Source organism: Apostichopus japonicus, chromosome 16, assembly GCF_037975245.1.
Source record: "Apostichopus japonicus isolate 1M-3 chromosome 16, ASM3797524v1, whole genome shotgun sequence".
Classification (NCBI taxonomy): Eukaryota; Metazoa; Echinodermata; class Holothuroidea; order Aspidochirotida; family Stichopodidae; genus Apostichopus; species Apostichopus japonicus.
In genome coordinates, this window is record NC_092576.1 from 42,206,254 (window position 1) to 42,350,432 (window position 144,179).

General features: G+C 36.0%; 6 protein-coding genes and 3 long non-coding RNA genes across 18 annotated transcripts in view; 3 read left to right on the forward strand and 6 right to left on the reverse strand.

Annotated features, from left to right (window-relative positions):
* Nucleotides 1-3,038: 3,038 nt before the first annotated feature.
* Nucleotides 3,039-10,590, reverse strand: LOC139982666 (sushi, von Willebrand factor type A, EGF and pentraxin domain-containing protein 1-like). The gene is made up of 6 exons (XM_071995704.1): nt 10,391-10,590; nt 5,688-5,904; nt 4,831-4,958; nt 4,366-4,560; nt 3,557-3,808; nt 3,039-3,262 (listed from the first exon to the last, which is right to left on the reverse strand). The coding sequence occupies exons 1-6, from the start codon at nt 10,449-10,451 to the stop codon at nt 3,054-3,056; spliced, it is 1,062 nt and encodes a 353-aa protein (XP_071851805.1). The 5' UTR covers nt 10,452-10,590; the 3' UTR covers nt 3,039-3,053.
* An 8,505-nt stretch (nt 10,591-19,095) lies between these two features.
* Nucleotides 19,096-33,990, reverse strand: LOC139982657 (uncharacterized). The gene is made up of 16 exons (XM_071995688.1): nt 33,746-33,990; nt 31,881-32,085; nt 31,034-31,161; nt 30,555-30,749; nt 29,666-29,917; nt 29,223-29,420; nt 26,719-27,122; nt 26,428-26,533; nt 25,965-26,126; nt 25,641-25,784; nt 25,112-25,228; nt 24,598-24,753; nt 23,963-24,169; nt 23,394-23,639; nt 21,090-21,278; nt 19,096-19,922 (listed from the first exon to the last, which is right to left on the reverse strand). The coding sequence occupies exons 1-16, from the start codon at nt 33,804-33,806 to the stop codon at nt 19,765-19,767; spliced, it is 2,928 nt and encodes a 975-aa protein (XP_071851789.1). The 5' UTR covers nt 33,807-33,990; the 3' UTR covers nt 19,096-19,764.
* A 1,844-nt stretch (nt 33,991-35,834) lies between these two features.
* On the reverse strand, nt 35,835-71,414 carry LOC139982671 (uncharacterized). 4 transcript variants are annotated; one of them, XR_011798230.1, is made up of 5 exons: nt 71,127-71,414; nt 42,022-42,137; nt 39,363-39,483; nt 36,668-39,120; nt 35,835-36,327 (listed from the first exon to the last, which is right to left on the reverse strand). It is a non-coding gene; the product is annotated as an uncharacterized lncRNA (long non-coding RNA). The 4 variants fall into 4 exon arrangements; XR_011798227.1 differs by having other exon boundaries at nt 35,835-39,120; XR_011798228.1 differs by lacking the exon at nt 71,127-71,414 and adding an exon at nt 64,134-64,731 and having other exon boundaries at nt 35,835-39,120.
* On the forward strand, nt 44,449-49,344 carry LOC139982668 (uncharacterized). Its single transcript, XR_011798224.1, has 3 exons — nt 44,449-45,039; nt 46,745-46,965; nt 47,693-49,344. It is a non-coding gene; the product is annotated as an uncharacterized lncRNA (long non-coding RNA).
* Nucleotides 54,084-63,219, reverse strand: LOC139983492 (uncharacterized). The gene is made up of 5 exons (XR_011798717.1): nt 62,539-63,219; nt 59,086-59,336; nt 58,321-58,515; nt 57,467-57,582; nt 54,084-56,915 (listed from the first exon to the last, which is right to left on the reverse strand). It is a non-coding gene; the product is annotated as an uncharacterized lncRNA (long non-coding RNA).
* Nucleotides 71,415-72,717: 1,303 nt separating the features above from the next.
* On the forward strand, nt 72,718-97,266 carry LOC139982659 (uncharacterized). Of its 5 annotated transcripts, none has more exons than XM_071995691.1 (19): nt 72,718-72,867; nt 74,733-74,805; nt 75,596-75,725; nt 77,681-77,752; nt 78,352-78,423; nt 79,198-79,269; nt 79,869-79,940; nt 81,454-82,230; nt 89,430-89,501; nt 89,615-89,686; nt 90,522-90,593; nt 91,200-91,268; nt 91,513-91,578; nt 92,206-92,274; nt 92,525-92,581; nt 92,681-92,856; nt 93,085-94,682; nt 95,036-95,162; nt 95,778-97,266. In XM_071995691.1, exons 11-19 carry the CDS (start codon nt 90,526-90,528, stop codon nt 95,882-95,884), a joined length of 2,337 nt encoding a protein of 778 aa, XP_071851792.1. In that variant the 5' UTR covers nt 72,718-72,867; nt 74,733-74,805; nt 75,596-75,725; nt 77,681-77,752; nt 78,352-78,423; nt 79,198-79,269; nt 79,869-79,940; nt 81,454-82,230; nt 89,430-89,501; nt 89,615-89,686; nt 90,522-90,525; the 3' UTR covers nt 95,885-97,266. The 5 variants fall into 5 exon arrangements, with proteins under 5 accessions (XP_071851792.1, XP_071851791.1, XP_071851793.1 ...); XM_071995690.1 differs by having other exon boundaries at nt 81,454-81,719; XM_071995692.1 differs by lacking the exon at nt 79,198-79,269 and having other exon boundaries at nt 81,454-89,501.
* A 10,813-nt stretch (nt 97,267-108,079) lies between these two features.
* Nucleotides 108,080-144,179, reverse strand: part of LOC139982658 (uncharacterized) — a 39,689-nt gene continuing 3,589 nt past the window's right edge. Inside the window, exons 5-16 of the mRNA XM_071995689.1 lie at nt 144,122-144,179; nt 143,169-143,240; nt 142,858-142,929; nt 142,411-142,563; nt 141,653-141,721; nt 141,359-141,424; nt 113,015-113,083; nt 112,707-112,763; nt 112,426-112,607; nt 110,581-112,142; nt 110,192-110,318; nt 108,080-109,269 (exon numbers count right to left, since the gene is read on the reverse strand). The exon at nt 144,122-144,179 is cut by the window's right edge and continues 14 nt beyond it. Coding sequence (XP_071851790.1) covers nt 109,163-109,269; nt 110,192-110,318; nt 110,581-112,142; nt 112,426-112,607; nt 112,707-112,763; nt 113,015-113,083; nt 141,359-141,424; nt 141,653-141,721; nt 142,411-142,563; nt 142,858-142,929; nt 143,169-143,240; nt 144,122-144,179 — 2,594 coding nt within the window. The 3' untranslated portion in view covers nt 108,080-109,162. The remainder of the gene's footprint in view (nt 109,270-110,191; nt 110,319-110,580; nt 112,143-112,425; nt 112,608-112,706; nt 112,764-113,014; nt 113,084-141,358; nt 141,425-141,652; nt 141,722-142,410; nt 142,564-142,857; nt 142,930-143,168; nt 143,241-144,121) is intronic.
* On the reverse strand, nt 113,855-121,495 carry LOC139982663 (uncharacterized). Its single transcript, XM_071995700.1, has 9 exons — nt 119,376-121,495; nt 118,609-118,730; nt 117,962-118,131; nt 117,589-117,827; nt 117,044-117,149; nt 116,148-116,395; nt 115,743-115,913; nt 115,427-115,552; nt 113,855-115,053 (listed from the first exon to the last, which is right to left on the reverse strand). The coding sequence occupies exons 1-9, from the start codon at nt 119,610-119,612 to the stop codon at nt 114,685-114,687; spliced, it is 1,788 nt and encodes a 595-aa protein (XP_071851801.1). The 5' UTR covers nt 119,613-121,495; the 3' UTR covers nt 113,855-114,684.
* Nucleotides 129,392-138,238, forward strand: LOC139982661 (uncharacterized). 3 transcript variants are annotated; one of them, XM_071995695.1, is made up of 10 exons: nt 129,392-129,790; nt 132,857-133,131; nt 133,662-133,804; nt 134,217-134,392; nt 134,548-134,757; nt 134,997-135,084; nt 135,502-136,103; nt 136,645-136,840; nt 137,243-137,485; nt 137,609-138,238. In XM_071995695.1, the coding sequence occupies exons 1-10, from the start codon at nt 129,620-129,622 to the stop codon at nt 137,812-137,814; spliced, it is 2,310 nt and encodes a 769-aa protein (XP_071851796.1). In that variant the 5' UTR covers nt 129,392-129,619; the 3' UTR covers nt 137,815-138,238. The 3 variants fall into 3 exon arrangements, with proteins under 3 accessions (XP_071851796.1, XP_071851799.1, XP_071851797.1); XM_071995698.1 differs by having other exon boundaries at nt 129,708-130,145; nt 137,609-138,233; XM_071995696.1 differs by lacking the exon at nt 129,392-129,790 and adding an exon at nt 130,792-130,818 and having other exon boundaries at nt 137,609-138,233.

Genomic DNA, 144,179 nt, shown 5'->3' on the forward strand with positions numbered 1-144,179 from the left:
CTGATATGTTCAATAACAACTCTCTCATATGGATTAATTCGACGATATCTTGTTCATGCGTATTATTTACTGAAAGATAAAATTTGATATCAAGCACATATTCATCCGAGGAAGGAGCCGAGTCTCGTTTTCGTCGTCTAGATTTGATTTCATCACACTCAACCGTCACATCTTCTACTCCACAAGAATCACACTGTTTCCACACGTCGCGGATATTCGGATTTGTAGTTTGTTGGTTAATTTGCTGTACGAAGTTAGTAGCAATATCTTTCTTCGTCTGATCATCCTCACAATTACCAGAATAATATTGAAGCTCATTGAGTACCATTATGCTCCTGGGACCGGATTTTTCTACATAAGAAAATTTTTAAAACACAATTCGGCAAAATAAGCTGAAATGGATGTAAATAGCTGACGATGCAGAGTTTAGTAAGAAAAATTAGTCAAGTTCAAAGTAAACGATCTTAAGGGAAAATGGAGGAAATGAGTAACATAGATAACTATATACTGCTAATTGAGGGGTATTGGAACAAGGTGTCAAATGTGTAGAATAGCCATGTTTCTTTCATGGTGCTTGTTAGGGTATCATAAAGGTGTTCAAATAGTGGCATCGAGAGAAAAAATCCGAGAATGAAAGAGTGTGTGCGTAGGGTGACGGAAGGGGGGGGGGTGGAGTTAGAGGGATTCAGTTACTGAATCAATGCACTACATACTAGCTGTTAAGTCATCACTTGCAAATACCAGTTTAGTGGAAATTGCTGCAGTCGGTACGCTCTTCCATTAGAACCTTCAATAATTTTTAATCAAGCTTGATACAGGTCATATCATTATTATTGTATTAGGCAGCACGTATGTGGTGTATGATCTTACCAGTAGTTTGATCCACTCATGAAAATTCTACACTTCTCTTTTACAATACATGTATTTTTTTTTTTACTGTTTGTATTATCACAATATATTTTACTTAAAGCTAGATTGATAGTACACCAACGTTTGAAAGGATCGATCGCTATCGGCAAGTATTAGGTAACAACATAGATTAAGATTTAATGTTAAGACATAGTTTAAAATCATATTGATATTCTATTTTGCGGTCCACTTTTTTTCAGTAAAGATGACAGTAGGTCAGTTACGCAAACTGGTGTAGTGAATTCTTACTTGGCAATAGTAAATATTTCCATCAACAGTATGATTAGGTTAAACAGATATTCTTGTTGAGGAAATATGTGAGAATATGGAAACGAAACATATGTTCTGTAATGTTAAAATGAGAACCACACCTTGCTTTTAACTCGCGAAATGCACTCTTAAAACTTTTAGGGAAAAGGGACAGTTATTTTGTGTAAATTGTTAGCAAGTATTTTATAAATTATCTTATTTTGTGAGCACAAGTTTGCTTTATGGGTTTAGTACAATACCATTTTACGAATTCCTAACTTTTTAAAGAAGACGTATATTGGCCTACCGACAAGTTCACGAAGGTGCGATTTGGACGAATACATTAATGAAATAACAATTCGATCATCATAGCTGACATTGAATCAAACAATTTAATGTTACACTGGGGTGTAGATTAATCGATAAAGCCGTTTGAACAAGTAGTGGTGTCTTGATTTCAATAAAACATGATATTTATACTTCGTCGATTGTCTGTTGGAAATAAAAAAAATGTTTGTGTTAAGTGGGTTTTAACTAAAATTTGTAAGCATTTAAGCTGAGACTGGTCAACCTTTTGCTGCATTATGTTTTATTACAATGGTCGTTGTTATTGCCCTTTACTGTTAATAGCAAATGGAATGTAGACTTTTGTCGATCGATACCCCTGCCACTCTATTGACTCATCTAGGATCAAGACTACCTCCAATGATGCCAACCCTGCAGCAAACAGTATAAACCTACTGTAAGCTACCTTCATTTACGGATACCAACTTTCAGGAATATTGCTTAGCCTCATTTGTATTTTCTTAACACATATACTAAATGGATAAAGATACAGTGATGAAAATTAACAATTTAATCATCGTAGCAAAATTGTTTGCACTTTTTATACACATGTTAAAACTAACACTGAATGATGAACATTATCGGCTACAGTAAAAAAGAATAGAATTTGCTGAATATTTTACAGGCCTATCTGACCTAACGTGGAGTACAGTTAAGTTGTTAAACTCTGAGCAATTTATTTAAACCCAATAATGTGAGTGGAATGACTGTGATGTCATGACGGAAAATGTTCTTTGAAAGGTTTAACTTCCTATTCTAATATTTCTGTTGATTTATCCTTTAAAACTGATACATTTGAATATTGCTTGCAGTTGTCAAATTATGTGTATTTATAATTTTAACGAAATGCAACTTTAACTTTAAAAGTACCAGTTTAATCTGCAAGTAATTCGTTTAAATATTTAAAAGAAAACAAAATATTTCCAGCTGAATTGCTGAAGAAATTTTTGCATTTGCCTTATCCAGATGCATTCACAGAAGATTCCAATAATTAATCAAAAAGGAATATCTTCACCATAATAAAATGCTATTAGGCTACAGTTTGTTCTATAATTGCAGAATATTTCCACAATTTTAATAAACAGTCATATTCAGTCACCGGAACTTCCCTTGAGCATTATAAAATCTACGTTTACATGGCTTCGCCAATTGACTGTAAATGGATCTCGCTTTGATGGAATGTCTTTACTAAATTTAATTTTAAGCAGTGGAAGTTTAAAAAGAATATCCGACAAAAACTAGTACCAATGACATCTTGATTCCGGCTAGAAGAGCATAGCTATCAATGATGAATTAGAGGTTGCCACTATTACAACGGTTGCATTAACAGTTTGAGCCTTAACATATGACACTACTTATATCTGTAATTAATGATAAATAGCAAACAGAAACCAGTGCGAAATAAGGACCACCTATCATATATCAGTTGCGAAGGCATTGCGAGCCAAATAATTATCTTGCAGACGACAACTGTTGTTAGATATCAATAAATCAGGGTTTCTTAATTAAAGCTGAAACAAATTCAAAAGGAAACATACTGCTTTTAACTATTATTTCTTACCTGTGCAATCATAGGCTCTGCTCGGCTGCCATTCTGTCCCGTAGGAACAATGAAATTCTCCAGTGTAACCCACTGGTATATCTACTTTGGGAACATCCCTTCCTTCTTTACATTGTTGGAAGGCTATTTCTGCAAATGGCGTCTTATGAAGCGCAAGACTCCCATAACGAGGAGGATTGAGTGGTGGACAAGCGGCATCTGTATGTATGCAAACAAGTAGTAACTCTGTTATCTTAAAGTTGGTATATGAATGTAGATGATTGTTTTGTCATTTATGTCTGTGAAAAAAAAAAAAAACTTTTTGAGTGACTGTCAAGAAATTGTGCTCATACTAATAAATCATTAGTTGTAAAATTAAATTAAAAAGCCGTGGTTCGAAAATTAAACAACGGCGCTTTTGTGTTTTGTTCTATTTCAACATTTCATGAAAGGTAATTGTTAAATGTTAACATAATAAATGTTCTGAACTTGTTCGCATGAAGATTAGCTTACGCTGAACAGTGACGGTGAATTCACAGATTTCGTACTCGAAGTTTGTTGTTATATCCGGTTCACACACTATGGGATAAACTGTTATACCGTACGTTTGGCCAGATTCATGGCTACAACGAACCGGCACCTCATCATTAGTGGTTCTGTCTTGGTATGTAGGATTCGTCCATTCCACAACTGCAGTTGGGCCTCCTGCATCTACCACAAAATCATCAGGACAGGTCCCTTCCACTAATATAGGTTGGATAACATCTTGAATTTGCAAAGAAATGAAATAGGAAAGTGACGTCAACCGGTAACTCGTACAAAAGCATTCCCCATATAGAATTACAACCACAAAAGAACCATGGAAAGTGCTGTTAGATTAACGTTCACTTTGTCACTCTTATGGATTGATATTATTATTAAATGACATTTTTACTTCACCTGAACATCAAACAAGTGTATATTCGGTCCAGTATCGACTTACAGTCTGACTTACACAGAGTTTCTTGATCTATATGTATGCGTTGGAGCTCGGTGTTTTATCCCATTTCATTATGTCGATGGCAACGCATAAAAATCTGCATAATTGTAACAGCTAAAAGAAAATAGTATATGTAAAAGTTACCGTTCTAGGTTAGAACATACATGTACTAAACAGAAAAACAAATGTAGTTAACATAATATCTTAGCTGCAACTGAAATGTTTACAAACTGTCTTCGTGATCAACGATTTCTTTCATTTAAAGACAATCACGTGGTGAAGCGTACATAATGTGTTCATCTAAGAGTTAGCCAAACACAAAAATACACAAAACGGGGCTTACGTTGACATGTTGGTTTGTCGTTGGTCCATTCTACTGCAGGATCAGATATCCCACTTTCTTCACAAACTGACACCGGTGGACCCTCTAGAATGAATCCATCATCACATTGGAAGGTACACACAGAACCAAATGCGTTACCATTAGTACAATCAACAACACCGCCATCAATTTCTCCGATCTCGCTGCACTCAATAACTGTATAAAATATAATAGTAACGTTTAATCATGTAAAGATAGACATAAGGCCCTTTCAAACAACACAGAGTTTTCCAATGAGGGTAATAGCTGAACCTCGCCTTCTAGTTGCTGCATATTTATAGGGGTAGGTGAGGTACGCATAGGAATTTCCTTAGCTTGAAAGAAAATAAATATTTCTTACAACACGTCCTAAACTGCTTCCTAAAATACGACCTCAGATGGGGGGGGGGGGGCTACTACACTGGTAAGGACTATGTTTCTACTTACTTGAACACTGGACGTTGAAACAACATGTGGCTGATCTTCCACCTCTACCTTCGGCGTAGTAACATACCTCAGAAGGTTGACCGTTGCATTCGAATTCTGACCCACTTGCTTTACCTGTTCGTACGACACTAGGCGAAATATAAAAAAAAAAATATTATTCGGCTTCAGCGAAATTTGGCCGTACTAAATTGAAGCAGCCGTGAGTAGAACTATCATACTGGAAGTATTATACGTACACTGTTTGGCTTAACTACAATCAGTGTAAGGTGTACGTGTCTCGCTTAACCCTTGCTGACAATTTTTGAATTCAGGATAATTTTCAAAAAAGCAACCTTTCTAATCCATATCAATCCAAGACACCAACGGTTGAAAGTAAAGAATTAGGCCTACTAGTTTGTGTATGTATTCATTTAACTAACTACAGCTATCTACTTTATCGTCAGACTGAATTATTAAGTTCCGTTAGCATCATGAGTACAGTACAGTTCAGATTTTATCACAGGTTCAGTAATAAAGTTGGTCCACGTGTTTATAGAAGGTGAGACATGATAAAACTGCAATTAACGTATCAAACGAATTTCACAAATCTTGTCAACATGTAACTTTAAATAATACTATATACATTACAAACAAAAAAAAAACACGATTTTAGTCTACTACGACAGAAATATCAGTAACAATTTTCGAAATCAAATTCTAAACATTGTAGAAAGTTATTCTTTTAACCGTTTCGCCACAACGGAGCACGGACTGTCCAGATATAAAAGAACTAATTACATGTAATAAGTAATATAATATATACTTCAACTCAATATGATATATAATTCTTATTATAGTAATAGTGATCTGGTACGAACTTGTAAGGTGGTGAACCATCAGTTATTTGAGGAGCGTTCCAAAAGATATTCCTTGTTGTTTCTCCTCGATTACTAGTTAGGTCCTGTGATGGTGGACACGCGATTATTTTCGTTGGGCGAACGGGGGGAGGTGGAGGAGGCCGAGGAGGAGGGTGATGTGCTGGAGGCCGGTGGTGATGAGAAGGTGGTGATTTTTTGACATGCCAAAATAAACATGCTTGAGAAAGAGTGGAAAAAAATTAAGCAAATGAAATATGCAGAAAAAGTTAGAACCGGTTACATCGTTTGCAGGCATATGTCCAACACAATCGCTGTTCATTATTGTTTCTAATTTGCTCAAACAAAATGAGAAGTTAACATTGATAACTAGGTACAACATTCTAATAATGCACAGACAATATTTCCACAATATTCCATTGGCATGGATACAGAATAGTCTACAAAAAAAAACAAACGCAAGCAATTCCTGCGTACCTATTTTACTGATGGAAATCATTGAGGCATGGACTTTACAATTCACGTGTTTTGTTTGTTATATGGCATATGTTTTTTTTCTCTATCGGAATGGTCCTGATCTACTTACAATAGACGGCAGGGTGAATTGTCAGCACAAGTTACAGTATGATTACAACTGACACTAACTTGCACCTTTATTGTGTGACTTGAAACTTTATATATGCAACAGTTTTCACTGATATTTTACTGCGGAACGTTAAATGATGTAAGAAACTGTCGTTGATCCATTTTGCTTGCTTATGAAGCCTTCCGCGAATACAGTTGTAACGCATAAGGAGATTGTTAGGATTCGTATTTTTATTATTTTGGATGGATATACACAAAATAAAATATACATTGGTGAAGGATTAACTCGAATGCAAACGTAACGATGTCCATCATGTTCTTCTTTTTCTTCTTAAGTTATAGATATACAGAGTTAAAGATCATACGTAAGATTGCCGCACTGGGTAGCTACTGTTTGTTAGAGAAAGCACTGAGTTTCGTGCCCAACCCAAGGATGCTGAAAACGAGCTTCTGTTATATTTCAATTATAAATTTCAAGGTACTATCATTAGATCTCGCGCAACATGGGTAGAGGAAGGAAAAAAAATACCTCAAAATCTTGTTTTGAAGTTAGACAATAGATATTAGTAGAAGAGACATTACCTTCATTTAAAAACCGACTAAAGGTCCTACATTATTAACACATTATAGGCCTATTTCACTTGTACACACCGATCATAAAATTACTTCTCAGGCAGTTGTTTCTATATTAAGGAGTCTTATCTAAGGAATTTCTCACTTCAACTATAAGTGTTTTTTGTGGTGAAGCAAGCGTCCGGCCTTCCAATCATATGACAAACTCCAACTTGTTTTTATTAGGTCCTTATGTAACAAGAGAACTGACGTTTTCAAGTTGAGATTACTAATAGTCCCGTGAACTACGTGGTATATCTTACACAACGGATGGGTATGAGTTGTTCCGCTTAAATTGTCTTACTTAACGTTTGGATTTCCACAGTTTGCTTTCTATTTCTTGCGTTGCCTAGTTCTCCGAGTAAGGTTATTAAGGATCTGGAAAGTCTTCTTAATTATTTTATTTGGTCTGGCAATCCGAGCAAAATTCAACGGCCAACAAAAGTATTAGTCCTATCGTTGAGGGTGGATTTAAAGTAACACATATGGCAAATTTATTAAGAGTTTGAAGTGTACTTGGATTAAACGATACGTCATTATATTCATGGTCTTTGAAAATTGTTTTTCGACATTGCGTTAGGTCCATTTGGCAATAAGTTCATTTTTCAGTGCAAGTGTATTAAGGAAGATATTCACAATATTAAAAATGTTTTTGTTTAGCAAATTACATCATTACATTTGATGCGACATTGCCTTTAATTAACAGTCCAATTGAGAATTTATGTAACCAATTAATGTGGAATAATTCCTTTATTAGTGTACAGTATGTATATTCACTTGTTTAAGAGAAATGTACTATATATCAGAGACTTGTTTGATCAGTATGGTAAACCAATGGCGTATGCTATGTTCATGAGCCGATTTCAGATTGAATGATTCCCATCTGTCTTATATTCTGGTTTATTGGTTGTATTCCCCTGGACTGCAGAAGGGATGAATGTATAGAAACTAACTCTATTAACCACAAATGAAATTGGTTTAACAAGTTAAATGAATGTTATTTCAATCTTCCAATTAATTTATTCCAAGATGCGTTCCAATATTACCAAGAAACAGACAACATTAGTAAAATGGAATATTTTGTTTCATGTATTTACGGAGAAGGACTGGCATTTTTTTTATAAAGTAAAAAGAGGTAACACTGAGTAATTATCATTTCAGGATTTTACATATAATAATTACGACTTATAAACTGTTATTTAGTATAGGTATAAAGCAACAGTGGCCAGCGTTCCATCTGTACAACACAGGTTGAAGGTCTAAAGCACCTGTATTTTTATTGTCATTGGTTGTCATTTACCAACGAATTATTTTAGAAGTGGAAAACTGTTTTTCAAGAAAGCAATTTTTCTTGAATAAAAATATACCTTTTTGGCTTTGACAATGGATGTATCCATCCATATAACTTTTGAATTATAAATGAAAACAATTATATTTACCACTCTAGGCGCCAAAACAAGAATCTTTGTATCGAGGAATTATTTTATAAATTTAAATTTAAATAAAGTCCACGAAGAAGATAATATCAAAGTTAATTTTAAATGCTTTCTCTTGTTGTGTTGACTTATTTCGTTATTTTTTATTTTATTTGTGTCTGTTTGTAGTGATTTGTATATGCATGTCCCATCAAGCCTTTGGCTGAGCTCCTTCATGTTTCAAAAGTGAGATATAATATTATTATATTAGTATTACGTTATTATTTTCTATATTTATACTGTAACAGAAAGTAGATTTCGAATAAATAGAGGAAAATAAATATTTTTCTCTTTCTTCTTCTTCTTCTTATTATATTTTCCCGACCATTTGGTGTATATCGCTCAAAAAGGTATAAAGTACAGGATACATTAATGAAAACAAGATTTTCAGAACAACAATTACCATAAAATGTACACCTTCAAACGGCGATTGGTGAGAGCTGCTCAACAATTACTCTTCAATAAGCATACTACTAAAGCTGAATTAAGTTCTCAAAATATCATACATAATCGGATGATTAGTGCTTTTCAACGAGAGACGCTTTCGACTATTAATACAAAATAAATAAATGATTTAAAAATTCAGGGCAACTCGGAAGCTTTTTCACCATTCTTTTTCTGTATACATAAACTTCAGATTGAAAATTAGAAAAATAGAGGAGTGTTTTTGTATAAAGTTTTAACTGAAGAAAAGGTCCTGCTTGGAAAAGCAGAACTGATTACCAAGTACTCTTTGTTCCCAATCTAAATTAATATTTGAAACTGCTGGGCAATCCCAAAATAAATGACTTGAAGTGTTCTCTTGCTGTTCACAACAAGTGCACAAAGCGTCTCTCCTTTTGTTTAAAGAATATAATCTATTGGAACCTAACATGCGATGAAGAAAACGAAATTGTAAATAAATGATTTTTCTCTCCCTGAGTGAACTAAAAGGAATTTGGAAAATTGCTCTCCAGTGATTATAATCGATATCTAGCTCCCTGCTCTACTTAACAAAGGCTTTCGAAAAGATAGTAAGCGGATTAGCAATAGCCTTGTAAATAACAAGTGAAACAGAAGGCACTTTGCCAATGGACAAAACTTTATCCTATACATTCCCTCGACCTGTCTCCAGTTCATGAGACTGAGACATCCACGTTCTCGAAATATAGCAATACAAAAGTTTGAATGGGCAAACAGTGATACTTTCTTTTGAAATAATGGAATTAAATGATGCGATCATTTTCGTCAAGAAAATCGCCCAGGTAAATAATTCCCTTCTTAAGCGTAAAGTCATATTTTATTGATTTGTTTCAGATAGCTTACTTTTTAAAATTGTTTAATGGTATGTGATAAGTGGAAGTGGGCGAAGCCTTGTAAACTTCATCAAAGAAACAATTATAAAAGCGATTTCTCTATTTTTAAAGTGACATTGGAACATGAAACCTTCACATTTTCTTTTAGATAAAAATCGGAAACGAAGTTTCCAGAAAGACACCCCTTCTTGCAAATATCTTTAACCTAAGTACATTTTAAGCCCATGGATGAAGCTGATAATATAGCCCCCCCCCCCCCCCTTCAACATATGGTCTACAAAGAGTAACAAGTTTAATCTGATCAGGATTTCCTCCGCAAATAAACTTAAATATAGTACCTTCCAAATCATCAATTAAGGCCAATGAAAGTCAATGAAATAGATTGACAAAGCTGGGACAAACCCAACGTTATGACAATAGTAATTTTCCCTAGTGGGGTCAAATCTCTCTGTTACCTTAAATTGATAACCATTTTATGTCTTGACAGTTTCGAAGTATCATTAAACTTAACCAACAGTGATCAACTGTAATCCAAAGCATAAACATCGGACTTGTCGTCCATCTAGGTCTAAAGAAATAAAGTTAAGGGGTCGTTCCCTACCAAGGCACCCAACCAAGACAGTGGACTTATCCATGTTATTATTATAACTATATTTAACAGGCCCTCGAAAAGATGTTAGCATTTACGGTATAACAGAAAATAAATTCTTTATGAAAATTCCGGAAAACGAGCACTTACCTTCTGCAACTAAAAAGTTACAGGCTAAAATCACCAACAGAGTCTTGACGGTTCGGTACATGTTGACTTGGAACGGATCAAATGTAGAATAATTGTTTTGAAGGGTGCGTTTGGTTAAAACACTTGTAGCGATCTTATTGTTCTGGTATTTTGATAGAGTTGTTTGCTGAAAAACTCGGTCGAGGTAATTTTCCTATACATTTAATTGTTACATGGCCACACCTCTTTCAACTCTAAAATTGCAGACCTACTGATTTGAGGACGCCCTCAAGTAACGTACTAATTACGTAAAAAACAACCTAAAAGGCAACGAATGAAAGTCGACACGTGAAAAATAAGCAGTTCTCTTTTTATACTCGGTCAAATTGGTTAATTGTTCATATTACGTTGGTTGGAATAATAGGACTAGTATAAGCTATGAAAAAAATGGAAAACCACCACCATATGGTTGTATTAATGCACACTGGCAGTTGACTTTTGTGATGTAGATTACAACAAAATGTCTCATTAGGGTTTCTTTTGATCATTTTGGCATCTTTTTAGGTAATTGGATTGTTCTGTGACGATCTGAAATCGAACTTAGATTTAAGGGAAAATATTACCTCCAAACTTGTGCATCAGGATCATGCTTAGTTTAACTTCTCAGATATAACAATTCTTCTTGTTGGTACTTGAAATAATGACTCAATGCTCCATTTGACCTACTAAAAACGTTAGACCGTTATTTTAATGTAGTTATCATCACAGTAAGTTACACTGTAGTTATTGTAGGACGCAACAATAAATTATCATCTTACATATCCTATGAATATATTTCAATCATACTGACCATTTACTGTCTTGCTAAATCAAGACTACATCTTGTTTGAAATAAGACTGCTATCATAGTTGTTTTTAAGCTGGGAACTTTTCTTGCAGAAGTGATTTCACTTTTGCTATTGGTGTTGACTGACAGAATGCTACATAACCGCCAACGGTTTTTGCTATGTCGAACAACCTGTTACATGTTATTCGGTGAAGCTATCAAATAACTCTTAATATTCTGCAAAGGGAGCAATTTTCAAGAAATTCATTGCATTCAAACAAATCTTCCTTTCGTTTGGATTATACCTACTCCATATAAAAAATTGTAAAGGTTATTTTCAAAATTATCAAATTATAAACACAAAAGTTGACAATAACATGGCTTAAAATAATACGATGTGGCAGTTGTTTATACAATGTTTTTGCACCATACTAAATGAAAATCAGTTTCGTAGAATTTCGTCTCATTAACCTATTGCATACTTGAAAGAATACACCGTTAATTACCTTATAGTATCCTGTTTACAATATATCCAATAGCACGAGCAGATTGTCGATACATCGTTCTAGGAGATACGATACACTTCTAATGGTATGTTTGTTCTGGGTGCGAAGAGAACAACAAAGTGAACATGTATTGACCATTGGTTAACAGCAGTATATATAGATTACTCTGTAGTGTATTAATCTTGGTAGGAAATGCCATTGTACCCACAGGAGCGGCGGGAGGCATGAACTGTTCCCTTCATGGAGCAATAACGTCACAATCCCCCTCTTTTTTTTGTATCTTTTTTTTTGGGGGGGGTTCCAAGTTTCCTTAAGTGTAGCTATTATGAAGCTTAGAAAATGCAATTTTCTTCATCCCAAATTTTCCCGAGCTTTCTTTTCACACCGATTCGGGTAATGATCTCCCTCCCATGCCCCCCCCCCCCACCTGCACCATCGTCACCGATATGAACAACCTGGCTATTCCTATTAGACTATACTTTACACAGTACTACTACTAGGTCGAGTACAGTAGTATATATTAATTTAGCGCTATATAATTTGTCATTGATTAGTTGGTTGATGTATTGATTGATTGGAAGGCAATGTCAACCGTTTTGATACTTTCTTTAGATCGATAGTAAGGGAATTATTGCGTCAAACTGGAGTTAGCGGTGGGGTGGGCGAAGGGGTGACAAAGATAATCAGGAAGCCTACTTGATACATCATCCCGCTGTTTTTTTTTTCTTTTAATTTGCTGCCAAGATATAACAGAGTAGCATATAAACTGAAATACCGAAGGTGCCCGACTAAAATGAGAAAGCATGCATTTTCTAACTTGAACAAAGGTTTGCCCTATGTAACGCCACAGTGCTGTTATTGTTGCGCAGAACTGGACCTTAAGTTGTTTGCATGGACCTTAGGTTATTTTCATGGACCTTAAGTTGTTTACATGGACTAAACATTTACATGTATCTTACATTTGGATATATAGATGTTATATTTGCATGGCCATTGTTTTTACATGGTTCATATATTAATATGTACTTTGTAAAGTAGGTTTACATGAAACATGCATTTACATGGGCCAAAGACTGATATAGGCCAAATAATTACACGGACAGTCGATTTACAAAGACCACATATTTAAAAAGGCCGTAGATTTACATTGACCCCATAATTAGATGTATCGTGTTTCTATGAGACATCGGGCTTGTATGGGGAAGGTTCTTATGTGGTTTAAAGATTTACATAGGCAGTCAAATAACACGGATCATGTATTTTCACGGACAGTCGAGTTATATGAACCACATGTTTACAAAGACTTTATATTTACAAAGCATGGGTCATAAATTTTAATTGACCATATATTTACTCGTACTTTATATTCACACGTTGTACAGATTCACATGAACCAAAACATTTCTTGTGCCATAAATTTACCTGAATCCTAGATTGATATGAACCGGAAAGTCTATATTTTTATGGACTATGGTATTACAAGGAACATTTATTTACATGGAATCGTCAATCTTATATATATACATAAACCGATAGGCACATGTGAGTTAAGGATGTAGTAAAGGGGTAGTTGATGATCTGCATACTTCCTCCAATGTATAACCACTTATAACATGATGTTGGAAGCTTTATAAAGAATGTTTAAAATGTGTTTTTTTTATTAATTCTAAAAGCTAAAACTGTAACACGAAAATGCCCTATATTTCCATACACACAATCAAAAGTGTCCTGTATTGACCTTTAAACAAATAGAAAATAAAAAATCGATTATCTTATAATGTAACAATGCTAGCATACACATATGTACGCTGCTTCGATTTGACTATTTTAACTTAGGACTCTGGTTGCAACTTACCCTTTTGCTAATTTTACGATCAGTTTTCTTCCAAACTTTTTGAAACGTAACTTTATACATCTTTGAGTTTAAAACTGTAGGACTGTTAAGCCGACATGACACATATATTCACCTGGTCGGTTTATGTATGCATGTATAAGCCTGTATTATAGGTAACCTTTACCCGACAACTACTCAAAGTAACTATACTCTGTAGGCTACCTGTTTTGCTAGCCTATTCTTCTTAGTAGACGACTTTGTCAGCGAGAGGGGTTTGGCTTCTGGACACAATAGAGTTTTCATATCCCGGACTTTGTTCGGATTTCTTACAAGCTTTAGCCCTTATAATAACCTATATGGTGTGCATAAGTACAAACAATCTTGTTTCCATTTACACGGACAGTCAGTGAGAGACTTTCTTAACATACAAAACAGTATTCTGTACCTTACAAACTCTGGAGTTCTTGATTGTGTTCATGAAAACGTGTTCTACCTCCAAACTTGTCCATCAGGATCACGCTTACTTGAACTTCTCAGATATAACGATTCTTCTTGTTGGTACTTGAAATAATGACTCAATGCTCCATTTGACCTACTAAAAACGTTAGACCGTTATTTTAATGTAGTTATCATCACAGTAAGTTACACTGTAGTTATTGTAGGACGCAACAATAAATTATCATCTTACATATCCTATGAATATATTTCAATCATACTGACCATTTACTGTCTTGCTTAATCAAGACTTCATCTTGTTTGAAATAAGACTGATATCATAGTTGTTGCTAAGGTGGGAACTTTTCTTGCAGAAGTGATTTCTCTTTTGCTATTGGTGTTGACTGACAGAATGGTACATAACAGCTAACGGTTTTTGCTATGTCGAACAACCTGTTACATGTTATTCGGTGAAGATATTAAATAAACCTTAATGATCTGCAAAGGAGCAGTTATCCAGGAATATTTCTGCAATCAAAAGAATTAGTATTAATAATTATTTTCAAAATCATCAAATTATTAAAACAAAAATTCACAATAACATGGCTTAAAATAATACGACGAAGCAGTTGTTTATACAATGTTTTTGCACCATACTAAATGAAAATCAGTTTCGTAGAATTTCGTCTCATTTACCTATTTCATACTTGAAAGAATACACCGTTTATTACCTTACAGTATCCTGTTTACAAGTTATCCAATAGCACGAACAGATTCGCGATACATCGTTCTAGGAGATACGATACACTTATAATGGTATGTTGGTTCTGATTGCGAAGAGAACAACAAAGTGAACATGTATTGACCATTGATTAACAGCAGTATATATAGATTACTCTGTAGTGTATTAATCTTGGTAAGAAATGCCATTGTACCCACAGGAGCGGCGGGAGGCATGAACTGTTCCCTTCATGGAGCAATAACGTCACATTCTCCCTCTTTTTGTGTTTGTTTGTCTTTTTTTTTTTTTGGGGGGGGGGTTCCAAGTTTCCTTAAGTGTAGCTATTATGAAGCTTAGAAAATGCAATTTTCTTCATCCCAAATTTTCCCGAGCTTTCTTTTCACACCGATTCGGGTAATGATCTCCCTCCCATGCCCCCCCCCCCCCACCTGCACCATCGTCACCGATATGAACAACCTGGCTATTCCTATTAGACTATACTTTACACAGTACTACTACTAGGTCGAGTACAGTAGTATATATTAATTTAGCGCTATATAAATTGTCATTGATTAGTTGGTTGATGTATTGATTGATTGAAAGGCAATGTCAACCGTTTTGATACTTTCTTTAGATCGATAGTAAGGGAATTATTGCGTCAAACTGGAGTTAGCGGTGGGGTGGGCGAAGGGGTGACAAAGATAATCAGGAAGCCTACTTGATACATCATCCCGCTGTTTTTTTTCTTTTAATTTGCTGCCAAGATATAGCAGAGTAGCATATAAACTGAAATGCCGAAGGTGCCCGACTAAAATGAGAAAGCATGCATTTTCTAACTTGAACAAAGGTTTGCCCTATGTAACGCCACAGTGCTGTTATTGTTGCGCAGAACTGGACCTTAAGTTGTTTGCATGGACCTTAGGTTATTTTCATGGACCTTAAGTTGTTTACATGGACTATACATTTACATGTATCTTACATTTGGATATATAGATGTTATATTTGCATGGCCATTGTTTTTACATGGTTCATATATTAAAATGTACTTTGTAAAGTAGGTTTACATGAAACATGCATTTACATGGGCCAAAGACTGATATAGGCCAAATAATTACACGGACAGTCGATTTACAAAGACCACATATTTAAAAAGGCCGTAGATTTACATTGACCCCATAATTAGATGTATCGTGTTTCTATGAGACATCGGGCTTGTATGGGGAAGGTTCTTATGTGGTTTAAAGATTTACATAGGCAGTCAAATAACACGGATCATGTATTTTCACGGACAGTCGAGTTATATGAACCACATGTTTACAAAGACTTTATATTTACAAAGCATGGGTCATAAATTTTAATTGACCATATATTTACTCGTACTTTATATTCACACGTTGTACAGATTCACATGAACCAAAACATTTCTTGTGCCATAAATTTACCTGAATCCTAGATTGATATGAACCGGAAAGTCTATATTTTTATGGACCATGGTATTACAAGGAACATTTATTTACATGGAATCGTCAATCTTAGATATATACATACACCGATAGGCATATGTGAGTTAAGGATGTAGTAAAGGGGTAGTTGATGATCTGCATACTTCCTCCAATGTATAACCACTTATAACATGATGTTGGAAGCTTTATAAACAATGTTTAAAATGTGTTTTTTCATTAATTCTAAAAGCTAAAACTGTAACACGGAAATGCCCTATATTTCCATACACACAATCAAAAGTGTCCTGTATTGACCTTTAAACAAATAGAAAATAAAAAATCGATTATCTTATAATGTAACAATGCTAGCATACACATATGTACGCTGCTTCGATTTGACTATTTTAACTTAGGACTCTTGTTGCAACTTACCCTTTTGCTAATTTTACGATCAGTTTTCTTCCAAACTTTTTGAAACGGAACTTAATACATCTTTGAGTTTGAAACTGTAGGACTGTTAAGCCGACATGACACATATATTCACCTGGTCGGTTTATGTTCGCATGCATAAGCCTGTATTACAGGTAACCTTTACCCGACAACTACTCAAAGTAACTATACTCTGTAGGCTACCTGTTTTGCTAGCCTATTCTTCTTAGTAGACGACTTTATCAGCGAGAGGGGTTTGGCTTCTGGACACAATAGAGTTTTCATATCCCGGACTTTGTTCGGATTTCTTGCAAGCTTTAGCCCTTATCATAACCTATTTGGTGTGCATAAGTACAAACAATCTTGTTTCCATTCACACGGACAGTCAGTGAGAGACTTTCTTAATATACAAAACAGTATTCTGTACCTTACAAAGTCTGGAGTTCTGGATTGTGTTCATAAAAACGTTTACTATGTCCATCTCTATATAACCACAGGGGAAGTCTCAATTACAAAGTAAGCTCTAAAATGTTCTACCGTCAAGCTGGACATGGCTATGTGTTTCTATCTCTCCGCATTTAATTATGTCTATCCTTGCTCCGGGTCCCGTACATTATGTGCCAAAGTATTCATGTGTACACTGTCGAAACGCTGTTTGCTCAAATAGTCGTACAATATCCTGTGCCACGTGTGCAAATTGGGTAGCCTACATGTCACGTATTCTACAATTTAATTGAACCATTATGAAATTACGTCAACTCTGGAGAGGAATTTACTTTCTTTAAGTGATAAATGCTTGTGGCCGACTTTTCTCTTTGCTCAATTTCAACTTCAAGATGAAGGGTCTTACACGTCTTAATCTGGACCCAATGAGGACCCTTCTGCGGATCTTTCTATTTTTTTAATATTTGAAACGCAGGGCAAGCATTTTCTTCGTTTAAACTTCCGTAGCCTGATACCCCATTTGGAGGAATTGAAGCTTATAACATATGTCTGTATTGTTGCCTTAAAAGGAATCTCAGAAACATGGTTAGACGATTCGGCATTTGATAATGAAGTCTTGATTCCTAATTATGCAATTCTTAGATGTGACAGAAATAGGAATGGCGATGGTGCGTACATGTTGTATACGTTATGATATTCAATCCTTGACTGGATCTTCATGAGGATGGAATTAAAATGGTATGGGCTGACAGATCAATAAAACATCATTTTCCTTTAGTCGTCTTCCAAAATATGTTCAATGATGCTAATTGGTACGAGGTGTTATACTGTGAAGCTTGGACTCAGCTTAAAATGTGTTTTGTTTCTGTTAATTTTGGATAAAGTTGCCCTAACAAAGGAAACTTGTATTAAACAAAGGTCTGAACCACGGATCAATATAGAAATACTGGACATGATTAGATTGCGTGACTACAACTTGATTTAGATTTGAAATAACACAACTGACTTTTATTTGTCTAGTTTTCGTCAGCTGATAAACAAAACCCACACACTTATCCGTAAGGCCAAAGCTGATTACTTTCATAATACAATTTAGGTGCAAGAAAACTCCCCAAAGGAGATTTCAAAAGAGATTAAAAAAGGTAAATACTAGATTAAAATGTGTGTAGAGAAAAAAAAAACTGCATTGATATTAATTTGAAATGGTTGTTTTCCAACTCATTGCTTGTCTGAATTTTATTACGTTTGTCCGAACACGTTATACGTTTTGTGTTGGATCGACATCCTCGCACTTCATTTAAATCTTTGCATTTTCCTAAGATCAATTGTCTACCGATTGAACGAGTTTCACAATAAGAGTTAAATCACATGTACAGGATTCTTAATGGGTTGTCTCCCAAGTACCATCTGTTCTTCCTATTAATCATCATTTAAATACTATATCTAGTCTTTCATCTGTTTTTGTTATATATATTCTACACATTCTGGTGCTAAACCATTTCAATTAGATTAGTTGTATTTTTTGGAACTGAATACCTGCCAAATTTCAGACGTCTATTAATTTTAATATCTTTAAATTAGTAATTTAAAAATAAATTATTACTAAAATTTAATGAAGCATAGAGCTCTTTATCTATGTATTTCTATATTTATCGTTGCTCAGTTTTCGGATGTTTTGTTTATGAAGAATTGTTTATGTTTATAGGTATCACAGTGGAAATAAGTCTGCTTGTCAGACTTTTCTGTGTTATTCCTGCATTTTGTTTTGTTCCAATTCTTTATATACATGTTCTACATTGTTTTCCTTGTTTTGAATGTTGTGCGTGTGTTATAAAAAAGAAACAAAAGTCTACACAGGCATAAGTGTGATAAACATATCAGCTATTACGGCAACACTAAACATAATCTTATCATAAGTCTACCAGTATTAAGTTGATTTGAAGATGTGAAATTCTTGTAAGTGCGATGTTTGACAAAAGAGGTGTACAAATCGTAACCTGGATATGCTGATTAACCGTAAAATCAGCCAAAAAGCCATTAAAAGTAACCATCGTTACATGAGACAAAATGAGACACAAGCCGGGGAGTGTATAACTTTCCTTCCCTTTATTTAATTATGTTTACCCATTTTTAATTTACCGTCCATATTACACATGATGACTTTCTGTCTGCAACATAATTATGGTGTTGCATCAAGTTTCCGTTGTCAAACGAAAGACTAGTTATTTAATGGTGTGGCTATTAAATGTGACAAATACACTGTTGGACTCTAAAAATTCATGACTGGGAAAGATAGTACATCATGGAAGCCACTAGTCAATACGTGTTGAATAAACCTACTTGTCGATTATCCTCAGCATTTAAAACTTACATGTTATAACTACTAATTACTCAAATATCGGACAAAGATTGAGAAATATTAAACCTATCAGATTAAATATGTGAACTACATGACGATATGCAACTTGGTCAGGTTGAACTGGGAAAACTGTGATAGTCATACAATCACCACAAAATAAACAAAATCATATCAAGTAGTTCTAAAATTCTAATCATAATTCGGTGTACTAGCTTTAATTTCGACGATTTCGGTGAATGAAAGATCAACATCTGTATGATATAATCTATACCAATGTGACAACAAACACGTTTACCAGTCTAAACAAAACTAACTACGCGCATTGGAAATAGTCCGTTCTAGTGTAGTCAAAGAGAAAGCAAAGTCAATCCGTCATAGTTAGTACGCCTGTTCTGGGATTTACTGAATGCATTCGTCGAAAGAGGTAGCACCAATGTTAACGGTGGTACCTGATGGACACTTTAAACAAGACATCGCCTTCTTGTTTGGTTGATAAGATCCAATAGAACAAAAATGACAGTCACCGTTTTTCCAGTACGATCCTTTCTGGCATGGAACTATTAGAAAACAAAGAAAGTAACAACGGAGTAAACATGAAATAGATTTATTTCTATTGCAATCAATGAAATTCACATTGTGTTTTTACGAGAGCGCTGTTTTATATAGATGTTATTTAATGTGATCTGGACTCCTACAGATCTCTAGATCAAAGTAACACGAAACTATGATAGCGTTCATCATTATGCAGGCGAACACGCCGAGAGAACGAGTGAAGAGCGATGGGTAATTGTGGCAAGCTCACGCATGCGACTTTTCCTAAATGCAATTAAAGAAGCCTTAGTTTGACTTCAATCTTCGAAAAGATGTCTCAAAAGATTTCGTCCTTCATAATAACAAAACAATCCTATTTATACATATAGTGCATGATTTATTCATTGTACGACCATTTCATTGACGATTGTGTCATATCGAACATACTAAAGCTAATTGCAGCTTGTCAAGTTTTCACCGAATTAATCGATAATGTCATGTTGACTTTAAATATTAGCTGTTATGTGATGAAAATGAAACGATCACAGATATTTATACACTCATGGGTGTACAGGACACCGTAAAAGACAGCTAAAATGTACAGCAGTGTAGGCGGTAGTGCTTGTGTTTTATAATCCCTCCGTTTCTTGCTTGAGCAATGTATAACCTATATGTGACGACATAACTACGGAAGTCGTGAAAAAAGAAATCTCCTATCTGGCGTTCTTTTTACACCTGCAGACGTTTAGTAAATGGACAAAGAATGTTCTAGAATCTACTGTAGCCATCGTTTGAATGGTTGTAACCGGTTTAATATGTAGATTTGAATAAAGTCTGATGATTTGAATTATTTATTCGATAAAAGCATTGGTGACTCCACCTCTAAGATTTGTACAAGCATCTTGCATTTTGATGTATTTATAAATGCAGAAAACAGTATGAAAGACGAGCACACATTCCAAAAGTTTCTTATTTGGAATGAAAAGTCAACAAGTAGATACAAATAAAACAATTACAACTTTTGAATAACAGATTGCAACGTCGCAAAACATCTACTATATACTTCACTCTTTGGAAGATTGGAAGGTTTATCTTGTCAAAATAGATTACGGTAAATCCTATTAATCTCTAAAATTCTGATATAATCAGGCAAAAGCTAAAGAAAGAAGGGAAGAATGACGTGCAACACTAACCACATCGTAACTCCACTATGTCGTTGTAGGTACCGTCTGGGCAGATTGGTGTTATATCGGTATATATAGAGTCAGTATCCACATTATAAACTTGACCGGTAATGTTCAAGGAACCGTATCCGTTTGTGTCAGAAATAAGAAAATGCCATAGAACAGGGGCGTCGACAGTAGCATTTATGTCTCCTCTTGCTGTGAATAAAGAAATCAATACTTAATAGCGCATTTGTTACAAACTAAGTACAGCTTTCAACAAACATGGTGATATTCCTCCAGAGAATAGTTCATTTTGAGATAGCGAACATATTTCGATATTCGTGGATTGTCGAATGTGTTTGAGTTATATATAGCCAAGTCCTATTTGGAAGTATTATTCACCTTTAACAATATATTTTTGATAAATTGTTGTTGCTTGTTGCTTTTTTTTTTGTAACTGAAATCAATCGGCAGTAGCTTGACATAAAGTGATTCGATACATTAAACAATATTTTTAATATTTTAATTTATACTATGCTGTGACATGTATTGTAGAAGATTTTCCATGATTAAATCAAATATTAAGCAGAGCAGATCTTATCAGTGATATACGAACGGTTATGTTACAGATGCTTTGACGGGGCGGACGACAGGCGACGTTATTTCTTGTTAAAGAAGCATTCCAGACAAGTAGCATATTTCAACGCCGAATATCTTGCAAATCGTTTTAGCTTTACTTCACGTGCACTTTTATATCTTATTGCCATGGTCTTTGACATGTTAACACTGAAATTCTGACAAGTTATCTACGGAATGCCATGCGTATGAAAAAATCCAAAAGAAAATAAACATGTTCAAAACGATTAAAGTATGTCAACATTTATATAAACATGTCGAAACTATATTAAGCATGTCCAAAATGATAGAAGCATGTCCAAATGTTTGTAAACATTTCGAAAGTAGTATAAGTATATCAACAAATTATTTAAGCATGTCAAAATAATATGAGAGTGTCTAAAAATTATACGAGAAAGTCCAAAATAATAACAGTGTCGAAAAACTAATACAACATTTTAGAGCTCAGCTGCTAACTTCAACTTTGTAATTACCATTTGGGCGTAAGTTACAACACCAAAACGTTCACTACAAATTGAATTTAGCAGTTACAATCGACCCTCTTGTATTATATTTCGACCCTCGTTAAATATTTTGGTTATGCTTATGTATGTATATTAGATCCTCCTGCAAGCAGGAACTCGCGAAGAAGCCGCATTGGCTTATCAAAGCCGCAAGCTGACCGAAGTCAGTCTCTTACATTAATATTTAACGTCCATGATTATGAACTGTTAATTGTCAACAACTCTATAACTGGACGACATACATTAATCTGGGAGTGACTCGAACCGGGGACCTTATGATTGAAAGGCACCGGCGTTAACCACTGAGCTAACACTCCTCATAATCCTTAACATAATCTTTCGACAATCTAATATCATTTGGACATGCTCCTGTTATGTATTGATATACTTTTATTATTTTCAACATGTTTATACACCTTTGGACAAGCTTATATTATTGTGGACTTGCTTATACTGTTTTGGACATGGATGATTTGTATGGCATTCCGTCGTCATACTTTTAATTATTCTCGTTCACTTGTTACGAACCACGCATCTCTCATCGGGAACATAATAACGACGTTTTTTATAGGATAGATAATTCTCTTGTTGAAAGACAAACAAAGAAAAACAAACATATTCCGGGTGTAAAATTAAAACATCATAGTTCGATGCGTGACACACCAAGACGTGATAAGGGATGGCGTAAAACAATGTGTTAACTTTACTATTTAGGCATACACCAGATGTGGGTCAGCAATTTAAGCACATCATAAACTTCCAGGTGTAGTGAGATATGTAGCGCTGTAGCGCTGTAAGGTAAAACCAAAATTACCTCATAAAGTTCAACAAAATAAATTGCAAACTGACCATTCGTTCCACAAATTGTATTTTTGGCATTTTGAATTGTGTTTAAAAAAGAGGGGGTATCGTGTACTTCCCCTCATATGGGCACATTGTAAATATGAAGGAGCCATTTTCAAAAGCGGTTTTACGTGCTACATGTTTTAAATTGCTCTCCTGCTTGATTATCTCCATTGGAATAGGGAGGTAAAGATAAGTTAGCAAGTATTTGGGAAGGAATACGAAGTAATCAAAAGGATTCAGACAGTTAAAAAACTATTCTTCGCAAGATATATGACTAAACAACTTGACAACAAAGATCTATGAAACAATCATAATCATTGCAACGTTAACATTAGAAACATATTACCGCCTCTTGCGTCGTAGGGTGCTGTCACTGTTACGACCTTTCTAACGCCTGTCATCGGTGTACGTTTCTTTCCTTTCCCAGGACAACCCTCTACGGTGACCGTTTTGGCATCACATACACCAGGGCAGATATCGTTCGCCCACTCATTTATCTGTGTCTTCACTTCATTTTGGTTGGCCTTGGTGCAGGAAAGTCCTGGGTATGTGCTATGATACGTCAGGGTGACGTTGTCCGGTATTTCTGGTTCTACGACAAACAGACAATGACACGTTCGCTCACTTTACATTGTGCATGTGAAGATCAACTACACTCAGAGTTTGTTACAATGGATTCGGTATAAGAATAATGGTTATGTGATACTGACCTGCGTTCCTTGGTACCATGGGAATATGGTATTTCATGGGATTACATTACTATATCAGAGCAATAGATTAGCACCTGTTCTTGGAGAAAATGAAGAGGTTATAGTGGAAGTTATCAGAATTAACCAGAAAACGTCAAGAAGGCTGTAAGAGTTTCGATGACAAAGACAGGCAGGTGAAAGATGGTTAAACATATTGCAAACTTACCTACACAACTGGGTAAAATTCTGTTTCGGTTTATAGGTGATTCATAGTTCCAATAACAGAAGGTACTTGTACCACAAGTGTACGTGGAAAGGGTTGCAACACTCGGCAGGTTGTTCTCATTACAATGATGGGTACAATTAAAAAGATGGTCATCATTATCATCGCACTCTAAGAAGCCTTGTTCGACAGTTGGTATCGGGAGGCAGGCAGGCTGCATGAAAAAGAGTAATCAAATCGATTACAACAAGAAATACTATATCACTGAAGGCAATCCTTCCTGTGGTTCTGATACTTAAATCAGGTAATTAAGTAATTAACTAAGTGACGTACAGAGCCAGTTCTATCATGCCACGTGACCCGTTTTTGAAGTCAGCATATTTACTTTAATTATATTATGCAAATGAGAAACACTATTATGTGTTAATATGTCCCCGGACCCCTTTTCAACTCCGGGACCTGCATACATACTGTTTAAAGATGGTATATGGCTGAATAACTGAATAAACCTCGAAGTCTGTCAACGAATTAACAATCAAAGGACAATAAGGTAGTGTCCATGAAAGATCAATTGTTGTTACTAAAGTACCTTTGTTTTATACAAAAGCTATACAAATTCAAACAACAGAAATATTAACCATGGCATGCTTCCACCTCAACTTGGGGTCCTTCACAATTACGTCCACCTCCAGAGGGCCGTGGGTTGCTACAGGTGCGTGATCTGCTCCTCTGACCCCATCCACATGTCTCACTGCAGGCGCTCCAATTGGACCACTCACTCCAGTGGCCATTGACTGAAAGATAATACAAGCGGTTACAAATATGATAATTATAACATATTGCAAGTTTATTCGGCTAAATGTTAAAAATGTTTCTGGAAAATTAAATATGGACCTATAGTACTACCACCCCCGACCAACCCTACCCTCTATACCAACCACCACCTCAACTTGGGTTAAGCTTGAAGTGCACACCACGTTGTTATAGATAAAGTTTATGAAAAGGTGAGATTATTAAACCCCTACTCTCCAAGAGAAATCAGGCGGGTCTTAAACGCTAGACCACTTTGTTTTTGAATCTGTTGCATTTCGAACCTATTACAACATAAATTATGATGACTTAAAAGATTGGTCTTTGTAGATATATTCTTACCAATGAGTGTTTCGCAACGGGCGCCTGTGGCCGTTGATGGACATTTACACGTTAAGAAAGGCTCCTGACATGTACCTCCATTTTCGCAGTAACCATCTGTACATCCATCGAATAAGCCTATCGAATGTAAAATACCTACGTAAGCGAGAACTACATAATGTTATCGTTTTATAGGTTACAACATTACACACTAATATGTATATATAAATTTATACACATCATGTCTGATTAAAATAATCCGACGCGGATTAAAATAATCCGAATTTCTAAAATTTCTGCTCAATTCAGCAGAAATCAGTAAGTCGCTTTGACTTTACAACCATGCCGACAATCTTCTCTATAAAATAGTTCCAATTCCTGCTACTCCTTGTCACTTTCGGTGATCATGCACGGAAGAAGATATATATATATATATATATATATATATATATATATATATATATATATATATATATATATATATATATATATATATTAGAGAAAACCACTGAAATAAGACATGATTCATAATTCATAAATCAATACTCACACTTTTCAGAGGTCTGGGATTTCATTGTACCCTCGCCACAAGGCAGGCAGCTCTGCTGTCCCATCTGAGGTTGGACAGACGTCTCATTACACCTTGAACAAGGTTGAAATCCTGTAGGAGATGACGTACCTACTGGACACAAGTCTGGTAAAAAGATAGATCAATGATTTTAAGAAGTTAGTAGATCTTTCCTGATATGTTTCTTTTAGGCATGTATGGACGAATAAAGGCGTCTAAAAACGTAAGTGTTTTGTCTTTAGAGTGTCAGGACTTTATATATGTAAACTTGTTACCTTACGACGATTGTCAAATAGCTTCACCTACCAATGCACTCCGTAATGTTTACAGAACCTTCCATGATTGTCGACATGCCCTCATCGCATTTATTGCAGGTGGTCTGTTTAGTCTTATTTTGATATTGACCAACTGGGCAAGGTATGCAAACACTCTCTGTTTCATCATTAAACGTTCCCTCTGGGCAAGCAACTAAAACCAAGAGACACAAGAGCAAAGCTTCATTAAGAGTGAAATACGTCAACAATTTATATTACATGCCTTCCAGAAAATTAGAAAATCGTCACAGAATTGCCCCCCCCCCAACCAAAAAAAATATATATATATATATATATATATATATATATATATATATATCCTCCCAAATATATAATTCTTACTTATTTCACTGCTTCAAGATGTCATATATTTGAACTTTAAGAAGCCTCTTTACAATGTTTTAGATAAAACTTGACAATTTACTAAAACTTGCACGTACAAATATCATACCTACCACAATTTAGTTTTGCTCTATTACTGGCAAACCCTGACTGGCAAACTGGATTAACTTCGTGGTTTATGACGGGTACATCGTGCAGCGTAAGCTGAAGTCCTGGTACCTGATAGCATTGTAAAACATTGACCTATAGCTTTAAAAATTGCATTTGTAAAATGTACAAACATTGACATTTGATGAAAAAGGGGATGGGTTTAAATACACATAAGGTGGTTATTGCTGTTTGCTTTGTTATTTTGTCTGGTAACAACATGGCAAGAATTTTACTACATACAATATATACCATACCTCCGGGACGATGTGCCCATCTGTGGCTTGGTCAGCTATTTCCTTCGATACGTTCGATAACAACCCTTTCATATCGAATAATTCGCCGATATCTTTTTCATGCGAATGACTTGCTGGTACATCCATCGAAAGATAAAATTTGATATCAAGCACATATTCATCCGTGGAAGGAGCCGAGTCTCGTTTTCGTCGTCGAGATTCGATTCGACACTCAACCGTCACATCTTCTACTCCACAAGAACCACAATTTTTCCACACGTCTTGGAGATTCCGATTTGTAGTTTCCTGGTTAATTTGCTGTACGAAGTTAGTAGCAATAGCTTGCTTCGTCTGATCATCCTCACAATTACCAGAATAATATTGAAGCTCATTGAATATCCTCATCCTACCGGCACGAGATGTTTCTACATGACAAAATAATTAAAACACAATTCGGCAAAATCAGCTGAAATTGATGTAAATAGCTGACGATGCAGAGTTTAGTAAGAAAATTTAGTCAAGTTCAAAGTAAACGATCTTAAGGGAAAATGGAGGAAATGAGTAACATAGATAAATATATACTGCTAATTGAGGGGTATTGGAACAAGGTGTCAAATGTGTAGGATAGCCATGTTTCTTCCATGGTGCTTGTTAGGGTATCATAAAGGTGTTCAAATAGTGGCATCGAGAGAAAAAATCCCGAGAATTACAAAGTGTGTGCGTAGGTGGACGGAAAGGGGAAGGGGTGGGGGTTAGGGGTGATTCAGTTATTGAATGAATACACTTTATCCTAGCTTCCCCTTTAAAATGCATTAATTTTCTTCTACATACTTGTATCATCACATAATGTTTGACTTAATGTTACACTGGGGTATGGATGAATCGATGTAGCCGGTTGAAGATATAGTGTTGTCTCGGTTTAAATGAAGCATTATATTTATACTTCGTCGATTGTCCGTTGGAAATACGAAATGTTTGAGTGGATTTAACTAAAATTTGTAAGCATTTAAGCTGAGACTAGTTAAGCTTTGCTGCATAAGTTTTTACAATTGTTTTTTCATTGCTTTATTTCTAATAGCGTATAGATTGTAGAATTTTGTTGTGGTTAAATCGATACCACGAGTGGACCCCGCCATTTGTTTGGTTCATATGGATCTAAAGCAAACAACGCCTGCCATTTTCATTTTGGATGGACTACCTCAAATGGTGCCAACCCTTCCGCAAACAGTAGATTCTTCCTGTAAGCTACCTACAGTTATGGATACGAGCGTCCAGGAAGATTACTTAGCCTCAATTGATCTTTTGTAACACATAGACTAAACGAATAGAGATACAGAAATGGAAATTAACAATATAATCATCTTACCAAAGTTGTTTGCAGGGCGTTAGGCTATTGCATGTATAATATCATCATTTTTCACTTTAGGAAGAGCATTTGCGAAACACCTTTTAGAAAATTGTCAATGTGATATGTTTCCCCAACATGTAGCACTAATACAACCGCCCCCCCCCCCCCTGATGTTAGGCAACGTATACTCATCTATGCTTAAGGTATGGTTTCTTTATTGTGACCTATTTTCACTGGCTAAACTCCGGGTTCTTCCCTAGAGTGGAAAGACTGTGATGTTATGACGGAAAATGTTCTTTATGAGGTTTAGCGTCCTATTTTAATATTCTGTTGATTTATCCTTGAAAACTGATACATTTGGATTGTTTACCTGCCGCTGTCAAATTTAGTGTATTTAGAATTTTAACGAAATGCAACTTTTACTTTTACAATACCAGTTTAATCTGCAAGTAATTCAGTTCAATATTTTATATATATATATATATATATATATATATATATATATATATATATATATATATATATATATATATATATATATATATATTTCCATCATGACATCATTGCATTTGCCTTATCCAGATTCATTCACAGAAGATTCCTAAAGTTAATCAAATGGAATATCTTCGCCATAATAAAATGCTATGAGGCTCCAGCTTGATAAAAAAAAAATGTAGAATATTTCCACCATTTTAATAAACAGTCATATTCAGTCACCGGAACTTCCCTTGAGCATTATAAAATATACGTTTACATGGCATCGCCAATTGACTGTAAGTGGACCTCGCATCGATGGAATGTCTTTACTAAATTTCATTTTAAGAAGTGAAAGTTTAAAAAGAATATCCGACAGACAGAATGGCGGATCACATATTGATTCCGGCTAGAAAATCATAGCTATCAGTGATGAAATAGAGGTTTCTACTATCACAACGGTTGCATTAACAGTTTGAGCCTTAACATATGGCACTACTTATATATGTAATTAATGATAAATAGCAAACAGAAATCAGTGCAAAATAGGCACCTATCATATATCAGTTTCAAAGGCATTGCGAGCCAAATAATTATCTTGCATATAACAACTGTTGTCAGGCATTAATAAATCGGGGTTTCTTAATTAAAGCTGAAACAAATTCGAAAGGAAACATTTTTTTTTTTAATTGTTATTTCTTACCTGAGCAATCATAGACTGTGCTCGGCTGCCAATCTGTCCCAAAGGAACAATGAAATTCTCCAGTGTAACTCATTGCCATTGCAACTCTGGGAACTTCCCATCCTTCTTGACATTGTTGGAAAGCTATTTCTGCAAATGACGACTTATGAAGCGCAAAACTTCCATGAAGAGGAGGTTGGAGTATTGGACAAGCGGCATCTGAATGTATGCACAAAAAAATAGTAACTCGGTTATCTTAAAGTTGTAATATGTATAAATAAATTTGTTCTGTCTTAACATTTCATTCATTTTTATAAATGCCAGACAACATATTTGTGAAATTAAATATTTAAATTTCTCTTTAATCTTTGTTCATTTTCATGAACTATGGAACAGAAGATGAAAATCGGCAAGAAATACATTGTAGTTTGTTTAACAACTCGTTCTCATGAAGAATAGCTTACGTTGTACAGTGACGTTGAATTTACAGATTTCGTACTCGAAGCTTGTTGTTATATCCGGTTCACACACTATGGGGTAAACTGTTATACCGTACATTTGGCCAGATTCATGAGTACAACGAACCGGCACTTCCTCATTAGTGGTTCTGTCTTGGTATGTAGGATTCGTCCATTCCACAACTGCAGTTGGGCCTTCTGCATCTACCACAAAATCATCAGGACAGGTCCCTTCTACTAATATAGGTTGGTTTAAATCTTGAATTTGCAAAGAAATGAAATAGGAAAGCGACGTCAACGGGTAACTCATATAAAGGCATTCTCCATATAGAATTACAACCACAAAAGAACACTGGAAAGTGCTGTTAGATTAACGTTTACTTTTCACTCTTATGGATTGATACCATTGTAAAATAACATTTTTACTTCACTTGAATATAAAACAAGTGTATATTCGGTCTACAATCGACTTACAGTCTGACTTACACACAGTTTCTCGATGTATATATATATATATATATATATATATATATATATATATATATATATATATATATATATATATATATATATATATATATATATATATATATATATATATATGCGGTAGATACCGCCAAAATTGTGTTCTGTTCAGTTTCCTTATGGCGATGGCAACACATCAAAATCAGCCTAATTGTAATAGATTTGTAATTCAAGTTACCACACTAGTTGAGAACGTACATGTACTACACAAAACATAAACCTGGAGTAAACATGATAGCTATATACAACTGAAATGTTTCCATACTGTTTTAATGAAGAAATTTTCATTTAAAGACAATCACGTGGTGATTACATACTGCGCTCATCTAACAGTTAGCCAAACACAAACAATACCAAAAACGGGGCTTACGTTGACATGTTGGTTTGTCGTTGGTCCATTCTACTGCAGGATCAGCCATCCCACTTTCTTCACAAACTGACACCGTTGGACCCTCTAGAATGAATCCATCATCGCATTGGAAGGTACACACAGAACCAAATGCGTTACCATTAGTACACTCAACAACACCGCTATCTATTTCACCGATCTCGCTGCACTCGATAACTGTATAAAATATAATAGTAATGTGTAATTATTTAAAGATAGACATAATGCACTTCAAACAACACAGAGTCTTCCAATGAAGGTAACGGCTCAACCACGCCCTCTAGTTGCTGCATATTTATAGGGGTGGGAGAGGTACATAGAGGGATATCCTAGGTTTTGAATGTCAATAAATGTTTTTTTACGGCACGTCCTAAACTGCTTTCTAAAATACGACACCAAAGGAGCAGGGGGTGGGGGACAGGTGTCACTAATACAGTGGTTAGGACTATAGATTTACTTACTTGAACACTGGACGTTGAAACAACATGTGGCTGATCTTCCACCTCTACCTTCGGCGTAGTAACATACCTTTGTAGGTTCACCGTTGCAGTCGAATTCTGACCCACTTTCTGGACCTGTTCGTACAACACTAGACGAAATAAAACAAACTATTAATCGAATTCAGCGCAAAGTGGCTGTACTTAGTTCAGGCATCTGTAAGTAGAACTGTCATAGTGAAAGTATTATACGTACAGCTTTGTCTTAAACGCAATCAGTGTTAGATGGACGTGTCTCGCTCCACACTTGCTGAAAGTTTTGAATTATAGATATTGTTTTACAATCTTTCAAATCCATATCAATCCAATACACACAATTGTCAATGAAAAGAAGTAGGCCTACCAGCGCGTACATGTGTTCATATCACTTTTTACAGATATGTGTGTTATCGCCAGACTGAAATATTTAGGTCCCGTTAGTATCAGAAGTACAGTGCAGTAAAGATAGTATCAGAGGTTCAGTAATAAATATGGTCCACGTGTTAATGGAAGGTAACTCATAATGAACTGAAATATTCGTATCAAACGAATTACACAACAATGGTACAATACTATAACTTTAAGTGATATTATATACATAGATACTAAAATATTTTAGTCTACTGCGGCATAAGTTGACACATAGTATTGTTAAAATGCACTTACAATTTTCTAGACCAAAATCTAAATCTTGTTGGATTTTGATTTTAGCAGCTTTGGTTAAAGGAGCACGGACCGTCCCCGTTGATAAGAACTATATGTAATACAATAAATAATATGACTCAAACTAATATATAATATATTATTACAGCAATATTTTTCTGGTACGAACTTGTAAGGTGGTGAACCATTAGTTATTTGAGGAGCGTTCCACGCTATCTTCCTTGTTGTTTCTCCTCGATTACTAGTTAAGTCCTGTGATGGTGGACACGCGCTAATTGTCGTTGGCCGAACGGGGGGAGGTGGAGGAGGCCGAGGAGGAGGGCGATATGGTGGAGGTGGTGGTGGTGGTCTTGGGGAAGGCCAAGATACACATGCTAAAAAAAGAATGAAAAAAAATAGTACGCAGTTACAATATGCAGAAAAATTAGGCGCGGTTACCTCTTGGGCAAGCAGATGTCTGAAACAAACACTGTCCATTATTGTTTCTTCTTTTATTTCTTTGAAAATCATTTAGGCATAAATTTTACAATTCACTATTTTTTTAGTTTATAGCCTACACTTGTTCACTGTCGGAATGGTCCAAATCTGATCACAATAGACGACAGGGGGAATTGTTAGCACAAGTAAATTGATGATTACAACCGACACTACACTTGCATCTTCATTGTTGACTTTGAAACTTCATATATGCTGTATTTTTCACGATGCTTTTTTATTGCAATTGCTGAATGATGTAAGGATCCATTTAGCTTGATAACCAAGCCCTTCTGCACATACAGTTGTAACGCATAAGGAGACCGTTAGGATTCGTATACTTTGATTTTGGACAGATATACACAAAATAAAATATACATTGGTGAAAGGAGTAACTCGAATTCAATAGTAAAGATGCTCATCATGTTCTTGTGGCGATTTTGAACACGACTATGGTAGACGAATCATTGAACACCCTCGTGTGGTCACCTCCTTGAAATGAAAGCCCAACCATACGTGTTTGTATGGTGACAACCGATTCACGCAGAGATTACAGTAACTACTGCAAATATTTAATTCTTGTATCATAGTAAATACAGGAATGTGCTGAAAAATCTGATAAATCGATAGCAAGTGCTTATAGGTTAAATCCTAACAACTGGATTAGCTGGAATTACACATATCCTCAGTGCTTACTGTAATCATAAAAGCTCATGCTACCGATTTATAGCACGATCCAGTTTCACTTTGGTACAAAACTTTAAGACTTCCAATGGAAACTGTGTTCTCTGCCACCCAAGGGGAAAAGGTGTGAGCTTGTATTTGTTCTTAACGTGTAGCATATTATGCACTTATATGCCAGGGTGTTATAACACACTAACACGTGTTATAATTAGGAAGCATGCGAAAGCTAGATATGTTAAAGAAACAATACAGTAAATCGTAGTGGTATTTTACTTTTTTTATTTTATTTTTATTTAGTATATATATATTTTTGTTTTTTGGATATTTTTTTATTTTTTTAACACAGGCCGCAATAAATTGTGCCTCTAGCATAACACGTGTTATCATGTTATAACACAGATGCATATAAATGCGCAATATATTCAAGTCGAAAACGCTATTATAAGCAAATGTACAATTCGGTTCGGGTGTCTCTGCGTTATAACAGTTATACATACAGTGGGTTCGAAACAGCTTGGAAACCGTACCTTATCCCACCTTACACTAACCAACAGACAAAAAAAAAAAAAAAAAGGAGATGATGAGGTCAATTTGCTTACATTCTAGAGGAAGATAACTATAAACAAACAGCTAGTAATTTTTACGACAGCTTAGTCGACTATTATAGGTAACACAAACCATACGTAGTCTCAAACCGCATACGAGTATGACCGTGTTATCGAGATTATAAGTTAAGCGAATACGTAATGGATTATTTTTTTGATCATTTTTATTAATATAAATATCACATTTACCCTGCACTCGAAAAGATGTTAGCATTTACGGTAACACCTAAAATACAATTCTTTAATGAAGTTCGAGAAAACAAGCACTTACCTTCTGCAACTAAAAAGTTACAAGCTAGAAACACGAAAAGAGTCTTGGCAGTTCGGTACATGTTGATTTGGAACAGCTAACATGTAGAATAATTGATTTGAAGGATGCGTTTGGTTGAAATACTTGTCGCGATCTTATTGTTCTGGTAACTTGATAGAGTTGTTTGCTGAAAAACTCGGTCGAGGTAATTTTCCTATACATGTAATTGTTACATGGCCGCACCTCTTTCAACTTTAAAATTACAGACCTACTGATTGAGGACGCCCTCAGGTAACGTACTTGATTACGTCAGACAACCTCAAAGGCAACGAATGAAAGTCTACAAGAAGATGAGCAGTTCCCCTTTCATACTCGGTCAAATTGGTTAAATGTTCATATTAAGTTGGTTGAAATAATAGGAACTAGTACAAGCTATGAAATATATGAAAAACTACCACCATATGGTAGTATTAATGCACACTGGCAGTTGACGTTTGTGATAAAGATTACAAGTGATTATGTAATCGGGGTTTCTTTTATTAGTTTGGCATCTTTTAAGGTATTTGGATTGTTCAATGATGATAGGGGCAGAACTGAAACCGAAGTTATATTTATGGGAATATATGACCTACAAACTTGTCCATCAGGATCTTGCTTAGTTTAACTTCTCAGATGTAACAATTTTTCTTGTTGGTACTTAAAATAATGACTCAATGCTCCATTTGACTCTCTAAACATATTAGATCGTCATTTCAATGTAGTTATCATCACAGTTAGTTACACTGTAGTCATCTTAAATATCCTATGAATATATTTCAATCATACTGAACATAAACTGTCTTGCTTAATACAAGACTACATCTTTTGGTAATGAAGAATGATATCATAGTTGTTGTTAAGGTGGGCACATTTCTTGCAGAAGTGATTTCTCTTTTGTTATTGATGTTGACTGACAGAATGGTACATAACAGCTAACGGTTTTTGCTATGCCGAACAACCTGTTACATGTTATTCGGTGAAGATATTAAATAACTGTTAATAATCTGCAAAGGAAGCAATTATCAAGGAATTCATTGCATTCAAACAATTTTTTTCATTTCGTTTGGATTAGACCTAATCCATATACAAAATTTTATAGGTCATTTTCAAAATCATCAAATTATGAACACAAAAGTTCACAATAACTTGGCTTAAAATAATACGACGTGGAAGTTGTTTATACAATGTTTTTGCACCATACTAAATGAAAATCAGTTTCGTAGAATTTCGTCTCATTTACCTATTTCATACTTGAAAGAATACACCATTAATTATATTACAGTATCCTGTTTACAATATATCCAATAGCACGAGCAGATTCTCGATACATCGTTCTAGGATATACGATACACTTATACTGGTATGTTTGTTCTGATTGCGAAGAGAACAACAAAGTGAACATGTATTTACCATTGATTAACAGCAGGATATATATATATATACATATTACTCTTTAATGCATTGATCTTGGTAAGAAATGACATTGTACCCACAGGAGCGGCGGGAGGCAGGTACTCTTCCCTTCATGGAGCAATTACGTCACAATCCCCCTCTTTTTTTCTTCTTTTTTTTGGGGGGGTTCAAGATTCCTGAAGTGTAGTTATAATGAAGCTTAAAAAACACAATTTTCTTCATCCCAAATTTTCCCGGGCTTTCATTTCACACCGATTCCGATAAATATATATATATATTTTAACGGTCAAAACATTGCGTGCACAAGTAAACGTTACAGTATGTTATCATGTAAGGTGAACGTTAATTTGTTTTAATTTTTGTCTCTGAGAACATCATCACACCACATTTGTAGTTAGAATACCTGACCTCTGCCTCATACTATCTGTTCGAAGTGACTGAACTTATAATATCTCTGCCACATACTATATATTTGAAGTGACTGAACTTATAATATCTCTGCCACCTACTACATGTTTGAAGTGACTGAACTTATAATATCTCTGCCACATATTATACATATATATATATATATATATATATATATATATATATATGTGTGTGTGTGTGTGTGTATATATATATACATATATTATACAGGTGACTGAACTTGTAATATCTCTGCCACGTACTATATGTTCGACGTGCCTGAACTTCTAATATCTCTGCCACATACAATATGTTTGAAGTGACAGGAATTATAATATCTCTGCCACATATTATATGTTTGAAGTGACTAGGTACGATGGCTGCTGCGCTGGACTCACATGTATATTTTGATCCAACCCAACTGCTGTGTTGTACTTTACGTGTACTTTAAAGGTGGATTACTTGTTGCATTGTGTCTCTGAAGTAGATTCATTCAATACTTTTTTTTAAAATATTTATTGATGTTACATTTATGAATCTTGCAATGCACAAACATCAAACTTAAAATTTAATTTTAGCATACCTAATGCAGTATAACGCATTCTCAACAAACAAAATAAAACTTCTCACTTTACAGGAAACATTTATCATGTAACTGCTACGTTTACTTACATTTCTGTGAGTTTCACCGAATCGTGGAAAATACCTGGACATACATCTTTGATATTATTCCCCAAAGAAATCTGTAAGATCATAAGAGCTTGTAAGGAAAATTGCTGCAAATTTGAGACATTTTATTTTATAACTCAAATGCTCAAAGTGCCGAATCAAAAGCAACCCTTAGTTTTTTTTTTTTTTTTCATTTTGGCGATAAGTCAGGAAAAACGGTTGCTCAGTAGGAAAATTGTCATTTCGTAATAACACTCAGTTTCTGTGTAACATCACGCGAAACTTGAGTCGCATACCATATGAACATCAGGACATGTTTGTTTGTTTGTTGTCATTTATTTTAATGTTTTTTAATGATTGAAATTAGTGTCGTAACTATGTCGTGGTTTGATCATTGGAACCAAATTCACTTACAAGTTGCCAAGGTTTGTCAAGACCGTGAAAATATTGCAGGGTAAATCTGTCAAATCATTTTTGAACAACTCTCTAAAATAGAGAAAAAATGAAAAGATTGATAACAATGTAGAAGATTAATTTCCATGTCAACCGGCTAAAGTCGGAAACACATCGATAAGTGAAATGAAGAAAAGGTCGAAATATACACTCGAAAGATAATAATTAGATGTAAACTACAAAATTTCGTAATTTTCTAATCGCACGTATGTTCAATATTCTGTCGGAAAACTTATTAAAGGAAACATGTTGTCAAAACCACAATTCTGACATTTGTATTTCTAAGTGAGAAATAGATGGATGATTATTATCTCCATTCCTTCGTTTTTTATCTGATCAAGGGGGGGGGGGGGGGTGTTGATGATCAAAATGAAACAATAATTTTGTTTTTCATATTTGTTTCATAACCCATAATATTACACCTGAAGCATTCAAATCACTCTCTTTGACTATTCCCACAACTAATCAAGCAAAGGTTAACTTTAGTCCATATCTGCGTATCATCTGCATACATGTGAACAGAGATATTTGACTTACTAACTAATATATCATTGAGAGGCTTAGTATATAAAGTAAATAAAAAGGGGTCTAACACACTTCCCTGTGAGACACCAAAATAAAGTTTATGGTTTGACGATTCAAGGATTAAAATTTGAACCTTAAATATTCTGTCAGTCAGGTAAAATTTCAAAATGTCTAAAGCTGTGCCAGAAAATCCGAACAATTTTTGAAATCTATCAAGGAAAATATTATGATCTATGGTATCAAATACCGCACTAAGGTCTAGAAGTAACATTATAACTGCATGACGTAAATAAAACGTTCCAAGTTCATGTTGGTATAAAACGGAAACGAATAGTAGATATAGTACTTTCATTATACTCTGGGTGTTGTGACCCATTCCTCAAATGAATTACTGCCCTCATAACTCCATCTCCTCCACATTCATGCCCATATCGTCAATTGTTTCACAATGGAAAAATGTTGACGACGTTAAAACCATTTATCTGTCTGTTATATAATTTACAATGGAGTTGCTCCCATTAATAAACAAAATAACACAGTGTAAATAATTGTTAATATTACTACACATGTTTCGAAAATTTCAGGTTATTGTTTTCTCTGTAGAAAAGGCACCATAAAAAAGAACTTTTATAGGCGTATCATATGTCTTTTAAATGACTGTTTTAGAATAGTCAATTGTATTCTACAATTCAGAAAACAACTTACTTGTCCATAGATAAATCGTTATATACAAACTAAGAGAAGCTAGAACGTCTCATATGCTAAACTTACCACTACCGTAAGTAAATAAACGAACTGGGTCAAACACCTCTTTTATAATTAGTACTCTAACTAAAACTAGACTAATAACAGGATTTCATCTTCAGTTTCCATCCTATTGACGACGTTTGGATGATATCTATAACACATCTAAACGACATGAATATTCATTAAAATTTCCGATTGACTCGTAGCAATTTCCTTCGAGTAAAGATTCTATTAGTTAAATAATGATCACCGGTTAAATTCATATCTCCCCTACAGAACAATAGAGGCTTTCCAAATTACAGGGAAATCCAGACAAAAATGAGTCAAGAGGTCGCATAGAACTAGATTGTACCACCGTACCTACTCTGCCTCAGACACAACCAGCGTGTTAGTGAGAACATGACTACAAACAGGAAGCCAAATTTGCCACCACGTGATAACCTGACATAGTATAATACTTTGAACGTAACTTATCATTGGGCCATTTATTTATTTCAGTTTTCTGGCTAATATTCTCTTTTAAGAGGAGCTCAATGTCTCGAATGAAAATAAATTAATGTGAAAATTAATAAACAAATAAGTAATACAAATCAAACAAAACTGTTAGCAGACAGCTTATATAATAAAGAGCCTGTGTAAGAGAATGTGTAAAAGTAGGAGTAGATCCAGCTAAAAACGAAACGTCAGGCCCTCTTACTTTTACACATATATAGGTAATATAATTTTGTGTTCAATTAAGTATTCTCCAATTCGTGTTCACGATAAACATCTGTCGTATAAATTCTCTAAATCTTATACAGACTTTCAATTTACAGTTGTCTTCGTTAGAATGGACCAATAAGAGTTAGAATGGATCGATAGGAGTCTTATACAACTTTATTGAAGGGAAATGCTACCAAGAACTGCTTCACAATACAATATATCAAGTTTATTTTCACACCTGAACTTATCCTTTAATAAATCTCTCAGCGACAATACAAACAAAGTACGGACTCGCAAAGAATGAACCTTGAGTTAGTAGATATCATGACACCGTAATTTACTTTAAAAGTAAAAAAAAAAATGCGTACAAATAAGTCAGGTTAACTGTTGACTGAAGCAGATCCGGCAGAATTTCAATATGACCGTTTCTTGACAGATCTCTGTGAACAAAAAGGATAAATTTACTTATTATAGAAGTAAAATTCCCGTGACGCTTCACACAAGTCATTAGTAATTTCATACGTTTCGTTCATACGGAAGACGACCTATATTTACGTATGATTTTTTTTTTTTTTGGGGGGGGGGGCAGGGGGATTTAGAGATATAGAATCATTCACATTAAAATGTGTCGATTTTTACTTGCATGATCCATGGAGAAGTTCAAGTTCCATGCTGAACTTACAATTGTGTTACTTTGATAGGTTCATCAGGTGGTACTACTTGAAAAACATGTTTGAAACAGTCGACTCAGTAATATGCCTTCTTCGTTTGATGACAGTCACACGCATGGTTAGCACCACAAGCTGGGGGACCGGTAAAGAATCAAAATTACAACAATTTACAAGCTATTTCACACTATACAATGTCTTTAATATGTATCATCAATCACTTTTGTATCTCTGACTTGGAATTCAATTTCTTGAACACACCAAGACTTATCAGAACCAAACCACCGTCCTAATGATATTACGAGCATCAAGTAACTTTTAAGAAAAGTCACCCAAATAGGAACCTATAGGCACAAAATCCAAACAGCCAAAACAACTAAACTACTGATCCATTCTCAACCCCAGACCCCTTGCATAGAGACTATGGTAGTGTCATCATAGTTAGGTGAACATCACGACTCCTCTAAAAAGGTAGCAGAACTAATGATACATATGATCTTAACGAAAAGGACTTCGAGAGGATAGCGACGGATTCCACGTCATTATGGAACTTTCTGAAATCAGTGCGGAATCCTCACAAAAATGATAACAAGGTCACCATATCGAGGGAGCTTGGATCTAAGCTAGACACCCACTTCGGCCGATTCAACAGTGCGGTTATAAAGGACATTACTCTGAACTTACCGCACCGCTCTGTCAATGACACTCCTGGAATAGAACGAGATCAGGTTAAAAGACAGTTTGGACTTGTCAAGCGAGGTGTCGCATCAGGTATTGATAACATACCCTGGTGGGTTTTTAAATATTGCTCAAATGAAATTGCTGACATTTTCACAGTCATTTTCAATGAAAGTATTAAACAGAGTATTATTCCATCTGACTGGAAACATGCCAAAACTACTCCTGTGCCCAAAATTTGCAGTCCTGCTTCAGTAAATGATTATCGCCCAATTGATATATCAAGCATAGGGTTCAATTGTATGCAAAAGTTATTACTTTCGTATGTCACACAATCCATTGATGAACATGGTGATCCAAATCAGTTTGCGTACAGAAAAGGTATCTCGTGCACTGATGCAATCCTCACCCTTGTCCATGGCATAGTGTCTGGGCTAAACTGTAAACAGACGACAATATCTAAAGTCCTATTTCTGGACTTTTCAAGTGCATTTAATACAGTCCTGCCCAATCGTCTACTAAATGACCTGTGTAACTTCATCGATGAGCCATGGCTCATTCATTGGCTTAGGGATTTCATGCAGGGATGGTCGAGACAAGTTAAACTAGACAAAGGCTATACAACAACTTCTGAAATCAGAGTAGGAGTTCCACAAGGTGGCCCTCTATCAGCCCTATTGTTTACTATTTATACAGATTGCATTCGCTCTAATTCTAATTGCTCAGTAATTAAATATGCTGATGACACTGTTTTATCGTGCAATATCACCAAAGGCTCCCACCAGCAAAATCAGCATGAGTATCAAGATTTTATCACTAGTATAGTTAGCACTTGCGACCAGAAGAACCTACTTCTCAACAAAAAGAAGTGTAAGGAAATGGTTTTCGAAAACGTCAATATTAAGCACAGGGGTTTAATCGAGAAGAGAGACGAGAGGACAATTATTCACAATACATCCGTTGAACGTACTTCCAGTACAATGTATCTAGGAGTCTGCATTGACAACAAGCTGACGTTTTCAAATCATATTTCGAAGGTATTAGCCAAGGTGTATCACATTGTCGCCACACTCATGTATATTGCTCCTCACTTTCCTGTCCATATACGAGAAAGGGTGTTTGAGGCCTCTATCTTGCCAAATATAATATATGCTGTCCCGGTCTGGTATCACTTTGTCCAAATAAAAGATAAGAAAAGATTATTAAGTTTCCTGAGATACTGTGAGAGAATCTTTGGATTAAATCATAACCTACTTAAAGATAAAGTTAATACGGCTGCTAGGAAGGAATTTGAGAGGCTACTAAATAACATCCAAAGAAATGAAGGACACCCACTCCATTGTGCAATAAACTCTCTGTGCAATAAGACAAACTACAATTTGAGGAATGCTGCAATAACTCCCAGATTCAGGATTGAACTTTAGAGGAATTCTTTTGTTTATAGGGCGTCCATGTTCATACAGCATGGTGCTCTAGAACCATTGTTGTGATTTTGTTTTTCAGTGTTTTGTCTAGTATTTACTATTTTATATCTTTATCATAATTTTATTTATTTTCCTATTTATGAATTTTTAATGATTTATACTGGAAATAAAGAATTGAAAGAATTGAATTGAATTGAAGCATAAGTCCTTGTTTACTATCGTTATCGTTATGCCATTTCGCTAACCCAATCAAACAAAATCGTCACAGATGTTTTTTTTTTTTTTTTTTTTTTTTGGGGGGGGGGGTCAAATTGTTCTGTTCCAGGTGAATTACACATATTCAAAATGCTTGTGAAACTAAAACCATTCCATGATCTCATTTAGTTGGTCGATTTTACGTACCATTATTTCTATGTCGTTCAATCTGGATGCCTTAAAACAGGAACAATGATTTCCTTTCAATTATGCCTATCATATTCCTAGAACTACCAATAACGCATGTATTGATAATTACATTGTAATAATATCTCGACTAAATACTCCGCATAATATTAAAGAATGGCTCACTTACGTGTTTTATTCTTTGGACCATCGTACAAGAATTTAGGTCACTGCTTGTGACCGCCTGGGTTCCGTTTGAGATAAAACATACTATCACCAGCAACCAAAACAGCATGTTCATATTTCCTGTCAGTGTTGCAAAAGTGAAAAAAAAACACCTGTATATACCGCATATCTTATATAACACAGCGGCCGCTTCAAATCACTGTATGGAAGAACAGCAAAATTTCTGTTGAGCACATTTGAGTTGTCTTTTTATGACCAATGTACCAAACCAAACGAATAAAACCCAAAATGCGATTACAGTTTAATGAAATATAAGACATTTTTCTGGATATTTGTTGTTACAACAAATTAAACCCAATGAGCAAGCAGTGACTGATTCGTTACGGTACTAATGTCATACAGTTGCATTGGTTATCAAACGAGAACTTAACGCTATGTCACCCATGTGAAATTGGTAATCAAACAAGTACTTAAAGTCTCAATGTGTTTGCCAAATTTAAATTCGACCTTCCCGGCTTACTGCCCTAAAAGCTCAGTAAAAATAACACCGTTCTATTCAATTTTCATATTAATAATCTTAGTTTAATTGATTTATCTGTCGTTAAACATTTTGAGCTGAATAAAATTCGCCAGATTTTTTAACGAGTCCGTAGATTCTACAAACTTCAATCAAAATTTGCAAGCCCCACCCAACAGATCATGCGCCAATCAAATCTCTCTGTTTTGTTTACGACCGTAATGCCTGTGCTAGCCTGTGTTAGGTCTATATATTAAAAGGATCTTATTTTCAGTCTTATCGATGCAAAATTGTGTCATTTCCTTCCTTTTCAAGGAATAAACAGGTGTACAGACGTTTCCTCCGTGAAATTGGGTAAAAAAAAGTGGACGATACGAGTATATGTAGGTTACATGTGTGTAATGCTGATATGGGCTGTCGCAGTGATTTTACAGTAAATTGTTTGCCCCATAAGAGCAACATAAACTAAATTCCTTCCCTTCGATTGCGACAGCTTTTCTCCATTAAACCCACCTGTTCAGAGTGAATTTAGAATAGAAAAATTGAATCGGCTTCGGAAGTTTGTTTTCCGAAATTCATCAGTACACACACATTGAGACTTTAACGTTATACTACCCGGTTGCATTGATGATCAAACGAGTACTTATCACTTTGTCACCCAGTTGAGTTGATAATCAAACGAGTACCTAAAGCCTTACAAAAATGTGTAATTTTCAATGTAATTTGTTATTATTTCAAGTAAATTTTCTTTATGACGAAATGTAACTTGAAGGTTTACTTGGTATGGGCGAATAGTATCGGATATTAGCGAATGTAAATAAGTTGCAACAATAAACTCTGTCTAGAAGAGACAGGCAGATATTTTCATGAGTGCATTAATATGTGAGATTTATGGTCGAGCGACGAAAAAATTACGTCATTATTAAACGATGATTTTAAGCACAATATTAAGTACAGTACGATATGTTAAAGAATGTTAAAATTACTGCTATTAGTCCATTCTTTACTGTTATGAGACTTCTCCTTTTTTTAAAAATGGCTCTTGAAACGACTGCAGAATTTCATCGATTAGAGTGACTGGACTGCATAGTCTAATGAAAAGACCATTACTTCATTCCCTCAGATTCAACGCAAAACTCAATCATGCGGAAACTTGTAAGGCCTTAAATGACAATGTCTATAGTGAAATGCCAAGAAAGGTTTTTTTTTGAACGCCATATTGTAGTATAATTCAAGTTAAAATGTTGGTTAAGATTTGAGAATTTATAAAATAGATTAACGATAGATTTAAGATAACATTTAGGCTTACACCAATAAGCCGACGTCATCATGAGAACTGAGTGAGACTTGAAGAGATTAAGTGATATCTTAGTGGTGAATTTATTGAAAAGCGTTATACCTAATAGAAACATTACTATCGTTCATTTTGCGTTTTTCTTGACTATGACATACCAAGACTAACAAAATGTGTAACGTTAATCTTAATAACTGGTCGAGTAAATCGACGTGACTGTAGAATATAAATGAAGATGCAGGTTTTAAGTAACCTATACTGACTTGACTAACACATTTACCATTAAACGTAACATTACAAATTATCGTGTATATTTACATAAGACCAAGGATAACGTAATTTTTATGTTACATGTCGAAAACTGTTGGGAAAAAAAGAATCTTCCAAAATCTTTAATACATTGAAGGAATTACTTTACTTTTATGATGTCTGGATAGTTTAATTTGTGACACAAATAAAGTTTCGAACACATACATGTAGAGCAAGTGAAAGGAATACACTGTTACATGCATCCACCAGCCTCTACCGGGATTCGAACCACGGGCCTCCCGTGGTTCGAATATATATATATATATATACATATACACACATATATATATATATATGTATATATATATATATATATATATATATATATATATATATATAGCACTGGATTGGTATTTACGTTTACTTCTCCAAGTTGGTGCTTAGGTTTACCTGAGGTGAAATGATTGGATCAACTTGAAATTTTACATCAGTATACCTTATGGTACTAGGACTGCATATCAGTCGTTATAAGTTGCTACCTACTTTTTGGGTCATTTGGCAAGGAAAAATCCAATTGGTCAAACCCTTACGGTAAACCTAAGTCTTGCTCTCAAAGTATATCCCCCAGTTGGTATATAAGTTGACCTGACGTACAGGCATCCGTAGTTTTCTTGACAGCGGCAGTAGCCTGTATTCAGTGTATACGCTCTACACTGTGTACACTGTATACGCCAGGGCTAACGCTAAAGCATACCCGTAGGCTGCATTGCATGCAACCCAATAACAGTTTCGGCTAATATAATGATGTGTAGTATCTGTTTCCTCTCGATGCAAGCGGACTGGGCTTGAGATCGGGTCAGTCGTTCGCCGGGTAGTTTGGTTTTCGTGCCCAGGTTCTTTCCTTATTGACTTTTTCTTAAAAAAGTACCGTTAAAACGAAAACGTCTCACCAACAACTTCAGGTAAGGTCCATGAGATTAGTCAATAAAGTTTGGTGATATTAATAACGTTGATATTATAACGTTGTTGCATACAGCTTCACGTTATTTGATCATACCCATATTTCAATACTATACAGTAGTCTAGACTAGCTTCTAGCCTAAAACTTGTAAGGCCTAGCCTACGTTCGGCTGTAGCCTAGGGCCATAGTCCAAGTCCTAACACTACCTTAGCATTGGGTCAAGGGTAAACTGGTCTGTAGTTTGAGCTACAAATTAATACCAACTGCCAGAAAAATTAGATTTCAAGTAGGTCAGCTTAACTTCTTAGCCTACTGTGCATGTATGTATCATATATGGCCTTAGATTTTGCTGGACAATTATGTTACTGTACATTGCCCTAATCATGACCAGATACTGTAGCATGGTGGGCTTATAATTGACGCACTTAAGGATTTGATCAATGATGTCTATCAAGGAAAAATCCAAATTACTCAACTGTATGTGTTTTTCATATGTGTAGTTCCTCAGAAATGTTCTAATCTCAAAATATTTAAGGTTCTGTGCGTATGCACCGTACAATTGAGCAGAATTTGACCACAAAATGTCTGCCGTGTCAAGTTCTTTCATACCCCTAAATTGACACATTCGTTGATAAGCTAACTGTAGTGTAGGCCTTAGTATACATCCATTGACTTTAGATGCTGTTTGCTATGCTCTGAGCCTCTAAGCTCTGACAGGTCTTGTCCCAGAGAGTAGTGTTCTCATATTGAGGTAATGTTGGGTATTTTAAGGGTGTAAGATTTCCAAATGGCCAAAAAATGTGCAAAACTGGGGGGAGGGTGTTAAAAGCTTAAAAAATACCACAATTTGGTCAGCAAATACCTCAAATGGATTCAAACTCATGAAATATGTAATTCTGTTTGGCTGCAAAAAAGTTTAGGTGGCCTGCTGTATCCTTGCTAGTAATACAGTAATTTAAGGTGCGTCAATTACGGGGGTGCGTCAATTATGAAGCCTTTACTATACTGTACAGTAGCTATGCCTAGATTATTATAGACTGAAGTCACCATGCAAATGTAACTTACAAGTAGCCTGTATTGAATAAAAGATGCTATAATTGGTAGAACTTTTCAAAAAGTTCTTGGAAGTCTTTACTCTCCAAAATATTCTCAGACATTCTAAACACCACTGTACTGTAAGATGTCTGAATATCCCAGTGAGGGTATCAATAAAAACAGTTAAAGGATATAATAGTAGAAAATCCAGCATCAAATTTGGGCTAATGCAGAATACCTTTAATCTAAGTCTCTCAAGTGATGCATTGTGTTTCAAGTGTCTTATTTATAACTAGCCAAAATTTGTACAAAATAACAATGCCATGCATCCAAAAGGTTATTGAGTCAGTACATTTCCATAATGTAACTATTACAAAAGCTGAGTGCACCTAATTAAAAGTTAACATCCTCCAAAAATCTATATAACACAAACATTTGATAAAGCCTTCTATCCCCTCCCTTGCATATACTGTAAGTCATTTTGTTAAGTCTATTTAGATCCATAAGTAATACCAAGTTGACTAAATGTGCAATATTCAGTGTTAAAGATCTGAGCTCTGTATTGGCCCAAAATATATTGGAGAGAAGTGTACAATAAAAATTGAAATAATGCACATCTACACTCTGACCATTTGATATTTATTTGATTGGCACTGTTAATGTTTTCTCAGACAAATTTGATGATCAACATTCTCAATCTCAAGATGAATGACAACAGCCCACTATCCAAGGGAATCACACTGTACGATGTAGCTGCCATGCAGTGAAAAAGTCAATGTTGGAACGGCAGCAATCATAGCTAGAGCACGGATGCTGTCTGGGACAGACTGATGTGGTGACCTACTGCATCATTGACAGCAAAATGGAAGATATTTTCTGAATTAACCAAAAAGTAAGTTAATATTCATTATTCTGTAGGTTTGACATCACATAAACTTGATACCATAGGACTCTATTATCTCAAATACGAGTAACATCTGAGGTAATTTATTCCAAAGTTATGGAATAAAGAAAGAAACAATCAGAAGGGATGAAAACTTTTGTATGATCTGGTTAATGTGGTGGTATCTCTTCCTCTATCTCTATAGTATTTAACTACACTAGAGCTATATCCACTCACTGGTTTTTAATCTTATAGGTCAATGCAAGACAACACCAAATTGTCAGGCTAGGTCCAAATAAAATGTACATGCATATTTAAATTTTGAAATCTTTACAATTGGTAAAGCTTGAATGACTTGCAACTTTTAAAAGCACTTGCTATGGTAGGGAGCTGTTTCAGCTCCAATTGAATGCATGGCTGCATAAATAAAATGTGTAATGTTGTATACAAGGCAAGATGAATCAAGAATTAATGGGAACAAAATGGGATGGATAAACGAATTGAAATTTACAGTGAAAATAGTATATATGTAAGGTTGTGAGATGATTAAAATATTGGCTGAATTACAGGAGATTTAGTTTTGTAAAGCAGTTCATTGTTTTCTTCATTTGTAGAGTGTGAGGTCATGTGAGGTCTAATCGGTAATCGCAAAACATTCCAAGCTATATTGCGCGTGCTATAATTGGGACCAAATCAGCATATCTTTAAGAGAAAGCTTTTCTTTTTGTACCAACAGATGGATAGATCTACAGGCTAATACAGCAAAGGATATGCTCTAATTAGAAATGCCAGGCAAGATTATCACACAGTTTACAGTGGGGTGAATACAATCATCAACCAAGCTTTTCATCATGCTGTACATAGTGGTATACAGTAGCTCCTTGTTGGGCTTATCAATTAAAAGCTTGCATAGAAGCCGATGCCAAGCAAAGCAAAAGTATGTCCTGTAAATCGCGAAGTAGATTCACACATCTCATGTATATCCTCTGGGACACAGCACATCTTTCAATGGAGTTAGGAAGTTGCTGGGAATAGTTGTTGGATTGGCACAGTAATGTAGTAGCAGTAACAGAAAACTAACTAGTTCCAGGATATGTTACACTGTTACACCATATAAAAGATAGAGGAAATTAATATTATAAGCTTCAAGCAGACAGAACCAAGAGAATGCAGACCAGTCTTCATGGGAAGTCTTCTACATATTTAACTGTATAAATGGACTCATTCTTTTGCAATGTACAGTACTTCTTGAAATATTTTAGTTTGGTGACATTGTGGCACTACATTTTTTTTTGTAAGTATTAGGGAACATTTGCAGCTGCTTGTCAAGAACATGGAACTTGTTATACAACTGAAGTGGTCCTGATGCTTAAGTGTTGAGGTTACTGGATATTTTGCTGCCTTACCTTGCTTTAACTGTTCTTAAATGCATTTCTCATGTTTTAAGATGTTTTAATTTTGTATTCCAAGCAAGATCAGCAAGCCATAGTACAGTAATTTTCAACAACCACCACACAGATACTTGTGCAGGACTAAGGGTATTTGTTAAGCAGATTACTATTATAAAAATCTTTCAAACTTTTATCCCTCAAAATCTCCAGGGGTACACTGCATTGTTTCTGAACCACAGTTTCACAATTCTACAAGTGGGGTTCAGGGGTTATGCTATGGGAAAAGTTTACAATGTTAGGCCTGACTTAATTACTGAAAGCTTGTGGTCTTTTATTACACCAAGAACCAGTTTATTCTTTAAACAAAATTAAATTATTTCCCCTCAAAATTGAGGGGAGTGAATACAGCAAAGGCACATGCAACTAGCACCAATGTCATGGAAACCTAGTGCAGCCCAATGAAACATACTGTAAAACCACAACATTTGTAACTATAGGTATGAAATTGTGCAATCCAGGGGTATTGTGTATAATGTTGTCCCTCCAAGCATGGAAACTCCATGATATTGTGGTAATTTGCATTGGTTACGGTATTAGATACAGCCTATACTGGTAAGTCTAGATAAATACTTGAGGTATAAGTTAGTTCCCAAAATGTTTCTCATGTTTGAGAGAGGTCAGTAAATTGAGGTCATGTAATAGTGCAAGTATCCTGGTTTATGTGAAATAAATCTTGTGGAAAATATAAACTGGGATTGAAAATACAATCAACTGCTTGAATATGATTGTACAATTTTTATTGTGTCTCGTCTTTTAATATAATGCTAATCTCCACTACTGTATGTGTTTGGTAATAAGCCAGATTTCTGGGTAGAAGTTTAAAAAAGCAAATCGTCAACAATTTTTGATGAATTTTAAGCAATCACATTCACTGCCTCTATCTCTGTTTATGTTTTGAGTCAGCAACACAGTATACTGTACAGTAGTGTACAGAAAGGGACACTTTCTGTTGTATTCTGTTGTATCAATTGAAAATTGTTTGTTGTTTGACTGTTTGTAGCAGTATTCCTCTGAGGAGTGAAAAAAAATAAACATACAGTGAACAGTTGCAACTGCGCATGCATTTATACATTACTTAAATTATGTTCTGATGAAATTCATGTAATATTCACTGTCGATTTTAGTTCAAAACTGCCAGTATACCATTAGTTCCTGAGCCGTAATTTTTTTGCTTTAAAAATCTGGCTTTGAGTGTATAGTATTTTGTCAAAAACATAAAAGTGGAGGGGCTGCTTATCATCATTCCCTGAACAGGCTTACCCAATTTGTTAACTATAATGGTAACATATCAAAATGTCTGGGGACTTGCCACAGTGCTGACAATTTTCAAATATTTCCATGGTTCCACCAGGGATGTTAGAGATGGACAAACAACATTTGAGCATTCTTAAACGTTTGTTTTGTGCCGACATTAATACTGTTTTTGGTCCAATACTAATACCTAAATAGGGTGACAGGACAAAATCCCCCAGACAAAGTCCCCCTAGGACAAAATCCCCCAGAGCCAAAATCCCCATGGACAAAATCCCCCTAGGACAAAATCCACCCAAGCCAAAATCTCCCCAAGCTATAAAAAATCCCATCAATTCTTTACAAAAATGCGTCATCCCGGTCCCCGGTATCGTCATGCAGTAACGTCATCCGGTACCCTCACCAGTATTTCCATTGGTACTCTCAGTGGTTCCCGGACCAGTACTCCGACCATACCCCGACCGGTACCTTAATAGTGAGCCTGACAGTTACCCCCACCGGTACTCCTCCCTGACCAGTACCCTGGACTGTACCCCGGCCGGTACCTCGACCGGTTTCCCAACTGGTATCCTGAAAGGCACCCTGACACATACTCTGACACGTACCCTTACTAGTACTGGTACAATAAACAGTAATTTGACCAGTACCTTGACCGGTCCCTTAAATGTCACACCATGGAGCTATATTCCATGGCCACACTAACAGGTAGCCTTGCAATTACCCTCAATGAACTCCGGACCAGTATCCGGACTGGTATCCTGACCAGTACCCTAACCAGTACACTGAGTGGAACCCTGACTGGTAGAGTGACCAGTATGATGACCGGTACCCTGACCAGTCACATGACCAGTACCTTAACCGGTACCCTCACAGGTACCCTAACAGGAGCCCTCACAGTTACACTCGCCAGTACCCTCACTAGTACCCTGACCAGTCCCCTGACCAATCCCCTGAACGGTATCCTAACCAGTGCAATGTCCCATGCCTTGACTGTCACACCTGTGCCATCGCTGGTTGTTGCAGGCAGGCTTTGTATGGGTCAGTGGTATATTGTCTGGGGGGGGGGGGATTTTGTCCGGGGGATTTTGTCCTAGAACCCCTAAATATCACTCAAAACGTATAATGGTACCAGACGGTACCTGTACGTTGTCTGCTAGATTCATACGATGTCAAAAGGCTAGAACATGCACTATAATACTGTTATCAGTTGTCAGTAGGTATATACCACACTCATCTCATATCAGTATTTGTTTCTAATGTCATAACAGGCAGTGGCGGAGCGTCCATACAGTCAGGCGGGGGGGGGCGGACTCAAATGGGAAGCTGGCGCCCTTTTCAGCTATTCAACACTTTTTACTTATTTGCGATTATTTACTTTTTTATTGCGCTCTCATCTACCTATTGACATTTGTCACATTTTGCTGGCGATGACGCCTATACCTAAATGGTCATTTCCGGCGATATAGGGAGTATCTTTACTCAAAAGATTTCTGTACGCTCTGCGCCAACCTGTGGTGGCGCTCCGCTTAGATAAAGTCGAAAGCGCCCGTACAGACCTTTCTCGCCCCTCTGACCAATATCCCTAGCTTCGCCACTGGCTCCTAATCTTCTTCCCCGTCAATCCGTCTAGTGTCCCCCCCCCCCCTTCCCCAACCGAACCTCGTATGTTAAAGGAATATCTAATGATTAGGGACACTTATTCTAATGTTAAATCAGCAAAGAGCAAGCAATAATGATTTTATCACTAAGATTTTCTTTAATTTCTCAGTTACACCGTCATTTAACTTCCCACTCAATCTTACACTCCCTGATACTCTTCCATCCCAATGTAGGAAACTTCATCGTTACACGCAGCACGCAACGATCTTTGTTCTACTTAATTGATCCTTACTGAGTCTTTCAACTTAAAAGCATATTTTTTTCCAAATAGATTAGTGAAAGTTACACAGTTTAATAAATTAGAAGCATCTCCTTGTTAAAGAATTGTATTATCGGCGTATAGTCTTCCGATAAGCGAAACTTAGGTTTCAAAGAAATCAATGGGAGCAGGCAGTAATGATATAAACTTACATATATAGGCTATATATATATTTTCAAATCTCTTATTAACGAATTATCAGCCCCCTGGTTACATCGTCATTTATCATCCCTCCCCCATCCTGCCCTACCCTTCTTCACCTCACACACTCCGCTCTATAGGGATAAAAGAAATCAGCGAGAGCAGGCAGTAATGAAATTTACTTACATTAATGAATTTTTTAAATCTCATTTAGGACAAATTATTAGGTCCCCCTGGTAACATCATTTACCCCCCCCCATTCTCCCCTTCCCTTCCTTACAATCACCGCTTCTCTTACACCTAATATATGAGATATCCTCGCAAAGCGTGATGAACTAGGTCCCTCATTTATCTAATGCGTGGAAGGAACTCGAAACTTTCTTCCTTATCCGCCTATTCCAAGCTTTCTCCAAGAAAAGAGTTACAGTACCTATTACCCAGATTTTTAAAAATAGCCTCCCTCCTCATAAAACGTGATGATCTATGTCTCTCATTAATCTAAAGCATGGATGAACTACCAACTTTAAGCATATAACAAAGTTTTTCCACAAAAGAGCTACGGAACCTACTACACACAAATTATGTAAATGTCACTAAACGGCATCCGTAGGGACATCGTTTTTTGGTCCACATTTGAGTTTCCATCATATCTTTAATCTGCTTTTCATACATATCTTTTATTGTGATTGTTATGATAACCACATCTAAGGACTTTTGAGTCGTATTATTGTATCCAGTGGAATTGTCTCGCTGAGATATAAAAGGATAAATTTTCCGTAGGTTTTCACGGTAGGCCCCTCTGTTCAAGGTCAATGCACGACTATAACATTAGGTCCACTAAGTGCGGATATTGGTCTCCATTTGCCACTATTGCAGTAAACCCAACCGAGCAACGTGTCTACGGTGTCTCTTAAAAGACAATATTATTAACAAATTCGAAAAGAATTTTTAATCTCTTTGGTGTCATTTTAAAAGTATTTCTGATAACATTACGTACAGAATTCTTTTATATGAAAAGGTACATATGAGAAACATGACAATGACCGTGATAAAACCAATTTCAAGATTACTAGCGATCAATTCGCTCAATTTGTTTCAAAAAATGATTGAAAAGTGATATGAATTCCTCCTCATTCATTCTTTTTATTTGAGCATGTTGAACGCTTGTGATAACATGTCATTACGAATCATTGCAGACGCTCACCCAAACCGTTAAAAAATACCCTCCCTCTCCCCCTTCTCTTCCTACACTGAGCTCCCAACAGTGACGGAGCGTCAATACAGTCAGGGGGCGGATGCCCCCCCCCTCAACGGACTAATATGGACTGCTGGCGCCCTTTTCAGCTTTTGATCACTTTTTTTACTTATTCGCGAGTAATGACTTTTTTTTATGGCGCTCTCATCTACCTATTGACATTTGTCACATTTTGTTGGCGATGACACCTATTTATTCTTCGTTTATCTACAAATTAGCAAGGCCCGGAAAGGGTCATTTCCGGCCATATAGGGAGTATCTTTACTCAAAAGATTTCTGTACGCTCTGCGCCAACCTGTGGTGGCGCTCCGCTTAGATAAAGTCGAAAGCGCCCATACAGACCATTCTCACCCCCTCTTACCAATACCCCTAGCTCCGCCACGATAACAGGAGTGACTTTCCATATGTTATTGGTAGGAAATTGCAGGAATTATTGGAATCCTCAATGAAAACTATACGTAGGTAGTCTTGTTTGCGTGGGGATTGAGTTGTGTAGGTGTTACACAAAAATGTAGATATGCTTTCTTTATTCTTGTGGAAAGCCGCTTTCACTTTGATATCAGATAAACCTGTGGTACATGCAGTGACGTAGCCAGGATTGGTCCAGTGGAGGGGGTGGGCGCTTAGGGGGGGGGGCTTGAACAATTCCTGGGAGGGCGTCTTGTTACTACCTGAGTGGAGTGCCACCATATGGGTTGGCGCTCAGCATACGGGAAATTTTCAGCTATAAAGACCTCCTAGATCGTTGGAAATAACACTTCCCAGGCCTTGTAAGCTGCTCTAAAGTTTCACAGCATCCTTTATTTTGAGATCCCCATGTCTTGATATGGTCATCAAATAGTTTAGAGAAATAGAAGAAAAAAGACAATCTGGTAAGTTGCTTTGAAATATCATGACATATCTCGGCCTATGCGCTATGTCACTTCAGGTTTTTCAGCAACTATAGCCTACTGCCGGTCCGCGGTCGAAGGGTCGTTCATGAGTGGTCATCATGGATATTTGATACCATGCAGACCAATGAATGATATATTTTTCGCACAGTCTTGCAAGGTTTAAAGAAATGGCTCCTTACATAGTTGGCATGATTCAAATTCATCTAGTGCAAATTCATCCAGATGCATATTCATCAATATAATTGGTCGAGAACTTGCTAGAACAGTAAGCTGTCTGAATTAGCATCTTCAGATCGAATATGGGTTTGCTGAGTTAGGGAGCAATATGTTCGAAGTACAAGGACCAACCAATGAACACAATTTTAACATAAGAGGCAGAGATAAGACACTTTAGCAGAAATCATTATGTCTTCTTTCTGTTTATTACTGATAAATGCAAATATTTTCATTAAAAATCAATATGAAATTTCATGTTACTTTCAGAAATATATGAACAAAGCAACTTCAACAACTTCAGCTCATTCACATTCATGCTATCAGCTAGAAAATTCACCATGAGGCACATTTTCTATGAGGCATTGATGTGAATACCACTGACATAACTTGTGCTATTCAAATGGATAAAGGGCTTGGTCAAGTCATGAATAAGGCTCTGCCCCATATATTGCACATGTACAAAAAGGGTTACTGCTGTACATGCAATACTTTTTTGATGGGGGAGAGGGGGGGGGGAGATGTGGTAACATGTTGAAAAGACCACATCTTTTAATTTGTCATTTTTCTTTTGAACATATGCAAATGCTAGAAATGAAAGCACTTGGAAATTTCTTAAAGAGATAGGCAGTTGTTGCCCTTGCACTGCTTTGAAGTCTGCACCACTGTAAATATTGTTGAAGGAGTGGAGTTCTGCGAATCTTTTGATAGTCAAGTAATAAATTTTTCTTTCACTGTTTGTTAAACAGCTCCTAGCAGTAATATGCATTTGCACGACATTGTATCTGAGGTTCATTATGTTACCGGTGTTTTCTACATACATTCAAATTAAAAACCAATGTTAAACTTGTTCACCTGCAATGGTCTAAATTCAGAAAGTACATCAATATCATAACTCTTTTGCATGTTGTATAACAGTACTGAATTTGAAGTGGATTATATTTATCAATGAATATAGCAATGTTTTGGGTAAAAGCAATTAAAGCATCCACTTGAACTTCATGTTTTCCTTGCATTGTTTGCTACTTCCTCCTATCTAGATTCGAAAGGGACATATAGATAAATGCTCAATACCTCAAACAACATTATTTAACCTTGTTTCCCACAAAAAATGTTCTGTCCCAGTTTCTGTAAACTACTCGGGATAAATGGAGGGGTGGGGGGGGGATGTTGGACAGGTTGGGAAACTAAATATTTGACAGATGTTGTATTTGACAATAAAATTCACCTTCCCAAGGAAGTAATACAGTTCTTTAAGTGGCATTTTATGAAGGACCTACAGTATGTAACAATAGCAGAATTGAGTGCCTCCTGCTGAAATGTCCAATAAAGACTTGCAGTATTGGAATGTTCATCAGATTCCTCATTTATAGAAACATCTGCTTATTGAAACTTTCCTAGGATGTTGCCAACAAGATGCAGTTGAAGTCTACTGTACCTTGTTGTCAAAGGTGGAGCTCACAAAAAGTCCTATCAACTAGTCTTATTCAAGCAGTGGCAACATATGGGAAAAAAGAAAAGCAAAATATGGTACAATTTTGTTAATATTATTTTGAACTATTTATCCCAACACCCTATCCTCCTTTTAAGACTTTTGTAAGCTTGTAAACCAGTTACAGCACTCATGCAACATGATATGACAAAGGTTCATTGCCAGAGCATGAAACTAGCAATTTGGAGTAAATTTGTTAAAAGAATGATGAAGTTAATACACTGAAATATTGAATGGGGCTCAAAAGAGCTTAAGAAGTCTTTTGAGGTACATTACTTGTTCTGATAAATATATTAATTGCCCTAAGATTCAGCTATTAAAGCAGCTACTAGTCAGATACTAGATAGTATGGGATCATCAAGGTTTTCAGATTTTACCTATATTGGCCTCAATAACCTTTGACTTGGCTACGAGCTCAGCACATGATACACCTGCATACAAACTTCCATTCATCATTCCAATATTGAACTATCATGTTAACATGGCTTTCAGTTTCAGATATGTAGTTATCTCACATGGGCTTCTGCTATACTGTTTATAGAATAGTACTCAATGTCAGAAACCTATATGCACTACATATGACTACCAACTATTCCTTGTTGAGTTAGATGCTCTATGTTACTCTACTGACCTTGAGTAGCCTTTGACCCTCAATGAAGCCAACACCTACTGAAAATTCCAGTATAAATATAAACTTAATGAAATGATTCAGAAAATACTTTAACAGAAAGGAAAACTATTATAAACACTTCTGTTCATACTGACCTCAGCGTAAACAATTTAGAGACCAAGAACATATGGTATAATAACTATTAGCTAACATTTCTTCCCTCTACTCTGCAATTTTGAGAGAACAATGAGCAAAATTGATACTGGCAAATGTAACATGGCAACAATAACAATAATTCACAAATGATGATGACATCAGAAAAAGAGGCAACCATGACAATGATGATGATTTGAAAATCTTAATGAGCAATCCTAAATGTAACTAGAATTTCACTTTTAGTAGAGCAGGGTTCTCACAAGCACGTTCTAACCTGGCGGTGGTCGTGGTTTGAATATGATTTTGCCTCTCCCTGAATGGTTTGAAACTTGAGCGCCCGGGCTGAACATTTATGAACCAGGAAAAGCTTGCTGCCACTTATCTGGTCCGAAAAAATTATAGCATGAGGTAAATTTCCTCCTGGGTGCATAATTATCATAACAGTTCAAGAATTTTTACCAAAGGTGATCATATTTGAATATCTGGAGTCGGCTCGGACTTGAAGGGTCTTGGATTTGGCTCATACCAAGTGGGCTCGGACTTGGCTCAGACTCTGGCTAATTGGACTCGACTACAGCTCTGCCATAAATATAAAAAGATAATGGATTGTTAATAATTTATCATATGATGTTGAGAAGGTAGAGACTTAGAAAGTTAACTCCTAAATGTAATGGATAGCATTAAACTCTTCGTTTCACTAACAAAAGGATTCTCAAATACAGTACTAGCAACATTACTGCTAAAATAATGGATCACCAATACGATGCAGTGAGAAAAGGGAGTTTAATAAAGAGCATCCCTCAATGTAATGACTAGGATAAAACTCTTAGTTCCACTAACAAAAGGATACCACATGCAGTACCAACAAGAGGGATGCCCATTATATCGAGGGTCCACTAGACTTGCTAGACCCAACACCCCCATTGTGGGAAGCATTATTGAGCGTCTAGTTAGCATTTATTGGGTAACTGAAGTATTGAAGGACCTTGGTGTCTCCCCTCCCAGTAGTTTTATAACATTTATGAACCAGGAAGAGCTTGCTGTCACTTATCTGGTCCGAAAAAAATATAGCATGAGGTAAATTTCCTCCTGGGTGCATATAATTATCATAACAGTTCAAGAATTTTTACCAAAGGTGATCTTTGGTGTCTGGAGTCAGCTCGGACTTGAGGGGTCTTGTATTTGGCTCAGACAAGATGGTCTCGGACTTGGATCGGGCTCTGGCTAATTGGACTCGACTACAGCTCTGCCATAAATATAAAGAGATAATGGATTGTTAATAATTTATCATATGATGTTGTGAAGGTAGACACTTAGAGAGTACTCCTAAATGTAATGGATAGCATTAAACTCTTCGTTTCACTAACAAAATGATTCTCAAATACAGTACTAGCAACATTACAACTAGAATAGTTGATTACCAATATGCTGCAGTGAAGTAAAAGAGTTTAGTAAAGAGCATCCCTCAATGTAATGACTAGGATGAAACTCTTAGTTTCACTAACAAAAGTATACCACATGCAGTACCAACATGGGGGGGGGGGGAGGATGCCCATTACATTGAGGGTCCACTAGACTTAAGGTTTGCTAGACCCAACATCCCCATTGTGGGAAGCATTATTGAGCATCTAGTTAGCATTAATTGGGTAACTGAAGTATTAAAAGACCTTGGTGTCTCCCCTCCCAGCAGTATAACAACTGGAATAATGGATTGGTGAAACAATGTTTTATTTGATACAGTGAAGTAAGGGAGTTACATGAATAATAGTTAATGCAATGAATATGATTGAAATCTTTGTTTTACTAACGAAAATTATTCTCAAATACAGCAACATAAGAATTTGTATAAATGGATTATTAATAATGAATTTTATGATGCTGTGAAGGAAGAAAGTTCATTAACAAATTTTAATTTGTATGCTGCATGTCATATACCTGTCCAGAAACTAAAAAGAAAAATTCAAACTCATAGAATGCACCGTACCTGGCTCCAAGCAATGACATATAAATCTACAGTAGTCCTCATTGTATCTACAGAAGTTGTTTGTCCAATTTTAATCGAAAGCCTTTCCTTTCATTGAAAATTTTGATCTTCAGTAAAAATATTCTTCTGTCTGCAGATTTTATTGATGACAGTACTTCCTTCTCTTGTGGAGAAATTCCATCAGCTCTCGTTAAGCTACAACGAACCAAAACAACATTTCAATCATATGTCAAAGTTTCACTGAAGTACATTCCATGTAAATATTTTTTTAAAGCCTCACATTTTGATATTGACATTGTTGCAAAAGGTACAAATAAACACATCATAATCAAGGTTAAAATGTGATGGTGTGTTAACACCTCAAGTCTTTGCTTCACAATCCTACCTACAATTCATTCCAGCCTGCCAGATGGCAGATTTACAGTACATTTGGTTTTCAAAGACTACACATAAAGTCATTTCAATTCTGATAACATTCTATGATGGTGGAAGTAGCAAAGTAAAACAAAAGGTTTGGCAGTGGACTTGGTGGGAAGTGGAAAGTCTTTCTTACATTACTTTGTTAGCCGTTGCCTTAGATCGTTTACAGTTTTTGAAAATAAACAGCAAATTTTCATCATCTTTGTTCGTGTTGAAACTTAGTACAGTAAATTTATATTATGTATAGTGTGTGTTGATCAGACGTAGAGGATATTAAAGGGAAGACTTTAGAAAACTAACTTCAGGTCATAGGGATTTAAAATATATCTCACAGTCAATACTTACTGAATATTAAAGACAACTGGGATGTTTGCAATATATGCTTGTGGGAGCTCCTTATTTCCATATAAGCCATTTCTCGCTGCATCCCATGGTCAGCATGAACCAGCAGCTCAAAGTTCAGTATTTTGATATCCTGTGTCGACCTTGAAATTGCAGCCCTGTACTTCTTGCAATAAAGTGGAGCATATCTGCTGTGGTGTTCTCATTCTGCATTCATGCATTCCTCAAATTGTGCCAAATTTAAGCCATCTTTTCTGACAAGAGAATGAACATAAATAAGTCCAGATAATTGTTTCATAAATTGCAAGTGGAAGTCTTGACAGTGCAGTTCCCTATTTGATGTCAATACTTAGTGTACATGTTGTCCAATATTCATGTCAGTTTAGTTAATTTAGCTATCACTTTTTTTCATGGAAACCGCATATGCAACAATTGAGAAAAATGCCACACTACTAAGTTTGAATATTGATCTATTATTTGGTATGTAAGTTATACCCAGGAATTTAGCATGCAATTACTTCAAGAGATTGACTGAGTATTCATGCATGGTTCAATGCCTCATCCCGCATGCAGTTCATTTACTAAAGAATTGCATGCACCCTGGTCTATGTATACCGGTACATTTAGTCCCTCAACGTATCATTTGGGGTTTAAGCTCAGGACAACTCGTGTACACAGACTTTGGCATTATGACTGAGTTCATTTTTAATGTTTGGTTTCAATGATGTTGAAACTTTCCACTCACGATGGCATATGTGTGCGTGTGCATTGGTAGGAGTACTGTGTTTGTGATCCTAGCTTGTAAACACAGTTTCTCATGACAGTAAGCTTTATTGGACAGATCTCATAGTTGGTACAGTATGTATGTATAGATGCATCACAAGTACAAGAAGCCTATTGTTTTTGGTGAAGGTCAAAGGTAATTTAGGTAAAAATGGTCAAATTGTGAAAACTCAATTTGAAGCATGGATAGATCTATTTATTGGTATGTCTAGGCCAGTGGTTGGGTCAACAGGGCAAACTTGTGAAAACCTTATTTAAACCATGCATCTCAAAGCAGGGTACACTAGCTTGCAGAGATATATAATGTTTAGTATCATGTTATATCGCTACAGAAGGCTTTCAGTGGTCTTTTTAGATCCCCAACTGTCACTTTGAAAATGCTGTTTATCACAGTTCTCAATAGTTTTTTGCTGTATATTATTAAGATACAATAAGTTGTACATGCAGCCTACACATATACAGTAGCATACATGTCAGATTGACAAATTCATAAAATGAAACTTATTACATAATGGAAACCATGTGCAGTGCAGTTTGCATAATGGTGATCTATTTATACACCCAACCAGCTAGTATCGGATCATAGCAACATGTTACCACATGTATGCATTTAAGTGTTTTGTCACACAGTACAGTGCTAACATCATACAAGGGAGTTTTATTTGTTCCATAACAACTCTGATTATAATAGCCTGTTCGTGCAGGGAGTTGTAATGGAACAACTCCCTGGTTTGTGCTATGGACATGAGAACTATCTAGTGCCTGTTGAACATCCTGTCTTGTGCATTTTCATGTTACTTACTAACACCAAATTACTGCACACAGATGGTCATTTTTAAAAGTATGAAAACTGAATACAATCAAGAGCTTTTATTTGGACATGATACCCAATATGGAACTACTTTAGTTGCACATACTGTATGTATGCTGGTTTTTATCATGAATGATTTTGATAGGAGCCATGATTTTTTTATTTTTTTTTTTATGAAGTAGGTCTGGATTCCCTTGGCATTATAACCTGATTGAAATTTAACCTCTGTGATTGCACTAATATGTGAGACCATTGATCAACCTAATTAATAGCTTTTAATGATGAAGACACTGATAACAATTTCATAACTCATTAGTGTGAACACAATGCAAGGTTCAATGAGGTACTTTTTATTTCCTTAAAATGCATAGCTGGTGGTTTTTCAACATACTCTAATCCTTTCAAATATGTTACATTGAATCTTTACACTTTTCCATTGATACAGTATATCACAGAATGTGTTTTTTTGTTATGGGACTCCGTAAAACTGGATCAAACCTAGCAATTTTGGACAAGGAATTTGCTCTTTTTGCAAAAACTCCTAAGTGCTCAAGTGACTGTACAGTAGGTCACCCTGTGAAGGCATTGTGGGACTTTGAGGAATACTTTTGATCAAGCTATTACTTCAGCACTATTAACACTACCCACATCATAACGTTAATATCAAAATGCCTAAATTACTTAGCCATGATTGCGTTGTTATTCTAAAATGAATACTCAATTGTTTACCTTCAGCCATGATTCATCCCATAGGTGCAGGGGGAAAAAACTCATGTTACAGTACAAAAAATGGTTGTACACTGCTACACTGAGGCCCTGTGTGACTTAGTTCTCTGAATCAGAACCAATGACACACCACTACTACTGTACGCACAGGGCTAAGTGATGCACACTAACACATAAAGAGAATATTGTGGGGATGAATATTGTACTGAGACGGCAAACGTTTTCACATTTTTTACTTTTGTAACTCGTTTATGGAATCTGTCACTGTCAGGCCCTTTCTTTTACTGTAGTGTTCCGTTTGCTTGTGTATCTGTTTTTGTGGAGTTGTGACTTTCTGACTGCCTCATTTTATGTCAGAGAGATTGAGACATACCCAAAGATTTATATTTCGTGAAATGGTTCAAAATTGCATCGCATGAATGCAAGTTCTTTCATACCCCTAAATTGACAGATCTGTCGATGAGCTTACTGTAGTGAAGGCCTAAGTAAACATCCATTATCTTTGGATGCTGTTTGCTATGCTCTGAGCCTCTAACTTCAGAAAGGTCAGGTCCCAGAGATTAGTGGTATTATATTGAGGTAATTTTGGTTATTTTTAGGGAGTAAGATTTCCAAATGCCCCAAAACATGGACAAAAATAATTTGATCAGCATATACCTGAAATGGATTCAAACTCATGAAATATTTAACTCTGCTTGGCTGCAAAAAGTTATGGTTGCCTGCTGTATAGTTGCTAGTACTAGCTACAGTAGTAGTAGGATAGTATATAGTAATAGTAGTACTAGTACTGTAGGCCTAGTAATATTTGGAGGTGCGTCAATTATTAAGCCTTTACTTTAAAAGATCTGGAAGATCACCAGGCTGCAAAATGTGTAGGTTGACCAGTCTGTTACAAGTATATACTTTAATTTACAGTATGTATCACATTTATATTCCGAGTATCAGCAAAGGCAGTAGCAGGCAGCTGTGATTTACCATAGCCAGTAATACTGATAGGTCCAATTTAGGGCTAACGTTAGGCCTAGGCTAGTCTACTCTAACTCTAACCATGGTCTTAATTTATTTGTGTTCAGCATGAAGGTATTTACTCTAAATGTTATAAATATATACGGAACACTTTTAAGGAATTTACTTACAATGCATATACTCCACCAAAGTTCCAAAAGCCAACTTCAAATGGGCAACGTTTACGGTAACCTGCGGCACTTTCCTTTGAAGACTACATGGCTAGGCCCACATAAAGTAACGTTGAATGTAGGCTATTGGGATAGCAACGATACGATCCGATCGACTGCCCTGCCACCGAACACAGAAAGAACTGCTTATGTGTGGGGGCGTTGTTTCGTTACGTGTAAATTTGCCAGTTAAAATAGAAACTCTTATTTTCTTAAATATCCCAAATTAATGGAAGAAAAAGTACAATTACGAAGATTTCAGTGTAATTAGAGGAACCTGTAAGTTTCGGAACTATATATAGCCGCATTTGGTCAAAATCGAGGTGTAAAGTTGGGATCAACATATATACCATGTTCGTAATTCTGTTATATACCCTTCGGAATTACCTCCACTTTTGAGGGGAAATTTTACCCTTTAAATGAACGATTTTTTTTTTGTAACTTCGGAATTGAAAAGTTTATGAGGTTTTCTCTTAACTCGAAATAATCATTCCTCAAAGGAAGTGAAATTGATTGAACAAGAAGACCCTAGACTTAGGTTTACCTGGTGTCAGGTAAACCTATCCCCGAGGTAAACCTAAGTCCCAGCTATCATGCGTTGAAGTAAACAAATATACCAATGTATATATATATATATATATATATATATATATATATATATATATTTATATATATCTTTGTATATCATGTAGTAAGTAAATTTACCACAGTATAAGCGAAACGATAGTGAAGGAATCAAACCCACAATGTGACTGAATAAGTACTGTCACACGATCGTCTGTACAATACACCAGAGCCGGTTAAAGTACCAGTTTTCTCCATAAACTATGAATACTGAACACCATCGGATTTTACGAGAGTTTTGGCGTTCTGTAACATTATTAATGCGACCATGCGCTGAAGTTTATTTCGTTGGTAAGGTTATACCTGCCACGAGTATTATACACATGTCACATAACATCTAGGCCTTCAACATGTCTGCTGGCTCACTTCAACGTACCACTTTACAATACTGACAAACAACTCTCGCTGTATTTAACGTAGGAAATGATTAACCTTGAACTAGGTTCTTCATGCTGTTCATATTTCGTGTCATATAATTGGCACTAAAGCCAAATATAGCAACGAAAGTAAATGTAAATCACGTGTCGGTTATTGCTATTGTCAACGAATAGAGCAATTGCTGCTTCCTTCGACTTAATATGTCGATCAAACATGAAATTGTTGAGATATTAATATACGTGAATATACAGTTTGTAAAAGTGATTTATGTTGTAATATCATGAGCATAGAAGGAAGAAAGAAGAAACGATACATGTTGACATTTCAAAACAGGAAACGTTTCGATTACATTCAGCCTACAATGTATACCATATATGTAGGAAACATATTAATAACTAGCATATAGAATATCAAGGAAATGTCTCTGAGACACAAATGTACATCAATTGTAGAATCAGTGGGAGTATATCACGATACCTGAACTAAAAACAATTTACTTTGCTTTCAGTCATAGCACAAAATTTAAATAATATATTCACGTCTGAGTCACCTACCGTGTCAGATGCGCATGCCCATACGACATGACAATCCTCTCGACATCCATAGCTATTAAGGGTCACATGACTAGAAAAACAAAACAGGTTGAAGCTGAAGATTAACCCTCTTGACTGATGGGAAGACCCCTAACGCTAGTTTACAACACTTAACCCCTGGTCACTGGAAACTTGTCACACCTACTCGCCAAAGTGTGCTAATTCAAACAATCCCTCCCGGTACTACAGTACACCACATCTACGTCCCTAAGGGACTTCCCATAGGGATGCAGCCACAAACCAGTGCACGCAACTGTATTTTACACGTTATCTAGTAAGTCACCCATTTATACACATGGGTGAAGGTGGGCAATGGAGATAAAGTGCCTTGCCCAAGGACACAACAATAATGATCTGGCTAGCAATCGAACCTGCAAACCTTAGATCACAAGTCCACTGAGTTAACTACTTCACCACATCGCTCTCATGATATGGAATTCAAATTAGTTACATACTTTCACAGTATTCCATGAAGATATTTCGTTTGCATACATCAATTCTAAGCTTCAACTTCAAAACTATGACGAAAAATACAAGAAGAAAAAAGTGAACGACAGAACAGTATATAAATCCTGTAACGAAAGACAAACGGGTTTGTGTTAAGATGTTCTCTGACTGTGAATAGTGACCATCAATGGAAACATGTTTTTTTGTAAGTAAAGTCGAAAGATAGACTAGGAATGGTAGACTAGCAAAGGTAGATTAGCAAGGAAATATTTCAATAATTTGTTTTATACAGCTTCTTTTAGAGATATTCAAATGATAACTAACACTCAATTGCTAATACACACACACACACACACACACACATATATATATATATATATATATATATATATATATATATATATATTTATATATATATATATATATATACATATACATATACACAAGAAAAAAAAATGGAAACAAATTATACTTTCATTTCCTTCCAACTTTATTACTTAGAACGTTAAATAGGCAACAAGATATTTCGAGCGTTTACACGGCTCTTCTTCAGTTGTACTAATGAAATGGAAGAAACTAGACCTTATTGGTATTTAGCTTAGCATGAATGCTCATAAAAGAGAGATCCCTGTTGAGCCTATTGTTGTGTGTGTTGAGGCGTAAGATGGTTTTTAGTTCCCGGTTGTTTCTTTCATGGGCGGTTTTGAAGAAGCCGTACAGAATTACAAATGTGAGGTCAGATAAGTTGTGATTTGGGAGATTAAAATAAACAGGGAAACCTGGATTATTATTGCGGATACTTAGTTTGTGGTTATTGAAGCGGAGTCTGAACTTTGTGCTGGTTTCGCCAATATAGGTGACCTGGGGGCACTTGCAACAATACAACAGGTAGATGACATTGGCCGAGTCGCAACCAAATCTACCAGGTCTCAGAGTAGTGCCTGAGCCCCGGTGGAGGAAAGCGAGCGAGGGGTCGAGGTGTGTGCACACCAAGCATCTAGGTTTGTTAAAGGGGATATTACCACTGTCAGGTTCATTACTGGGTGGGGTGAGATTAGTGCGAACCAGCACTGAGCGGATGTTACGGGTTGTCTATATGCTATGACTGGGGGGGGGGGGCTTTGAAGAGTTCAGCTATTGTGGGGTCCGAACCTGGAGTGCCCCAAGATTGTTTGATTTCATTGGAAGGGGGGAAGGGAGGGTGGTAGGTGACAACGAGGGGTAGTCTATCAGAACAGATTTTTTTACGATAGGTTAGGAGACTAGATCGTTGTAGAGACAGAACCCGTTTGAGGTGGAAGTTAAGTATTCGGTACGGGTATCCCCTTTGAAGGAAAAAATCAAACAGTTCAATGGCCTTATTAAGAAAAGTTTGGTCGTGTGAGCAGATACGCCGGTATCTGAGTAACTGGCTGTAGACAATGTAATTTTTGGTGTGGCGGGGATGAAAACTATTAAAGTGGAGATAAGAGTGCCTATCAGTGGGTTTGGCATACACCGATGTCTCTATTTTGTGATCATCGATCATGACGAGTACATCGAGGAAGGGGATTTGCTTAGTGGACCGTTCGGTGGTAAACTTTATGGAATCATGAAAATCATTGGCAAACGTGATAAAGTTGTTAAGTTCTTGTTCGCCCTTATCCCATAACATAAAAATATCATCAATGTAACGTACATAGAGACATAGTTTGTAAGAAGATGAAGAAAGTAATTCTTGTTCCAGGTAGTACATAAAAATATTAGCATATGAGGGGGCCATTCGGGTACTCATGGCTGTGCCTTTGGTTTGCAGAAAATGACGACCATTGAAGGTAAAATTATCATGCTCAAGTATAAACTTAATGAGCTGCGAGATCTCATCATGTTGGGTGACATCATTAGACGCCATCATCTTATTACAAGCCAGGACACCTTCGCTATGGCGGATATTGGTACAGGGCAGAAACATCCATGGTTACCAGAATGGCGCCTTCAATGAGGGGCGGGACTTCCTTAAGTCTTTTAAGAAAGTGGGTGCTATCTTGAATATAGCTGGGTATGTTGGGGAGAAGAGGTTGTAAAAAATGGTCAACATAGGCGGAAATGTATTCGGTAAGGGTACCAATAACAAACACAATAGGCCTACCAGGGGCCAATATATGTTGTTTACGAGAAATTTCGAACACCTCGTGGTCTGACAGTTTATCAGCATTTTATGTTGATTGCTGACAAGGCCTTTAAGTTTATGTATTTTGGGGAGTGTGTAGAAGAGTGCGGGTGTGGGGCGGAGGGAATGAGCTTTACAACCTCTTCTCTTACCTTAACGTTTAACGAATTAACCAAAGAAATTGAGAGGTGGGATCGTTGTCCAGTAGTTCGTAGAAACGGACGTCAGAAAGTTGCTTTTGCGCCTCTGCGACATAGTGGGCGGTGTCCATAACCACAATGGCTCCTCCTTTGTCTGCTGGTTTGATAATTATATCAGAGTTGCGACGGAATTCGTTTAGGGCCTTGTGGTCGCATCTGTCAAAGTTGCTGGGTGCTGGTGTCTTGGTGCAAATGGACGAGAGAAATGAACTAAGATGCGAGTTGGCCGTATTAACAAAGCTGTCTATAAACGTGTTACGGTTGTCTGGTGGTGTCCAGGGCTTCTTGGCTATGTTGCGTTGTAAGATAAGTAGGCGGTTAGACGGTTCTTGACTGGCTGCCCATTCTCGGAGGCGAACTTTCCGGGTGAATTGGTTAAAATCATTGGTCAGTTCCACGGGGTCCACCCGAGCTGTAGGGCAGTAAGAAAGCCCTAGTTCCAACACATGCGCCTGTCGTGGGGTGAGTTCATGGCAAGAAAGATTGACAACCTGGGAAGTCTCAGACTCCTTGTTTATGGCTCCTTCGGTAGAGCGTGTTGAGCATCTTGTTGAGGTGAATATATTTGTCAGGTGTTGAGGAGGCGGTGTTGTTTCGGATGAGTTTATTAAGGATGGGAGAGCGGCGGATTAGGGATCCCAGTTTCTTGTTCTTCCGTTTGAGGCATTTGCTAAGTTCGATATGAAGGGACTTACTCAAATGGTCGTTGATCTTCTTCACGATACCTGCATCTTTGATCCTGTTATGCCAGTTGAATCGTGAGAGGCAGTCCGTAAGGTGACGTTGTTTGGCATATGCATCCTTGAGTGATAGGTTGCGTAATTTGGTTGCAGTACTCTTTATAATGGCTGCCGAGCGTTCCTTACTCTTTGTCGAAAAGGATGTGCAGGTCAATGGGTTACGAAGAAGGAATCCTCTGGGGATAAGGTCTAGTTTTTTGCAGTTGGAGAGAAAGTAGATGGATGATCTCGTTTTAGCCAATCTACGTAAGGTTCTCTCGTGTAGATGTAGAATTTCTGGTTTTGATACCCCTTCCCCCCCCCCCCAGATTACGGGAAATGGCACTTCTCGGGCTTGATAATGACCAACCAGATGTACACTTTTGACTGAGAACCAAGTTTTTCTCAATAGTCCTTTTTTATCATCCATAAACTTTTTGAAGATTGTCACCATGTCACATATCATGTTCGACCACATCGCATCTCCTGTGGATCATTGCTTTTGTAGGTGATTCTACGTCGCGGCCCACAATATCTGTCAGTCCCACTTTCAAGGTGTTAAGCCCATTATTTGTTCAGAATTTAAAAATGCACATTTCTCGTGAGTAAATTCACTTCAAAACATACCCATCATGTTGCACAAAATCTATTGACAACCAATATAGAAAAACCTCTTTCAACCCCTGACAAACCGGTCAGAATTGCACGATTAGAAGGAAGTAAGAAGTTAATTTATTGGTGTAGAAATATTAAAACCTTTTACTACGGCGCCTCTAAAATTTCGTTGAAGGAAATGAAAAATACCCAGATATTTCCGAAACCAAACACTACACATATAAACAGATTGGAGGCTGTTTATCCTGGAACGCCATTTTTATGCTCACTGATGCGATATGATATCTCCTGTTTGCTTTACGACTTCGAAAATATTGAAATGAGACTGAAATAAATAACTTTTATCTGTTTATTGTGCAATGCCCCACATTCTTTTCATTTCGAAAGACGCACAGTTTGAAGTTCATTACACACTGAAGGCTTCGATTCTCTATCTGCCTCCAGTTTAGGGAAGATCTTAGGATTTTCATCCCTAGATGTCGCTAGATATTGCTAGATATCCATTCAGTACAATGTTCTTGGGATTTCTTGGGATTTTTCGGGGCCAAAATCAGGAGTGGTCACACTCCATATAGGTCAGTACACGACCTCTAAACGTCACTAATACACAACCCAAACACTTCGTCCCCGTTCTGGCGTAGTGACGACATTTCAAAATAGACAAGGAATTTGCATGGGCTATACGCAGATATCAACATACGTGTTTTAGTATTGTTTTCTTGAGTGATTAGGATGGGGTCGGATATGACGAGAGAAGGTGGTATAGAGGGCAAGGACAGCCGGCTGTTGAAAGGGGTGGTGTAATGGTCTGATTCATTTTTTAAAAAGAACGTTCACAATTTGATGCAATGAATAAAATAGACAAGGAATTTGTATGGGTTATGGGCGGATATAAATGTTTTAGTATGTATTTCTTGGGTGACATGGATGGTTTCGGATGGAGGGACGTTGAGGTAGGGGGGGGGGGCAAGGAGAGCCGGCTGCTGAAAGAGTGGCATATTGGTCCTATATATTTTAAAAGAACCCTCACTATTTTCTACAATGTATAAAATAGACAAGGGATTTGATGAAATGTGAACACATGAACACATGCAAAAATAATAGTTCCATTGGCGTAATCTGTCAAGTCGGAACTCTTATGAAGCACACAGACAAATTGTGTGCAATTCTTCATTTTTAAGTTGGTGTATTACGTGAAATGTCTCTAACAATAGTTTCTAAGTATCCTTCAAACGTTTTCGAAGATTTTTCACTATACTATTCCCTTAAACGGAATGTGAAATTGTTCTTACGCGCACAGGCACATTCATAATGTTCAACCAAACCTCTTGTGTGTCCTCAGATTTAAAGAAGGAAACAACTGTGCTATTGTCCAGGTGTTTCCAAGTTGTACTATAGTATGTTGTTCTTTCTTTTTATATCCTTCCTGTATACATATCACATTAACAGAGAGGAGTCATATAATACCTCAGTAAGAAGAATAACTAATATACAAGGTGATTTTGTTTTAAGATGATAGGATATCATATCAAATACATTTGCATATACACAAGTTAATACATAAAACGATATAACAAACAGACTTCAACAAGCAGTCCAAGAATAACTAATATTAAAGGGGAAAAATGTTAAGATGATAGGATATCATATAAAACACATCTACACATACAAAAGTTTATAAATAAAACGATATAACAAACAGACTACAACAAACAAAGTGCTCGGATGGAATGTATAAAGCAGCGCGGTAAATAAATGAGTTTCTGTAAACTTACGTTCGGTATTTTTTTTTATAGATTTCTGCTCGATTTTTGCAGGATACTTTTTAGTACAGTATATAAAGGGTGATTCTGATCACTGTTAATCTTATTAGCCATTATTGTGAACTCAGTTCTTGCAGCAGCATTTACTTTTTTCTAAAAGTATATTGCAATCTAAATTAAACATAGCTGATGTGTATTTAACTTCATTCTTCTTTCTTTGCTTTCTTGCAACATGGTACCAGACAGGCACTGCATATATCACATGTGCCAGAGTAGAATACTGGTATTGAAAACATTTTCCTGAGCATTTTGGTTAAAGAGAGACACAACGTAAGCCACACTAGATACTATATACGTTTTTTAATACCTTGATACATTGCAATAAAAAAAGGTCAAACTGTCGTCGCTGTATACTTCCAGTACTCAGTTTTTGAGGTTCTAGCCACCTCAGATCCCTCAATAATAATAATACGTTGCGATCTTGATAGAATGATACCTTCATGTTTTATGGTTTTCTTTTCCAAACAAATTTCCTCTATTTTGGGGGGTTACGCAATAAAGTCTTGTGGTCACATTTTGGAACTATGTCATTTACAGAACACTGATAATTTCATTGGTCAGTTTCAACAGAGCTCTTAGGAATTGTGCATGATACAGCAGTATCATCGGTATATTTTGTGACAGAAATGTGTGAATTTAACCTAATTTTATAAGTATATATGGTAAATAATATATCAGATAATGGACCCCCCCCCCCTACTCTAAGGCACACCAACCTTCATTTCCGATATTGCCGATAACCCTTTATCCAACTTAACTTGTCTAGACCATCCTTGGAGAAATTGTGCCAACAAATGAATAAGCCATGTTTCTTTGATAAATCCGAAAAAAATCCTTCGTTAATTGATTTGGCAAGACAGTATGGAACGAATTTGAAGATTCAAGAAAAAGACCCTTTGTTATAATTCTTTCCTAACAATCTAAATGAGACACAATATCATGGATTAATCAAACGTTTGATATCTACAATACATCTATTCTTCGAGTGGCTTGCAACTTACGTTCTGGAACAGTAAGGCCTTCTCCTTTCTTATGTACAGCCACCTTATGGGTTAACAATCCCAATGTATGGAAACCAGGGCTGAGGGTGTATCTGTTTGGTGATGTTCATTTGGTTTGTAAGTCCATATTCTGACTTGGTTTATATCTCCAATAGGTCTGTTATAACTTCCCCTGTTATCCTGAACTTCTTAGGTTCTGTCAAATCTGAAGTTTGCTATGCAGATTTTCTAGTAATTCGGTCAACCCCCCCCCCCCCCTCCTAGTCCTTTGTAGCAAAGTAACTACTTGAGAATAAACTATACTAGTACCTTCCAAAGTTTCATGTAAAGTATGTGACCTTCAACTATGTGACTAGGTAATACTAAGCCATAAGAAGGTAATTATATGTTAGGCTAGAGTTATGCTTGTGATGAGCAATGCCGCCAACAGCTAAGAGAAATCGTACTTCTTTAGGGAGATGTTACATTTTTAAAGGATTGGTTCAGGTGTCTGACATGACTATCTTGTATGAAAGAGCTTAAAAAGACAAACAGAATAGTGACGAAACTACCATGATAGCATTCTCCGTTAAGGAGATATCACATTTTGAAGATTTCAAAATTTCTTTGCAAACGACTGGTGTAGAAAGACTAACTGTGAGGGTGTGATGTCACATCCTCACTTCCTTAACATGTGTCAACATATTTCAATAAAAAATAATTACATTTTTTCACAAATCTACAAAAAATATAATCAAACATTCTTCAGATGTTAAATCTCAAATACTTCCCTTGACACATAAGAGATCTCCTGACGTATAATTTGGTTGTGAGTCATAAAATCTTACAAAATATTTTAATAAAATAACAAAGACTTTTCAGGAATGTGAGGATATGACGTCACAGGTAGTCTGATTTCAGCAGTTTCTACTCAATCAGATAGAACTTTAAACTTGAATATCTCCTAAACGAAAAAAGATATTTGAATAATTTCTTCACTATTGGCTTTCTTTTATTGTCCTCTTTCATATAAGATAACATTTGTGACACCTTTACTATTCCTTTAACGTTTCTTTATATATGAAACTGAAGACTGGAGGAAGTCTAAAGTTGAAACGAGCTTGTGTTTGCATGTTTTAATTTGTCATAATACTGGTATTTGTTTATTGAACTGTTTACATTCACATTGGAAAGGAGACAGGAAACCGAAAAATTACAGTATATCGCACCCCACTCACCATCCCAGGTGGCACTATGACATTAAACATTGGCATAACAAATAGCTCCATTACTTTTATAAAACAATTTACTCCCGTACCGTGCAAGATAATGGACTTAGATATTTTAGGGATAAGTTCATCACTAGGATCTCGGTGTGATATAAGTTCATTATGATGGTTTGGGATTCCTTTCCTTTAATCCTTAGGTATGGTTAGACTAACACTAAGAATGGCTTAAATTAATTAACCTGGGTCTAGGTATCGTAGTCTTCGCGGTAACAATTAAAATTTGAGTGATTTATTTATCTTTTTGATACGAGTTACACCCATTGTCATCATTTTCCGTCAGTGACGTAAACCATATGTTTCCTCATATACACACAGCTCTAATTAAACACCGTTACACCGATTCAGTAGAGATAAATAACGTAACGCCAGTCTACTGTCTATAGTTACTCGAGCAACATATACAAGCATCAATCAATTCGGCATCATTAACAGTGTGGCTGTCTGACTGTCTAAAGATGGGGTATACGTTTGAGGTAAGTTAACATTTTTATCACAAACATGATGTCGGTTAGCAATGATGATATAATATGGACGTATTATATTACTAAATGATGTTGGCAAATATATGTGACGAACATATGGTTTTAGAACATAAAGCGACTACATATTAAATGCTGAAGGTTGTGTTAGTTAAGTATGACTTTAGGTGCAGTAATAGTCTACGTAGGCAATAACATAGTTGCTAGATTGTCGTAGAAAGTACAAAGTAAGTCATATGTATTGTTTATGTTTATTTTAGTTCATAGGTTATAGTAGGACATGATATAGTAGGACAGCCTTGTAGTAATAAGTAAGTGATTGACACGAGTATTTTCACAGGGTTTTGTAACATACTACAAATAAATAATGATGTATTAACATTCATAACTTGTTAACGCATAACTGTGTTGCTTATGTTTTATCTTTATTTACGATAAGTCTATGCTATAATACACAGGACAAGAACCACCTTGTAGTTTACAAAGACTGGTGGGTCTACGTAGCCTAACACAATGTAACGCAGTAAGGGTGCAAACGATATTAGGATATGGGTTACGTTAACATTGTCTAAGCAACAAATTAAAACAAACAAATAACGCAGCTTAAAGGTCATTTAGCTCTATTACATGATTATATCACTGGTCTCCGACTACGCAATTAGCAACGTGACAAAAGTGCCCCGGTTACGACTACAATGTCCCAAATAAGATACGCGGACGCGGTTATTATTATAACAGCAATGTGGGTCAATTTTGAAAATGCAAGCATTTAATTATCGATGCACTTGGCACATGAAGATGTGTTAATGTACCATTGTGTAGAAAAGATTTTTAAAAATTTAATGGGAAGTTATCCTCATTTAACAAAGCAATGACAAGTTTCTGTTCTTATGCGAGTAAAATATCTTCGAGTACAGGTGAGAGCACACATATTCGACAGCGTCTATAGTACAATTTTTCTTTAACGTACATACGGTTCGCCGACTTTATGAACATTTTACTTGAAAAAAGAAGTTTCAGCAAACAAGAGAGACTTCATGGTATCACGATGTTTCCATGTTATCTGAAAATATTGAATACTTTAAATACAGAAAGAAATATTAAATTATAATATAATGTACTTCCTGTTACAAGATATCTCAATATACTAATTAAAGCTGTAAACAAGTGTGATCATGCAGGATTGTAAACATGTTAATTTTCCTGCTTTGGTTCTATTTCATATTTTTGGGATCTAGGCTTTTGCTCTCTTCCTGTTTTGCTTTCATTATATATTTCGCTTCATCTAGATTTGATTGTTTCTTTTCCTACTGTTTTTTTCTTTGGCATTTTTCAAATTAGCATTGCTGAATCAAGCCGGGCTGCTTACAGTTGCTCCAGCTCCAAATGATAAATACGTAGCGTGTATGTGGGTACAACCTACATAGAAACAATTCTGAAATATTAATTAAAATTTTCAAAAAAAATTGCAACCTATATTATTATTCTGCATGAAAGTCAGTTACATATATTTCACCACTAATTTTACCCTTCCTATTTGACACAGTACAGCTTCTGCCTAGGGCGACACGAAAATTATAAACCTCGTATTAAAATAATAGTGGCACTCTAGATATTCGCGTCCCAAATATTAGTATTCCGAGACTATGGAATATTGATTTTGGCTGAAATTGTTCCTTACTTTTGCGTGGGAATCACAACTGAATTTTACATCGTGACATAAATGTTCGGTTTTCTTTAACTTTCGCAAGTTTGAAAAGGCTGTAAGAAGCTTCCTATTTCTTTTTTATCAAGTGAATTATTTTATAGTCATCGTTAGTTTGAAAACGAAAGGTGAATGTGGCTTCCTTTTCTTTCAGAATGCTAAGAGTTTGACCATATTGCTTTGCCTCTACACTATTCACATTAATATAATTGTGAAAGGAAATGAAGGTAAAATTAAACGATCAAATAACTTTTACGTTCATTAAATCTTGTTTAAGTGTATTATTTGCTAATTGGTGCGAAACCTATTGCAGTCCTCTTGAATTAAAGTATATACTTAACTATCGAAGTTAGGTGATTATACAATCGTACTTTACTGAGCCCAAGGCGTATATGTCATGATGGATAATTTGTAGTAATTGCAGTCGTAATTGAGTTTATACTGATTATGGTCCAAAAATATCTAACAAAAGCATAAACAAGTGATCACAGCAAGGATGAAGTTGAAGCGGTAATCCCACAACAAACATATTGTGTTTCTGAATCAATTGAAAATTAATCAATAAAACGAAGAACAATTCTTTTAATTACAAATTGAAAGGATCGCATGTGTGTATGAACATATCATCATTATTATTATTATTATTATTATTATTATTATTATTATTATTATTATTATTATTATTATTATTATTATTATTATTATTATTATTATTATTATTATTATTATTATTATTATTATTATTATTATTATTATTATTATTATTATTATTATTATTATTATTATTATTATTATTATTATTATTATTATTATTATTATTATTATTATTATTATTATTATTATTATTATTATTATTATTATTATTATTATTATTATTATTATTATTATTATTATTATTATTATTATTATTATTATTATTATTATTATTATTATTATTATTATTATTATTATTATTATTATTATTATTATTATTATTATTATTATTATTATTATTATTATTATTATTCCCTTTAAAAGTTCCTGGAACTGCATGCGGGGGTATTGCAAAATGCCTTTGTCGTAAAACAACCAACTATTACGCAATGGATTGTTCTAATAGGAGCCTACACGATGTCCCAACTGACATCCCTTCGAATGTAACTAAAATGTAAGTTTGATATTATTTCGTTTTCGGTTGTAATTTTGTGAAAAGTACTGTCACTTTAATATGTTTGCTTTAGTCAAATATCAATGGAATAATCCAGTATACCTCCCACTGTTTGTAATCGTTAATTGAAAAACAAAATATCACCATATTTCATACTGCGTTCACAAAAAAAAATGATGTACTTTCATCCGATGTATATTATTGATGTCGTACTTTCATATCATCATAACAGTTTTTAAGAGAATTGTCTGGTAGCCAGACGTTACCTTGAAAAACGATTAATACTTTTACAAAAGAAAATCCAAAATATGAGAACGCTAATGATGCGTTTGACAGAGAAACGATTTTTTTCGTCTTTTAGGATGGATGTTTCAAATATACTGTGGCGAACGTGACGTCATATTTGCAAATGCAGATTACGACATAACCCACGTTCCATTCAGTTCCTACAGTAATCACAACAAAAAACCGCGTTTGAATACATTTAAATTTCTTCATTAATTTTCGTGAAATTTATTATAAATAATAAAACTTTTGGTGAAAATTCGGGCAATGCTGAGAATTTTTCGGGCACCTACTGATAGAGGAATAATTTGCAGTGTTTTTTTTTCAATTTTTGGGGTGAAAATTCGGACAATATGCTGAGCATTTTTAGGGCACCTACTTAGAGAAGAATAATTTGCAATGTGTTTTTTTCAATTTTTGGGGGGTGAAAATTCGGGCAATATGCTGAAATTTTTTTCGGTCACCTACTGAAAGAAGAATAATTTGCAATGTGTTTTTCAATTCTGTTTGATGAAAATTCGGGCAATATGCTGGGAGTTTTTCGGGCACCTACTGAAAGAAGAATAATTTGCAATGTGTTTTTCAAAGGTTAAACTGATATTATTATTATCGTTATTATTGTAACGACTTCCCCAATAATTATAACCAATATGGAAGGGTTCAATACGGAAAATAAACCAAAATTTTTCGCGCGCGTTCAACATCTTAATTTGCATGTCATATAGGCATTCATCGGTTATCGGCATGCGGTGTAATAACTGATGACTGCCTATATGATATGCACATTAACATGTTGAACACGCGCCTATGTATTTGCAGTGCATCAGTGATTTCGTGATTTTTGTGTAACACAATATAAGTTTGAACAGCAGACTCTTCGTTGTTTTTGCATCGCGTTGTCCAGCTCCAACGCGAAGAATGTTCACATTTAGGATACTCTTACGTTTACAATCGCACAGTCCTGCGAAGCCTAAGCTTCTCGTTACTAAATTCCGCTCTATATTCTGATTCCGCTTAGTTCCATCTTTTGATATTCTAAACACTTTAAAGCTTCCTTTTTACTGTAACATTTTTCTGTGAACTTTATATCAGCGATTTCTAATCACGGTTTATGAAATGTGGTTTCAGTGTGACTGTGTATTATGTGCAACCAACTGGGCGTGGAAGACTGTTTACGTACGTTCGCGATGTGTACGTTAATATATAATAGGCAATCACCTGTGTGTGTACACGCGAGAGTGTATTTTCTGCGTAAATGGGTGTGCTAACTTCAAGTCGCTCGGTTTGCCTATTTGCTCGCCCAACGTCATGCGTCAAACTGATGCGTTGGAACAAACGGTGCTTTTGGTGAGAAACCGGTGAATTTGAAAACCAGATTTCTACAAGAAAAAATGTCAAGTGGGGATAATGTTTACATGGTTAGAATAAAGAACTATGAAGACAATGTATCAAAATCATCAACCAGACAATTTCTTCAACAAAGATTGCTTACTATCTTGAGTACACAGATCAAACATGTGTCATTTATTTTTGAATACCATTGGTTTAGTTAAACTAGTGATAGTTAATATGATGTGAATATTTATGGTCGTATCACAATATAGCTCACGAACATATATGAATTATCATCCGTGATGCTGTCATATTTCTCTTTCAATTTCTTTCTATAGAGATTTATCAATGAACAATTTGACTTCTATTCATTGGAATGCTTTCATTACTGCAACACAATTGAAATTTATGTGAGTTATATTAAAGTTATATTAAATATCTATATACAAATATAAATAAAACGGAATGAACAAGATTATACTTTGCTAGAACAGCCAAGGAAGTGTGTGTTGAATTGTACATGTGATATACGTGATATTTTTATTGCCGTTGTCATGGTGACAGATGAAGACAATCTATGTACTCCAATCCTGGTTCTTGTTTGTCATTTAATACGATGCGATTACCAGGTGTATTGAATGCAGCTAGTGAGGGAGGATCCAAATTATTGGTACACACCTATGAACAATACTGTCTTATTCACCCCAATATTATAAATCATGCACAAAACTTAGTTCTAGTTATATTTATTAATATATACATATTAGCTAATTATGCACAATGATGATGTAAAAACAGTGAATGCCTAATTTTCCGAGATGTTATTATTTTGTATTCTACAATCTTTGTTTCAAAGAAATTAGTAGTAACAATCCATAATCTACTTTGCTTCAAACTGTTTAGTATTTCAGTGAAACGTACATTTTACAGAACAAAAATCACAAACAATGTTGCAAGGTTGACGCATTTCTGCCTCTTGCTTTTAACTATACATTTTTGTTACTTGCAGTGACCTTAGTCACAATCAATTGGTCGAACTACCGGAGAAATTGGTTTGGAATAACGAGAATTTACTATTGATGTTCGTATTATTATTTTATTTCATAGTATCGTACAAGATTTACATAATTGAAGACACCAATTTAACAATTTCAAAGTACACAGCATAATTTACTTGATTATTCCGCACAATGAAATGATTATAGTCCTGCAAGAGGTGAAATGTTTGATAACGGAAGCATATTTAATTAACGTAGATGTTGATATTATAATCATGCTATATTTATAATAATGATAAAATTTAACTGAAATGCGAAAATAAAAATTAATATACTTCAAACTGCGTTCAAACAAGATTAAGTCATTGTCATCTGATGTTTATTTTTGAGGAAACAGATCAAACACTTGTCTTTTTTTTCATCTTGGTATTAATGTTTTAGTTAGGCTAGAACATAGCACTATTTGGGACACCGATCTTTTTCCGCATCTGGGTCAACCTTCTGGAACTCGCTACTTCCCAGCATTCGGCGGGAAAGCTACCTCACCAAATTCAAATCACTTTCCTTTTTGAACACTTTCCTCTTTGTCTGAACCCTCAACTATACTTGATTAACTCTATTTAGCTACTTTCATTTCATAGCGAGTCTGTATAGTTTAAAATATTTCTCATTATCTGTGTCAGGAGCTTCAGGTTGACAGATATGGCGCGTTTTAAGCGGTCCTTTTATTATTATGTTTACTCGTGATACTTAATTTCTTTTGTGTATTTTATGCTTGTAAAACAATATAACTCATGTAAAGATATGCGTTATCATCCGTGATGCTGTCATATTTCTCTTTCAATTTCTTTCAATAGAAATTTATCAATGAACATTTTGACTACTATTCATTGGAATGCTTTCATCACTGCAACGAAATTGATATTTATGTGAGTTATAATAAAGTTATATTAAATATCTATATACAAATATAAATAAAACGGAAGGAACAAGATTATACTTTGCTAGAACAGCCAAGGAAGTGTGTGTTGAATTGTACATGTGATATACGTGATATTTTTATTGCCGTTGTCATGGTGACAGATGAAGACAATCTATGTACTCCAATCCTGGTTCTTGTTTGTCATTTAATACGATGCGATTACCAGGTGTATTGACTGCAGCTAGTGAGGGAGGATCCATATTATTGGTACACACCTATGAACAATACTGTCTTATTCACCCCAATATTATAAATCATGCACAAAACTTAGTTCTAGTTATATTTATTAATATATACATATTAGCTAATTATGCACAATGATGATGTAAAAACAGTGAATGCCTAATTTTCCGAGATGTTATTATTTTGTATTCTACAATCTTTGTTTCAAAGAAATTAGTAGTAACAATCCATAATCTACTTTGCTTCAAACTGTTTAGTATTTCAGTGAAACGTACATTTTACAGAACAAAAATCACAAACAATGTTGCAAGGTTGACGCATTTCTGCCTCTTGCTTTTAACTATACATTTTTGTTACTTGCAGTGACCTTAGTCACAATCAATTGGTCGAACTACCGGAGAAATTGGTTTGGAATAACGAGAATTTACAATTGATGTTCGTATTATTATTTTATTTCATAGTATCGTACAAGATTTACATAATTGAAGACACCAATTTAACAATTTCAAAGTACACAGCATAATTTACTTGATTATTCCGCACAATGAAATGATTATAGTCCTGCAAGAGGTGAAATGTTTGATAACGGAAGCATATTTAATTAACGTAGATGTTGATATTATAATCATGCTATATTTATAATAATGATAAAATTTAACTGAAATGCGAAAATAAAAATTAATATACTTCAAACTGCGTTCAAACAAGATTAAGTCATTGTCATCTGATGTTTATTTTTGAGGAAACAGATCAAACACTTGTCTTTTTTTTTCATCTTGGTATTAATGTTTTAGTTAGACTACAACATAGCACTATTTGGGACACCGATCTTTTTCCGCATCTGGGTCAACCTTCTGGAACTCGCTACTTCCCAGCATTCGGTGGGAAAGCTACCTCACCAAATTCAAATCACTTTCCTTTTTGAACACTTTCCTCTTTGTCTGAACCCTCAACTATACTTGATTAACTCTATTTAGCTACTTTCATTTCATAGCGAGTCTGTATAGTTTAAAATATTTCTCATTATCTGTGTCAGGAGCTTCAGGTTGACAGATAAGGCGCGTTTTAAGCGGTCCTTTTATTATTATGTTTACTAGTGATACTTAATTTCTTTTGTGTATTTTATGCTTGTAAAACAATATAACTCATGTAAAGATATGCGTTATCATCCGTGATGCTGTCAAAGTTTTCTTTCAATTTCTTTCAATAGAGATTTATCAATGAACAATTTGACTTCTATTCATTGGAATGCTTTCATCACTGCAACGAAATTGAAATTTATTTGAGTTATATTAAAGTTATATTAAGTTATATTAAGCAATTAAAAAAGAAGAATAATAAAACGGAAAGAACAATATTATCTTTGCTAGAACAACCAAAGAAGTGTGTGCTGCTTGTACACGTGGGCCATTTTTTATTACAGTTGTCATAGTGACAGTTGAACACATTTTCTGTGGTCCAAGCATACATTTCAGCTACAGTTTTTTTGTCTTTTAACACGATCTGATTACCAGGTGTATTGACTGCAGCTAGTGAGAATGGTTCCATATTATTTAGTTCACGAACACCTTTTAAAAATATTGTCTTAATCATTCTAAAATGCATACTACATTATGCACATAACTCCCATGAATATCCATCAAAGATTGACCACTTTACAAGTATTTTCTTAATTCTCGTAATACTAATTAATATATACATATTAGCTAATTATGCACAATGATGATGTAAAAACAGTGAATGCCTAATTTTCCGAGATGTTATTATTTTGTATTCTACAATCTTTGTTTCAAAGAAATTAGTAGTAACAATCCATAATCTACTTTGCTTCAAACTGTTTAGTATTTCAGTGAAACGTGCATTTTACAGAACAAAAATCACAAACAATGTTGCAAGGTTGACGCATTTCTGCCTCTTGCTTTTAACTATACATTTTTGTTACTTGCAGTTACCTTAGTCACAATCAATTGGTCGAACTACCGGAGAAATTGGTTTGGAATAACGAGGGGACTGAGGTTGAGAGCGGATCAATCGTTTGGTTGTTTGGCTTCTCTGCTCAGGCTCTTTCTTTGGTGTCTTTTCTTTATAACATCTGCTTTGTTTGTGTGTGACTACATATATTCTCTCGTTATTTGTCCACAGTGACATCTCTCACAACCTCATCAGTGTAATCCAGCAAGGGCTCTTCAGAAACAATAATCATCTAAAGTATTTGTTAGTGTCTAATTACCGTACTATGGACTTATGGTATTCCGTCTCTTGAGTGGGGGGCCCCAACACTCAGTCATTTCAAGTTGATGCAAAAGTTTCGTTTTCACAACTAATTTGAAGGTCAGGATCTATAAAACAATTTTGGTTCGAGTGTCACATTATCCAAATGGCCGCCATCGAAAATCGTGAATTACATATTTTCCTGGAAAAGGTCATAATTCCAAAAATAAAATTGGACCATAATACTCCATATACCTTTTCAGTATGCCTATGGACCTATAACCAAATTAAATTGGCTCCATAGGAGAGGGAAGGTCAAAATCCTTAAAAGAAACCACTTCACACCCCCTTCCCCCAAATTTGGTAAAAACAAAACTGGGTTAGGGGTGTATGGGGAGGAATTGGTAATTCACCTGCAGGCTTACAGCACACCGAACCCCATCCGATATCAAGCTGCCATTGATGTACACACTAATTAGACATTGAAGACCTGACACAGAAAACCGGTGAAAAAGTGAGTAATTTACGATTACATTTGGTGTAGGCCTCGGATATTGTTTAGAAATAGTAATATCATAGGCCTTTAGCTGAATCAGTGAGAGTGGGTTTGGGTTAGCGTAGAATTGCTTTGAAAGTTTAAATCCACTTCCGGATTTAATGGCCTAATTAAGGGACAGGCCTAAGCTAATTGTTTAAGTGTGTAGACTCCATAGTGCGCTTTTCCAGCGGTAACAGAATGACGGGAACAGAGAATCGCCCCAGAAAGTCCTGGAAGGACCCCGTGATATCCTGGGGGCCAAGGCCGTCGCCACAGGGAACTGTTTGATTCGGTGACCCTTTTGTCTTTTTGCTTTTTCAGAAAATTCTGCTTCCGAAAAATATGAAGATCCCCCAGTTAAATGCGGTGGGCTTTTTTTTTAGCTCTTCAGAAAATTAGTTTCCGAAAAAGTATGAAAATTTGACATGGTGACCTTTTTTTTTAGCTCTTCGAAGTTTTGCGTGTTCCTCCTCCCCACAGTCAGTCAAGTATGGCAAAGGCCCTGTTGAGGGCGATCCTTCGGCGGTAGCGGAATTATGGGACCAGAAATACGTCACATAGGAATAAAACACGACCACTTTTTTTGAAGTAGGCTTCAACAGTTTCAAAGCAGATATATTTGCAATGGCGTAGCCAGAACTTTCTTATAGGGGGGATGGGGGGGCATGCAAGTGTCTTACGTCAGATATTCCGAAAAAAATTGATGACGCCGCAACTATTATAGCTTTGTTCCTGTTGGCAGTGACGTAGCAAAAAGCATAAGGGCTCTGGTGCAGTCAGTGTCACCGGCCTCCTTGTGAAAGTTTCAAACTGTTGTCAGAAAGTTGTTTGCATATTCCATCGAATTAATCCTAATTTATATTGTGGAATTCTGGAGACCTTTTATTTTATTTTTCCTTTGCGTAATGTTTTGTCTATATAGTGGGGGGTCGTAACTTGCGTTTCTTTAAATATTATATAATTAATACAGACCGCCGGGCCCCCTGTCACCCAACAATCCCCTGTCACGCAAAAGACCCATTTTGGACCCAGATCCTAGTAACACCACTGCCTATAGGTGTGTGGTCAAGGGCCCCTGGTGAGGTACTGAGGCAAAGATCCTGTGAGGTCAACGAGAAAAATAGTATATAATATTGATGTTTCTCAATGTATTACTGGGAGATTGGGGGTTGGGGCTATGGTGTCGTAGCCCCTCTCTAAATACGTCACAGGGTAAATATAAAGGGTTTAAGTTAGTTAAGTGTAAGAAATAAACTGGAGTTGAAATATTGATGTTTTGAGTATGCTGGAAATCAAAACTGGCTGCAATTTCGGGGGTTTTTTTCGAATTGTTCCTCTTAAATTCTGTCCTTTTCAACATATAATGGTAATCTTGGTGTCTTAACCTAGGTATTTATGCAAGCCTAATTGAAGCATATTTTATACGATAATTTAAACCTATGAGACGTTAAATTCAAAAAGTAATGACGCAAATCGGGTGTTATTTTTTTCTCTCTCCTGTTCATCTTTTTTTCCATTTTTTTATTATGGCTGTGTCAACGAGCTAAGGTTAGTCTGCCATTTCTCCAAATCAAACTGAAGAAAACCCTTTATTATGTTGATCACTTTCTTTTTACAGTTTTCAGATATAATGGATGGCTGTGAAGTTGAAATGGGAGTTTTTCACTGCAGTGCAAATCAATTTAGGAAAAAGCACTCTATCTCTTTATGAACCCAACATTTGTATCCAGTCGCCAGTCGAAGAAAGGGAGCCTACACACAAATCACAAACCCTGTACGTCAGTTTAAGGCGATAAGTGCTGCTCCCCACCCAGACATAGAAATTCCAGATGCAGAATCCATGCTGAGGAATCAGGCCTCCTGACATAAATCATGTCGTCAGCTCTACAGGGCATCAGCACTAGATCATGCAAATAAACGTCATTATGAAGGATTGCTTCCAGCAAGAAAAAGAACTCGGCGGACTATTGCAGCTGTTAATCAAAATCTATGTCTCTTCTGTGGTGACGAAACAAATGCAGCAGACCCTTCTTTCAAGAAGGTTGAACTCACCAAAAGGCAGTCGCACTGGGAGAAGAGCGTATCGTGGCACTCGTGGCAGAATGTGATATGGTCGCCCTTGAAGCCAAGTATCATCGGAATTGCTACACACGGTTCACTCGACGTTACGATGCAATTTGTAACAAGAAATGACTAGCGAAAACCTTGAGGCTACAACAGAAAATGAATTGCTCCAATTCATTAAGGAAGAAGTCGCTGGAGGTCGTAGAATTTTTGCATTACAAGATCTGACAGATATGATGACAGAGAGATTAGAACAACATGGTATCCAGAAGACCGTGAACCGCACACGTCTAAAGAAAACAGTTCTCGAAAACTTTCCGAATTTAACAGAGGAGAAAGGTATCCGTGACCGGACTTTCATCGTTTGTTCCAAGAGGGCTAGACAGATCATATCAGATGCAACTCAAACACCAGATGAGGAAGCACGTATATTACTAATGGCAGCTTCGATTCTCCGTAAAGCTGTTTTGGATCATGAAACTGCATTCAGGTATGATGGTTCATTTCCCTCTGGTTGCGAAGAATCATCTGTTTCACAACGTATCAAGTATTTCTTCCGTCAACTCTTCGCAGGGCCCAAATCATCGGCAGAACAAGATAATTCAAGAAAGATCCTCTCTGTGAGTCAGGTGACTATGCTAAATATGGCTTCTCTTTCTGCGATCATGAATTGTGAGCCTCCACTTGCAGTGTTCCTTGCCCTCAAATTGCATTCCCAAACAAGAAGCAAGAAGTTGGTACAACTACTACACAAATATGCTCTGAGCGTGTCATATAAGAAAGTCCTCACCATTGAAGTAAGCTTTGCACAGGCAATTGCAGATCAAACAAAGAACAATGCAGATATAGTCTGTCCTTCAAATTTACGTCAGAACATTTTCACAGTTGCGGCCCTGGATAACTTGGATCACAATCCCACATCACGCACTGCAAGCGCATCCTTCCATGGAACAGGGATTTCAATATTTCAGTTTCCTTCATCACAGAAGCCTGGGTTGGACCAAGAATGTCTAAGAATTAACTTACAGAAAACAGGAGCAGGCAGCAGTGGATCCATCCTGCCTCGTTCATATACGTTTGTACCACCTTCCGTAAGCTCGTCACCCAACCTCCAAAAACATGTGCAGCCAGTGGCAATGAGTTCATTCGGTAAGGAGTAAAAAGTATGAACAGGCATGGATGAATACAGTACATGACAGCATAAATGTGGATTCTGATTTAGAAAAAGGCACTCGATCGATGTGGTCTTCATTCCATGCTGCTCGATCTGATGCTGTTGGACAACCTGACAAGGGCACTGAAGCCCTGCCACTTTTCCATGAGATAGCAGCCACTCCGGGAATGATTAGACATGGCATGGCACTAGTAAAAAAGACAACTGAGCACCTCAACTCTTACCAAGTTCCTGTTTTGGTAGTGAACCAACCACTCTATGACCTTGCAAAAAAAATCAGTGGACCTTCCCTGACATCTTCGGAGAAGACAATTTTGTGTTGATGCTAGGTGGGCTCCATATTAAAATGGCTTTGTGGAGCACCATGGGAGATCTTTTGCATGGGTCTGGATGGCCAGAAGCCCTTAAAGAAGCTGGGCTAGTAAAGACAGAAGCAGCAGCCACGTCATTTTTGAAAGCGTCCAATGTAATGAGAACAAGATATGCCTATCCAGTTACTGTTGTGGTACTCGACAGCCTTCTGAAACGAGCCTACGAAGACAGTGGAACCGAAATCACCTTTGAGGATTGGGTCATGGTAGCTTCTCAAGATAGCCCAGCGTTCAAATTCTGGATACTCGTACACAAGTACCAACAGATCATATTTATGTTCATTCGGGCACATCGGGAACGGAAGTTTGAACTCATGGTCACTACCCTGCGGAAGCTTGTGCTTCTGTTCTTTGCTTTCGATCACCAGAATTATGCCAGGTGGATTCCTATCTTTACCCGAGACCTGTAAAGTTTCCCAGGTAGCATCCAGGTAGAGTTTAAGAGGGGAAAATGGACGATAACTTGAAGCAATCGGCGTTTTTCATCCTTACCAATTGATCGTGCACATGAGCAAGCAAACAAAAGGGTGAAAAGAGTTGGTGGCATGATTGGTCTCACGGGGAACCTTGCCATGCTTGAGCGCTGAATCGTGATTGGCCCGGAAATCAGCCGCTTCGTTGAGGAGTTCACTGGAGTAAACGACAACGAGGATGATGAAGAACTCCCTCATCATGAGGAAGGATATGCATCTCAGCACCGATTTCAACGCAATATTTAAGATCTGAGAGAGGTGTTGCTGAGCAAGGAGAGTCCTTTTGAGGAGGAAAGTAATGACCTGGTTACATTGAATAACAATGTGTGTAAGTCTGCGGCTGCTGCCGAATCTGTCCATAAATTCGAATCTATGGGACACACAAGAGCAGTAAAAGGGAGAGTGTGCTCGATCCAAATGTTACGCTTCTGACATCACCGATCAAGCGGAATAACTTGCTGTTGTTCCATGAGAAGAAAACAAAGAAGAGGACAGCAACTAAGCTAAGAATGCAGCACTTTAAACGTCATGCAGAACTCTATGGGGAAGCCTTCGTTGTGCTAGACAGCCGTGGAGGTAATTTGGAGGAGTTTTTTTGTCACGAATCTTCCCCATACCCACCTGCGTTGTCATCCGAAGGGTCTCTCAATTATTTTACCAAATCAGATTTGTTGTTATACATCATGGAAACCAGTGCAAGTAGCACCATTTCTTTCGACGAGGAGCTGATTGCGCAAGATTTTTACGACTTGTTATTGACGGTGGAGTACTGATACACTCCCTTCCTGGTACAACTTTCCAAGGCAAGACCTTTGATACAAGGCGGGAAAGACACAGGGAATTATCTCCCTGAATACAATCGCTACAAGCCTGGACACGACAACTTGCAAAGCAATTTCCCTCTTCCACGCATTCACTGGATCAGACAGCACGTCTTCCTTCATGTTTAAGGGTAAGCGATATTGCTGCAAGTTAATGCAGGAAGTTCCAACCCTCATGGAGGAATTTGCAACAATCGTCGATACTCCATTCCAAACATCGCCAAAGCTGAAAAAAATGACAAGAAACTTTGTTTGTAGACTGTACTCCAATGAGTCAAACGAGGAAAGTGACGTTGACCTCGTCCGAATGAGGTTGTTCTCACAGACGACGAGATACGTGGAGAGAATTCCTCAAACAAGTGTTACTTTAGATCAACACCTCAAAGGGAGTGTCTTCCAAGCGAGTATCTGGACAACAGCCCGAAATGTCCATGATGCCGGTCAATAACCCCATTAATCATGGATGGAAAGAAGAGGATGGCAAGCTGCTTCCCATTTTGGATCTCGCTGCCCCTCGTCAGGGATGTGTTCCACCTGGATGTGAAGTGCACTTGCACAAGAACCTGCTCCGGTGCACATGCATGAGGACAAAGTTGAGGTTCACTCGTCTGTGCAAGTGCAAATGCGAGAAGTAGCTGTACCAGAACAATTTCCTATACTGGCATGTATAGGCCTATATGGTCAATTTGTTTGACACTTTTTCATTAAAACTATTGTTCAAGAAGTTATCCAAGAAATTATCCAGCAGTTACTCACCACCATATTGTATAACAGTTAAAAAGATGGATGAAAACATCACTTTATCATTGGGTACAAGTATAATTGTCAGGTTATTACAAAACAATTATTTGTTTCAGCTTATTGGACCTGTGACCCTTGGTCTAGTTTTTGGTTATGCGCCTATACTGGCAAAATTATTGCTTCTATGGGCAATAAGCCTAAAGGAAAATGTACTACTCTTGATCCTGTATCCATACATACCTCAAATGTTCAGATCGGATATTCCAATCAAAAGTTACAATAGTTTCATATTTCACATAGGCCGCGATTGGGGGTCGGGAACCCCCACCCCACCCCCAAAAGATCAAATTTTGATGTGAGTGCTTGACACTCGAAAAGAAAAATTGTTCTACAGAGCCTTACCTACAAATTGGTACTTAAAACGAAACTTTAGCATCAATTTGAAATGAAAAGAGATAATTACACATGCACGGCCCCCACTTATATTAAGGAAAGAAAACAACAACGAATGGTTTTTATTAAAGGAGGATTTTAGGCAAAGCAGTAATCAATTTAAGAGCTCTGCACTTCAAACTTATCCCGTTCTTCCATTTGTGAGGCTTGAGCCTTATGCTATTTAATTTTGAATACAGGCTTTGAATTCTGGTTCTGAAACAAAACGCCGAAGTCAAAAAAAGAAGAGAAAAATAGTTCTTTGTTGGACTGAAATAGATTACATTTTAGTGTAGTACATATTTTCGAAGACAAATGTTGTTGGATGTGATACGTGGATGCTCTATTGTTGACACGAAGTTAAAGAAATACTTTGGCTATTATATTTGATAATTATGAACATCTACACCCCTATCAAGGTGCCGACGTTATCATCAATAAAACCTGAAAAGTGAATTTTAGATATTTGCAATTGTAATAGCCTTTCTTTGGAATAGTTGTAGAAGCATATCATTGTTTTGTAAACAATCAAGGCTACAGTTCTACTTAAGTCATAATTTAAAATATGTACATACCATTAAATATGCACTAATATTAATTTTAAATTAATTAGGCCCCGCAGTTCAATAAAGTTATTTATTTATTAACCCCATCGTATTATACCCCTACATCAACTATAGGGAGATCAATTTAATATATACAAATAAATAAAGTTACAGAATAAACTATATTTGATTAGACAGTATTAAAATGCAAGTGAAAAGCAGCTGCACAAAGACGCACATAAGTCTACAATTTGCATGTATAAACAGTATGCGGCTTTTACTATTTGGTAAGAAATACAGAGTTTTAATTTAACCTTGGAGTATGATACTTGTACAACAAACCAATATTCATTTAAGGTGTCCACTTCTGTAGCTTGTCAAACGTAATCCAACCATTTGACAACAGAGTCTCAGGTATTGTTATACAACATTTGTAAACGATTTGATCAATTTCATGTTATCACAAAAAGCAGACATTTCACATTTGATTAATTTAAATTGATCTATTTTGCTTTTGCTACACTACTTTTACTTCATTTATTTTACTACATCAGAGATATTTCTTACAATGGACTGAAGTACTTACCCGAAGATTTATTATCCAACTGTTCTGATCTCAGAGCTTTGTAAGTATAGCCATGAAATAAGCAAATCAGACATGATGCAAGTATATAAGTTTTCATCATTACTGAGCATGCTATCTTACTGTGTTAGGACCAGTTGTTATTTCTCTTCCCAGAAACCTAGCCAACAATCAACTTTCGACAATACCAACTGGATTCTTCAGAGTAACTCCAAAGATCGAATATCTGTAAGTATACAAAGTAGATTTTTTGAGAGATTTCTATTCAGTAAAAGGGTTGGGAATCAGTAAGGATATTTTAAACAACATATTCTTTTAAGTTTAAGTACAGAAGTTTATTGAGTGGCGCTTGGAACGTTATAAATAATGTTTGATTCCTAATAGAATAGGAGTCACGTTATTTTTAAATTCGCGATTTTGCATCATCGGAGTTTGTTATACACTGCACTTATTGCATTTCTGCAGAATGTTAAAATATGTACCATTAAGTCTATGATTCATGTGCAAAAAGGAAAACGAAATTCAAATATTAATAAATGGTTACGCTTATGCTGTATTTCTGTATGCAAAGTGATTCGAAGCAAGCTAATGAGAACGGAAACTTAAATAGCTAAATAAGTTAATGGAACAATGAAAAACGACAGTATATAAAACATACAGTTTTTTTTTTTTTCAAATAATTAATGAGACATAAATTCTTACATGCTATCTGTGGAACACAACATTTTTTGTATAGTAGTCCATTTGGGTATTGAAAGGTCAGACATTTGCTAGAATGATCGCATCTACATTAAATCTCTTAGCTTATGAGGTTTACCAACTATTGTGAAAATATCGAACTCATTCATGGGATCTGACTGAGAACGGAACGTAAACTTAGAGCTATTATTCATTGAAGTGATGTTTTGAGAAGGTACATTATTTCCGTATGTGTACTATACGTGTACGTGTACCATACAGGTACAAAAGTAAGGACAAAACTTACAGGAATTTATCACAAATCCCTTCAAAATTTCTCATTAACACAAACCTCATACACTCATACATTTGTTTTCCAAAACAGGACTATGTCGAATAACAAATTTCAGATATTGAACAAAGCTTACTTCTATGGGCTAACGTCACTTCACTATTTGTGAGTACTACTGATGTATTTGATTCCTTTGTAGAAGAAAATAATTAATTTCCTTACGATATTTATGGCAATTGCTCTAGTTATTTAATTTCAGTTCCATCCGACCACCCCTCTCCTCCCCCACTCTCTTTCATTTCAAATACTTGTACATAACTGTTGTTACATTATTTGATCACACTGGTATAAGTCAAGTAAGTAAACGGTACATTTGTTTTAAACGACAATGCCAAATGTTATGAAGGCAATGAATACATATAATTGCAATTTTGATGAGTTTGAAAATCAAGAACAGTGCAAAAATTCTAGCCGAGCCTCCCACTTTATATGCAGACACCCTAATATATATATATATATATATATATATATATATATATATATATATATATATATATATATATATATATATATATAATGGGAAAATGCTGTGTAAATTAGCTATAGATAGAAATTTCTTATAACTCTTAATTTCGGGATAATCGAAAACACTTAATTTTACGAAACAACGCGTCCCTGAAAACACCTGATGGTATTTCAGTTTTATGAAGTTTCTGGCAGCCGTGTGTCCAATCAAAATGTCTTCCTATTCTCTCAATTTCTCCTGTCCAGATTTCTCAATGGCAATTCTATAAAATATATAGGGGAACAAACATTCAGCAGTGCTACTCTTGAAGATGTGTAAGTGGAAAAGTAGTAGTTAAGTGTAGCTAAGGTCAGTATTAATACATCGTCTAATTTAACTTTACACTATCAATTGAATTTCATTTGTGTAGGCCATTACATTATAGTTCATTCGGAGAGGAAACTAAGTAAGGAATGCATGTTCAAAAATTTCAATATCTTGCAAAGCGTCTCTTTATTATAGTGTGTATTGATGTTGTTATGTACAACCAACCAAGCTCATAGTATTTTATGTTTGAAGATATCTATTTGAAAATTCCATCACGGAATTGACGAACGACAGCTTTGGAAGCGAAGTCTTAAACATGTGAGTAACATTTCTAAGTACATTAGTAAAGAATATTAAATTGTAATAATCTTATATGTTATGATTTTCTACATATATACATAATGTGAAATGATTTACATCTAGTACAAAAAGGAAGCGTTTAGTTTTTTTTTTTTTTCCGTTAACTGCTAAATTACTTAATATGTCTAAGAAAATGCTCAGTTTCAGCAGAAAACTGTTATTTTGTGAAATTGATGACTTTATTTTAGAAGTTAATCTTACTTGCTTGCGTAAGAAAATATCTTCATAACATCATATACATTAATTAAGTTTGTGAAATGCTAAAATAATGCAAGGCAACTCACCCACGCAGGTCAATTGATTAATTGAAGAAATAAATAATACGGGAAACAATGATTTAATGATTGAATAATGGTATCTGAATGGATATTGTACTGTAGTACAGATATATTAAGCATACAATGCTGTTTACGGAACTATTGGCATACTTAGACTGTATGACGCCTTTTGCATCAAAAATCGGTCTAGTATTTTTCTTTACTTTATTATATTACTATTACCTTTTAAACTTCATAACATTTTACCATTTATTCCTTCGATCACCCACTCCCAATGTCCTTATTGATTCACTTCTTTCGTTTTTAGTCACTTATACAAGAACAACATCAGTAACATATCTGAATCAGCTTTACGTGGTATGGGTAATGCAACGATGTAAGTAGTAAAAAATAAGTACTAAATAATAACCCGCCAGACTTTATGCACCAATTAAAAGTACCATATTTCTATAGGTAATTGAACGACGTGGTATTCAAACCAAGCCTGATTTTTGAAAGTAACAGTTTCATTCCCGATGACATCATTTTAAGCATTTTCATTTTTTGAATCAGTTACAAAAGAAGACGTATCACACTGATTACATCATGTAAAATTAAAAGGAGGAATTGCATTTTGTACTACTTAGATTCTTGAGTTGTGAAAACTTGCATCAAATACCGTGGAGTAAGAACACATTTTCCGGGTAAGTTCGCCTATATTTCGTTTATTCATTCATCTCCTACCTTGACATCACTTGAGCTCTCTTATCTCTTTTAAATGTAACACTACTTTACATATGCAGGTTTTGCGTTCATCACACATTTGTTCCTGAAGTAACTTTGAAAGCCAAGGTGCTAAAAAAGTTCTTCCAAACTCAAGGGTTCATGTGTCAGAAATTTGGTAGTAAAGAAAAATGTCGTCCATGTGCTCCTGGTCTCTTTGCTGATGGAAATGGAATGTGCCGTGAATGTGCAAGAGGTAGGTGGAGACTAGATATTTCTTCTCCTTTAGTGCATGGTATTAATTCCTCGTCTTACTCAAAGACCCTGAACGGTGCAATATTTGTATTTAACATTATTTTGCTTTTAGTTAGCATTTGCCGTTAGATTTTTTAAACCGAATCGATCACATGTTAATAAGTGTTAGATGAATCGGAACGACTGTGATCACGTGTACGAGTTTATTCTTATTATTTTTTTTTATCAGGTGGCTTTTATCAAGACGAAATTGGAAGCAAGAATTGTAAAAATTGCAGTAACGGTAATTTTGTCAAGGATGGGGGAGGTTTCTCTGCATTGGACTGCACAACGTGTCCAGACGGAACAGATCATTCTAGACATGCTGGTTTTAGAGCTTGCTTTTGTAAAATGAACTATTCCCGCATCGATCGATTTGGATTATGTAAGTTGTGCTTACATGAAGGTTTAAACTGTACCAATGACTTTAAAAGTCTGTTACCCGGTTACTATTGGAATTGGTCTTTTACTGGTATGAACGTTTCACTCTACTCTAGCTTCGTCACAAATCTTCTTACATTGAATGACAGTTACAATCCATCGACCACTAGATATGATCTAAAGATACCTCGAGTCTTCAAGTGTCCGAGACCCAAAAGCTGCAGAAACAGCTACAGTTACACACCGACTGGAATCAATGGTAATTGCCTGAAAGGTTACAGAGGATGGCTTTGCAGTAAATGTCAGAAAACATTTTACTCTGTGTTGAATTATTGCGCTCCCTGTCAACAGAAATGGTGGATTATTTCAGAGATGATCATAACAATGTCGGCGTTTTTATTAATAACCATTTTAGTCATATGGAAAAATACAAAAACGAGACAAAAGGACAAACGACTGTTTGTTGATAAACTTTCATCACGAATGAAAATCTTCCTTGGATTTTATCAAGTAGTTGGAGATCTCTACGAGAGCGTGAACGTCGTTAGTTGGACTGGGCCATTACGATACGTAGGAAAGTTGATTTCTTTTGTATCTCTAAATTTGTTAAAAATGATTATCCGACCTCAGTGTCTCAATAGCCATCTGTTACTTGATCCAATTATTCGATTCAAAATTGCGGTCATTTTCCCGATAGGAATTATTGTTGTACCAGCAAACATATATCTAATATGCAAGGTTTACCTACAATGTTGCAAGAAAACCACTAATGCAGGTACTATGGTTAAACTAGATAAGATAAAATCCAAGTTACTTACTTACGTAGTTCTTATCCTCTTTATAACATACCAACCAACTTGTGATGCTATTTTTGAAATATATCCCGGTGCCTGCGATACATTTGTGGTTGACCGTGAAGGTAACATTACGATTTCACTACTCCGGGCTGACTATGATGTTAATTGTAAATCTATTGCACACTACCAAACTGAAGCTTACATTGCAACCGTTCTATATGTAATAGCATACCCTTTGATCCTTCTAATACTGCTGCGAAAGTATTGCAGGAAACTTACAGAGAAGAAGATTATAAAAGAAAGTAATAATGATGACTGCTGTAGTAACAGCTTGAGTGCCAACGAAATCACACCCCTATTTAGTGGTCATCAAGCGACATGTCGAACTATTCCATCCTGCTTGAAATTTCTTACCGAAAACTACAAAGAACAATTCTGGTTCTGGGAGATATTGGAGCTTGGAAGGAAGGTCGGACAGACGATGTTAATTACACTCCTTGGCTGGGAAGACGCTTTGACGAAGCTATTCACCATCGGAACCTCGGTTTTGTTCTTGTCTCTTCATGTGAAATATTCTCCTATGAAAATTCCATTTGAACAGCATCTACAGGTAAAGTCGGAACTCATTACAGTATATGATTACTTGCCACAGTCGAACGTATGCATTATGTACGTTTTGTTTATTACCAATGATAGGTATGATGTAAGCCACTGATCACAAGGCCCATAATCTATTATAAAGATGGTTTGCATTGATTTATAGGAAAATTGTTTTCTTTGGTTATAGCCAGGGCACGCGTATGAATAAACGATGAGTTAAGCAAATATGCTATGCTCAATCAGCATATCGCTTAGACGATTTATGTTGCAACCTCACTGACAGATACATGCAAGGAAGTGAAACAAATATAGAATTATAATTAGGTGAACGGTTTAATATTAATATCTACTTCTTTTTTGTAGCTGTTTTCGCTCATTGCGATATTCCTCAATATCTTGGTAGCAGCAGTTCCTGTGGCCGTTCAGTACCAAGCAACCCTATCCACATTGCTCATATTACTCGACGTTGGAATCGTCCTTGCTGTAGCAGGTATGTCTTATCTATAGCATGATATCAATTAGTCGTTACCAATTAACACGCATGGATTATTTTTTATGTGATCAGTTTTTTTTCTTTCTTACCATTATGAACAACGATACAACCGCAAATAATAGCACTGCGTTATGCGACACGGACTACTGCAAGCAATGATAGTTATTTTCTTTGGAAGTCGGGACGTGGGCTAACGTCATTTATTTTCAACAGCATCTTCTCACCCATGCTGTTACTTTCGTCAAAAGTAATAAATGTAAAGATGTCCTACGTGTTTCGTGCTAGAGTATACATATGCCCTGGTTCTAATATTAGGATAATAAAGTGCGACAGTATTCCTTTCTGAGAATCATTGTACTAGCAAACGTCTGTACTGCAATATCGAGCAGTCTTTGCTTACTTTGCATACAACAATTTCAAATTACAAGTGAAATACATATTTGTGTTCTGAACCTTTATTTTATTTTGCCCAAACAACAGTTACCTTGAAGAATGTTACATATATGAATATATTACGAAACTTAAAATTCCTAATACTGCAATGAGTTTTATGATGGATAGCAACCTCAATCTCAGGTACTACGTTGACATATAATCTACTTTACTTTGCAGGTGAGGTGCTCCTGGTTTTGCTTCGCTTTGTTCGAGAAAAAGTTACGCTAAAGACGAATGGACGTAGAATGTGGTCCTGGTTGCGTAAAGCTTGGAAAGACAAATGATTTAACTTTCTCTGATTAGAAGGATTATTGATCATAGTTAAAGGTCGTTATTAAATACATGATGTTATATAACGCATGAGAACTTTACTCAATAGTTACCACTTTGAATTTTTTTTGGTATTTAGTTACTAACAATTATATGAATATTGACTCATAATAATCGCGCGTAGTTTGGAAAACAAATTCTACTATTCGATGCCATTGTAACTCTTGGTTGTAATTCGTGATAAACTAATCAAAAAATATTGCGATGGATGAGGATAATAATCCAACGGTGGTCAAGAATAGACGTTCAATAAACAACACGACTTGTTTGAAGACGACTTGTAGAAAAGAGACACTAAATCATAGTTGGATATCTGCAAAATAACAATTACAACAATTATAACGCATACATATCTGGTGAAGTTAAATTGGCAGTCGTTTTTTGTTCGAACAACCTGTGGTACTTAAGTCAGCTGTTGACTCTGTGTATGCTTCGTGAATGAACAATGTTAAAATAACGTGTAGCCAGATGTTGTCTGAATGCTTGATTCCCCCATACGATACAAATAGTTAATTTTGCATAGACGTTACACGGTACTATCATAACAATGCTGATGATGCCGCATAACGAGGCATTGATACTGTTGCAATCAATGCTTAATAGAATTGTTGAATAAGAAATCACCTCTCTTTCCGCTCTGTAACAAGCAATGTCAACGACCAACTGCAGGCCAAAGCATTTATCCATAGCATTTGCAACTATTGCGGTACTTTTGTGGGGCATGCTATGATGTGCGATGCCTGTTTGTTCTACCATGATAACCACCAGGTAGTAACAGGTGCATAAGCCTTGACGACGGCCATGGATGGAGTTAATCCGATTGTTCAAGAGGTATCTCAAGTTGAGGAGTACATTAAACAGATAAATAAAGCTAGCCAAGACTCCAAATTAAATTCGAAGAACATGTTGATTCAGTAAAAAAAATGGATCAATTAAAGTGAGACACCTGCCTTAGAAGTCGTGCGAATAAAGTGCAAATAAAGTGCCAGAGACTTCTTAGTCAGGTGGATGTAGGCAAAAATACAGATTCTTGATATTTTAAAGACAAATACAACAACAAAACTTACATCATTCTCTTTTGTTATTGATTACATAAATTCATTTGGTATATATATATCATAAATGACTTTCTAAATAAGATTTCTGAGGAAAGGGGATGATAAGTTCATGGTTGAGAAAGAAATAACAAAGTGGTGTTCGGAACTTCAGCCATAAAATCATATTGGTGAATTTTAATACATTGTCCTCATATTTCTGATTTTTCTCTTTCTAAATGTTATGTCGCACGCTAATATTGTAAGTAGTAGGATGAATAAATAAGTACACAGGAAACGAATATATGAGTTCACCATTTATTCCATGTCTTCCTGGGTGAGTACCTTTATAGCAACTGTCATATCTTATATTATATAATAACATAAATAAGACAGACTCAGCAGAAGTCCGGAAGGGTCACAAACTGACCATATTGGTATGTAGGTCACAGGCATACGACATGTGATATTATACAATGATCAATAATGGTCGGTTGGATAATAACTAATATATCACTTTGGTAATAATGGATGGCCGATTAGATAATAACTAATATATCACATTTTCCCCCTTGTTTTAAATAGAAAAGTATTAGCAATTATGACAGAGAAATATTTATTTGTAAAACAGACTGAGGAGCATGTGGCTGGATAAATGGTAGACCTAGTCTATCATGACTTTGTACACCATGTAACAGATCAGACACTTCATCATCAGTAATACTAGGTACATTCCTTGAAAAAGGTGACATACGATCCACATTCCATGTCCTACCATCTGAAGTCACATAAGTACTAGGACCGACAACCTTTGTTATTTCATTTGGGGGTGTATATTTACTATATGGCCTTATCTGATCGATGACAGGTGATATTATACAATGAGTAATGATGGTCGATTAGATAATAACTAATACATCGCACTAACCATGTGAAAATTGTCCATCGACGTTTTCTTCTTGCATAAATCTGGTTTTCAAATTCACCAGTTTGTTTAAACGCATCAATCTGGTAATTGACGTACTGCAGGCGAATAGGTAAAACGAGTGACTTGAAGTTAGCACTCCCATTTCCGCAGCAAATGCACTCAAATGGTGTCAACACGCACTTGAAATGCCTATTATATATTACGTAAACATCGCGAACATATAAAGCCTACCATACCCAGTTGGTAAATGGACATAGCGTTGCACATTATACACACTCACACTCAAACCACAGTTCATAAACTGTTCGCTGAAATAGTGGTTCACGAATCAACTTTACAGTAAAAGGAAAAGTATTTGGAACACCGAAAGATGTAACTTTGCGGAATCGATGCCGGAGCAGAATGTGTGGTATCGAGAAGCTTACGCTTCGCAGAACTGTCCGATTGTAAACGTTAGAGTAGCCTATATGCGAACATTCTTTGCGTTGGAACTGGATGTATAAACAACGAAGTGTCTGCTGTTCAAACTTATCTTGTGTCACCGATGCACTATATATATATATGACGGCTTAACAGTTATTATATAATTTATAAGAAACTTCACCCAAAATTAGGGAAGAAATGAATCTGTATTCAATCGTGATTTTTGTTGTAATTATTGTAGGAACTGTAAAGAGCGTGGGTTATATCGCAATCTGCATTACGAAGGCGACGTTACTTTCTCTACTGTTCAAAGTATATTTGAATTATCCATCCTTAACGCTTACAAACACGTTTCTATGTCAACCGAAACATTAGCGTTCGCATATTTTGAAAGCATGTTTGGAAAACGTGTTATTGTGTTTTAAGGTAACTTTTGAGGGCTACAAGCCATTTCTTTATAAACAGGTGTTTTTTCTACCTCTTTGTTGACTTCTGCATTACCTTCGAAAAAATAGCGGGTTCAGCTAAAGGTAGAGATTATAAAGATCTGTGCATTCAAAGTGAACATTCTAGATTTGTTGACGGCAATGCAAAGTTATATGATTTCTAAGTAGGGGATGTATTTCAGTTGCTTCAACCGCTTATTTTGATTCACCATGAATAACAAAAAGTATTCAAAATGAGGTTTCAATCGTCACTTAGCACGTCAACTATTCAAGTGTAAAATCCTGAAAAAAAAATGTGGTTTCACACTGTTGCAATATTGTGGGATGAAACCCAAACAGGATATTACGCTTTACCGAATAATAAACTGAATATCAAGCGTTTCGATTTCACAAATTCTGACACATTAAAGGAAGTATAGGAATTTGAACTGAAGAAAATACTTGGTTTTAAGCTTCGAGACAATTCCATGCCAAAAGATTGGGTGGTATGGCAACAGGTGAGATGTAAAAAGAACACATCGGCTACCTTAGCATAATCCAGACACACATTACACGAACTATTAGTAAACCAGCAAAAGTAAAACGAAGGAAAGCGATGAAACCTATTCGATATGTATTTCCAAGATTGTTATTAGAAATGGTTTGTCACGTGGGTATGCGAAGAGCACCTCCAATTATTGTAATAGTGAATTAAATTCGAAAACATTTACTTTTGTTTTAGTTTAACATCCTTTAGTTTCTGCGATGAATGACATATATCTATCGACACAACAAGTCCAAATTACCGTGTGCATATGTCTCTGTTTTACTTTTATGATAGTTGCGAAGAGGATAAATCAGCTGATTGGCTAATATTATTAATGTTAGCGCAATCATGGTGTGGTGTTCTTTTTAATGTTGATAAGTAATGAAGCATGGAGTTTTATGAGAGTCTCAATACGTCTCTGCTGATGAACTACGACAAAAAAACTTCCGAAGCAGATTGTTTCTTATTCTAAATGCAAATTGGCAAGATGGGTTTACTACAGAAAAGCTGTCGCATTTAAAAGAAAAAAATATATTTTATCCTGTGAAAGCTATGGAGCGAACAGTTAGCGTAAAATAACTGCGACCGCCTTTTATCGATTGCCATTATTGCAAAGTGTGTACTAATTCAATATGATTGCAGTTATTGACGCACCATTTAACAACTTATAAACTTAAACAAGATACATTAACAAAGTCAAGTAGATGTAATTCCATGCTTCAATGTTACCTTCATTTCCTTTCCCAATGATCTCAATGTGAAGAGTGTAAAGGCAAAGCAATACAGTCAAACTCTTAGCTTTCTGCAAAAAAAAAAGGGAAGACATATTCACCTTTCGTTTTCGAACTAACAATGAATGAAACAATGCTATTCTTGATAAAAGGAAAGAGGAAGCTTCCTACAGCCTTTTCAAACTTGCGAAAGTAAAAGAAAAATGAGCAGTTATGCCACGATGTAAATTTCAGATCTAAGTAGCCACGCAGCACTTTTGAAAAAGGCCAACACCAAAATACCACAGTGTAGAGTATGTACGTAAGGACGTGAATTTTCTTAACATCAAGGTTGCAATTACCATTTTATATGAGGGGGTCAATAGTTGTCGCGTCTTCCTAGGAACGTTCTGTAATATATATATTAAATGGGAAGGGTATAAGTCGTGATAAAACAAAGTTAAAAGACAACCATGCAAAATAGTGTTACGTTGGTACATTTAACAAAATATTGCAGATTTTGTGCTATGTAGGTTGTACCACACATATATATTACGTATTTATCATTTGGAGTTTAACTGATTGTTAGCAGCCCGGCTCAACTCAGCAGTCGAATCGAATAAAGAAAAAATAAGTGAAAGAAACCAAAAGCCTTGAAGAAATCTAATATAGAATGAAAGCAAAATAGGAAACGTTTCATTTTGTTCAGCCTTAATTACCACACTTGTTAATACTTTTAAACATGTGTTGACTTATCCCGTTTCAAGAAGTACTTCATTGCAACTCAGTTTGCATGGAAACCAAATGGAACATGTTCTTATATCTCTGTATTTAAGGCATCCAATACTTTTCATAGAGCATGTAAATATCGTGATACCATCACGTCTGTATTGTTTGCTTTAACATGTATTGTGCAAGTAATACGTTATGGACAACTCCAAACCGTACGTTAAATACATTTCTTGTACCTTGGATGTTATCGAACATGTGTTCTCTCACCCGCACTCTTGACATACTTGATACTTGACATTGATTTTCATTTAAATGTTCAAAATACCATTTTAACTCATTTGTACGTTAAAACATCTCTGCTATGTGAATGGATATTTGAAGATTTGCATTTTCAAAATGGGCCCAGGGTACTGTTGATAGAATAATCGTGACCTAGTGTCGTATTCGGGACATTGTAGTTCTATTCTAGACACTTTTGCTCACGTGGCTAATTGTGTAGTCGGAGACCAGTAATGTCATAATGTCTTAGAGTTGAGGGACCTATAAGCTGCTTTATTATTTTATATTGTTCCTTAGACAATCTTGGCGTAGGCCATAGCCTAATATCGTATGCACCACGATTGCGTTATATTGTGTTAAGCTACGCAGATCCAGAACTGTCTCTTTGACATTTAATACAAGTTAACAAAAAGTCCAAAACACCACGTTGTAAGTTTTAGTCAATCAATTAGGATTTATTCTGAAAAACTACAAAAGTAGGTTTGCAGAGTTTGGTTTATTCTTTTTATTCTCTACATATTTTATTGTAACTCTGATTCAAATAATTGTAATGCGAATACCGCTTATGGTACTTGAAATAATAGTGAAAGAAAAAGGTATACACGTTTGTTAAGAAAAACAAACGTGTATACCTTTTGGTCAAGGTACTTCCGAACCGAAACAAAAGCGAAATGTCTGAAAAGTCTATTCCGTTTAGAAAGATACACAACAATGCAATCTGATTAATTCATGCATGGATGTATGCCTATATATGATAGCAAACTTTACTCAGTCGTGTGCAAAAACCATGAATGCATTTGCTGCCCACCTGACAGATATTGTGTTACTGCTAAATCATGTAGGTGGGTCGTTATCGGGTCTTCTAGCGGCACTCTAGGGCAACATTATAACGAGATGTGGGGTTGAGGGAGACACGGGTAATGTTTTTCGGTGTCGGAATAAAATACTACTTTTATCCGTGCCTGCACGAAGATTCTTTAAATGTATTTCGCTACAAAAGGAAGGTGGTCGTGAGAGGTCCTCAGACCTTTTGAAGTTGTTTTTTGATAGCATTGAAAAAGAATGTTTGTTAAAAGTTGTTATACCGTATACCAATTGAGAAAACATTAGTACGTATATCTTATATATGTTTCACCGGTTATGGTATCTTAGGGAAAATGCATATATGTAAAAATTACACAAAGTAAAACATGTTTGGCGTGTTTAGTGTAAATATTATGTTATCAAACCCCAAACAATGCTTAAAATTATTACGATACATCACATTATAACGGACATCCGCCGTTTACAAAGCTGTGACAAGTTTGATGTATAAGCAAGCTAAATATATGCATCGAAGTCCCCATATAATTTGTGGTGGGTGTGAATTAGTAGGTGATTTGCGGCAATATACTTTGATAGCTGAAACAAATTCTCCACGTCAATTTGCAACGAACTCTTTCTAAACTGCAAGGTGGTTTTAAACTTTGTGTTAGTATAGCATATGCTAAGCGTCAAATAAAATAAAACATTAGCATTTGCAGTTTGTTACACAATCCAGTGAACTACTCTCTTCAATGACTTACATATAACTACAAAGCCGCCCACGATATGACTATATTTAACAAAAATAAAAATAAAGAATGCATATTTCTTAATCTCTACTTTCTACAACAATCTAGCAACTAAGTTATTGTCAAGTTAGAAAATTACTGCTCCTAAAATCGTACCTAACAAATGAGATATTACACAGCCTTTGGCATGTAATATGTAGTTGCTTAATATTCTAAAGCCATATAATCATAATAAATTAGACAATGTCCCTTAGTATTATAGTACGTTCATATTATACAATCGTTGCTAACGGACATTATTTTAGATTTTCCGAGTGATACAAACTTTAACTTACGCCCATCGTCGAATCAAAACATGCAGTATTCCTTATATTAGGCAGATAGTCACACCGTTAATAATGACAGTTGATGCTTGGTGGCCTAATTAGCGTTATCTGCTATTAATGTAGTTTTCCTTCTGCATTACTCGATCTAAATTATACTGAAAGTGAAACAGTTTTGTTTTTTCTTTTTGGCGATAACAAAAAAAAATCACATTGAAAGTTTAGTCACTCTTGATATGCCCAGTTTATCACTTTCACTTGCATTTCGTTGATTATTGCCTTGCTGTTTGAACTGTCATTTTATTGACACAATACGTATATGGATATGGCGTGTTGTGCAAACAGTATACTAACATAGCATCATGTATGCTATGCGTTGTAAGAGAATTGAATTTAGCATATCAATACGGGAAAAGGATACATGGTTTTGACTATGATGTGCGAACAAAAAAATCATATGTCACTTGATCTTACCTAACACGCGAGAGAGAGACCTTTTTCATCTGTGGCAAGCAGTGTTGTCCGTTAGAACATGCTAGCAGCTGCGTGTCTGTCCACATCTGGTATACCCTTGATTTTTTACATGCTGTCGCGTGACCTATATTTTTCTTTCAAATGGTTTCAAACCAGTACAATATTGGAACAATGTTAACAGTCACTATGAAAAATAATACAAAAAAGTGTATAAGCCTTAATTGTGGGTTTCGTTGCAGTCTTAAGAGGACTCTAAAAGAAGTCGATTCTCAGACAGTCACGTTGTGTAGTTGGCCGCTTACACTGCTTATTTTGGTGATTCTTCTTGAACTGTTGTGATATTTCCCCATCTTAGTAGAAATAAAAACCATTTAGGACGGTTCCAGTGATAACACATACTGCTGCCATAAATGGATATTTTTTCGTGATAATTACTAAATGATGATATTTTTTGGGGAATGTTAACGATGAGTTAGAACATTTATTGTTTACATTTGAGCAAAACAAATTAATTCACAGGTTATTTATAGTTCCTCAAACAACTGCTACCGCTAGAAGTAACGAGCCTTGAAAGTTACCTATTATAGCAATAATAGTTTACGACCTTTAAAAGTTTATAATCACACCACTATAATGTTTTCAATACCAATCGCAATGACTTGTTTCCAACATAATGCTTTCACATGGTTGTACTGCTGCATGCAATTGTTATCAACGCTACCCAAGAAGACCTTATTTTTTAAAACAAATGCCAGATGGAACCGTTTTTGCATTGGGAATGATTATAAATAGAGAGTTAGATTAAGAACAAGCAAATGAAAGAAACAGGCGTGAAAGGTACTGTATTTCAAACATGACCTGATATTGAAAAACCTAATGTAAAGTGATCGATACGGAAAATACCACATATACGGCAAAATATGGCCGGAATCAGAGTTTTAGGCGTAGTTCGGAAAGTAGAGATCGGACAGAAACGAAGGTGCTGCACTGCCATTGATAGTTATGAGGAGTGCCAAGCGTAGACGGAAATATAAAAAAGAAAATGTACAACTAGAGACCATTTCGTAATGCCAAGAACTTCACATGGCGCTCCCGTGCGGTAAATGTATATAACACGGATTCTTGCGCTACGGTTTGGCTGCAAAGTTTCTTCGTAATTGTCTCGAACAATTTAAAAATACTCAATTGAAAAGTTCTAGTGATTTTCTGATGATTTATAGTGATCTAATGCTGCCGTATTAGTTTATCGTAATCATTATGTAAAATAATCAAATTCAATAACGCTCAGTTATACAGCGAACACGGCTATTAATTGATATCATTTAAGTACAAACCAACATCTTACAAGTGTGGGTTGAAATGGTTTCACCTCTTTTTCTTTTATATTACCGTTTGTTGTAAGGACAGCAATATAAAACTTTATAATTGTTCTTCTTTTTATTGTAACTAATATCATGTATAATTTATTGTAGCAGATATGTATACTTCTAATAAAAATCGCAAACCTTCGATTAATATTTTTGTTATTAACAATGATCGCACGTACGTATTAATTTGTTATTGAACGCAATGTGTACACCAGTTCGATAATTGACGGAATACAATAATGTTTCAGGTGTTCGGTGTTTGAATATTTTATATCTTTCTTGTATCATACGCAAGTAGGTTCGCTGCTGTTTGGGTAAATTTTAAGTAACGTAATGGGCAATGGTAGATCAACTAGGACATATTTCTTTGTGAAATGACACAAGACTTGCATGAAAGTATGTTTGCTGGCGATATGATGAAATAATAACTTGTATACATAGTGTACGCTCGATAAAGGAGATAAATGTTTCATAAACGAATAACAAAAGTTGAACTATAGCAAAACAGGGTAAAGCAGGAAGACTGGGCTTCATTGATCATATAAATTGCTGACTGACTCATAGTTACCTAATGAGCCGTATCCAACGAAAGTTGCTGAATCAGGATTCATAACCACCGCCAACCATGAAATAACGACCTATCACACTCTGAGCACAATGAAACACGAACCTATACGGTTAGTTAATGCTCTTTGAACAGCATTGCAAATCTACGTACTTCCAATGAAAATTAACAAAGAGGAACATGTACGGAAATCCATATGTATCAAAAATGTCCAAAACTATATAAGCATAACCAAAATAATATAAGTATGTCCAAAAAATATAAGTATATCCAAATGTATATAAACATATCGAAACTTATATAAGTATGTCCAAAGAAAATATGAGCATGCCCAAAATAATATAATAGTGTCGAAAAAATAATACAAAAGTCTCAAGCGTAACTGCTAGTTTAAACTTTGTAATGAACAGTAAGGCCTTTGAATTTACGCCATATGTTCCAAATATCAAACTTTTTATTTTGGTATGCTGAAAACAAATACACCATACCCAGCGTAACGTAAGACGATGTACAGGTCATCCATTACCGTATTAGTGTGTGTGTGTTTATATTTTAATGATATTTCCATCGAGAACGATTTTATTTTCGAGGAAATATTAGTTGAGGTGTTTCGTGGCGCGAGTGGTCAACCGGGCCCCAAGGTGGTGTAACTATCAGTGAGTTTAATACGAAGAACCACTGGTGTCCAACACTCCACGCGGTTTAATCACTCATCTTTAGTTGGCGAGTTCCTTCCATGTTTCCATCTTAAAATTTAGTTAAAATGTGAGAGTGAAAATTAAACGTTGAATACCCCTAACCTAGGCTTACTTTTTGTAGTCCTGGGCTAGTGCCCTAATTCGTTCATGTAGGCTAGCCCATAATTTGCCACCATTACGCATTTGTGATAACTACTGTACTTGTTAGAGAGTTGTTAGCGTGTGCATGTTGTACGTATTTTCGCACGTGATCTTCTTTGCCTTCGAGTCAATATATGAATAATTTCAGCACCTCTAGGCAGAGCGAAACCACTCACATTTCTAAGGGATGTGAAAAGGAAAAGTGTTAAGTATGGTCTTGTTTTAACATATTTTGAATTATATGCGTCAAAAAAACAGAGGATGTTTTCATAATAAATGTCACAATGATAACCATTGTGTCAGTTGATACAGATTAACTCCAAAGAAGGTATTTTAAGCTGATTTTTTTTTCTCGACATACCAATATAAGAGTTTGATATTTGGAACACATGGCGTGACTTCAAACGCCTAAATGTTTACAACAAAGTGGAAGTTAGCAGTTACACTCGAGACTTTTTCTATTATTTTTCAACAATCTCATATTATTTCGGGCGTGCTCATATTATATTTGGACATACTTATATGTGTTTGGACATGCGCATGTTATTTTGGACATGCTCATAATAGTTTCGACATGTCTTAATAAATTTGGACATGCTGATATAAGTTTGGACATGCTTATATTATTTTGGTTTTTTGCAACGTATGGCGTAACCTAAAACGCCAAAATGTTCAATAAAAAATTGAATTAAGCAGTTACATTTGACCATATTGTATTATTTTTCGACACTCTTTTAATATTTTGGACATGCTCATATAAGTTTTCGACACTCTCATATTATTTTTGACATGCTTTTTTTTGTGGACATACTCATATTAGTTTCGACATGTTTATAAAAATTTGGACATACTTATATTGTTTTGGACATGCTTATATTGTTTTGGACATGCTTATATTGTTTTGGACATTTTTGATACATATGGCATTCCGTAAACATAGCTACAATAAAGAAACACTAGTTACATGCGTGTATCTGTTGAGTTTAGCTTCGTTAACGTCTTCATAAACTATATAATAACGTGATTCTTTTGAGTGCTGCCAATGTTACATGAAACTACCTAAAACATTCGTCATGTCGAGAATGAAGGAAGGCTATGTTCGGCTACATCCATAGACCCAACTATAGCACAAAATGACTAGAAACGACTGCATTGTAGAATCGCGATTTAATGAACTCGCATTAAATGATTGGTACAAGTCCAGCAACAGTAAATACTACTTTGTGTTCGTAACACGGTAACATGTGTTACTGTACCAGCTATGGGTTTAGTATGTAATTACACAAAACATAGTGCAGCATACAGGTAGGCAACGTAATGTAGAGTATGTTTTGGACGGAATTATATTAATTACTGTTTGCGCGTAGGTCCGTTAAATGTTTTGGATAAACACAAGTATGTTATTGTCTGAATGCTTCATTCCAACCATCTATGCAAATGGGGCAGTACTTTGGCATACCAATTGCACAACACTATCATTAAAAGGTTGTTTACGCTGCATAGTGAAGACTTGTATTGTTATTTGAACACGATATATACACACAAAAAAGTATGCAAAGTCAACTAATGACTTAAATATCACAATTTGTTTGAAGAATAAACGACTGAAAATTTTACTTAACCAATATATGTATACTTAATATTGTTGTAATTGTTATTTTGCAGATGTCCAGCAATGATTCAGTGTCTCATTTTTACTTCTACAACGAGTTATGTTGTTCATTGACCTTTTAGTCTTGACCACCGTTGGATTTTAACAATTCACAACAATAGTTTCTAACCATTTTATCACGAACTTAACCCAACGGTGACAATGTCATCGATTGCTGGAATTAATAATGCCGAACTACGCGAGATTTGTCGTGAACAGTTCCAGAACCATAAAGTTCTTAGTTACGGTCACATCTCCTGCTGCAATCCATGCTGAATAGAATTAAAACAAAGATCACCTCAGTGTCCGCTCTGTAGACAAAATATTTGACAAGCAACTTTACGCCATACAACAAAAATACATACAACAAAAAAACATTTCTCCACATTGTCAAGATTTTTCCAGTGCTCATAAGAATAAAAATATGAATTCAATTCGTTTCATTCATAGCATATACACCTATTGCGGTACTTTTGCGAGACCAGCTACAATCCATGTGCTTTATGATGACTGTTTGACCTCTTTTCTTCCATAATAAAAAACATCTGGTGATTTGCTGCGAAGAAATACAAAGAAATAGCTTCGTAGTGGTCACATCTGCGACTTAAAGTGTGTGTTGCAGTAAAAAAGAATTGTGTAATGTCATTACCAATATTGCCATACCAATATTTCACAGTGCGATGGTGTTTTATTGAATGACACAGTTCAATTAGATCACATATTTACAAGATGTTAAAAGTCTATATAATACATACTGTAAAATTAAAATTCAAAGGCGTGAAACAATCAAAATTGTATTAACACGTTTTTGTTAAAATTACCAATACTTTTATTCCTATGTGAGCAATGACCTAGTGACTGTTAATAAGATATGTACAAGCGTATACCGAGTGTTACTATAGCGTAACACTAACATAATTTTACAGGATATTTGTGCATCAATGTTGATAAATTCAGCGTTAGATTCTCCCTCCAAAGTAAATATAGATAAATAAATGAGATTTTTTTTTCAATTTCCTTGTTCTTTGGAAATGAGGGATGGGGTAGAAACGATTGATGTATTTATGTATTTGAATGCTTACATTTTATTTATCGTTAAGACAAAATTCATGTCCCACCAGCCACCATTCTTCTCTATCGAAACGTTTCTCATAAATGAGATACCATTTCTATATTGATGGAGGTTGCTTGATGAAAATAACTAACAATAACACTGACTACAATTGTTTTGAGTCAATATAACATTAGTTCTAGTAATTAAATCATTAGCACAAATTAAAGTGGTGACTATTGAGTATAGTGCTTGAACTTTATATAACATAATGTGTATAGTTTCGACTATTAACTGCGATCACTAATAATTCTATACAGAGAAAGTTAAATCATTTGTCTTTCCTAGCTTTACGCAACCAGGACCAAATTCTACGTCCAATCGTCTTTAGTTTAATCTTTTCCCTAATGAAGTGAAGCAAAACCAGGAGCACTTCACCTGCAAAGTAAAATAGAGATTTTGTCAACGTGGAACCTGATAAAACAATTGCAATCAATAATAAATCTTATTGCAGTATTAGGGATTTCAAGTTTTGTAATATATTCAAGTATGTAACATTATTCAATGTAAATGTTGTTTGGGCAAAATGAAATAAAAGATTAGGACACAAATACACAGTTCAGTTGATAAATATGTTCAAAAAATTGTTATGAGGAAATACTCGGGCATTGTATCATCCGTCGACCGAATTTTTAATAATGGTTGATTCTCTAACCGGTGTGACGCAATCATAAATAAATATTATATATATCTTTGCAGGTAATAAATACATCACAGTGTGGTATATGGATAACAAAATATAACATGTTGAGTCAAGAGTTGTGTTGCATTACAGTCACGTTGGATGCGTCTAACACGCGACCAATCGCAAGCTTGCTACCGGATAACGCGTTTGTCGTATACAAATTTAGCAGAAAGATTCTCTATCTTAAATTACAGACGTTTGCTAGTACAATTATATTCGGAAAGTAACACCGTCATACGTTATCATCCAAATATTAAAAAAAGGGAATATGTATACTCCCAGTCTGCACGAAAACACGTAGGATACCTTCAGTTTCATTATTATTGTACATATTTGATAAGATAAGATATGGTTTGGATCGTTTGCTCAGACTGACGCTGATGTATAATTAAAACAGATCATGTGATGGTAATGAAGAAGAATAAGCATAAGCTTCTATAGTCTGCCCCCTCCCCAACATTGATAACTCTTGATGATAGAAACAAAAATGTGAGAAGGTGCTGTTGTAATAAATGACGTTGCTCTTTTCAATGAATTGCGGTTGTATCGTTTCCATAAGGATAAGAAAAACTGATTTCTAGTAAAGTATGATCGGTATTATGTTATAGATAATACCTGCTACAGCAAGGACGATTCCAACGTCGAGTAATATGAGCAATGTGGACAGGGTTGCTTGGTACTGAACGGCCACAGGAACTGCTGCTACCAAGATATTGAGGAATATCGCAATGAGCGAAAACTGCTACAAAAAACAAAGATAGGTTTAATTATTAAACCATACACCAAAGTATTCTTATTCACTTCCTTGCATGTATATATCAGTCAGGCTGCAACATAAGGTTTGTAATCAATCTGTTGCAATAGCTGAACACATTGAGTTAACTAACTGTTCGTATTTTTATACAACTCCTCAAGTTAAAATCACAATTTTCTTACAAGGGCATGAGTATTTTAGACGAGATACATGTCTGGTAGACATATACTGTAATAAGCTCCGACTTTACCTGTAGATACTGTTCAAATGGACTTTTCATAGGAGAGAACTTCACATGAAGAGACAAAAACAGAACCGAGGTACCGATGGTGAATAGCTTCGTCAAAGCGTCTTCCCAGCCAAGGAGTGTAATTAACATCGTTTGTCCGACCTTCCTTCCAAGCTCCAAAATCTCCCAGAACCAGAATTCTTTGTAGTTTTCGGTGAGAAATTTCAAGCAGGTTGGAATAGTTCGACATGTCGCTTGATGACCACTCAGTAGGGGTGTCATTTCGTTGGCACTTTCTTTGATAACCTTCTCTTCTGGTAGTTGTCTGCAATACTTTCGCAGCAGGATTAGAAGGATCAAAGGGTATGCTATTACATATAGAACGGTTGCAATGTAAGCATCAGTTTGGTAGTGAGCAATGGATTTACAATTAATATCATAGTCAGCCCGGAGTAGTGAGATCGTAATGTTACCTTCACGGTCTACCTGAAATGTATCACAGGCACCGGGATATATTTCAAAAATAGCATCACAAGTTGGTTGGTATGTTATAAAGAGGATAAGAACTACGTAAGTAAGTAACTTGGATTTGATCTTATCTAGTTTAACCGTATTTTCTGCATTAATGGTTTTCTCGCAATATTGCAGGTAAACCTTGCAGATGAAATATATCAATGCCATTACAAAAATAATTCCTACCGGGAAAATGACCGCAATATTGAATCGAATAATTGGATCAAGTAACGGATCGCTATTGAGGCATTGAGGTCGGATAATAATTTTTAACAATTTTAGAGACACCAAAGAAATCAACTTTCCTACGTATCGTAATGGCCCAATCCAACTAACGACGTTTACGCTCTCGTAGAGATCTCCAGCTACTTGATAAAATCCAAGGAAGATTTTCATTCGTGATGAAAGTTTACTAACAAACAGTCTTTTGTCCTTTTTTGGCGTTTTTGTATTTTTCCATATGACTAATATAAAAATTAATAAACCCGCCAAAAATGTAATTATAATCTTTGAAATAATCCACCATTTCTGTTGACAGGGAGCGCAATAATTTAACACAGGGTAAAACGTTTTCTGACATTTACTGCAAAGCCATCCTCTATAACCTTCCTGGCAATTACCATTGATGCCAGTCGGTGTATGACTGTCGCTGTTTGGGCAGTTTCCGGGTCTCGGACACTTGAAGACTCTGGGTATCTTTAGACTATATCTAGTGGTCGATGGATCGTAACTGTCATCCAATGTAAGAAGATTTGTGACGAAGCTAGAGTAGAGTGAAACGTTCATACCAGTAAATGACCAATTCCAATAGTAACCGCGTGAAAGACTTTTAAAGTCATTACTGCAGTTTAAGCCTTCAGGTAAGCACAGCGTACATAATCCAAATCGATCGATTCGGGTATAATTCGTTTTACAGAAACAAGCTCTAAAACCAGCATGTGTAGAATGATCTGTGCCGTCTGGACAGGTTGTGCAGTCCAATGCAGAGAAACCTCCCCCTTCTTTGACAAAATTACCGTTACTGCACTTTTTACACTTCTTGCTTCCAATTTCGTCTTGAAAAAAACCACCTGACAAAAAAAAAAGAATCAGGAATTAATTTGTACACATTATTTCAGTTCGTCCAAATCATCTAGCGCTTATTTAGCATTTGATTGATTGGGTCGAAACTATCTTACAACAAGTACTAACTGAAAGCGAAATCACGTTAAATACTACAAAACATTTGCGTCTAAATGATTAAGGAAATGCAAATGGTATCACAAAACCGTCACTGTTTTTCAATATTTAAATATAATGACGAGGCACTAACACCATGCCCTAAAGGATATGAATAGTCTAGTCTTCACCTACCTCTTGGACATTCACGGCACATTCCATATCCATTAGCAAAGAGGCCAGGAGCACATGGACGACATTTTTCTTTACTGTCAACCTTCTGACACATGAACCCTTGATTTTGGAAGAACGTTTTTAGCACCTTGATACTGGCGTTAAAAATCACTTCAGGAACAAATGTGTTGTGAACGCAATACCTGCATATGTAAAGTAGTGTTACATTAAAAAGATATAAGAAAGCACAAGTGATGTCAAGGTGGGAGATGAAAGAATACACGAAATATAAGCAGACTTACCCGAAAAATTTGTTCTTACTCCACGGTAGTTGATGCAAGCTTTCACAACTCAAGAATCTAAGTAGTACAAAAATACAATTTCCTCCTTTTAAATTTACAGTATGTAATCAGTGTGATACGTCTTTTTTTGTAACTGATTCAAAAATGAAAATGCCTAAAACAATGTCATCGGGAATGAAACTGTTACTTAAAAAAGTCATGCTTGGTATGAATACCAAGTCGTTTAAGTATCTATAGAAATATGTTATTTTTAATTGGTGCATAAAGTCTGGCGGGTTATTATTTAGTACTTATTTTTTACTACTTACATCGTTGCATTACCCATACCACGTAGAGCTGATTCAGATATGTTACTGATGTTGTTCTTGTATAAGTGACTAAAACGAAAGAGGTGAATCAATAAGCGCAAGTGGAAGTAGGTGATGGAAGAAATAAATCTTTAAATGTTATTACTTTCAAATGGTAGTAGTAATAAAACTAGACACAAAGATAAGGGCTAAAATGTAGACGACGAAAACGATGTTTTTGCAATAGGCAGCCGATTAATACTGAGATTACAGTAACTACTGTAAATCTAAAGTTTTGTACCACAGTAAATACTGGATCTGATAAATCGGTAGCATGTGCTATTAAGTTTACAGTAAGAACTGAGGATATTTGTAATTCCGAAAAATCCCAAACAACTGGATTTGTTGGAATTACACATATCCTCAGTTCTTACTGTAATCCTAATAGCACATGCTACCGAATGAAAGCACGATCTAGTTTAGACTGTGGTACAAAACTGTAACAGTTGATGTTCAATATGTCTGTATTGAAGTACAATATTCTTTCTGATACCAATATCCGTTCATTGTATCATAATATAACGTGAAGAAAATTGTTTCCTGTACTAAACGTGGTTGCAAATACTTCCAATTTATTGCATTTAAGCATTTTCTGATATTTTAATGAAAATCACCTACACAAGATAATATTGAAAAATTGGTCATCTGAACTTTTTCTGAAAACAAATACAACATTTCCGGAAGATAAGGGAAGATTCTAAATTTCAAATATTTAAAAAAGAAAAAGAAATGTCAGCTAAGACGGTTTTGGCAAAGTTAATTTTAATGTACTAACCAGCATTTCAGTGTACTCTACTCCAATTCACAATGAGAGGTTCGCTGGTAAACCCTTCATAGATATATAACATTTTAATAGTAAACTGTACAAAAAATACACTCCAGTTATAATACTTGTGGGCTATGAGAGATTCGCTGGTAAACCCTTCATAGATATATAACATTTTAATAATAAATTGTACAAAAAATATACTCCAGTTAAAACACTAGTGGGCTATGAGAGGTTCGCTGGTAAACCCTTCATAGATATATAACATTTTAATAGTAAATTGTACAAAAAATACACTCCAGTTATAATACTTGTGGGCTATGAGAGGTTCGCTGGTAAACCCTTCATAGATATATAACATTTTAATAGTAAATTGTACAAAAAATACACTCCAGTTAAAACACTAGTGGGCTATGAGAGGTTCGCTGGTAAACCCTTCATAGATATAGAACATTTTAATAGTAAATTGTACAAAAAATACACTCCAGTTAAAACACTAGTGGGCTATGAGAGGTTCGCTGGTAAACCCTTCATAGATATATAACATTTTAATAATAAATTGTACAAAAAATATACTCCAGTTAAAACACTAGTGGGCTATGAGAGGTTCGCTGGTAAACCCTTCATAGATATATAACATTTTAATAGTAAACTGTACAAAAAATACACTCCAGTTATAACACTAGTGGGCTATGAGAGGTTCGCTGGTAAACCCTTCATAGATATATAACATTTTAATAGTAAACTGTGCAAAAAATACACTCCAGTTATAACACTAGTGGGCTATGAGAGGTTCGCTGGTAAACCCTTCATAGATATATAACATTTTAATACTACGCCTATTGTACTATACATTTGCCCTCGTTTATGATGCAGTCCCTGCATCTAGCTCTCTATAACTGGCTTTCAATGTCTCTACTGTCAATTTCTTCAGTTTCCTCCCCTTGGTCAAAGTGAAATCCCATAAAATAAGTGAAGAGACAGGTAAACAAGATGTGTATGGTGAGGGCTGTTTGCTTGTACCAGCTACCCAGAATTGCCATGCTCCAGAGTAGCTCCCTTTCATCCACTGTACAAGGACATTCTCATCATTTCTCTCAATGACCTCACCAATGAAAGGCCTACCTTCCTTTTCCTCACAGTGGACAGCCACCAAAACTCCACTTTCAACAGAGGCATAGCTGTCCATCAGTGCCACTCTTTTATGTGGCCTACCTTGGTCCCCTATAAAAATCTAGAAGGTAGAAGAAAAAAATTACACTACTGTTACTTAGTAAACCTGAACTGCTATATGTACTATAGTTAGTAGAACAGACAAACTAAACGTTCATTATTCCAGCTTGCTGCTGTTCATTGATTCCATTCATAGGGTAATTTTTAAGGATGCCTTACAGTAAAAAGAGAAAAAGTCCATGCCCCTCATAAATATACATGGCATTGATCAATAATTCCCTTGTTGGAAGTTGAAGCCCTAACCCCCAACCCCAACCCAGTTTCATAAATGGTTTTTAAACATTGAAATGCCAAACTTATTTTCAGATCTACTTTTGAGAATATGTATGGTAAAATTGGACAATAAATCTGCTTGAATAATCCAAAGTACTCACTTCAGGGCAGCTGGCATCCACGTTGCTTATTATAGCGTCAAAAGCTGAACTTTCAGTTGGTGTGACTCTGTCTTGCCCAAAGGTCTTCAGCAGGGCAGACAGGTTCCATGGTTGAGTCAATGGAAGCTGCAGAGAATAAACGAGCAAATTTAATTTAATACTACAATATATGGGTTCATTATTATGGAATGAAGTTCTTATTGGGTAGATGGTTTTCACAACCATTTCTCCTACACCACACCTGTGTATCAATGTATCACCTAATTTATGCTTTATAAGCATACTTAGGCAATACTTTTGGACAGTTATTACATACCTGATCATAGGTTGAAGACACATTAGCCATGAAGTTCACCCACCATTCTTCTGCTGAAGGTGGTAGTCTGTGGCAATAGTTCTTCGGCAGCTCCTTCACCAACTTGGGAAGATCTAATTTGTCTAAATTGGGTTCTACCCACTCCATAGATTGTGATAGGTCTGGAACATCCTGTGTCAGAATTTAGATAAAAGTTGCTAAACCATCACTCATTAACTTCTAAGCATAACAATCAAGTTAACTTGACACTTTGAATAGATCTAGTAACTGTTATCTTCTATAAGGATGAAAATGTAGGTAAAAAAAAAAGTCTTAGAATTTGAACTGAAGTGTTAATGTTGCTGTCCAGACCATTAAGATCTACAAATGTGCCATTTTGTAGTAAGTAGGAAGCAATTACTGTACCTTCAGACAAAGAAGTCCATGAGGAAGTTCTTCACACTCTTCTGGTTTCCACTGACTGGACTCCCATTTTTTATAGTGCATGTAACACCTTTGCTGGACCTTTCTAAAACGAAACCAGTGAGGTTTGCTGTGGTTTGCAAAATGTCCATACAAATGCTTATCCAGCACAGATTTCACATTTGGGATGGCAGTCACAGCACGAACGTCAATGTGTGGGGTGAAGCTCTTAGCTGTCTCAATTTCCAAGTCTGTTAACATAAGTAAATGTACTGTTTATTTCTGTATGTAAAAACACAATTATTTTGAAAATATGAACAATAAAGCATTTGTGGTTGTCATTCAAAATCACTACTTTATCAATTTGCCAAAAGTCCTTGTATAGATAAACCACTGAATATTTGGCACGTACATTGAATATCCTTACTTTTCCCCCTGCAAGACGGATGCCATTACAGGGAGGGGTCATAAGGGAGGGGGTGCCCTCAAACATTTATTTGTTATTTAAGGTGCACATGCTATCTTTAAGCTTCAAACTGGGTAATTCTTATTATTTAGTGAAGCTATCATTATTTTTCCTAATTTGCAAGTGGGTGGAGGTCAATGGGGTATGGGGCAAGAGAAAGTGAAGCCCCTTGCACTTGAAGAAATGGTTGTCTATTCCACTTTGGTGCAAAATAATGTTTTCTTGTGCTAACCTTTGAAGTTATTATGTGTTATTAGTAAAAGGAATCAGTGCCAACCTACCACCAGATTAGTATGCTGCTGGCTATATTGAGCAATGAAAATGAAAATTTGAGATTTAAACATGTCAAAGCAGATAATTTCACATAATTTTGCTTTTTCCTTGAAGAAAAAATTAACCATTCACCAAACAATCTTCAAAGAAAAGAACTCACCTTCCAGTGTATACACATTGGTATGATTCAAATGACGTGCCACGCAGGAAAACATCTGATCCACGTCTTCGTGTGTATGTCCAACAGGGAGAAAATGAATATAAACCTGCAAGTAGAAAACATAATTGTTACTATTGCAGGAACACAAAGATCATTATGCTTGTATTTTTAAGAACTTGACCAACCTTTTAGTAAGGGTGTGCAACAAACTAAATAACCACTAATTGGCTGTTTCATTCAATGTGATACATTAAGATAGTAAATATACTATTGCTACATATCTTGGGATATAATGTTTACATACTTGGGCATGACATACCCATATATAAACACACCAACTTGACTGCATAGGTTATATGACTGCTTTCAGCAATATAACCAAAGGATTTGTAACCATATTGTATTTATGCATTAAAGTTAACAATTTGCCTCCCCCATCTACACCCATCAAGCTTCCCATCTCAGCAACAACAACAACCCATGGCCACTCCTGGCTCTGAGCCAATGTCCAAGAATTTATCAGGAATTTGGATGCTGTAGCTTACCTCTTCAAAGATGTCTCTTTCCACAAGGAGGGCTGCAAAGGACAAGACAAACTTATTTTTGTTTTCTCTAAAACAGTTGTCCATTTGTAAAAATAGCACTTTGCCCAGGTAATCTTGTGCTGCCTTCAAAGCTTCCGTCAAACAGTATATGGTGAGGTTGCTATCATGGGGAATGTGCTTCACATCATGAAAAACAAATGGCATTTTTCCTTCAGCTGTTGATGTGTGTAGAAGAACACCTGTAACAATTAAAATATTAGCATTTTAATACATCAAATTTCAACCTTTCATTTTCTACATCACACAATGCAAAATCTGAAAACATGACAGGAGTTCAAGTAAAGAGACTATGATTCTGTTGTCTCTCATTTACCTGTGAAATGCACTGGTAGTCGTGCCAAACTAGCACTATCCTTGTCCTTCACGATGAGATGTGGGATATCTGTCTTGCTTTGGTCCATCCCATCAATGATCATGCAAGTCATCTCATGTGGTTCCCGTCTGGCCCTCTCACGAGCTAGATGATAAGCTCTTCTCTCAGCTCTGTGCAGAAGCATAAAAGGATGGAAACCAAGTAAGACTGGTAGAAAATTACAAAGGATGCCGAATTTGCTCCTTACAGAGCTGTTATGAAACCTCTATGCTGCTCACAAGAGGCCATAGTTCTTACATTGGTTAAATCATAGACCTTGGTACAAAAGTCCAATCCCAGCATGAGCAGTTCATGTAACAGGCATGCACACATAATTTGCAAGGAAAAATCCAGCATTGACTAGAAACATGACTCAATTCACAAAAATAAGCAGTTCTAAATCACTGAGAAAAACACATATTTAGACCATATTTTGCCAGACTAGAGGATATGGAAATCGAGCTAGGCACTACTATGGGTCAAATCCCTCTTAATACTGATGCTGCTCCATTTATGTCAGCAACCCCTTTTAGATGACGGCAACAATTTTCAACAATATTTATGAATTAAGCGCCAGAAAAAAAAAAATACTGTTAAAAAGAACTTACTCTACAAATTTATCATGGGATGCCTTTAACCCAGAAATTTTTTGCCTTTGGTCTTCACTGGAGGACTTCTCATAGGCTTCCTGAAGTTGTGTGCAAGTGGTGCACTTGGAGAAATCTGTAGACTGAGAGAAATGTTTAAAACAAATGTAACCATGAGGTTCACTTTATAATATCAGATATGCAATGATTTTACATACTACTTGACAAACTCAGCTGCATGTTAAATTTTCTGATTAATGAAAAATACATAATAAATCATACACTAGTGCACTGTTTACCAAATGTACTTGTACTATGTCCCACAGTTAATAGGTTTCCTGAGCACAGCTTATCTACATAAATAGTAGCAAACCTGACCTTCACGTGTACCCTACCTTGGCATGATCACCATTTGCAAAGAAACAGCGATACTGAGCTGGATCTGTTGCAACTAACAAATCTTTGTCAAGTTTTTCTGTGCCACTTATAAATTGCATGTAAATTTTATGTAAAATAATACCAGTTAAGGAAAATATTTTGTCCTTCAATGGCTAGTTTATGCGTATGTATAACATGTATACAGTAAGTGGGGATGTGCAAAATTAGGGAAACTTAACTAGCCTGGTTAACTGTCAAGACTTGAAGAATTTATTAATTATTTTAATGTCTTCATGTTATAATATCAAACAATCCTCAAGAACAGAGCAATCTGCTGCATTTTAATTGTTTCGAGAAATAATATGTCCATAGCATCAAGTACCATCATACACTACAAAAATCATACTCACATTAGGAATGGTGAACTGTGGTAGCTTTTCCTGCCATATGCGAGTAAAATGCTCATAGGATATGAATCCTCCAGGAAGTTCATTTTGCGTCACTAGTTCCCTCGTCATTCTTTCATATACCAGCCTTTTTGTCCAAGTGTGAGGAAGGTGCACCAATGTCTTATGGGGCATGTAATCACCCATTCTCTTAAATAAGTCACTCATCCATGCCAATGACTTGATGGTTCTGTGGCACATTCTTCTCTTCCCTTTATTCAGATGTTGCAATGTCAATTTTCCAGCTTTGTATCTTTTTAAGCAATCTTGGAATCTCCACTTGCTTACACTGTGGGCTATACACTATGCTTGTTCACAAACAAGTTTCCCACCTACAACAAACTTGTGAAACAATGTAGGCCTAATATTGTTGCTTGATCTTATTAAGGTGGTATGTTTACTTAGTTCTGACAAAATATACTGTTTTTGTAAAGACTCATTTCTGGTCAACATCTCCTTATGACATGAAGAAAGGTCATTAACTGACAAGGTACTCATGCAATTGTTGTGACAACATTTCTCTTTAAGCATTGGACCCGGGTCGAATTTTGATGCCATCCTCTGTGCGTCATACAACTTCCTTTTCCGACTTGGCAAATTAATAGTACTACTTTGCAGAAGCTGAGGTGCTTGTTGTGGTAAAAATGTATTTGTACAACCCTCATCTTCAGAATCCGAGTCTGATTCTGATAAGTACAGATGAAGTTGTTCACATGTTGTTTCTCCATGTAGTCCCAATGCTAACCCACTTTCCTTCCTACTAGTGTTACCTGTAACTGTGCTGTCTACATCGGACTGACCTGAGTCTGATGAATAACCATCAATTATTGTTTGTGTGCTCAAGTTATGTTCCACTCCATTTGTAAACAAATCGCTTTCTTCCGAATCTGTTGAGTAGCCGTCGATTATTGTTTCTAAAGAGTCATTCATCATGAATCAACAAACTTGTAGCCTGACTGTTAGTGTTACAACTTACACTGCCGTATCATGTACTTAGACCGGCTATGAAAAGTATGAAACGATCCATCGCGTAACTACTACCTCTAGCACTTTGTACTAGCCTACAGTACTACTCCATTACACGATAGCGTAGTGGTACTTGTGTACAAGCTTGTGCCTAGTTTATAGTGGTAAAATTACGACTGAGCCCCTCGTCTTTGAGAAGACAACTTTGTTATTATTATATCGACCGGATATGCACTACTACCTTAGTAAAAAATCACCGCAAGTCGAAGGGATGCTACAACATGAAAGAGCGGCCACTCTTTGAAGTGTTTAGTCATGCCTGACTGCACCAGACAGAACAATTGGGCTGTATAGCTGGTTGAGTAATTGTATAGGCACTCGTTACGTTATCATATACTATACACATAGATAACGTAATACCAATTACTAGTCACAGTCTCGATGCACAAGGGGGCTAAGATTGAGAGCGGATTAGTCGGTGCGTTGTTTGTTTATTTTTTCGTGCCCAGGTTCTTTCCCGGGTGACTTTTCTTTAGAAAAAGTAGCCGTGAGAGGTTGTACCGTGGTGTAGAGCAACTGCCCTACATTACACATATAGCTTAGTCTTTTAAAGGGGAAATGGTCACTCATTCATATGCTACGAGTGACAGTTGTGATTTGTGAATGCTAGCTTACTTGACCATGGGAGGAATGGACTGGCAGAAGGGGGTACCGAACTGTTACAAACTCAGTTATTCAAATTAGCTAATCAACACAGTCAGGCAGCTGCAATATAGTACTAATGGGCTATATATACCAAAGTAGGGAAGGGTGGATTTGAAAATCTTTAGTACGACTGTCGTTCATTTCTCGCCACCGGTCACTTCTGCACCTTTCAAGGTTATTAGTCTGCATTAGCATGTGTGTTACGTAATTAATTTGCATGACTATTAAAGGAGCCGAGCTTGGAAAAGTCACTTGCACGGCTCAATATTCCCGTAATCTACCACTATTGAAATGCCAGAGGCAGATAAACTCTTGTGGTACTAAAGCAGCTTTCAAAAAAGGACGCAAAGTTTGCGTCCTTTTCTATGATTTTTCTCAACCTAACTGACTCCACGATGCCATAACGACAGACATTACAAGCAAGGGATCACAGTATTACCATGAATGATAAAATTATTAATCGGGTTAACACGACTAAGTTCTTGGGTGTACACATAGACAATAAACTTTCGTGGCGTGATCACATATCAGCAGTCTGTAACAGAGTGGCTAGAAATACTGGTATTTTATGCAAATTAAAACATTATTTACCTCCAAATATACTCAGAACACTCTATATAACTCTGATTTTACCCCAATTAACTTATTGCGCGACTATTTGGTCAGGAACCTATTCTACAAATCTTAATCACCTATGTGTCCTCCAGAAGAGAGCTATCCGCCATATATCACATGCTGCACCACGTGATCATACTAGCCCATTATACAAAAGATTAAATTTATTAAAACTAAATGATATTATAAGAGTCCAGCTTGCAACATTTGCATATAAAGCATGGAATGGATTGCTACCCGAGGCTTTTAAAGATTTTATATATAGTAATAGACTAATCCACAACCATCAAACACGCCATTGTAATAACGCCCATGTTTTATCCCAACGAAGTACTTTAAGTTCTTTTAACCCTCGTATTCGTGCTGTAAAAACGTGGAATAATCTCCAGGATAATGTTAAGAATAAGCCTTCTTACTCTGTATTCAAAAGGAATCTCCAAACTGTAATTATTTCTCACTATTAATGGATTTATTCTTGTGTGTGTGTTTGCGATTAAGATCATTATAAAGATTGTTAGGATCGCTTATTAACATTATTAATTTCTAGTAGAGTCAATTCGATTATTTCATCATTGTAGATGCTACTATTAACTTTTCATTTCTATTCTTAAGTTTTTCTTTCTTTTTTCTTTTTGGGGAGTCTCCTACTTTGTTAAGCCTTACAGGCTTTATAGGAGACTTCCCGTCACACTGTAAATTGTGATGAAACAAATAAATATACAAATATACAAGGGCGTAGGAACCGGGGGGCTGGGGGCGCCAGCCCCCTCCCCCCGTGAAAAATGTGGAGGGGCGGAAGTATCATTCCGCCCCCCGCTTCGCAAGTCAAATTACCCCTTTTTCATTTCCAAATGAGAAAAAAGTCTCATTTGGAGCACCAAATTGCATCTAAGGCCAGGTGAAAATACAAAATTAAGTTTACAAAATGGAGTGGGTGTTGTAGTGTGCTATATTGCACCAAATTGCATCTGAGGCCACCTGGAAATGCAAAAAAAATCCAAAGGGGAGGGGGACACCCCCTCCCCTTAGACCCCCCAGGCCGGCCATCAGTCTTCAGGCCCCCTCCCCACTCAAAAGTACCTTCCTACGCCACTGATTACAAGCTTATTTATTCAAATCTTACTTCAAGTGGCACAAAAGTGGCAAAATTTACAATTTTCACATTTGTTTTTCTCGTTGGGAAAACTTGGCTAATATCTTAATAAGAATGCTGTTTTGTGATTCATATATTTAAACAACCCGATGACCATATCAAAACGTGCAAAACGGCGACAAAACGCAAAATGGTTCTTTAAAGGGCGCATTTTCTAATGGGTGTGTGAGGGGATGAATGTGTTAATGGTTGTAGTGGTTCAAGCTCTGAATTCTTCTTGTGGATCTTGACAGTTGGTATATGCCATTGTTTATGACATTTATCTGCTGCAAAAATACTTTCGTGCATGCACTTTGCCTTACTTTTCTAGGTCTTTAATAAATACATGACCTATTTCTTCAGTGAATTTTGCTTCCATGTAACTCAGACAGATAGTTTGTTTACTTGCATGAATATGTTACCCTCTTAAGTATGATATGTAATGGAAGAAAACTTTAAGTCCTACATTTAGCCACGTGTAAATGGTTTCCAAACTTTATCCAAATGAGGCTATTTACAATTTTGAACACTGTATAGAAAACATCAGGTTTCAAATATGCCCTGTTTTGGTCATCATACAACCAATTATGAAGAAGGCTTCAATTTTCTGGTTTAATAGGCTATAATAGAGGGCGCCCTCTATTTGATATCAACGGTATAACAACTGTTAAATGCATTTTACGCACATATAGGGTGAAGAAGGGGTAGAGGGAGAGGTATGTTTTTCAGAGAACATGCCATACTTGGTAGCCTATGGGGAGCTCCACAAATTCTTGAAAAAAATATGAAAATGTCAACTTGCAAATTTCTCTCTTCTGTTGGCCTGCTGGCTTAATAACCCCCATCTGCTTTGATCAACATAGTCGCCAAGCAAAGCCTGGGTCTCATATCTTTGAAAGACGATTTGTCAAGTTATTATACAGTTTCACATAATGGCCAGTGGCGGCGGAACCGGGGGGGGGGTCTTGGGGGGGCTCAGCCCCCCCAATGAAAAAGTTGAGGGGGAAAATGCGTGATAAGCCCCCCCAATATTTACCAAGGCTCCGAAACGTGCATCTGCCCATTTTCAATGCCTATTTGTCGATCTGTCCGATGCACACGTATACTATATAGGTGTAATAATTTTAGTAAATGCTGGGGGACCCTCGGCCCGTCCCCTGGCTATAGACCACATTGTCACCACAACCGCGTCTTCACGCCCCGTGAAAAGTGGAAGCAGTGAGTGTGAGTACCGGTAAGCGTAACACAACTTCGTCTTAGGCCAATGACTTGCCTCATTTCAGCCAGTTCTCAAACATCCCCTTACTTGGTGACGGAGCGTCCATCTATACAGTCAGGGGGCGGATGCCCCCCCCCCCCTGACGGACTCAAATGGACTGCTGGCGCCCTTTTCAGCACTACTTATTACTTATTCGCGATTATTGACTATTTTATTGCGCTCTCATATACCTATTGACATTTTTCATATTCTGTTGGTGTAATTTTCCGACAAAATGGAGACGACACCTATTTATTCACTGTTTCAAATTAAATCCGGTATATGTCATATTAAATCGGCATATACCAATTTAATTCGGCTTCTACCTAATGAAATCGACATATCATCGATTTCGCGGGCCTTGTCAGGTGACTGCACGTGATGTACCTCCACCGATATTAATCATCACCGAAATCGGGATTCGGAATATGTTAATTAGCTAAATCGATGATATATCGATTTAAATAGGTATATGTCAATTTGAGTTGCTAGAAACTGGTATAAGTCCAATGAAATTGACTTCTATCGATTTATTTTACATATCATCGATTTAAATAGGTATATGTCGATTATAACCGGTATATGTGGATTTAAACTTGTATAAGTCGAATTAAATTGGTATATGTCGATTTAAATGACATATACCGATTTAATTTGACATATCATCGATTTGTTTTACTCATCATCGATTTAAATTGGTATATGTCGATTTAAATCGATGATATGTCGAATTAAACTGGTATATGTCGATTTAAATCGGTAGAAGTCAATTTAAGCTGCTAGAAACTGCATGGTATAAGTCGAAGGAAATTGGTATATGTCGATTTAAATCGGTATATGTCGATTCCCCACGTTTTCAGACTGATGGCCCGCCATATAAGCGACCACGAATGTGGGAGAAGCCCGTAAGGGCTTATAGATTACAACTTACACGTTGAGTGGCTTCCAATTAAACATTTTTAGCTCAATTATGGAATTTTTTCATTTAGAAAGTTATTTAATATGGGAAAACTGTATTCTTGCTCTTGGATGAGAACCCACCTTACTATGACCCGGCCAGGTGGTAGGAAGCTTCCAAATAGTGGGGAGTCCACATATCAGAGGGGCACTTTCTCATTCCACAACCGCCACTCGTTATGCTATAAAAACCGATACACACCGCAACATAAAAGGATTAAGCTGACAGACCAGGTTTAGTATAGAATAATATGCTAGTAGAATGAGCTGCAAACATGATGTTTTATTTATTGAGATTGTTTATTGTTAACTGTGCTACAAAAAGAAATGATAATTGAAATAATATATTAAAATTAGCAAAGGCTTAAGAATCTAAAAGACAGTTCTTCATCAAAAGGGGACATTTTATTTGCCAGTAGGGCACATTTTGCTTTTTGGAAAAAAAGTGGGGTGGGGGCACTTTCCCCCCGTGCCCCGGCTCCTGCCCCACTGGACCCGGCCAACCCCAAACCTCCAGATTGCTAAGCCTCATTGCTTCAAATGCCACAGCCTTTATATCCACTCGGCCACATGGAAGCAGGACACTTCGCCCAACAACCATTTCGCCCAACTGCCATTTCGCCCAACCTTACCATTTCGCCCAACCAGCCTGGTCATTTCGCCCAACCAGCCTGGTCATTTCGCCCAACCAGTCTGGTCATTTCGCCCAACCTTGATTAAATATGATATTTCAAAAGGAGGCGTTCGGGAATTATTAACGTTACAGGATACGAACCGAATATTAAGGAAACTTAAGGATTGATCAGTGTGTTAGGGGTTAGGTTTGATAGTAAACGTTCGAATATTAAGGAATATTTAGGAAACGTGAAGTCTTTACTTTGTATAACTTTAGTAAGGAAACGTTCGGGAATTTTTAACGTTACAGGATGCGAACCGAATATTAAGGAATCTTGAGGATGGATCAGTGTTTTAGGGGTTAGGTTTGATATAGTAAACGTTCGGGAATTGTTAACGTTACTGGATACGAACCGAGTATTAAGGAAACTTGAAGTCGTGGTTAAATTGATTACATATGTGATTACATATGTGGTTACATTGATAAAGTGGTTATATTGATTAAATATAGTAATTCAATATTACGGACGGGTTTTATAATTTTTTTTCAATTTAATAAGGAAACTTTCGGGACTTGTTAGTCAGTAGGATGGATCAGTGATTTAGGGGTTAGGTTTGATAGGTTTTTATGAAGACCGATTCCCCTGTGTTTGTATAATAATATAACTTCCATTGTATGCGTAAAGGCCTAAAGTAGTGTAATCCTCCCATTATACCCGAAATAACTGCTCAGACTCCGATCGATATCGAGCGGACCTCACTTTTTTATTTACCTATTACGAAGTAACCTAACCCCAAATAAATCAAATTGAACTAGTGGAATAGAAAAAGTAATATTATTCTGACTGAATATTAGTAAAAAAAAGGTTGGGCGAAATGACCAACACGGTTGGGCGAAATGACCATGCTGGTTGGGCGAAATGACTATGATGGTTGGGCGAAATGACCATGCTGGTTGGGCGAAATGACCAGGCTGGTTGGGCGAAATGACCAGGCTGGTTGGGCGAAATGGCAGTTGGGCGAAATGGTTGTGGGGCGAAGTGACTAGAAAGCGGCCACATCACCGGTCATTTGACCTAGTGTATTGGCATTTTCTGAGTCATTTCTTGGATGTTGAAGAGAATGAATTGAACTGCTGATGGTCTAAGTGTATCTATGCTCTAGCGGCCTTGTGAAGTGAAAAGTTTAGTGTAAGTCAGTTGAACTATTAATTCTGGTGCGACACCCGCATACCCAATGTTACACTGTATCGATAACACAAAACGTGCCTTCACGTAGCCTATATGCGCCATGAAGTCAAGTGTGACTTTTCTTCGTTCAACCGGTTGAAAAGGCAATCATGCACGGTCCGAGATATTTTGTTAAACTAAAGTGCACTTTGTTATATCAGGGAGCATGGAGACGGAGAATGGGGGGGGGGCAAGGGTGACTTGTGTCCCCTCCCACTCTTTTTACCATTGAATTTGGTCCATCTTTTCACCCATACTTGGTGGGGCTTTTTATTCTTAAAAAATAATAGAAGTGTACTATATGAACCCATTGTACCGATATATGATCAGCCCTCCCACTTCAAAATTATCTCTGTGGTCCATGTATATGTTGGAAATAGGGGAGAAAATTCCAGGGGTGGGGGTAGTACCTCCCACTTTTTTTGTTATGGGCTGATGGTCTACACAATTCCTTAAATCCCGTCCCTCCTTCAATCCCAAAGACCGTGGTTAATAATAGATCGGAGACCAGAATCGGGAAGCATGTTTCATGCATCCTAATCGATCATGTGTAAGGGGGAAAATATTTAAAAAATTGCCACAAGAAATTATTTTGCGAGCCCGTATGTTACACTAAGCGTAAGTCGAACTAATTCTTCCGGGTTTTGCGTTCCTTCGTGCATTCCTTACGTTCAAGTCAATTTAAATGAAGTCGTGTAGTTGCGGAGCTTCATAGAGTAGTGAACGACACATATCTACCTTTGCAGCGTACCTACAGCTTATGTAACACGCAATTCAAGTTTTTATAGACAGCAAAGTTTACCCTGAAAATCGAGAATGAAAGCATCTCTCTGGGTGTACGTGCGGTGAATTTATGAAAGTCATCCCGTAACCCCATACAGTTAGGCCACATCAAAACAGTTATCTGGACGTTTTTATGTTATTCCTTAGTTGCATATAGCCGACGTACTAATTAGAAAAAAGATATTTTCAAAATAAAATTAGATAAAAGAATATATTTTGTTAATAACTGCCCAATGGAGCAAGTCTTGAATGCAGAACCCATGTACAGCCCCTAGCCATATCTCTTTGTATATCCATAGCTGTGGATATTCTTACAACATGGAAGTATTACCCTCACAGCGGTGAACGGTTTGTACATGGTCAGGGTATAACTTCTATTGTTTGTAGTATCATGGAGCTAAACACAGATTTAAGCTCCATGGTACAATAAACTATCTTGTCTATTGAACGTGGCACCGCTTTGATTTACACCTTCGGTAGAAAAAGCTTTTGTACTCTGCGAACTCTTTTAAGATTGTAAAGATTGTAAAGATATAACAAGCGTTACCTTTCATCCAGGGATTATAACGTGAATAGGGCCATCACACGGCGCGTGAATACAGAAATTAATCCCGACATCATGGATCGATCAATAATAGACAATGAACAGCTAATTGCCATGTCTAGCTTTGTAGTTATAGTACACGGGAAAGAATCCCGGTAGGGGCGAGGGTGGGGAGCTACAGGACCAGGGATACTGATCATGCATCCTGTATGTCGTACAGTGTGTGGAAGAGGCCACCGATGCTTCGCATGTGATACGCTGTAATTGTGGGGCTCATTTAATGGAATCAAAATGAGCCGCAAGCTTACAATTAAACCAATGTTACAGAAAATATGAAAATGTTGTTGCTGCTTTTCCATTATGAATCATTATGAATTCAATTTTCTTGCAAACAATGCGATAATTACAAACAGATCCAGGCACATACGAATATTGATATGAGTACATTGGATAATTATTGTGTGACCGTATATGCGTTCCTTAATAAGTGTCGGGCACATTCCAAACAAGGGAATTATCTATTTAATTTGTACATATATTTGTTTTGATATTTCCAGTAACAACTGATACCATGAAGAAACACCAATAACTAAAGATGGATCTCTTTAAAAAAAAAAATGTGTGCATTTTCTTCGCATGAGGGGAATGGAGCCCTCGTTTATATATAAATATATATATATATATATATTTATATATATATATATATATATATATATATATATATATATATATATATATATATGTGTGTGTGTGTGTGTGTGTGTGTGTAGGCCTATATATAATCGAAAATCGTAATGAGTTGGAAAATCAAGAACAGTAGCCTATATATATATATATATATATATATATATATATATATATATATATATATATATATATATATATATATATATATATATATATATATATATATATTTATATATATATATATATATATATATATATATATATATATATATATATAGATATATATAGATATATATATATATATATATATAGATATATATAGATATATATATATATATATATATATATATATATATATATATATATATATATATATATATATATATATATATATATATATATATATATATATATATATATATATATATATATATTTACCTTGCAAAACGGGAGGGACTGGGAAGGAAAGAGAAAAAAAACAATTAGTCTGTCTGGGCTTGCCATCTTAGCTTCTCATTGCTCTTTTACTACCGCCAATCAGCATCCACCTTTTTGGCGGGGAATTTGTCCACTCCGAATATCACGGATATCACCGCATAACCACAGCGCTTAGTGTCCGGGTTAACAAATCTTATTGTTGTCTAGCTCGCATTTAAAGAGTCAAATAAATTTAGAATAATCATAGCAATCGCAGAAATCAGCACGTTACACATCACTATGACTAAGGCAAGAAAATGGTGGATGGAGACCGAAACTGGGGGAGAAATCGTCATCCGAGTTCAAGGAAACACTGGTCCCGAACCTCTGAGACATAACCAGACTCCGAAAAGGAAATACAGTGGAGTCGCTAGTTGCGAACCTTACGAAAAGGATGGACAAATGTTGAAGGTGAGTTTTTTTTCTTCAAAATTCCATTTAATGTGTATATACCGCTGTGGCTCTGACTGTTTGTAACAACAAGAAAAGAGATATATATATAATAGATCAGTCTCATTAGGCAAGTCAAGATATGACGAAAATGCCCTGCGTATTATGTTACAGCAAAGTAGAAACTGTGTACTGACCATAGGTACTGACAAGCGTTAGCAAGAAAAGTTTTACGCGTTCCATGAACCATAGGGATAAGTTAGGTAATGTAGTGTGTATAAATGCGTTATCGTCTAAATTTACATTATTGCGAGTACAACCACAGATAATCTTTAGTACAACTTTTTCCGGGGTTTAAGCGTATATGAGATTGGGAGTAAGTAGCCTATCGATATCAGTGCCGATACAATATAACATAATTTAGGCCGTAATATTAAAACGATTGCTTTATTAACTCATGTTTTTAGAACCATAATGTTTACGTTTCAATGTTTCATGAAGTGGCTACGTTCACCTGTGGCATTTCAACTCAATATCCTATGCTATTATTAATGTAGTACTAGTTCTGGTGATACTAACATTATAAATGTAGTGACAAAGGCTACTTCTTTATCGACAATATCTTAGCCTATACCACCACTCGTTATCTATAACCTGTAGGCTGTACCCCTATTACAGGGGTCTAAAACAGTTAGAGTATCGCAGGAGTCAGTTAGGAGAGGGGTTGGGGAGGGTAATTAGTTGATGTATGTTTAGTGTACGTCAGTTAAACCCTAGAGGTGGGTTAATTCGTTTTGGTTTAGTAACATGGTTTTCAAATTTAGCACTAATTAAATTAATTTTGCCTTGTATAGGCCTATCTAGCGTTTCCCTAATTTGCTACACACTGTTGAGGAAATTTTTCTTATAGGGATAAAGACCAATAGGGATAAGTTAGGTAATGAAGTGTGTATAAATGCTTTATCGTCTAAATTTACATGATTGCGAGAACAACCACAGATAATCTTTAGTACAACTTTTTCCGGGGTTAGGCGTATATGAGATTGGGAGTAAGTAGCCTATTGATACCAGTGCCGATACAATATAACATAATTTAGGGCGTAATATTAATACGATTGCTTTATTAACTCATGTTTTTAGAACCATAATGTTTACGTTTCAATGTTTCATGAAGTTGCTACGTTCACCTGTGCTATTTCAACTCAATATCCTATGCTATTATTAATGTAGTATAGTAAAGGCTTCATAATTGACGCACCCCCGTAATTGACGCACCTTCAATTATTACTAGCAACGATATAGAGGGCAACCTAAACTTTTTGCAGTCAAGCAGAATTACATATTTTCATGAATTTTAATCCATTTCAGCTATTTGCTGACCAAATTGTGGTATTTTTTACCCTTTTAACACCCTCCCCCCAGTTTAACACATATTTTTGACATTTGGAAATCTTACAGTACTCCCTAAAAATAACCAAAATTACTTCAATATGATACCACTACTCTCTGGGACCTGACCTGTCTAAGCTTAGAGGTTCAGAGCATAGCAAACAGCATCCAAAGTCAATGGATGTATACTTAGGCCTACACTACAGTTAGGTTATCGACGAATGTGTCAATTTAGGGGTATGAAAGAACTTGACACAGCAGACATTTTGTGGTCAAATTCTTCTCAATTGTACGTTGCGTAGGCACAGAACAATAAATATTTTGAGATCATTACATTTCTGATGAACTACACATATGAAAAGTGCATGCAGTTGAGTGATTTTGATTTTATGTTGACCGACATCGTCAATCCAATCCTTAAGTGCGTCAATTATGAGCCCACCATGCTACTAGTGCTGGTGATACTGTTATTAAACACTAGAGGTGGGTTAATTTGTTTTGGTTTAGTAATGTGGTTTTCAAATTTAGCACTAATTAAATTAATTTTGCCTTGTATAGGCCTATCTAGCGTTTCCCTAATTTGCTACACACTGTTGAGGAAATTTTTCTTATAGGGATAAAGACCATAGGGATAAGTTAGGTAATGAAGTGTGTATAAATGCGTTATCGTCTAAATTTACATTATTGTGAGTACAACCACAGATTATCTTTAGAACAACTTTTTCCGGGGTTAGGTGACATGAGATTGGGAGTAAGTAGCCTATTGATACCAGTGCCAATACAATATAACATAATTTAGGCCGTAATATTAATACGATTGCTTTATTAACTCATGTTTTTAGAATCATAATGTTTACGTTTCAATGTTTCACTAAGTTGCTACGTTCACCTGTGCCATTTCAACTCAATATCCTATGCTATTATTAATGTAGTACTAGTGCTGGTGATACTGTTATGTAGTGACAAAGGCTACTTCTTTATCGACAATATCTTAGCCTACAGTATACCACCACTCGTTATCTATAACCTGTAGGCTGTACCCCTATTACAGGGGTCTGAAACAGTTAGAGTATCGCAGGAGTCAGTTGGGAGAGGGGATGGGGGGGGGGTAATTAGTTGATGTATGTTTAGTGTACGCCAGTTAAATACTAGAGGTGCTTCAATTTGTTTTGGTTTAGTAGCGTGGTGGGCTAACTAAATTAATTTTGCCTTGCATAGGCCTATATAGCGTTCCCTAATTTGCTACACACCGTTGAGGAAATTTTTCTTACTTTGTCATTCAGTCATTATGTTTGTGCATTCAGGATGTCTCAGAACAATTTGAAGAATTAAGACCACCAAGATAGCACTTTGAGAACTTCTAACAATTTATAGCATACAGTCTGTCAGAGTTTTTTATAAACAATTAAACCAACTTTTTGAAATATAGCCACTACAGGTTGATTTGTGTAGACGACCTGTAGCCTGCATGCAAGTGGGGGTGTGGGAGGTCATGGATTGGTAAATTAACATCCCTACGTACTTCTAGCAATTTTTTTTATTGTTCATAAGACTGATGATGACCAAAACATGGTGAGGAGGCTAAAGCCCTCCCCGCTCCCCCCCCCCCCCCTCTGGATCTATCTACCAGTCCCTGAGTATGGCTAATTACACACAATCAACTAGAATAGTTTTTAACACGTTCACATTTCTTTTCAGATTTTCTTCACGGATAGAATTGACAATCCACGAGCCTTTCAACTGAATGCCTTCTCCTGGAATTCTTCTGAATTTTCACGTCAGTTTCAACCCCTCCTCTCAAATAAGAATAAATTTAGTGAAAAGCTGAATGACTTGGTAGGGTCATTGCAATCTTCCTACACCATCGTTCAAGTTCATAGAGAAGATGATACGGTAGTGAATCCGATGTCTACTTTTGAGTGGGAACTTTCAGGAAGTGAGGTCCCAGAGATAGGGGACTCAGTAGTACATAGGTGAGTATCCACACATGAAGAATAGAATTAATGTAGACTTTTAACAAAATTATCTGATATTAATGTGCAATTCAAACCATTTAATGATTACTATACATTAGGATCCATGTAGGCTTGCAATTTGATTAATCAGTTTTATTACCACGCCCTGGGGAAAATTTACCTCGCTGTGACATTCGGTCATCTTTTATCCTCATAAAATGTCTACATGGCACCCTTTGTATGTATACACAACTTAGGGCAAATTATTGTCAGCTTTTGCCACGCTGGTGTATGATTTGTCATTGGCAGGACAGATACTACTATACAGCTAGCACAGACTGTTTCAAGTCTCCTCAAACCTGGTGTGTTACTAAGGGCATTTGCATACTTATTAAGTAGATCTGATAGTTAGGAAGGGTCACATGACCCTGTATTAACCAATCACAGGGGCAGATTGTAAATAACCCATAAATAGGGGTTGTAGAAATGTGAATAATCTGTCACAATCACAGGTGTTGTAATGTATAATATTGATGGTTCTTTTACAGCACTCCAGCTAGAGCACCCACTAGACAGACAAAGAGAACAAATAGTGCTTCCATTGATGACCTCCCTGCTTTGTTTAAGAAGAAAAAGTTGGAGATGTCTGCAGATCTCAAAATCATAGAAGAAGTGAAGGAAGCGTACTTGGGTAAGTTTCCCCAAACTTCAACATGGCCTGACGCACCAGAGGAATTTGTATTTAAACAGTTGTCAACTGCAATTTTTCCTTTACATCAATTTCCATGACAATACTGCTGAGGTCAAAATAAGCAGTTTTTTTTAAGGTAAGAGGTCGTGCACTTGCATGGACAATAAACTGTTTACATTCCTGTCTAATTCGCCGTGTTACTGTTTGCAACCTGTATGGAAAAAATTCCTGTGAGGGAAAATAACCTGAGAGATCTCAGCAAGTTGCTCATTTAGTCAGGAGGAATAACAAGGTTTTAGGGCTGTTAATACAAAATGATATGTGCAATTGACTGCCAGGGTATGTGTCTCTTATGCTCCAGAGTTTTTATTTTTCAAATCACAAAAGTTTCCTTCTAACTTAATTTATTCAGGTTCTGCCAGAATCCAAACAGCCCATCTGACGTTAGGCATCCAGCTGAGAGAAATTCGGGAGGCTTTTGTGACTGAGCTGATGGACAAGATGGTTGAGTTTCCTGGGCATTTTTATCAACCTCTCTGTGTCATCATCGACACCCTTGATGACATCACTCATTTTAAGGAAACAAATGTAAGTCACCATATCAAAGTGTATGGACACATTTGATGAGTCCATACTAAGTTTGACCAGTTATTGATTAAATTATAAACAAAGACTTACAAATCACAATTCAACAAACCAAATCATTGCTGTAATTGTTTTGACATTATTTTGTTCTTCAACAGGCAAATGGTTTCCATTACAAAGTTATTGGAGGCTGTCACAACTATTCTGCTGCTGAGCGACTCAGTCAGATGTACCCTGGTCAAGATGTTTTCAAGACTAGACTGTGCTCTATTTACAGCAACACATTGAGTGAAGAGGCTATCCTTTGGCTTGCAAACAGACACAATAAAGTGGGAGAATTTAGACACAGCATGTCATTAAAGGAAAAGGTAATTTATCAGTTGAGTTTTGATGACCTTTTAACAGTTTCTAATGACCCTGTGACTCGCCAATTTTGTGAATCCCAACCAATTTTTAGGCAAGACTCTGGGCTTGTTTTCTGCAGATTGCACGTTCAAGTGTTCAAGTCCTGGGGTGGTCATTGTGGTTGTTCTTGTCCCTACCTGGATGTCCATACAAGTGTGTACTTTTCTATTAATTCACATTGTTCTGTTCCTCTGTCTTACAGATACAGCTCTGTCGGAATATTTTTGAGACATCTGGGATGGAGAATGAGCAGTGGCGTACTACTGTGACGGCAATTTTTAGTCCAGAAAGTCTTGCTGGCAAATTTACCTTACTGTTTCTTACATACGTAGGACACTAGAAAAGCTTCTATACACTGTTTTGTTTAATTAATTTCGATATATAAATCTATTAATATATTTATATATCAAATTTCCAGTCAGCACAAGTTAGTGCACAATTGAATTCTTGTTGTGCTTGTTATTTCCCTATTTATGACAAGTTTGGTGATTTTGTGTGGATCATGCTCTTTCATATGTGTTTTTTTCGGTGAAAAAAAAAACAATTTTTGCATTTTCAGTGCATTTTTTCAGTGAAATTGATGAGATAGATATTGAATTGTTATTGAAAGTCATGATGGGCAGAGTGGCCAAGACTCTGGTGCTTGTTATCTGGGTTTACAAATGTCCACTTGTGATATGACTTGCACTTGTTTGTTATGCAGGAAGAAACAAAGGGTGTTATCAAGCTTTTGATAAAGCTTGCAACACTGGAGGAAGAGACATATCATCTGCTCCAGGAGGTTCTATGTCAACATGCTAACGGTAGACTAAAGGGGCAGAACCTGTCATACAAAGACATAACAAATGGTCCAGATATGAAACCCTATGTTTTGGTATCGCTGCCATCACTGCCATCAACTGCTGCTAAACAGGTGCTGTCAGAGGTGAGGGATGGTACAATGACTCTACCAGATTTACAGAAGGAGACAAAATTACTGGTGAAGTTGCAGTCAGTCCAGAGGATGTTTGTAGACCTAATGGGTATAAAGAGCTGGGAAGAGGCTACGCAGCAGTATCCAAGGGCAGCAACCAGGGAGGCCTTGGAGCATTTTTGCAGATTCAACCTGCGGTCAACACCTCCTGAGTTGAAGTCTTTCTGCCAGCAGCTGAAGCTAGAAGCCAGCATGGAACTTCAGTGTTTTAAAAGCATCAATGGAGCTGTTTGCTATCCACTGCTGTGTGATGCCCGGGAACTGGATAGTGAGACACTGCTGGAAGAAGTTCCATGTTTTACTGGAGCAACCTTGGTCATCTTGGACAAACCACAGGTAACATTTAGTATACATATGGTTTCAATTTGAGCAGTATTTGCAGATAAGACTAAATTGTTGCAATGGTGCTTCTCCAAGCTTAGGTTGGAGATTGGAGGCTTGGACTGATCTTGTAAGTGGTATGTACATGTAATGTTTTGCGTTCAAGAAGCCTATTGCTTTTGTTGGCGGTCAGATATCATTTGCTGTCAGCAGGGGTTAAAAGGAAACCTTGTAAACAGATATCTCAAGAATGGAAGCTTGGAAAGATCTCATATTTGGTGTGTATAGTGTTTCACTTTGAGAAAAAAAAAAGCCTTATGTTTTTTCGTAGGTCCTTTGGGTCAGATTGTGGAAACCTTTTAAATACAACATATTAAGAAGGAGGGCAAGTTGAGAGATCACAGACAACTACATCAAAGATAAATGTTTTGTTGTATGACTATCAATAATGCTCATTGCTTAAGCCTTGTGATCCACCTCCCCACTATTAAAACTGTAATTAGGAGAGATTAATTATAATATTTCCCTTTTTTATATTCTGTTTTTCTTGTTCTAGGATTGGCAATGGACAGATGTAAAGACACTTGCCAATGCAATTACATCTGTCAATATACACTATGGTATAGACAACTTCACGCTTGCAGTGATAAGCCCTGTGCGAGACATGTGTGATGTAGAAAAGGCCATTGTGGAAACCAGGCATTTTAATGAGCCTGTATCAGCATTCTACATGGTGGATGACCATAGTAATAGTAAGTATATTTTACATGCAGCTTTTGAATTATTTAAACAAGCTGCTCCTCTGTAGCCAGTAACTTTCTGCTTCAAAAATAAAAAAAGAAAGAAATTCTGTTGATGCAAATTCTGCTAAATACTGTTATTTTGTTAGGATGATTGCAACTAGCTATGTTGTTTGAAAATTTTTCAGACTATTCCTTCAAATTGGCATGTTGTGCAACATGCGAGAAATTTTGTGTTAACAAGGTGACTTCTGTATTTATGGATTTTTACCAGCTGTACTCCTCCAACGAATATGTGTGATCATATTTCCTAGTTTCAATCTTAGAATTTACTGCTTGAAAGAAAATATCGTGCAAAGGCTTTAGGTTACCATATTTTTCCCATTAACACGGATAGCTTTGTTTGTTCGGCAGGCAATCAAAATCAACTCATTGACTGTGTTGGGTCCATTACAATTGCAATGAGGGGGCTGAAGAGGCCAGTTTCCTGGAAAGCTGGACATCACCGCAATTGTATTATAGTACAGAAGGACCTTGCATTTTTTCATGACGGTGTCCCTATTGACAAAAATCAGAAGCCTATTGGACTATTCCAGGAATTGGTTTCTGCACTCACTTATCCCAAGGAATGGATTTTGGATGTGTGCAGTGGCACAGGTAATATTGACCTCTATTTACATTGCAACTTACACTTGTTGTGTTTGCCAATTGACAGGAAGTATTATGATACATATGAATAAGGAAGTTTAATTTTGATTTATTTGTTTATTGTTTTTTCAGGTACTGGATGCTTAGCAGCCCTCAAAGAAGGCAGAAATGTTGTTGGATTGGAGAGCAACAAGAAGATGCTAGAAGCCATCACTATGCGGCTCAGCACCCAAATCTGTGAAGTTGGACCAAAGGACAATGAGATAGCAGAAGATGAGGACAGTGTTGATGAGGACAATGTAGAAACACTAAACCTCACATTGTCTACTGGTGTATGAAGCCTTTGTCCTTGTGTACTATGCCCAAGTATATAACAGAATTGAGTTTATGTCTTTCTATGGTTCATTAGCAATAATTTAAAACAGTATTAACTTTTTTGCCTTTTTATGGTTCATTAGCTTTAGACTTCTGGTGGACTAAGTGCAAATAATCTAAAACAGTATTAACCGTTTTTGCCTTTGAAGGGTTCACTAGCGAACCTCTCATAGACTTCTGGTGAACTTAGTGCAAATAGTCTAAATCAGTATTGACTATTTTGCCTTTGAAGGGTTCACTAGCGATCCTCTCATAGACTTCTGGTGAACTTAGTGCAAGTAATTTAAAACAGCATAAACTTTTTGCCTTTGAAGGGTTCACTAGCGAACCTCTCATAGACTTCTGGTGAACTAAGTGCAAATAATCTAAATCAGTATTAACTTTTTTGCCTTTGAAGGGTTCACTAGCGAACCTCTCATAGACTTCTGGTGATCTTAGTGCAAATAATCTAAATCAGTATTGACTATTTTGCCTTTGAAGGGTTCACTAGCGAACCTCTCATAGACTTCTGGTGATCTTAGTGCAAATAATCTAAATCATTATTAACTTTTTTGCCTTTGAAGGGTTCACTAGCGAACCTCTCATAGACTTCTGGTGAACTTAGTGCAAATAATCTAAATCATTATTAACTTCTTTGCCTTTGAAGGGTTCACTAGCGAACCTCTCATAGACTTCTGGTGAACTAAGTGCAAATAATCTAAATCAGTATTAACTTTTTTGCCTTTGAAGGGTTCACTAGCGAACCTCTCATAGACTTCTGGTGATCTTAGTGCAAATAATCTAAATCAGTATTGACTATTTTGCCTTTGAAGGGTTCACTAGCGAACCTCTCATAGACTTCTGGTGATCTTAGAGCAAATAATCTAAATCATTATTAACTTTTTTGCCTTTGAAGGGTTCACTAGCGAACCTCTCATAGACTTCTGGTGAACTTAGTGCAAATAATCTAAATCATTATTAACTTCTTTGCCTTTGAAGGGTTCACTAGCGAACCTCTCATAGACTTCTGGTGAACTTGATGCAAATAATCTAAATCAGTATTAACTTCTTTGCCTTTGAAGGGTTCACTAGCGAACCTCTCATAGACTTCTGGTGAACTAAGTGCAAATAATCTAAATCAGTATTGACTATTTTGCCTTTGAAGGGTTCACTAGCGAACCTCTCATAGACTTCTGGTGATCTTAGTGCAAATAATCTAAATCAGTATTGACTATTTTGCCTTTGAAGGGTTCACTAGCGAACCTCTCATAGACTTCTGGTGAACTTAGTGCAAATAATCTAAATCATTATTAACTTCTTTGCCTTTGAAGGGTTCACTAGCGAACCTCTCATAGACTTCTGGTGAACTAAGTGCAAATAATCTAAATCAGTATTGACTATTTTGCCTTTGAAGGGTTCACTAGCGAACCTCTCATAGACTTCTGGTGATCTTAGTGCAAATAATCTAAATCAGTATTGACTATTTTGCCTTTGAAGGGTTCACTAGCGAACCTCTCATAGACTTCTGGTGAACTAAGTGCAAATAATCTAAATCATTATTAACTTCTTTGCCTTTGAAGGGTTCACTAGCGAACCTCTCATAGACTTCTGGTGAACTTAGTGCAAATAATCTATATCAGTATTAACTTTTTTGCCTTTGAAGGGTTCACTAGCGAACCTCTCATAGACTTCTGGTGAACTTGATGCAAATAATCTAAATCAGTATTAACTTATTTGCCTTTGAAGGGTTCACTAGCGAACCTCTCATAGACTTCTGGTGAACTAAGTGCAAATAATCTAAATCAGTATTGACTATTTTGCCTTTGAAGGGTTCACTAGCGAACCTCTCATAGACTTCTGGTGATCTTAGTGCAAATAATCTAAATCAGTATTGACTATTTTGCCTTTGAAGGGTTCACTAGCGAACCTCTCATAGACTTCTGGTGAACTTAGTGCAAATAATCTAAATCATTATTAACTTCTTTGCCTTTGAAGGGTTCACTAGCGAACCTCTCATAGACTTCTGGTGAACTAAGTGCAAATAATCTAAATCAGTATTGACTATTTTGCCTTTGAAGGGTTCACTAGCGAACCTCTCATAGACTTCTGGTGATCTTAGTGCAAATAATCTAAATCAGTATTGACTATTTTGCCTTTGAAGGGTTCACTAGCGAACCTCTCATAGACTTCTGGTGATCTTAGTGCAAGTAATTTAAAACAATATTAACTTTTTTGCCTTTGAAGGGTTCACTAGCGAACCTCTCATAGACTTCTGGTGATCTTAGTGCAAGTAATTTAAAACAATATTAACTTTTTTGCCTTTGAAGGGTTCACTAGCGAACCTCTCATAGACGTCTGGTGAACCGTGCAAGTAATTTAAAACGATATTAACTTTTTAAAAGTATTAATTAATGCAAATAACCTAATACAAAATTGAGTTTGGTGCCTTCGAAGTGAACCTCCGTCTCCTGTACTTACTCAAATAAGTTATAACAGATTTTAGTTTTGTGCCTTTTGATCGACTGTGAAGGGTGCACCAGACCCAGCTGAAAGCTTTGCTATTTATTGTAATATATTTTTAAATTACGATTTCATCATTTAGCAAATTTCTTGCTATCAAGTCAGAATTGAACAATTTAAGTGGAGTTCATCTTTGATGTCATTATTTCATAAATACATATCTTTCAGGGTGTACTGATCCCTTGAAATGAATTATTCCTTGTTGTGTTACATATGTCTGTGGGAATGTGTATAATTTCATCACTAAATTATGACAGGCCACCACATTTGTGACTACATGCTTCAATTAAAGAATTTAAGACAAAAAGTTACACAAAAATGTGTCTAGTGAACAACATATGTGTTCGTCTTGTTAAATCTGCTGGTTTCACTGATGTTAGCCTTCCCAATTGACAATACTTGAAAATAATGTTGATACAAGTGTACATTACATAGCTACATGTTACGATCTTAACGTTTCATATTTTTACCTCTGTATAATCATTGTTGTAATTTATTGAGTGTGTTGTTTTTTAATGAAATACACTGGTTGATAGTCAACATTTAATTTCACTGTTTTTATCTGAGTAATTTCTTGTTTTTGTTGATAATTCTTCTTTTCAGTGTATAAAAGTGACAATCGTCTTATTGCAAATATTTGAAAGTATTTGCAACTACGTTACTATTTATTTCTTCAGTTAATTGCCTTATGTAAACATTTAACAATTAATTATTCTATATGATGTCATGAAATTAATGTCCAAAGAATGTAAGATAAACTTCTAAAATGATCGTATGATAATTGTTTTTGTTATTTATTTGTTTACTCTTGAAGACAACATCAAGTTTGCAAAATAATAATTTTCTGCTGACACTTAGGTTTTTTTACACATATGAAATAATCTAGCAATTCACGTTTCTTCTTTATACTTCAGATGAAATAATTGCAAACTATTTATGTTGAAAATTTAAAATGTTATAGTATTACAATCTAACCAGTTTTACCAATGTAATAAAAATGTTACATACACGTATGAGACTCCTCTTCCAAAACTGTTGTTCGTCAATTCCGTGATAGAATTTTCAAAAAGATATCTTTAAAAAAAAAGTACTGTGATCTTGGTTAGTTGCACAAGACCATGACAATGCAAACTGTAACTTAGAGACGCATTACATGATATTAAAATTAACACACAAATAATTCCTTCCTTAGCTTCCTTTCCGCATGAAATTGTTTTAATGGTTTACACTTTTGAAAATAAATAATTGTGGAAAGTTAACTTTAACGATATCTTGACACTTAAATACTGTTTTTCCACTTACACATCCTCAATGGATCTAGCGTTGAATGTATTTTCCCCTATATATTTTATAGAATTGCCGTTGAGGAATCTGGGCAGGAGAAATTAAGAGCAAAAGAAACATAATTGACTGGACACTTTGCTGCCAAACCTTCATAACACTGAAGTATCGTCAGGTGTTCCATGACGCGTTCTTCCACTATCCCGAAATCGAGAATTATAGGAAAGAAAGCTGTATATAGAGCTCTTTTACACTTAACATAACATTCATATCAATATAAAAAAAATATATATATATATATATGTGTATATATATATATACACACACACACACATATATATATATATATATATATATATATATGTAATTGAAAATCGTAATGAGTATGAAAAAACTTCCAGCCTCTACAGGGATTCAACCCGGGCCTCCCGCTTTATATGCGGGCACCATAGCCACTAGGCTATGGACGCTGATTGTATGTCCAGAGGTTCGAAACCGGTAAGGAAGGTCGTTATTCCACTGTAGGCATTTGTCACCTGTATCGAACAATACTAGTTCTGTTTTTTGGTGACATATTTTGCCTTACCCAAGAGAGCAAACTTCATGCTAACCAACTCGAAATCATTTGTGATTCCTAAAGCCGGATCTCGAAAGGGATACTTTGAACAGACTTTATGTTAACTTAATTAAATGATGTCATCTATTATATATACTTATATCAGGGAGTTGTTATGGAAACTCCCTGCTTATATACACAAAAAGATAAATACTAAACTTACATCTCTGTTAGGTTTGGCAGTCCAGAAAATGACGTGTTGCTTAAGAAGGTAAGGTTATTCCTCTGTAACAGCAAATATTGTAGTTCGTGATAGTTGATATTTGTTTTCCACAAACCATCTGGAATTTCTGACAGTAAATTGTTTGACAGGTCCCTGTTGAAAAGCAATAATAGTTTGAAACATGTCATTTCCTTGCATGGAACGGAATACATATACCTGTAGATGTGCTGATTATCGATATACGACTACACTTTTCATACGATGAATCCTTACACATACAAATTCCACCCAAAACATTGCAAGTCATTCAGATGACCATGTGCTTAAATGGTTTGTCTCAAATGATAGTTAAGTTTTGGCTTCCTGTAAACTTTCCAAACATCGCGTAAAAAAATACAAAATGGAGACTATAATTAAAATTTGTGAGCGGATTTGTCATGGTCTTACAAGTAACAGTTGAGCTGTAATTCACTAAAGACGTCTGCCGGTAAGGATGTTATGCGATTCCCCGATAACGTCCTATAAATGAAGAAATTGAAGAATTCCGTTTAAAACAAATGAACAGTTTTACTTAGTTGATATATACCAGTTTCATCAAATAATATAATAACAGTTATGTGAAAGTTTTTGAAATGAGAGAGAGGGGGTGTAGGGGCGGAAGGAACTGAAATTAAATAACTGAATAAGCTGACATGAATATCGTAAGGAAATGAATTATTTTCTTCTACAAAAGAAATGAAATACACAATGGTACTCACAAATAGTGAATTGACTTTAGCCCATGGAAGTAAGCTTTGTTCAATATTTGAAATCTGTTCTTCGACATAGCTCTGTTTTGGAGAAAAAAAATTCATTCTTTGCAGCTGTGTTTACTTGATCCTTCAGTGATAGCTGGCTTACATTCAATATACTTGAAGTATACTTAAGGAATCTCATCAGTCTATGCTTGTCAGAAGATGATATAAAGTGATACCATACGGGAGCAGCATAAAGTAAATGTGGCAGAATAAAGGAGCTAAACACATTTTTCCTTGCACCTTCATTAAAGAATGACACAATATAGGCAAGACTTGATACAAAATAATACACTTTGCTCAAGATTTTCGAGATATGCGACGTGAACGTTAGATTGGCATCAATACATACTCCTAGGTATTCAGTTCTTGATGTTCGCTCTCCCTCAGATTCATGTATGGTGACACCTTGTGATTTTGCAGACAGAAGACCTTGATGTTTTATGTTGATATTAGCAAAGCACATTTCCTTCGACTTCTTAGCATTTAGCAACAAATTATTTCTGTCACGTGTTGAAACCACGTCGTTGACTGATTGCTGATAGTTCAAATGATCATTGACACAACTCTTGCAGAAAATAATGTGTCCTACAGATTGCACGTAATAATTGTTTCATTAATTATTTGAACAAGGTTTGTTGCTTTTATACATTGTCATTATTTATTGTTATATTGACTTACTTAGCTATTTCAGTTACTGCGATCACTATATTGCTTCAAGTACAGTGTATGATAAACGTTGATTATTTAAAATCGTGACCTAAAAAAAAATAGCTCATGTTATTATAAATCAACAATTATTCATAACGTTACGAATGCCACACAGTAAACGTATGTATTTTAATGTTAAAGAAGCTTGCTTACCAAACATTTAAGTGAATAGAAATCCCTCCTAAGGATCTACTTCGCATACTTACAGAAACACGATCTTTGGAGTTGCTCGGAAGAATCCATTTGGTATTGTCGAAAGTGTAT

Excerpts from the sequence above, each read along its gene's own strand:
- LOC139982666 (XM_071995704.1), bottom strand. The coding sequence starts at position 10,451 with ATGTACCGAACCGTCAAGACTCTGTTGGTGATTTTAGCCTGTAACTTT. Across the intron at positions 3,809-4,365 it reads CGACAAACCAACATGTCAAC|ATGTTATCCAACCTATATTA; the intron begins GTAAGCCCCGTT and ends TGCAAATTCAAG. Across the intron at positions 3,263-3,556 it reads ATTCACCGTCACTGTTCAGC|ATGCCGCTTGTCCACCACTC; the intron begins GTAAGCTAATCT and ends GCATACATACAG.
- LOC139982657 (XM_071995688.1), bottom strand. The coding sequence starts at position 33,806 with ATGTACCGAACTGCCAAGACTCTTTTCGTGTTTCTAGCTTGTAACTTT. Across the intron at positions 32,086-33,745 it reads TAACTTTTTAGTTGCAGAAG|CATGTGTATCTTGGCCTTCC; the intron begins GTAAGTGCTTGT and ends TTCTTTTTTTAG. Across the intron at positions 25,229-25,640 it reads ATCCCAGACCTCTGAAAAGT|GCTTATTCGATGGATGTACA; the intron begins GTGAGTATTGAT and ends TACATTCGATAG.
- LOC139982659 (XM_071995691.1), top strand. The coding sequence starts at position 90,526 with ATGTCGAATAACAAATTTCAGATATTGAACAAAGCTTACTTCTATGGG. Across the intron at positions 91,269-91,512 it reads AGTGCTACTCTTGAAGATGT|ATATCTATTTGAAAATTCCA; the intron begins GTAAGTGGAAAA and ends TTATGTTTGAAG. Across the intron at positions 92,857-93,084 it reads GTGCCGTGAATGTGCAAGAG|GTGGCTTTTATCAAGACGAA; the intron begins GTAGGTGGAGAC and ends TTTTTTTATCAG.
- LOC139982663 (XM_071995700.1), bottom strand. The coding sequence starts at position 119,612 with ATGTGCCACAGAACCATCAAGTCATTGGCATGGATGAGTGACTTATTT. Across the intron at positions 117,150-117,588 it reads AAAGAGACATCTTTGAAGAG|GTTTATATTCATTTTCTCCC; the intron begins GTAAGCTACAGC and ends TTCTACTTGCAG. Across the intron at positions 115,553-115,742 it reads TGTCTTCAACCTATGATCAG|CTTCCATTGACTCAACCATG; the intron begins GTATGTAATAAC and ends TATTCTCTGCAG.
- LOC139982661 (XM_071995695.1), top strand. The coding sequence starts at position 129,620 with ATGACTAAGGCAAGAAAATGGTGGATGGAGACCGAAACTGGGGGAGAA. Across the intron at positions 133,805-134,216 it reads AGTGAAGGAAGCGTACTTGG|GTTCTGCCAGAATCCAAACA; the intron begins GTAAGTTTCCCC and ends TAATTTATTCAG. Across the intron at positions 137,486-137,608 it reads GGATGTGTGCAGTGGCACAG|GTACTGGATGCTTAGCAGCC; the intron begins GTAATATTGACC and ends TTGTTTTTTCAG.